Source organism: Schistocerca serialis, chromosome 2 (genome assembly GCF_023864345.2).
Source record: "Schistocerca serialis cubense isolate TAMUIC-IGC-003099 chromosome 2, iqSchSeri2.2, whole genome shotgun sequence".
Lineage (NCBI taxonomy): Eukaryota > Metazoa > Arthropoda > Insecta > Orthoptera > Acrididae > Schistocerca > Schistocerca serialis.
The window spans coordinates 879383641-879527819 of NC_064639.1; the positions used below are offsets into that span (position 1 = coordinate 879383641).

The 144179-nt window shown below is 41.5% G+C and overlaps 1 protein-coding gene across 1 annotated transcript; it reads right to left on the bottom strand.

The window, feature by feature from the left end:
• Nucleotides 1-36711: 36711 nt before the first annotated feature.
• On the bottom strand, nucleotides 36712-118957 carry LOC126456489 (sialin-like). The gene is made up of 9 exons (XM_050092240.1): nucleotides 118936-118957; nucleotides 98713-98942; nucleotides 91144-91374; nucleotides 86798-86882; nucleotides 71400-71620; nucleotides 63470-63602; nucleotides 62590-62745; nucleotides 46988-47073; nucleotides 36712-36976 (listed from the first exon to the last, which is right to left on the bottom strand). Exons 1-9 carry the CDS (start codon nucleotides 118955-118957, stop codon nucleotides 36734-36736), a joined length of 1407 nt encoding a protein of 468 aa, XP_049948197.1. The 3' UTR covers nucleotides 36712-36733.
• Nucleotides 118958-144179: the final 25222 nt, after the last annotated feature.

Below are 144179 nucleotides of genomic sequence, written 5' to 3' on the forward strand. Positions count from 1 at the left end.
TAACAACAGGAGTGCAATCCTCCTTATATTACCATTACAACTTTGCATTACAGAACATTACAGAATCAGTACTTGTGAGCATAGACTGCCAGCAGTCGTTCGTACTCCTATCACAGCTAGAGGAAAAAGGCACTGTTTTAAAAACCATATCGGACTTGATCGCAGCTCATTAAATTACAAAGAAACATTTATGAACTGTAATCAGAAACCGTCCTCCTGAATCATTGTACCCACCACTGAAAACCTGCTTCTTGCAAAATTTAATGTTCTAGGGAAACTGTAAGTACCCTATAGATTTCGATGAGTGAGTTTTTGAGTTTCAAAATATATAACATAAATGCCCGTATCTTTGGACTGACTTGACTTACAAGCTTATATTGTTTACATCTTCAGAGGACCCCAGGCTCCAGCATGTGACATAAATTATAACTTGATGCGTCTACCCGTTCCTGAGAAAAAGGAATTAACTGTCGGACCGAGATTCAGGCGGGCAAAAATGCGAACAACAAACCGGTCGTGTAAGATTTCCGTTTTACCGACTGGGGTAGGAACCCCTAGAACTATGTAATATCTGTTAGAAGCAACATAAAAGACACAGTCACAAGCTTGCTGTCAAAACTAGGGACCGATAAGTAGACCAAAAGAAGGAGCTCTATTACATTGGAACAAAAACACGTACGACGGATGCAGCGAAGAGAATATATAAATATGTAGCTATAATTTTTGAGTTAAGAACTCAGAAACAAACAAATAACGTAACTAATATTTTTGTATGTTTGCAGGTATATGACCGTAGTCTTGGTGCACACTGAAATCCCCACGCTAAAGCACCGTAGCCCATTGATCGAATGGTGACGGGAGCCCGAAATTTTGCTTAGACTCTTCTAACATCGTCCTACAAACAAAAATATTAGTTCCGTTACTTCTGTATTTCGATTTTGTAATTAAAACGTTACGGGTGTAACTTTCAACAAGCAGACTGAGGTAATTGTGCGTTGCTCTCTATAAGAAGTCTGCTGACATTAGACATTCGGTAAGAAATTTTTGAGCATATACGTACGGAGTGCAACAGGTATGTAACTGTATCAAGAACTGTACGAAAACCGGTAAACAAGCGAGCTGCAGGTTTCGACTGCTGTTTTGCGGTATAAGACTGAGTTTAACGTGAATTGAGAAAAAAAATGAGATTCACTGTAGGATCGGCGATAAAAAAATAGATGCATAGAATTAATTCGAATAAAATATAGGGTGGTAGGAAGTGTGTTTAGAAAAGACAGAATAGTTTTCATGCTACTGTTGTTGGTGGTGGTGGTGGTGTTCCTATGGGACCAAACAGCTGAGGTCATCGGTCCCTAGGCTTACACATTACTCAATCTAACTTAGAGTAACTTACACTAAGGACAAAACACATACCCATGCCCGAGGGAGGACTCGAACCTCCGACGGGAGGAGCCGCGCGAACTGTGGCAGGGCACCCAAGACCACGCGGCTACCCCGCGCGACTCCACGCTACTAGACGAAACCGCAGAGAGCCAACAAAAGTTAACATACTAATACGTCGTAGTTGCTAACAGAGCGAAGACTGGTTTGATGCATCCCTCAAGCTGCTCTATCCTGTGCAAATCTCCTCTAATGCATCATAGATCCACTTGAAACTCAATACTACAGCTTTTACCCTTCTCCCCCCCCCCCTTTCCCCTCACTAATTATACTATTCCTTCTATTCCTTTAAGCGTCAGGGTGAGTCCAATCAACCGATCTCTTCTTTAAGTCAAGTTGTGTAAGATATTTATTTTTTCCCCCAATTCGATCCAGTATCTCCCTGTTAGTTATTCGGTCTACCCTTCAAATCCTCAAAATCCTTTTGTGGCACCGCATTTCGAAAGTTTCTAGTCTTTTTTTTTCCTCTGAGATGCTCATCGCAGACGTTCACCTTCAGCAAAAGGCTACCCTCAAGCCAAATACCTCCAGAAAATACTTCCCAATTACATCAGCGGAAAAATTCCCCTTTCGGAATGATGTGAATATGTTTATTCAAAATAATCTGACTGCAAAGTGTGTTACAGCTGCCTCATTCTACTTTCCTCAGTGTTTTAAAAATGTTCCTAATTATTTTGGCACGTGAATGTATTCGCTCTTTTTCTTAATGTACAACTCACCCCACACTTTTAAGAGCTCCCCTAACCGTAGCTCACACGCAGTAGGCCATTGTTGTAAGTCGCTCAGAGCTATCCACTCCCAGTTGCCCTTTTTCACTAACTAATTCAGCCGACTTACTGTCATATCTTCGTGTCTCTCTGTCATTGTCTCCTGCATCACAGATACAGTCCTCTTCGCTCTGTCCTACTACAATGTCTCCTCTCACTGCATTGTTTTCCATTTGCTCTCACTTACTGTTCTTCTCTCATTCATTCCTTCCTACTGCTGCTGTCTCTTGTCACTGTCATTTTGTCTCTCTTCTTTGTTGCCATTGTCATATTCCTTGTCTCGTATTATTACAATATTTACCTCTACCTTGTCATTAAAGAGTGTGGGATAGTGGCGATGAATAGAAAAATAGTATTCCAACAACTGTTATTTTTTTATTTAGATTGCTAGTTTCGACTCCTCAATAGAGTCATCTTCAGAACTTGTATGAGCGAAAAAAGCATCCAGTCGTACTAGAATATAAAAGAAAACTAACATCTGCACCTGGATTCCACAGAAGACTTCGCCTGCAATGTGTGCTCTTCATACGAGGGTTGTCCAGAAAGTAATGCACCGCATTTTTTTCTTCAATAATTCCATACTGACCATAATTAGAATCACACACACGAAAGAATGGTGTTCTGTCTACACACCCTATTTTTGCACGTAGCCTCCATCCCGTTCTATGGCCTTTCTCCAGCGTGAAACAAGGGCGTGTGTGCCCTGTAGGTACCAATCCTTGTCCTGCTGGCGGGGTCAGTGCTTCATTGTGTGATCTTCCTTTGCTGATTGACAGATGCAGCGCCAACTGCCGAATCGTAATGCGTCTGTCTTCTTGAATGACAACATCAGCTCGCTGCAACACGTCAGGTGTGACAGCCGTGGATGGTCTCCCCGACCGCTGCATATCGTGGAGCTCCGCCGAACCGCATTCTGATGACCTCAGCCTCTGCGACCAGCGACTAACTGTACTTCTGTCGACAGCAGATGCTCCATAGACTTTGTACAAGCGTTTGTGAATATTACCCACAGTTTCTTTCTCTACAGTGAGAAATTTACTGACGGTACATTGCTTGTAACGTACATCACGTACAGACGCTATTTTTAAACTGTTCTGCAGCTACGCTATCTGTCGGAAGTGACGGAAACTTGGCGCGCTCACTCAGGAGACTTCAAATACGAGGGTAATCCCAAAAGTAAGGTCTTCTATTTTTTATAAGTACATAGACCTGTTTATTTCTACAATGGTTTACATCAGTTTACAGCTTGAACATTTAGCTATTTTTCGACATAATCACTATTTCTGTCGATGCATTTTTGTAGACGCTATGGCAGTTTTTGTATGCCCTGCTGTTCAGAAAGCTATGAACGTCTTCTTTCACCTCGTCGTCGGAGGTGAATCGCTTTCCTGCCAAAAGTTCTTTTAACATAGGGAACAGGTGATAGTCACTGGGCGCCAAGTCAGGACTCTAGGGTGGGTGGGTGATTATGTTCCACTGAAACTGTTGCAGGAGAGCAACGGTTTGCCGAGCGATGTGTGAGCGAGCGTTGTCATGGAGAATGTGTACGCCCTGCTCAATATTCCTCTTCTCCGGTTCTGAATTGCCCGTTTGAGTTTTTTTCAGAGTCTCACAGTACCTGTCAGCGTTAATTGTGGATCCCCATTGGGCATAAAGTCGACCAACAATACCCCTTTCCGATCCCAAAAAACCGTTGTCATGACTTTACCGGCACTCTGTGTTTGTTTGAATTTCCGCGGCTTATGGCGAAGAACGACGCCGCCACTGGCGTGATTGTTGCTTTGTCTCAAGTGTAAAGTGGTATGCCCAGGTTTCGTCACCCGTCACAATTGAGCCTAGAAAGTTGTCCTGTTCGGCCGCAAGGAGGTGAATAAATGCGCGGGAAGCATCAACTCGTTGCCTCATGTGGTCCTCAGTTAGCATGCGTGGCACCCATCTTGCGCACACCTTCCGGTAGTTCAAGGTTTCCATTAAAATTCTGTGAGCGGTGCTTCGGGAAGCTTCAGGAATCAAGGTGCAGACATTATCCAGAGTGACCCGCCGATCTTCACGCATTCTTTGCTTAACCTTCAGCACTGTCTCCTCAGAAATTGACGGTCTGCTGCTCCTTTGTTCGTCGTGAATTTCGGTCCGACCAGCTGCAACACTCTATACCACTTTAGAACATTCTTGACATCCATGCACGACTCAGCATACACTTCCGTCAATTGGCGATGGACTTCTATCGGCGCAGTGCCCTTTGCGTTCAGAAACCGAATAACTGCGCGGAATTCGCACTTGGCGGTAACATCCAACAGGAGCTCCATTCACAACGGATGCCAACCGAGTGCCTCAGCGCGGCGTGTGGATATTTATACACAGCACATGAAGCACTATTCATAACAGTATGACTAACTGCCACACAAACAGAGTTCCGTACTTTTAAAAAAAATAGCAGACCTTTCTTTTGGGATTACCCTCGTAATACATAAGTAACGTTTCGCATTCGTAGCATTGTTTCCGGCTGAGACAAAAAAAAATTATGAATTACTTTCTGGGTAACCATCGTCCAAGTGACCACATCACCTTGTAGTGGGTGCATGCGTGAAGAGCACACATTGCTCCTGAAGTTTTCTGTGGAAACCAGGCGCAGGTCTTGGTTCCCTGTTGTATGCATGTATGACTGGAAGCTTTTTGTCGTTCTTGTTACAGGGCCTGACGATGACTCTATTCATGAGTTGGAACTAGTAACCTAATTAGCAAGCTATAAAAATAACAGATGTTGGAGTACTAATTTTGCAGCTCATTATTAGTAGCTCTCAACCACTTCCACATTCTCTTTGTTCCTCCCCTTTCATACCTGGAAATGTCTTCTTCAGTCTTTTCCTAATACTGTTCTGTCACTGTCAACTATATTCCACTGACCTGTGTCCCTCTCTTTCTTCTCACTGCCAACACTGTCTCCTGTCTTCCAGTATTTATTACTTCTCAGTCTCTTTGCCAATTACACTGCCTTCCTCTCTCTCAGTACAGATAAAGCACGAATATTTTAACATGCCAAAATTTTTGGAAACATTTTTAAAGGTGCTGAGAAAGGTAGAATGAGGCATTTGGTTACCCACTTCACGGGATCTTTTAAATAAGCAGAATTATATCAGCATTCTATGTGCTCCGACAGGAGCGGTCTCCACTGATTCCCTTCTTTTTGCTGCTGCAGTAGGACATGTAATTCATGTGAAAAAAAATGTAGTGGTCGGTAAAAATTAGGTAGTTTATTTATATGAAATTGGAATATCGCAGAACTGGTTTTACACATCACACCGGATTTCACAGGCAAACAAATTTTGTATGTCCTACAGTACTACAACAAAGAATTAACAGATGGTAACGGAAACATTTTACAGAATATTTCTCAGTGCTACGTAATTTTAAAAACTACGTTTTCACCTCACACCGGATTTTAAGCGTATATTTTACGCGTAAGAGGAGGGTAATTTTGAACCTCTGTTTATCGAAGACTGATACAGATATGAAAAAAATTTTCAAGATTGTTCGATACCGAAATCTTAGGAATATACCGTGAAAATTAGTGTCCTTTGCTCTGCATAACCGCCTCGCAATCTGCTGCTGAACTTTCGTGGTTAAAAGATTTTTGAAAACAGGTAAATGCCTTGAAAACATAGCGTTAAAATTTGAGCAATTTGCTGCAGTTACTTATTATTTAGATTTAATTCAAAAATGGTTCAAATGGCTCTGAGCACTGTGGGACTTAACATCTGAGGTTATCAGTCCCCTAGAACTTAGAACTACTTAAACCTAACTATCCTCAGGACATCACACACATCCATGCCCGAGGCAGGATTCGAACCTGCTACCGTAGCGGCAGCGCGGTTCCGGACAGAAGCGCGTAGAGCCGCTCGACCACAACGGCCGGCTTAGCTTTCGTCTCATACCGGATTTTACACGAAGAAGCAGGGTAACTTCGAACCTCCGTATCTTAGAAATGGATTAAGAAATAATGAAAATTTTCTAGGTTGCTCGAGGCAGGGATTTTAGTAACTCAGTATATTGTAAAAATTTCAGCCCTTTGCTGCATCTAGTCGTCTCTATCCTCGGCTGGTGACGGCGAATGAAGTAAAAATATCCTTTTCGTGGTATTTTCCGAAGAATCGCTCCATACGTGCTGTTAGTCTCCCTTAGATTACGTCAAATGCAAAAAGAACCAGCTGATTTGCCTCGTTAGCCTAAACAAGAGGAAGTGTTTACTATTCGTACTTTTATTTAGTAATGCAGGAATTGAAATTAAGGAAAACCTTCTATTCCGTATATAAATGATTCCTAACGCAAGAACTATCCATAGTCCTTGACCCTGCTTTTTCATCACCAACAGAAACTGAGGTATGAGCACTGGAAAATCCCGTTTTTATGTGCGGAGGCGGGGAACATCTTATGTACGCATGCTGTCGCATGCATACGGATCCGATATTAACAAATTTCTCTTTTTCAGAAATGTTAATCTAGATGTTGACAATCTGCGCTTTATACCCTCTCTCCATCATTTGTTTGTTGCCAAAAGCAAACTCATTAACTAATTTTAGTCTGTAATTTCCTAATCCATGTCTCTCAGAATCGCGATTTAATGCGATTAAATATCAATACTATTTTTTACTTTCTTGCTTTTCATCTTACTTCTTCCCAAGACAAAATACCTTTCGTTTAACTACTCTTTCTAGTCCTTTGCCATCTGTCGTATAATTAACCATTCTTTCTAGTCCTTTGCCATCTCTGGTATAATTACAGTGTCAGTGGCACACTTGAAGTTTTTATTTCTTGTCCCTGAACTTTAATTCTCATTTCGAATTATTCCTTGGTTTCATTGACTACTTGATCATTGTACAAGTGAGTAACATTAGATAGACTACAACCCTGCCTCACTCCCTTCTGAACCACAGCCTCCCCTTGTTGTCGTTTGATTAGTACAACTGCTGCTGTAAAAATCGTTTGGCTCTCTGAATTTTATGCCTACTATCTTCAAAATTTGAAAGGTGGTAGTTCAGTCAACCTATAATACTTTATTTAAGAAGATGGATGTATATTCTACTCTTAGTTGATGTGAGGAAATCGTACCAAGCGCATGAAACCAATCGGTACACTGACGAAGAATCAAAAAACATCCTTGTCCACTCTGAGTCTGCGTTTCGTATCTGATTACTCTGAACCTTAGTCTTGCTTCTCTCGTTCCAGCTTCAAACCTGGCATTCAGTTCAGGCACATTATTGGGTTATCTACTGTTCATATAATAAGTTCAGAATTTCTTCTTTCGTAGTGAAAGGCATGTTCGCGAAATTACTTCAAGAAAATAGGCCGTTTCCTTTCCAGAGGCACCATTCCGTGCCTTTGTCCTAAGCGATAGGAATCACGGAAAAAACAAACCACTGCCTTACCACTGTGCCTATTCTCACGCTAAAGGATTGAGTTCCCGTAGTAACGGACATAAAGATTTATTAATACGTATTGCATAACCTACGTTCATTAAATTCCGAAGGTAGAGGGGACGAAGTACAGGGAACTAAGGGTTATCTACAACTTTTACAGAAAGCATCCTGGAATTATAAGATTTGATGGATACGAGATGGAAGCCATAGTTAAAGAGTGAGAGACGGTTGTATCATACAAAGATGTATTTCTTTATGTATAGTGAGGAAACAGAGGAGAAGAAGAAGGGGACATTTGGAAAGGGAACTGAAGATCAGAGGGAAGAACGAGAAGAAATTAAAAATATGAGGATTGTCAACGACTTTTGTAATTCTGTCAGAGAAGGAAACTGACATGGTAGAGTAATTGAACGGAGCTAATGTTGTGTTCAAAGGAAGTTGTAAATTTTCTGGAAACGGTGAGCAGTGTTTCTGTTTTTGGTCCAAATGCATCGACTGCACACTGACCAGCGCAGCTCAGCGAAACGGTGAGAGTCACAATTCCAGGAAGACAGAGTTCAGGGGCCCCTGTCAACGCTGACTTAACCAGCCGACCATCGCTGGTCAGGACTAGTTCGGTCGCAGTTTTCGAGAGCAGTGGTATTGAGTAGCAGGAAGAAGATACTCAGCCTGCGTTCTGCAAGTAATAATAGTTGCAAACATAACTGCATGTAGTAGGCACTAGAAGCACCTGAAGCCGTCTCATAACAAGAAGTTATGTTTCTTTTCTTTTTAGAAATAGTGTGTCCTATTAATTTAAATTTAGGGTTCCGGCTCCCGACTGTTACAACTTCTCTTGTTCCTTGTTTGTGTCGGTGCACAGTAGCCGACATAAAATATTTTATTTGCAACATTTATCTACACTTCTCTTCATAATCGCCGCTCAGACGTAGACATTTGTCGTAACGTAGTACCAACTTTCCAATACCCTTGCCATAGCAGGCAACCGCTCGAGCTTTCCGCCAACTGCCTAGGCTGATCGGCACCTCGTTGCCTGTGCCTAAACACTCTCATCCTAGCCAGCGTTTCAAATGAGCAAAGAGGTGAAAATCAGAGAGACCCAAGTTGGGGCTGTATGTAGCAAACATATCCCACATTAAACGCAGCAAGAACGTCTATGTTGAGCTGCAGTTCGCGCTCGAGCATTGTCATGTAGAAGGACAATGCCTGATGACAGCACTCCTCTTGGCCTTATCTGATTAGCTCTTCGTAGACGCTAAAGAATGACTCTGTACGAGGCCGCAGAGATGGTCGAGTGACGTTCCACGAATTCCACCAACATTCATTTTCTGTCCAAGAACACGGTAGCCATTCACATTCTAATGGTGGAGGCTCCTTCCACTTCTTTGATTTTCTCGAGAAATGAAAATGCATCCACTATTTGGATTGCTTTTTTGTTTCTTCATTTTCGAAATGGGCCCTTGTCTCCTTTCCTGCGAGACTTTCGCGCGCACGAGCGCGCGTTTGTGTGTGTGTGTGTGTGTGTGTGTGTGTGTGTGTGTGTGTGTGTGTGTGTGTATGTATGTATGTGTGTGTGTGTTTGTGTGAAATAGTATTTGATTCCACGCAACCTGTAAGTAAAATTTAAAATATTACTACGTCATCAAAGAAAACCAACCACCAGAACTTTTTGTAATCTATAGTTACTTTGCCCCAAAATGTAAACTCAATAGTAAAAATATGTACATATTCTTGGCCACTGAAGATTTCTTGCGGAGAATAAAGGCGAAACGCGTATGGCACGAAAATTGTGTTTCATTCGTTTGCACTTAAACGGTCCAAAAGTAAAAATTATCATTATACCGTAATAGTACACGCAACTGAAGAAGACAGGATTACAAAAATTGAAGCTATTATCATGGGATTCCATCTCGCACAGTGTTCGCGGTACTGAAGTTTTCACTCACCGTGGTGTGAAAAGCTAACCTTAATATTACGAGTAACTAATCACCCCGAAGTAGAAACTGAACCTACGTTTTTCTTGAGTCGCCTGATTCACTTATTGACTTGCTTGGCAAAATCGTTGGTTGACACTCTCTTCCTCCCCTGACCGCCTGCACCTTGGATATCTGCACGTCCTGCTGCAACAGAGTTGCTGCACCATCACCGCGCTATCCTGCCACTCGTGAAAATTTCCCCCTACACATTACTCATTCGCCGGTAAATTTCGGTTTCAGTGCACGCCTCAGCATGAAGAAATATAATGACAGCACGCCCTTAACACTTGGCGGAAGACTCTATTGTTCAGGACATCTTAAAGTGGTCGCTTTGCGACGGGAACTGACAACTGCGACGTGACGCGTTCGATGGGCATACTATACTGTTAGTCCGCCAAATGAATAAACCTTATGTAAGCAAACGCAAATGGTATGAACGGTCAGCAGCCGTAGCATACGTACATAGGCGTCGCTACGCCCTTGGAAGTAGGTCCTAGCGATGTAGTAGATATGTTATCATTTTGTTATGGTAAGTTAAACTTTAAAACATACTAACGTATTAACAGCCCTCAACCCTTTTCATAATCACGCTGTGTAGCTTTCATTTCAAAAATTAAAAAATGGTTCAAATGGCTCTGAGCACTATGGGACTTAACATCTGAGGTCATCAGTCCCCAAGAACTTAGAACTACTTCTAACCTAACTAACCTAAGGACATCACACACATCTATGCCCGAGGCAGGATTCGAACCTGCGACCACAGCGGTCGCGCGGTTCCAGACTGTAGCGCCTAGAACCGCTCGATCACACCCGCCGGCTTCCAGAAATCCTGTGCAGTTCCAGTCTCTTACTGTTTTGCTCTGATTTTCGCGTTTTTAGTACGTAGTGTGAAAATGGCTGACGTTGCTTCCTGCCCCGTAGTTAAAAACGAGGGTGGAACATCGACAAACTGGCGATATACGGATTGATCTTAACGATTTTGACAAGCTACAGAAACAATCGGCTTTGGAGTTTTCCATTGAACTGTATGCACTACAGTTAGACTGAGGTGACAAAAATTATGAGATACTTCCTAATATCATATCGGGCCTCCATTTGCCCGGCCTAGCGCAGCATCTCAACGTCGTTACTCGCGAATTTCTATCCTGTGCCAAGATATTCATCTCAGGGTAGCACTTGTAGGCTACGTCCTCAATTATATGCCGGCTGTATCCCAATCTCTGTGTTCCTCTACAATTTTTACCCTCTGATACTCGCTTTAGTACCGTGGAAGTTATTCCTTGATGTCTCAACAGATGTCCTACCATCCTGTCTCTTCTTCTAGTCAGTGTTTTCCATTTACTCCTTTCCTCTTCTATTCTGCGCAGAATCTCTTCATTTGTTACCTTATCAGTGCACCTAATTTTCAACATTCTTCTGCAGCACCACGTTTCAAATGCCTCGATTCTCTTCTTTTTTGGTTTCCCAGTAGTCCACCGTTACTACCAAACAACTCTCTGCTGCAAACATATATTTCCAGAAATTCTTCCTCAAATGAAGGCCTATGTTTGATGCTAGTAGACTTCTATTGGTCAGGAATTCCCTTTCTGCCAATGCTAGTTTGCTTATTATACACTCCTGGAAATTGAAATAAGAACACCGTGAATTCATTGTCCCAGGAAGGGGAAACTTTATTGACACATTCCTGGGGTCAGATACATCACATGATCACACTGACAGAACCACAGGCACATAGACACAGGCAACAGAGCATGCACAATGTCGGCACTAGTACAGTGTATATCCACCTTTCGCAGCAATGCAGGCTGCTATTCTCCCATGGAGACGATCGTAGAGATGCTGGATGTAGTCCTGTGGAACGGCTTGCCATGCCATTTCCACCTGGCGCCTCAGTTGGACCAGCGTTCGTGCTGGACGTGCAGACCGCGTGAGACGACGCTTCATCCAGTCCCAAACATGCTCAATGGGGGACAGATCCGGAGATCTTGCTGGCCAGGGTAGTTGACGTACACCTTCTAGAGCACGTTGGGTGGCACGGGATACATGCGGACGTGCATTGTCCTGTTGGAACAGAAAGTTCCCTTGCCGGTCTAGGAATGGTAGAACGATGGGTTCGATGACGGTTTGGATGTACCGTGCACTATTCAGTGTCACCTCGACGATCACCAGTGGTGTACGGCCAGCGTAGGAGATCGCTCCCCACACCATGATGCCGGGTGTTGGCCCTGTGTGCCTCGGTCGTATGCAGTCCTGATTGTGGCGCTCACCTGCACGGCGCCAAACACGCATACGACCATCATTGGCATCAAGGCAGAAGCGACTCTCATCACTGAAGACGACACGTCTCCATTCGTCCCTCCATTCACGCCTGTCGCGACACCACTGGAGGCGGGCTGCACGATGTTGGGGCGTGAGCGGAAGACGGCCTAACGGTGTGCGGGACCGTAGCCCAGCTTCATGGAGACGGTTGCGAATGGTCCTCGCCGATACCCCAGGAGCAACAGTGTCCCTAATTTGCTGGGAAGTGGCGGTGCGGTCCCCTACGGCACTGTGTAGGATCCTACGGTCTTGGCATGCATCCGTGCGTCGCTGCGGTCCGGTCCCAGGTCGACGGGCACGTGCACCTTCCGCCGACCACTGGCGACAACATCGATGTACTGTGGAGACCTCACGCCCCACGTGTTGAGCAATTCGGCGGTACGTCCACCCGGCCTCCCGCATGCCCACTATACGCCCTCGCTCAAAGTCCGTCAACTGCACATACGGTTCACGTCCACGCTGTCGCGGCATGCTACCAGTGTTAAAGACTGCGATGGAGCTCCGTATGCCACGGCAAACTGGCTGACACTGACGGCGGCGGTGCACAAATGCTGCGCAGCTAGCGCCATTCGACGGCCAACACCGCGGTTCCTGGTGTGTCCGCTGTGCCGTGCGTGTGATCATTGCTTGTACAGCCCTCTCGCAGTGTCCGGAGCAAGTATGGTGGGTCTGACACACCGGTGTCAATGTGTTCTTTTTTCCATTTCCAGGAGTGTATCATCCTTGTTCCACCCGTCATGATTTATTTTGCTGCCTTTTTTCCTACTTCGTGATCACCAGTCCTGACGTTAAGATTCTCACCGTCCTTATTTCTCCAAGTTCTGATCACTTTCGTCTTTCTTCGATATATTCTCAGTCCATATTCTCTCCTCATTAGACTGCTAATTCCATTCACCAGTTCGTGTGGTTCTTATTTACTTCCACTATGGATAGCAATGTCATCAGCGAATCGTGTCACTGATATACTTTCATCTTGGATTTTAATTTCACTCATGAACCTTTCTTTTATTTCTCTATTTGCGTCTTCGAGGTATAGGTCGAACAGTAAGGATGAAGGACAATAGCCCTGGATTCTGCTCTTATTATTCTCTTTTGGCTTTTATACATTTTGCATTTTACTCGTCTTTCCCTGTAGCTTATCCCAATTTTCTCATAATTTTGAACATCTTTCACCATTTGACATTGGTGAGCACTTTTTCGATGTCGACAAATCTTATGAAAGTGTATACATTGTACTTTAGTCTTGCTTACATTATCAACCGCAACGTTGGATCTTGTTCTCTGGTTGCCTTCACCTTTCCTAAACGCAAACTGAATATCTATCGCTTCTACGTTATCAACTTCAGATTCTATAGCCATCCAGAATTGCTAAACTGTTGCCGGTGCTGGAGTTTGTGCACGAAATGGCCTGTCGATTATGTCCCATGAATTTACTTTTATTTTTGTTTACACGTCTAGTTCCGTACGACCAAATTGAGGAGCATATGTCCAAGGTCATGGAAGGTTGGTTGGTTGGTTTGGGGAAGGAGACCAGACAGCTTGGTCATCGGTCTCATCGGATTAGGGAAGGATGGGGAAGGAAGTCAGCCGTGCCCTTTCAGAGGAACCATCCCGGCATTTGCCTGGAGTGATTTAGGGAAATCACGGAAAACCTAAATCAGGATGGCCGGTCATGGAAGGTGTCAGTACATGAAACTACAATACAAAAGTAATACCAGATAAAATAAAATGTTTATGAACCCAAAAATGTCAAACCATAAGTTTAAGTAAACGCAGTCAACAAAGTAAAGTAAGAAACAGCTTACATTTTCAAGCAACTCCTCAGCAGAATAGAAGGAATGATCCTTGAGGAAACTCTTCAGTTTCGATTTGCAAGTGCCTGGACTACTGCTAAGATTTTTGAATTCTTGTGGTAGCTTATCGAAACTGGATGCAGCAGTATAGTGCACACCTTTCTGTGGAAGAGTTAAGGAAGCGCGATCCAAATACAGATTGGATTTCTGCCGAGTATTAACTGAGTGAAAGCTGCTAATTCTTGGGAAGAGGCTGATATTGTTAACAAGAAATGACAGTAAAAAATATATATTTTGAGAGGCCAATGTCAAAAAACCCAGACAATTGAACAGGGGTCGACAGGAGTTTCGCGAACTTACACCACTTATTGCCCAAACTGCCGGTTTCTCAGCCAAAAGTTCCTGTTAGACTAGAAAGAGTTACCCCAAAATATAAAACCATACGAATGAAAATAAGCAAAGTACACTAAGATTCATGTCGAACGATCACTTACTTCAGATACTGTTCGAATAGTAAAAATGGCAGCATTAAGTTTCTGAACAAGATCCTGAATATGGGCTTTCCATGACAGTTTACTATCTATCTGAACACCTAGAAATTTGAAATGTTCAGTTTCACTAATTACATGCCCATTCTGTGAAATTAAAACTTTGGGTTTGTTGAATTGTGTATTAGAAACTGTGAAAACTGAGCCTTACCGTGATTTAGCACTTGTTTATTTTCTACCACCCATGAACTTATGTCATGAACTGCATTATCTGAAACAGAGCCTTTACTACCAAACTAGTGTCATCAGCAAACAGAAATATTTTAGAACTACCCGTAATACTAGAGTGCATTTGATTTACATAAATAAGGAAAAGGAGTGGTCCTAACACTCATCCGTAGGCACCCCCCACTTGAACGTAGCCCACTCAGACCCCACATCACAACCATTTTCAGGATTGTGACTAATAATCTTTTGTTATCTGCTGAAGTACGAGGTTAACCAGTTGTGAGCCACTCCCTCTATTCTGTAATGGTCCACCTCCTGGAGCAATATTTTGTGATAATCACAATCAAACCCTTAGTTAAATCAAAAAAATATGCTTAGCGTTAGAAACCTTCTGTTTAATCCACCAAGTACATCCCAGAGAAAAGAGAATATAGCATTTTCAGTTGTTAAACCACTTCTAAAGTCAAACTGTACATTTGATATCAAATTATCTGATATAAAATCAATTATCCTTACATACACAGCCTTTTCAATAACTTTAGGAGTGACTGATGGAATAGAAATAGGTCTAAAATTGTCTACATTATACCTTTCTCCCTTTTTCTAAAGTGGCTTTGCTACTGAGTGGTTAAATCGTTCAGGAAACCGACAATTCTTAAAGAAAAAAATTATAAATATGGCTAAGTACAGATCTAACATATGAAGTATAGTATTTTAATATTATGCTAGGAACTCCATCATAACCATGAGAGTTCTTAGTCTCTATGATTTAATTATTGACGCAATCTCCCCCTTGACAGTATCACAGAGGAGTGTTTCAGACATCGGTCTCGGAAAGGCATTTTTCAAGAGAGTTATATGATTTCCTGTAGAAACTAATTTTTTATTTAATTCACCAGAAATTCCCAGAAAGTGATTCTTAAATGATGTACGTCTATCTGACTTATCAGTCACAGAAATATTTTTACTATGAACTGACTTTATATCATCGACCTTGCACTGCTGACCAGAAAATTCCTTCACGACTGACCATATGGTTTTAATTTAATCCTGTGAATTAGCTATTCCATTTGTGTTTCATATAGTCTTTTCCTTCCTAATAACATTTTAGGCACCTTACAATACTGTTAGCAATGGGATACTGTAGCTTGATTGTGACTACTTCTAACATTTTGATATAATTCCCACTTTGTTCTATATGATATCCTTATGATGTTAGTCAGTCATTCAGGCTGCCTTTTCCTGGTAGCACCATGTTTAAAACTTTTTCATGGAAAGCAACTGTCAAAGAGCATGAGAAATATGTTAGGGAAAGCATTATATTTGTCATCTATGCATCTGTACTCTAAAGATCCTGCCACTCTTGCTCCTTAACGAGGTTTAAAAAACACTCTATTATCGTTGGATAGCTTTTGTACATAGGTTGTAATTATATGTGTCATTTGTTTGAGTACAAAAGCCTTTTAGGGTTAAATTCGTGGATCATGGTCTGGAAGGCCATTCACCCTTTTACTAACCGAACGCCCATATAGTAATGAAGAACGAATAAAAATATTGTCTATGGCTGTGCTACTGCTCCCCAGCACCTTAGTTGGAGGAAAGACACTGTGAATCTGATCATATGAGTTTAGGAGATCTACCAACAACTGAGACTTGTGCGGTTCCCGTTCTTGCCGTTCACTACTTGGTACCTTGTAATCGCGGTAGTGACTTCTCGTTTCCTTCTTGTGTTAATGACGCCACGGAGTTTGCTAGTATTGTTTGTCTGCGAGTGGCAGCAGCAGCCGTTATCAATAGCCAGTACTGTGGTACTATCTTTGATGCGACCGCTGGTATTTCCGGGTCATCATGTGTGAGGCTGTTGGGCTTCGGACGGAGCAGTGAGGAGATCTGCAGCGCGAGGGCAGGCTTGGACTGCTGGCGGCGTGCAGGCACTGTCGGATCTAGGGGCTGTAGTTGACGACCTTATCCAGTAATGAAACCTTCGCTGTTCGAGATCTCGCTGTTGTTTGCATGTTGCTGCTCCCAGGGTCGGTGAGACCAACAGCAACAAGTGGAGTATTTCAGGTTGGTGGAAGCTATTAGCTGCCTTCTACTGCTTGATATTAGAGTGAATTTTATGTTGTTATTGGTGAAGTGCAACTATTGGTATCTTACTGCCTAGTGGCCGCTAACGCCCCAGTTACCTGCCCTGGAGGTTAGCGTAATTTGCGACAGTGTACTTTTTCCTCGTCTTGCCGATGCTGCCCGACATGGTGTGTAATTTGACAGTTTCCTTGATTGGGGTATGGATAATTGTTTTCCTTGTCTATCTTGGTTATAGTGGTTCCTTCTGCCTTTTGGTGTTTAGAACACCAGATTCTGGAGATGCGGTCTGTCCGTCGCTTTGTGCTCGCCTGAATTATTCCATCATTGTACTGGTTATCTGGCGTTAAGTAGATTTAGTAAGAGGGTTGATCACCATTTAAACCGTCTCTAGTTTCAGTTGTCCTTCTTAGGTGAACATTACTCTTGGGTGGCAGAATCACCGCTTGCACAGCTGTAGTAGCTTTCCTCAGGTCGATCAATGGAGCACTGTCTGTGGATCATACCGTCTGACTTAGATAAGTTGTGATAATGGTTCAAAATTTACCTTAATGTTTTTACGTGTAATTGCTTTCCTCACTTGTAATTCAGGCCATCAGCCATTGAGTATTTCCGAAATTTTTTGTGGCCTTCAGCCGACAAGTAATCTTGAATTATTTCTTAATCTGGCCTTTAGCCATTAATTGTTTGTAACACTACTTGTGGCTTTCAGCCGACAAATCATTTTCAATTCTGTGTAGATAAGGCCTTGAGCCGTCACTATAGCTTGTTACAGTTTGTTAGGATTCTTTAAATAAAAGTTTTAGTATTTTTAATGTGTAATTGCCATTCTCAGTTGTAATTCAGGCCTTCAGCCGTTGAGTATTCTGAAATTGCTTGTGGCCTTCAGCCGACAAACAATTTTGAATTCTTTGTTAATCAGTCCTCCAGCCGTCGATTGTGTGTAACATTGCTTGTGGCCTTCAGTCGACAAATAATTTGCAATTCTTTCTTAATAAGGCCTTCAGCCGTTCCTACAGCCTGTCACAGTTTTTTGATTGTTTAAGAAGAAAATATCCTAGTATTTGTTAACGTGTAACTGTTTTCCTCACTCGTAATTCAGGCTTTGAGTATTCTGAAATTGCTTGTGGCCCTCAGCCAACAGATAATTTTGAATTCTTTCTTAGTAAGGCCTTCAGCTGTCAGTGTAGTAAATTCCTTTAAAATGATTGTTGAAAATTATTTCCTCAAATAAAATGTATTTGTTTACTGTAGCCAACGGTAGCTGATTATCGCCCCATCCACATTCATTGCCTTATTCTGCCTCTCCCTGACTACCAGGTCTCAACAACCGTTTCCTTGCTCACTCATATACAAAATTAATACTGAAGTCACCACTACTTTTTTGTTATATCTACAAAGTGAAGTAAGAAACCTCTCTAGCTTGAGCAGAAATGCTCTGATTTCTGAATCAGGGGACATATAAACAAAAACAAATACAAGTTTAGTTTCACTAAATTCAACTGCCCTTCCACAACATTCAAATATCGCTTCAGTGCAGTGCTGTGATACGTCTATGGACTCAAACGAAATACTGTTCAATGGAATTCAAACCGGACGATCTGTGTGGCCAAATCATTCGCTCGAATTATCCAGAATTTTGTTCAGACCAATCGCGAATACTGGCGTATCGTCATCCATAAAAGTTCCATCTTTGTTTCAGAACATTACGTTAATGAATAGCTGAAAATGGTCGCCAAGTAGCTGAACATAATTATTACCAGGCAATTGGAGCCAAGGACCCAGTCCATTCCATGTAAATACAGCCCACAACATTATGGAGCCATCATCAGCTTGCACAGAGCCTTGTTGACAACTTTAGGTCCATGGCTTCGTGTGGTCTGTGCCACACTCAGACCCTGCCATCAGTTCTTACGAACTGAAATCGAGACTCATTTAACCAGGCTACTGCTTTCCAGTCGTCTAGGGTCCAACCGATTTGGTCACGAGCACAGGAGCGGTGCTGGAGGCGATGTCGCGCTGCTAGCAAGGACACTCGCGTCGGTCGTCTGCCGCCATAGACCGTTAACGCCAAATTTGACGGGTCCTAAATGAGACGTTCGTCGTACACAGCACATTGCTGTCTCCGGTTTCTTCACGCTGTGTTGATTGTCTGTTAACACTGACAACTCTATGCAAACTCCGCTACTCGCCATCGTTATGTGAAGGCCGTCAGCCATTGCGTTGTCCCTGGTGAGAGGTAATGCCTGAAATTTGGCACTCTCGGCACACTCTTGACTGTGTGGATCTCAGAATATTGAATTCCCTGACGATTTCCGAAATGGAACGTCCTATGCTTCTAGCTCTGGCTACCATTCCGCGTTCAAAGTCTGTTAACTCCTGTCGTGAGGCCATAATCACGTCGGAAACCTCTTCACAGGTATCACCTGAGTGCAAATAACAGCTCGGCCAGTGCACTGCCCTTTTGTACCGTGTGCACACGATACCGCCTCCATCTGTATATGTGTATACCGGTGTCCAATGACTTTCGTCACAGTGTGAAACGTCTTCAAAACATTAGCTGAATCGGTAGCGTTGTAGCATAGGCCACTGATCCGTGGTTCAAATCTCGCTTTGGTCTTTAAATTCTTCCGTTCAGTTTGGAATAGCTTATCTTCTACATGTCAAATTCACCAAATTTTTATAAATTAACACATATCAAATCATCATTTTTATGAAAATGCATATCTTTTTGTTTCTAATTAGATATTGTACGCAAAATTCCAGTTTACAATGCAAATATACATTCTTAACTATCGACATATTATAAAGTATAAAGAATTAAATATTCATGACAAAAATTAGAAACCAAATATTCTTTATTCGGACTATGTCAATTGTTTTATACCGCAGATGTGTCAGAACTGTTGGCTACGTCAAAAGAAGATGAGAAATAATGGCACTTGGTGGATTATGCTGTTGATCGACTCGTTATCAATGTAGCAGATGACAGATGCAGTACTGAAATGTATTGCTCATAATGGGATATAGATAGAGTTCAGAGATTACTAGACGTCTGACTGTAAGTAATACCTTCAGTGCCTTTAATATTTAGCTTTTGTTGTTATTATGACGTTCAGTGAGAATACTGGTTTGATGCAGCTCTGGATGCTACTCCATCCTGTGTGAGCCTCCTCATCTCCGAATAACTACTGCAACCTACATCTTTCTGAATCTACTTAGTGTATTCATCTCTTGCTCTGCCTCTACGATTTTTATCATCCGTCCCCTCCGTGTCCTATCAACCAACCCCTTCTTTTGGTCAAGTTGTGCCACAATTTTCTTGTCTCTCCAATTCTACTCAGTACTTCCTCATTAGGTACGTAGTCGGCCCATCTAATCTGTAGCATTCTTCTGTTGCTAAACATTCTCTTTTTATCTACACTGCTTATTGTACGTATTCCATTTTCATACGTGGCTATACTCCAGACAAATACCATCAGAAAAGAATTCCTAAAACTTAAATCTATATTCGATTATTACAGGTTTCTCTTCTTCAGAAATCTTTTCTTGCCATTGCGATTCTACCTTTTACATCCTCTCTACTTCGGCCATCCGCATTTGTTTTACTGCCCAAATAGCAAAAGTCATATACTACTTTAAATGTCCCGTTCATTAATCTCATTGTTGATGTTCATCTTATATCCCTTTTTTAAAAACAGGGACCATTCCTTTTTAATTGAATCAACTGTGGGTTCTTGGTGAAACATTGTTAATTAACTGAACCAACACTGTTTTTGGCCTTGTTTCACAATTTTATTATAAATGTTATTGCACAACCTATGTTTCGGGTTATAAGCCTATTTTCAAGTACATTACTGACTCCCAAAGGTGACAATGCCCACATAAACTTGATAACAAGGCAAAGATAATCATCTCTACTTCTTAAGGTATCGATCCATAGCTTAATGTGCAATTACGTCAATGACCACTGTTTAACAAATTACGTAAGTTATTATACAATTCACCAATTACAGTACAATGACAGGACTAAAGTTATGTATCAGCCAATAACTTTTTAACTCTGATAGACTGGGGCCCAAACTTTTGCTTCTATATGGGGATTGTAATCTCATCTAAAAGAGGTGAATAACTGAATTGAATTAGCTCTCTTAATAATAGTGTGGGGATATACACATCTGTCCTCTAATTTCTAAACTTTCCAATTGGATGAGTTTGGCCACCTTTTCCTCTGTGTGCATGACTTCTACATCTATTGTGTTTGTGGTTACTGTTCAGGCAATGTTCTGCAAAGGCTGAGTCACTCTTCTTCAGTGTTCAGCTTCTGTGGTGTCCTTTAAGCCTGGTACAGATTGACCTCCCTGTCTGTTCAATGCAGCAAGACTGACACTCATGGCATGTGATTTTATAAACCCCACTTTTTGTGATAGCTGGTTGTTTGTCTTTTGCATTGAACAAGAAACTAACTATTGTCTGAGGGACAAATAATGAATTTGACCCCAACACCATAAAATTATAGGTAAAAAAACACGGACAAACTGGAAAAGAAATGGTGCAGATTACCTTTTATAGGGAAACATCAAATAGCGTAAGTAACATCTTGAAGGCAAAGGGTTTCTCAGTGTTTTTTATGTCCCTCAGACAATAGGTAGTTTCTTGTTCATACAAAAGACAAACAACCAGCTATCGCAAAAGTGTGTAAATCTACACACCTATTATTAAACGAGCAAACCCAGTTCAATTATTCTCCTCTTTTATATAAGATCACAATCCCCAGATAGAAGCAAAACTTAAGACCCAGTCCATCGGAGTTACAAAGTTCTTGGCTGATGCATAACTTTCGTCCTGTCATTGTACTGTAATTGTTGAATTGTATAATAATGTATGTAATTTGTTAAAAATGGTCATTGATGTAATTACTCATTAAGCTATGGATCGATACCTGAAGAAATTGAGCTAATTATCTTTGCTTTGTCATCAAAGCGCATTTTCATCCTTGGAAATCAGTAATGTACTTGAAAATGGGCTTATAACGCGAAATCTAGGTTTTGCAATAACATTGACAGTAAAATTGTGAAACAAGGTCAAAAACAGTGTTTGTTTAGTGTCCATTCCGTTTAACTGCTCTTCCAAATCCTTTGCTGTCTCTAACAGAATTACAATGTATCGACAAACCTGAACTTCATTACATTTATATTTAACTATACGGTAAAATCCCTGCATTGCGCTCTTACGCCATACATAGCTCACGGAAGCATGTCTTGCTTTCTGTGAACTCCCCTAAGGAGAACGCGTTATTGCTGGAGTTTTACCGAATAATATTTCATTCTCATTAAAAGTTAAACGATATTCGAAGCTATCTTCTATCTCTGTTGCGTCTGTTTACATGTCTACTGCGAGATCACGGTAGGTTAGCTGGACCAGCTGGCTGACCACTGCTGTTGAGCCTAAATTCGTCGGTAAGGCTATTGTCCCTCGTTATTGATGAGTCGATGTTCGCTTAACTCACGGCATAAAGCATATCTTTACTACCGTATTTCACTGCACTCGACATAACTTAGCTTCCGCTCCACGTGAGCCGAATTCCATTGAGAATCCAGCAAACGCAGATGAATACATGGTATAATGTTTACATCTTGTTTATTCTCATGATGAACACAGTAGACAGACACTGCACAACACACTTGCGCAAAGCGTCGATCCTCTGCACCTCTTCCTGCATTTAGATAGGTTGGGAATGAGATTTCTTGTTACTCGAGCAGGTACGTGTTTTCCAAAAAATTTCGTGTGTGAAAATGAGGAAGCAAGCATTTCCCAGAGACTGCATAATATTCCTGCTGCTTCAGTCGAGCATAATGGCTAGAACAACGTTGGTATCACTGTGTAACTAAATTTAAATTAGTCGGCATTTGACATCTAGTAGGTTGGACTACTCTCGCCAACAGCACACCAATGGGACCTCATAGTGTGTCTGCACTTCCGCTAAGCAAAACACTCCGCCTCCCAGTTTCCACATGAAAATACTTGCTGGACGCGATAAATCAGGGTATTTAACTAATAAATAAACCTGCCGACCTAATTAAGACTAAGAACAAAATTTTTAATAGCGTAGAGACACTACCTAGGTCTGAAACGCAAGTAAATTTAGGGTTTATTTAACTTTTTCTCTAATTTTGTTTAACAGGTAGAGAGGTTGCAGTAATTTTCTACTGCCGCAGAGAGAGGAGCACTGTGGTAAATGTCTCCAGAAAGTACTTGTGACAACGCCGCTACTTTGTACCTTAAACGTCCTTACATAATTGTTGAGGCTTTCCTTGCCACTTATTGACAGTTTTAACTTCTGTTTTGAGATTTTAGGCCGATGTTTCTGACTGTCACCAGCACGAGTGGCTGGCATTGTCAAAGATTAACCCTCTGTTGCTGGTGGCGGACTGAACTTGCACATGCTGCCAGTGGTTGTGTGTACCCGATGCAACAACGTTTGAGCGCTTATCCATGCTCATTACCGCTGTGGTTTTCCACTTGCTACTGCAACAGTCGTGCACTGCAGCTCGGAAATCCAGGCTCAGTTCACCATGAGGATTTCTTCATCCTTGTTAAAACTAGTGCCACGTTTCTAAATTTCAATGGCTTCCCTAAACATACGGATGTGGAAGATCTTCTGCACATCAAGAACCAATGTGGCAGCGAATTTTACTGTGTGGTTGTTCTCACATACTCCATGCTCCGCCACTATGCCTATTGATTTCTCCACATGCCCCAAACTGCAATACCGTTTACGTTCGCGATACAGTTATTAACGGATCATTCCGTCATCCCAGCACAGACTTTTACGCCTATACATGTCCACAGTGTGCGGTACATCACCGACATTGTAAGTGGTTCCCGTGCGCACTCTTTCGAGACACTTTTACACCCTCTCGATCACTTCGTAAATACACTCCTGGAAATGGAAAAAAGAACACATTGACACCGGTGTGTCAGACCCACCATACTTGCTCCGGACACTGCGAGAGGGCTGTACAAGCAATGATCACACGCACGGCACAGCGGACACACCAGGAACCGCGGTGTTGACCGTCGAATGGCGCTAGCTGCGCAGCATTTGTGCACCGCCGCCGTCAGTGTCAGCCAGTTTGCCGTGGCATACGGAGCTCCATCGCAGTCTTTAACACTGGTAGCATGCCGCGACAGCGTGGACGTGAACCGTATGTGCAGTGGACGGACTTTGAGCGAGGGCGTATAGTGGGCATGCGGGAGGCCGAGTGGACGTACCGCCGAATTGCTCAACACGTGGGGCGTGAGGTCTCCACAGTACATCGATGTTGTCGCCAGTGGTCGGCGGAAGGTGCACGTGCCCGTCGACCTGGGACCGGACCGCAGCGACGCACGGATGCACGCGAAGACCGTAGGATCCGACGCAGTGCCGTAGGGGACCGCACCGCCACTTCCCAGCAAATTAGGGACACTGTTGCTCCTGGGGTATCGGCGTGGACCATTCGCAACCGTCTCCATGGAGCTGGGCTACGGTCCCGCACACCGTTAGGCCGTCTTCCGCTCACGCCCCAACATCGTGCAGCCCGCCTCCAGTGGTGTCGCGACAGGCGTGAATGGAGGGACGAATGGAGACGTGTCGTCTTCAGCGATGAGAGTCGCTTCTGCCTTGGTACCAATGTTGGTCGTATGCGTGTTTGGCGCCGTGCAGGTGAGCGCCACAATCAGGACTGCATACGACCGAGGCACACAGGGCCAACACCCGGCATCATGGTGTGGGGAGCGATCTCCTACACTGGCCGTACACCACTGGTGATCGTCGAGGGGACACTGAATTGTGCACGGTACATCCAAACCGTCATCGAACCCATCGTTCTACCATTCCTAGACCGGCAAGGGAACTTGCTGTTCCAAAAGGACAATGCACGTCCGCATGTATCCCGTGCCACCCAACGTGCTCTAGAAGGTGTAAGTCAACTACCCTGGCCAGCAAGATCTCCGGATCTGTCCCCCATTGAGCATGTTTGGGACTGGATGAAGCGTCGTCTCACGCGGTCTGCACGTCCAGCACGAACGCTGGTCCAACTGAGGCGCCAGGTGGAAATGGCATGGCAAGCCGTTCCACAGGACTACATCCAGCATCTCTACGATCGTCTCCATGGGAGAATAGCAGCCTGCATTGCTGCGAAAGGTAGATATACACTGTACTAGTGCCGACATTGTGCATGCTCTGTTGCCTGTGTCTATGTGCCTGTGGTTCTGTCAGTGTGAACATGTGATGTATCTGACCCCAGGAATGTGTCAATAAAGTTTCCCCTTCCTGGGACAATGAATTCATGGTGTTCTTATTTCAATTTCCAGGAGTGTAGTTTTTACATTGTGTTTGCGCAATCTGTACGTCTCCATGAGTATGTACGGTGGGAAGATCGTATCCGACATTTCTTCTTCCGACGTGTCACGTAGCCTTGTTTCAGGTTTCGTGATATATCTTATGCAACTTTTGAAGTGGCCATTGCACCTCAGGACGCTGTCTAGCTGCTCCATCTCCCTTGCGAGGTGCTGCGGGTGGACGTCTTCTAGTGGCCGTTCCTAGCGTATTGATCATGATGCTGCGTGATTTTGTGCAGGTATCATTCTGTGTGTCAGTTTTCGATACATGCTGTGTTCCGAATTCTCACTATTCCTTCTAACCAACACATCTAGAAAACGTAACTGTCGCTCCTGTCTTATGACCATATTATATTTAACACTCGCACGGTAATCACACGTCTTCGCTAGATACAAAGCGTAGGATCCACGCGTAGATTTCGGTGCATAATCGGATCTTGTAGCTTACGTGACTGTCAAACTAGAAACACGAAAGAAGCAGAGACAAAAGTTGAATAGCAATAGCAGAAAATAATTTTCGTTATTCATTGTACGTTCACTAGCCGAATGGAAACAGTGATCTAACTGGGTTCGTCATTTCCGCTGAGACAGTCGGAGGGGATGGGATTTATATCTCCAGATGATGGCTATCGCCATTGCAATAGAGTTTGTGGATCAGTGCAGCGACCTTCTCCAGAACTGTAAGGACATTTGATTTTCTCTGCTATCTGCTTTACGAGAAGAGAATACTTGCAACTATAGCAGGATACTAAAGTCCAGACGTGGTTCTGCCCTTTATATCCCTCGCTTTTCAGTACTGAAGCTTAGCGTTTCAGTCGCAATGTCTGATAACTAAGAGCTTTATTTCACCGGAAAGGAAATATTTGCAGAAAGCACTCCACTTAGCACAACAAGGAATTTTATAACAACAGTTGTTAGGGGAAGTGCATTGCAGTACGCGGATCGTACTACGAATGTAACTTTAGGTGAATTTTTTGGTATCCACGGGAATATTCTCTTGAAAAATTCCCTCTCACATTTGATTATAGAAGATTTTTACTTTTAAACTTCTTGAGGAACAGTTCTATGAGTTTTATGAATTGTCTGGGAGATGTTATTTCCGCTTACGGTTGTACTTGAGTAATTGTGAGCCGTTGCATTATCACCATTATTCCATTCACAAGCAGAATCGGGTACGATAGCTGTGAATGTTTTCATTACACTGAACAATCATTGTTTCAATGTAACAAACTGGGTGATTGCTACATTAGCGGTATGTTACTCATATTATACACCAGTTTGTCCAGAAAGAGCAGTTCAATGCCACTTTTATTGAGGCTGTAATGTAATTTAATTACTAAAATAAAAGAAAATTAGTAATAATTATTATTTGAATATTAATACTAGTAGTTCTTTCTTTGCGAGAGAGGATAGATGTGCGAATTAACAATAAATTATATATTGTCTTCGAAATTAGTTTATTAATGTGAATGAGAGTTAACTCATTAAGCACTTTGACTTGAAACTGTGAATATGCTTAATAAAGTGACGTCAGAACAAAAGAGAAATAACTCTAATAATACTGTACTTACAGGTCTGTTAGGGAATAATATACCCTTTCTCTCCGTTATTAATAACGCAACATTACTATGAGCCCGACGCTGATCAGCAGTCAGCAAACAAGCTCTATACTCATGATGGTTACGGGACTATAAATAATTAATCGCCTCTCTCTTGAATTATCACAGATAGTCCTAAGCATATCCCAAAATATAGTTAAAACTCATGTGCTTATAGCACCAGGTAATATTTCGTAGGTCAGCTGAATGTGAAGTAACAAAACCCGTAACTCCAGACCGTGGCTTCGTCTCGAATACCAATATAAGATGCAGATGAAATCATATACTAGAACTAGTAACCTGTGACCAGTCCTATCTGCCTGGAATGTTATCTCGCAACCTTGAAAAAATCTGAAAATGAAATATATTGAATTATTCGTAGCAGCCGCATATCTCGTGGAATCTGAAAGAAATTTTTGTGTTCTAACCGGCGGCAAGTCTCGAAGATAAGCTGAAAAAAAATTACTAATTATTTTCTAGTATGGCGCCTAACAACGGTCAGCATTCCGTTAATGCCACTCGGCACAAGCAAGGTTTAGGATGACAAATAATTATGCATCCTACACAAGTCTGAAGTCATGAACAACTACAGTTTTCTGTTATTATAGGTTATCTGTCTTGAGCTGACTGCATTGTAATTAAAAAGAATTGCACCAAACGCGTTTCGCTTTTATTTACAAACTATCTTCTGTGGTGTTCTGTAAATTGGATACACACATTTGTATATTTATTTTTTGATTCTTTTAGGTTAAAAACAGCGTTTTCTTTATGAAGTTGGTCTGTAAGCTACTTACGGTGTTTCTTCACATAGTCTGCACTTTCCCCTCTTGCTAGCAGTGGTTGATGTCGACAGCCTTCATTTCACATGTGCAGTTCTCGGCATTATGCGTTATTTCCTGCCCTGCACTATTTATAATTGACTTCCTTAGCTGTTTCTCATACACCACTGCTACAGTGTTTATGCCTTTTCGTTTCTTTTCGTTCACGTTCTGAGTGTTGCCAACCTATGAATCGATTTTGTGTGTGTGTGTGTGTGTGTGTGCGTGTGTGTGTGTGTGTGTGTTTGATAGAGAGAAAGAGAGAGAGAGAGAGAGAGAGAGAGACAGAGAGTTAGTGAAATTGTCTCGTATGCAGGTACAGACGTGAGAGGGGTGGTGGATTTCTTTTTCTCCAAGGGGGGGGGGGGGGAGGGAGGGAGAGGGATGGCCTGGACAGTGATTATAGGACAGATCTGGAGGAAATGGTAGTGTTAACTGGAGCCTGTGGTTATATTTGTACTTTTAATGTTATGTTATGTGGTCAATCAGTTTAAAGAGTGTGTGGTTTGCCAAGTTGATCTGATCATTTATGAATTGTTTCTTTTTTGTTATGGTTTTTTTGATGTGGTAATTTTCTTGTAAGGTGGGGAGGTGTTTTTTGTTGTTGTTAATCCTTATGATTTCCATATCTGCGTCTCTGGTTGTTATTTTATGTAATAAAATTTTTGGTTTTGTTTACAACTTACATAGAGTGTTACAGCAAGATGAACCTCAGATAATAGTTCTTTCCTCTTCGAGACCAAGAACAGAAGAAGACAACCAGAATAGAAAGTTCAGACACTGAGTCTCGAATGTCCATGGAATTTTCATCGAGGCATAAATTGCAACATAATGCATTTTTTAATCTTTGGCATACATCGCCAGCTATTCATACAATAACTATCAATACATGGCATTTACAAACTTCAAATTCAGGACCACCTCAGGAGATACAGTACAAGTCAGATACAGCAGTCAATGAGAATATTGCAAACATTATCGTAAATTGTGACAACTGACTGTACGCAATCGATGACATGCTCAGAAGTGTTGAAGATGGTCACTAAATACCTTTGCCCTCCAACATGTGATTTACTCACTTTTAATTCCCTCTGGAATATAGTCTGATGTCGTTACCTCATTAAAGTAACAATTACAGGGAAAAAATTTAACAATTATAGTGATGATGATGGTAATGATGACGGGCATGATCTAGGGTTGGAAACATTTTACATAAATTTTGATGTTGTTTCTATACTTGTGAGGTTAAATTGAATGACAAGCTAGAGAGAGAGAGTGAGAGAGAGAGATAAAGGGAGGGAGATTGGAAATTTAGTGCGGCATCTAAAACAGAGAGATAATAATGAAATACATGTGGAAATTTGGTACGTTATTTCATTGAACTTGGGTTCACACATGCAAGATGAATTTTAATGACGAGGTAGTACTGCATTTACAGAGGTGTGTAAATCAAAGCGATGATGGGATCTTCTCATGAAATTTCAATCACCAGTTTTCTCCTCAGACTGCGAAAACATTCTGTTGGCACCCACCTACATCGGGAGAGGTGATCATCACTATAAAATAAGGGAAATCAGGGCTCGCACAGAAAAATTTAAGTGCTCGTTTTTCCCGCGCGGCGTTCGAGAGTGAAACGGTAGAGAGACAGCTTGAAGGTGGTTCACTGAATCTGCGAGGCACTTTAATGTGAATAGCAGACTGATCACGTAGATGTAGATGGTGATGATGCATCACATCCTTATTTTTCATGCTGTATAGCTGCACTGTTTTTAAGCAACTTGTGTCCGTCTACAGGTAAGATCTATGAAAACAGCAGTGTGGCCATCGTTCTGAAGGACAAGTCTTACACTACCATGCGATATAATGAACTGCTTATTTAGTTCCTCAGTATCGTATTCTACATTTCATCTATGAGGAATTTCTAGCACTAAGTTCTCCAGAAGATGAGGCTCAGTATCCAGGTTCTTCAATCCTAGTTAAACACAGTGTACGGACAACGTTATAAATTTTCCCCTTCGGTTGTTTGATTGTAGTTATATGCCTCAGTGTTCTTAGCAGGTCTGAATGTTCTTCCAGTCTGTCAAGGTCTGGTGCATCTTCATGTTTTTCATAGGTTTGTTGTAAGTTTAAGCCCGTTTTTCGCTCAGTTAAAGTTACATATTGCTGCTTATCCTGTCTCAAACTTTATTGAATTTCATTTTTCCCTTTGTTGTACGGAATATGTTTTATGTAATTCCTCTTAGGTTGTTCGCACACGCGGGAGATGAAATGAGTGAGTGACTAAGTGTGTGTGTGTGTGTGTGTGTGTGTGTGTGTGTGTGTGTGTGAGAGAGAGAGAGACAACACGTATGAGATGTAAAGGCGGCAGCAGAGAGGGCGAATGATCGGCTTCGATTTATTGGGAGAATTTTAAGAAAGTGGGGAACGTCTGTACAAGTGACCGTGTATACAACACTGAACACGGTTGCGAGCCACTCTTGAGTACTGCTCGAGTGTTTCGGATCCTCACCAGGTCTGATTGGAGGAAGATATTGAAGCAATTCAGAGACGGCCCGCTAGGTTTGTGAACGATAGGTTTGCTCAACATGTGAGTAATACGGAGATGCTCCATGAATGGGAATCCCCGGGTAGAAGACAACTTCTGTTTTTCTCGAGATACTATTGAAAGAAGTAGGAGAACATGCCTTTGAAGCAGATTCCCACCAACCCAAATTTCACACAAGGACCATGAAGGTAAGAGAAATTAGAGTTCGTGCGGCGGCACTTAGGCAGTCGGTTTTCCCCCGCTCCATTTGCAAGTGGAACACGAAAGGAAGTGACTAGTAGTGGAACAAGGTACCCTCCGCCATGCTCCACACGGTTGCTTATGGAGTATGTATGTAGACAGATGCAGTGTAGAATGATAAGCATTGTACCCCCTTCCCGCCTCCCCACCCACCCATTAGTATGCACGGTACTATGTAGATACCCTCCTCCCCTCCCCGTTGGTATGCAGATGCAGAGTAGTGGCAGTCACTCCCGTAAATTAATCATCACGCCCCACCCGATAAAATTTCGCGATAATGACCCGTAAACTGGCCGTCATTCCATTACCCTATAGTACGTGTGTTAATACAGACACCCCCGTAAGTTCATCGTCACTGGCTCATCCAATAGTACCCACAGGGTAATGGCAGAGAGAGAGAGAGAGAGAGAAAGAGAGAGAGAGAGAGAGAGAGAAACAGAAACGGCGCCAGTTTATGCAGTTCAGAGGCAAATGTTTTCGAATATTAAAGATGACATGTGGTAAAATATGAGCTAATGAACAGTTTATTTTTAATTCTATGACCGGTTTCGGTCACATACCGTTTACTAGTACCTGCTACACAACATTAAGGATAAAGGAGAGATTCAGAGATGTGAAAATGCGTACTAAAACACAAGCAATAATTAGATACACAACACACAAAATATGATATTTATAAACAATATTTTGTTATGCAAAGGTAGACGGGCGCAGTATCAATTGCACAGCAATCCAAAGAATATATAAAATAAAACGACAAGGACGTGGAGGTATAATAATGGCAACAGGCTCACACTGAACGTTGCTCTGAAGTTGGCGCCGCCATATTATCTGCTCCAAAACATTAGCAGATTACTGTTTACGAATGCTTCTTCTTCTTAATTCCTGGTGTGTACAAAAAACAGTTGTTTTAAACAGTAAATGTTATAGTGCTTTTGCGAATAAAACAGTGTCAGAAAGAAATCGTCAAACGTTTTTCTGGTCTTAAATGCATATTTCATTCAGCAATATGGCGCTTTTGGCTTCGTTAACGTAGCTTTATTTTTGGTATACGTTTAGAGAAACCAAGAAGAGAATTACATCCCTTTAAAGAGGCTAGTTCTGTAATACAACATTTTCGTAAATACGGACTGACGACGCTTATGTTCGATCTATGTTCTCTTCCTGAAAATTTTGAAAACATATTTCACTGTGTTTTTCGGTTTCCAATCTCGCAGCATTCACCTAGAAAGCTTTTCGAATTGGACTGATACGAAATCTACAAATTACTAGAATAAAACAGCTATCATAACAGGAAACAACGCATCGAAAATTTATGTACGTAAAAGGGAATATGGCTTGAGCGAGATTACTACGAGTGAAACGCGATTCCTTTGCACCTCACACTATAATCGGAACGATTCTGACACCCGTAAAGGATCAAGGTGATATTTTTAATCCAAACACTTCCGCCAGAAGCTTATGTTTGTGGCAACTAACATGCTCCAGAATCGGCTTCAACTGTGTGAAGTTGTGACAGCTCCTCTTACTACACCTCTACTGAAAAACATATGCCATCACAGCTAGCTCAGTCTTTGTAATAGAATATCAAGATAGTTCTCAATAATTTTTTTTCTTTTCAGATTCAAGTTTCTCATTGAAAACGAAATTTGGATCTTCAGCACAATGTGAAAATATTTCTATTTATTCCATGAGATCAATATACGGTATCTTCCTTTCTCTGCTTCGTATAGAACAGTAACACTGTTTCCATTTTTGTATATATCATGCTTTTTATACCGTTAATGTGTAACAAGTGTCGATGGGTTGCTTTTGTGGGTGTTACAATGTTCCTCATACCGGGTATATGGTTTTCTACCCGTTTCTCCAGAGTAAAATTATTGCAAATAGCTACACTGTAATTTATTTATTCCTAACTGATGGTGATTTGGTTCTGGGTCTAATATTTCCCTTGGCGTTTTATTTTATATATTCGTTGGATAATTGTGTAACTTACACTCCGTGCATCTACTTTTGCATGACAAAATGTAATTTATAAACATATTTTGATATTTGTTTCATGACCCATAGACTATAGGTAACACCTATTATTAACAAAAGTTTTAAGTATCCCTGGTGTTGTTCTACAATTTCCAGACATCTTTTTGCATGAAAATTGTCCTCTCTTACTACACGTATCTGGCCGAAGATGCTCGTATGATTAAAAATAAATTGCACTGCAGCTTCACGTGCTACAAACCGTCAAATCTAAGATTTTCTAAACTGAGGAACAAAATTATGAAAAACTACAGCGTCTTTGTATATATCACCTACTGAAGTAAAGGAATTCAAGCGAAATGTGGCAGTCCCAAATGTTGGCAAAGTTGTTTCGAGTATGCTGCTCTAGTTTCTATGGGAAGACCTTACACATCCTCCATTGAATCCCAGCCTCTCCCTTACGATTCCCATATTTTTGGAACTCTGAAGAAAGACATTCGTGGCCCCCGATTTGTTGTGGACGAAGAGAGGAACTCCGTGGTTCAGGAATGGTTTTGTAGGCATTCAGGATTTTTCCTTTAAAGTTACTCTCTCTACACAAGAATTCATCAATGGTATAGGAGGAACTGTTAAGGAGAAACATTTTAACTTCAGAACACCTCCGATAACATTCAGACATTTTACTTTATAACTGTACTTTACCCCTTTCTATGCCAAAGTTATATTCATTAATTGGTAATGTAGATCATTTTTCCTTGTGGTGCTGTAATGTGTATATCTCTGTTACTCTCAAACTTATAATGACAGAAAATCACAAATGAAGTTGTGGTTAAAGAACATAGCTGTATAAAGAGATACCTGTAAGATTCAGATGTAGAAACTCTATGCAAATCCTAATTGGTTCGTGCTTCCAATAAATTTTTAGATTTGCAGAACTGTGATAGGATCATATTAATTATTCTATGGAGGGAGGTCTTATCAAGAGTTGTATTGTTGTTGTGGTCTTCAGTGCTGAGACTGGTTTGATGCAGCTGTCCATGCTACTCTATCCTGTGCAAGCTTCTTGGTCTCCCAGTACCTACTGCAGCCTACATCCTTCTGAATCTCCTTAGTGTACTCATCTCTTTATCAAGAGTACTATACCAAATGGTGGATTATTTGGTGACATCATGCCACTATAAATATTCGGTGATTGCCAGCACTTCCATCCAGATGCAATGTATGATATGTTATTCTGATGCTCACACTTCGTGCAGTATCATCTATTCTTTCAGAATGAATTTGTAGAACCAATCTTCCTCACTGGAAAGAGTTGAACTGTTATCACTGTTAGAGATTCCTCGGCTTCTGCATGCAAACCTGCATGCATCATCAAGCAGATTGATGTTGCTAACAATGAGTCTGGCTGTTGCTATTACTCCTACATAATTTTAGACCCTGTATGTTTTTGAATTGTACTGGCATTCATTGCGAATGATACATTCTTATTGTGATATTATAGTTTTTCATTTAAAACTGTAAATCGTTCCTTCATGTTAAGTAAGTTACTAAGATATTGCCCAATCCCATGACAGTGCTTATGTGGGTAAACAAATGACTATACAGAGAGAGAAATGTACTCGATTACCTCTTGACATTTGCGTGTGGCCTATCACAACGAGTCTCATTTCAACCTCTCCAATCATTTCAATTATATTTTCATAAGAGTGTGGCATATGGACGTCATAAATAGGCATTCTAATGGTGATATTTTGTTACGTCTTATCCACATAGAGATTCTCCTATGTACACCTGGCTGGACACTGGGACTCAAAGCGACTATCTGTGATACATGATCATGAAATTTATAAGACAAATTTATGTTTTTTAATCTTTATTTAACATTTAGATACATTACTTACAGAGTATTACAGAAGTGTGACACAAGAAAAGTAATTTCCGAAATTTGGTAGAATACTGCAATCACTTTTCAGTTGTGTAAATTAAAGAAACATTTTTTCTCATTAGTGATACACAAATATACTTGGAATTCTAATTATATGAACTAGGCTTTAGCTTTACAGCCACTGTTTCGGCATCTCATCCATTTCTTTTTGAATGTGATTGAGCAGAGGGGAATATGTCTACTCTCACTTTTCCTAACATCTCTGTCTTGAATTATTTTTATGTGTCTGTTAAGAGATGCTTTATGAGATTAAATGAAATTTAGATTAAGAGGCTGAAGAGTAAACGTCCTTTCATGCTCCAGTTGCAAGCTGAACTCAAGAATTCACAAAAATAAATCTAATCCATCAGGTCCAAGACTGATTTCCTGCTAGTACCTAATGCCTGCAGGTCCTTTCTGTACGCCGTCCACGACATCACAAGCTCCATGTCAATGAAATGGAAAAAACTTGCCACTTCTTTGTGCCACTATGGTGCAGTGAGTGGAACGTCTCAGTGCAGCCAACATCAGAAACCAAGTATCACTGAGAAAAAAAAAACCACAACAAAAATGTCCAGCATACTGGACAGATGGTTGCGGTGTATAAGAAACTGTAACTATACATAAAGGAAAATAGAAAAATAACATCCAGCTGGCTGGACGCGGGGACTGAAGAGACGGATTTTTGGTAATGGGTGGAAAGAGGCTACGTGGAAAAATCTGATCTGCTCTAGAAAATATTGGCCATGAAAGATATTAACCACTGGTAATATTGCTTGATAGTGTATTTTACGAGGTAACAAACAATGACGGCTTTATGTCCATTGTTTTCGTACCTCTTTCAGCAGTGCTGCGATCAATTTATTTAACTTGGTGTCATATTGTGCTTTTACCTGTTTGCGATTCTGTGGAGTAATACGGATGCAAAGAGGAAGTGACCGTGTAACATCAGTTCTATTTTTAATTTTTAAGTGGTCTTGTGATTTGCAAATCCAAACTCTGCATGACTATGTAAGTTTAGCTTAAGATTTTGGACGGATTTTACTACTGAGCCTTGATAATGGAACGCAGGGAGATTCCGTTCTGTGTGGCCTATGTGACTCAGTCAGCGTGCGCCGATGTCGAAAAGGAAAATACTACCGAATTAACAGGCAAGGCGTTTCATTGGCTCGTCTAATTCCTCGGATGAGGTTTCTAGAAGCTTTTGGTAGTATTCTCTGGGCGCAAAGGCGGCAGAATCAAGTTTATTCTTACGCGCTCTTCTCGGAATCTGATTGGTCTGTACGTTCGCGCAGAAAAGCGTGACAAAGGAATGGTTGAAGCAGATTGCGAAAAATTTGCTGGCAGTGCCGTCTTGATAGCTGTAGTGAAAGCCGATAGCTTTGAGGTATGTTGAAAGTGCAGTCAGATATTTGAGTAATTATAAAGTTTAGTCAGATCGCGTTGAGAAATTGTAAGGTTATGAAGAAAAATTTTATTGTTGTGCATGGTCTGATAGAAGCTGGGAGGATCTGGGATTTAATTCAATGCTGAGGTTCTCATATGATCTTTGAGTTGCTGTACAAAATGGATTTATGTCAGATGCAGTAGACGAGTGATGGAAGACCTCAGACGTTGATGCCGTCAGAAGCAGTCGCAGCCAGCAATCCGAAACGGTTAGAATGAAGTAATGTAAGTGTGGATAGCGACGAGTGACTTCATCAGCATATTCATCTTTCCTCCTTTGGATAATAGCTAAGTTGTGAGGCGATTTAGCATCATTGTCTCAGCCCGCCTGAGTATCTCGTTCGTTCTTTCAGAACCACTTAGACTTGAAATAGTCCATCCTGTTACTAACTAATGAAACGTTAACTAGCGGAGCTTTAACTTGCCTCCCTCAATTTGCCTCGTACGTGCTTTGTAGCGTTCATTACTAAAGCATCGGTGTTCGCTTTCGTGTTATCGTAGTTTCCTTTAACGGAGAAATTCTCGTATTTGCATTATTAACTTCCCATCCCATGTAGTTTCCACTTCCTCAGTGCACAGAGTACACACTTCGATGTCTTTCTACCATTATTTTTCTCTCGGCTGCAAACGTGTATGGGACAATTAGATGAAGTAAATTTCCTTTCGTTCATTGTGAAATTCCATATCAAATGGACAAGAGAATGTTAATAAATATCGTATTTTGAAATGCTTCTTTAAAATTACCAGTTTCCCAGTCCCACACAGTTGTGGTCGATAGTACAAATCTGAGAGCATTACGTTGCGTTAAGACCTCACCACAATAATTCCTGGCTTAAATGCTTCATTTTCTGTGGTTAGAACTCAGTACGTTCATTGCAGCGAGGGTTGGCCGATGATTTGAAGTTGTAACAAACGGCTGAGATGTCTGATGAGAGAAGACACTGATATAGTGATACAGCTCAGGAGCTGTCAACTGTTAACTATTTTTAAGTTTTGTCGTTGATAGCCTCAGACATCTATGACGACATATGCTACTGTAAATCGTAAAAAAATGTACTTTTAAACTTTATCCCACATTTCTAAAGGCTCTGCATGATGAAGGGAACTATACATCATACTGTGTAAGTGAATGAATAAATTGTAATATACAAAATTAGTTTTAGTGGAATTTTTATTTTCTAAAGGTGCTTCAATACAAGCGGTATCTGTTAATCTTCTCTGGTCAACATGTATAAAAACTGTCAAAATATTTAAACATCCTTATAATTCTGAACTTCCTCATCTAAATCTTTCTCACAGTATATGGTTTTGTTTCTCTTCTGTATCCTGATGATCTTCGGTTTCATGTTCTGATGTCAGACGTTGCTGAGCTTCGACGTCCTTCGCAGAGATATCATGTTTCAATTCTTTTGCCAATGACTTCGGGAAATTCCACTCTTGTACTTCAGATGACGATCTGAGAAGATGTAGGAAGCCAGGAGGTAAAAGGATGCCTGCTGATATAAGGAAAATTTTCTTCCACTGTTCAGACGATTGCTGCAACAAATTATTGTTCACGTTAGCTAAAATTTAATTTCTTAAGTTACCAGATGAAGTTCGTTGCACAAATTTTAACGTCAGGAACAGTCTAAAAGTATGTAAGAAAATAATCCTAAGATGTTTTGAAATGTTACCACAAAATCACATTTAGATATACGTGCTCTGCTCTCAGAAAATATATAGGGTGTCTCCCCTAAGGGTCGTCATGGACGTTTTCTATAGTGTTTATGCATATATGGGCAATTTCGTTTTTTCAATATGTAGTTGGATTCAGCCCAAGCAAATGAAGCTTATCAGATCTTATATACGACTCCCAGTGTCCACGGAAAGCGTCGGTTTGTTTCCCGTTACAAACAAATGTCATCATTCAGTTCATAGGTGCCATATTGTTCTAGTTCCTATCGACGAGTCAACAAATCTACTGTTCGGTGAATGGTCTTCCTTATTCCTCAATTTTCGTTATAAATTTTTATTGTAACAAGAAATGCACCAAAATAGACAGCTGAATGTAGCAAAAAAATTCGTTGTACAATGTAAAACAAGGAAAACCTTTAATTTAAAAATAATTAAATAATTTACTACAACACTCCCAATCCCATATGTCCATATTGTGAAATAGTTAAAATAGTGAAATGCGACTGTTTATAGTTTAAATGGAGGCAAGCATATATAGAGTTTCTTCACATACCTTCTACGAAATGAAAGAGGCACAAGTGATTCTTTGACATTTGATTACAGTAGATGGAGAAAATATTAAAGCTAGATAAAACCGGTATTTGCCAGAAAATGTGTGGATCATAAATGTGATTAATGCCAGAACTCAATAAGAGCAGAAAAATCTTACTAAGAGAACATACCCTATTTGATGACTTTCTGGAGACTGGTTGATTAATTTTAATAAATATTAGTAAATGGAAAATACAAAATTATTACTTGTCATGTTTTCTCTTCACTTTTGATTCATTACCTGTCCCGACACCTAACAGGATAGAGTGAGATGGTGGAATTAAAAATTAAAGTAGGGGTCAAGCTAAAGAATGACGTTAATTAGTGGAGAGAGAGAATATATTGAAACCAGGGCGTGGGAAGAGGACTGGGGATACAGAGAGGTACGTGATGGACAAGTACTACTGGAGGTTAAAGTTAGTAGATCTAACACTACGGTTGCGTTGGGTGGAGAGTTTCCAAATACGCAATAAATAGAAACTGTCCTTTGGAGGTGAAGAACCTGACGGCGTGATATCTGAAACAACTAGTTACATCAGGAGAGTAGTATGCATTGTACATAAATGGTTCAACCCCTTTCTGGCCATAGTCTGGTAGTGGCTATTCACACCAGTGTTCGGCTAGTTAGTCGTGATGTCCGTATAAGATATGCTCAGTGATTGCAGTATATATGGTATCTGACATAACTACCTGCATAATTGCTCTATGGGGTAGAACGTGTAGGTGAAAACGGTGGAATTAAAAGCAGTGGAAAGATACATGGAACAAGTCTTTCGCAAAGTCTTCTACAAGTACACGAGCCTTGTGTCGCGGTTATTGTGGTGTGATGCAGAACAAACACAGTTTAAGTGGACAGAAGAATCCCACTCTGGGAGGAATGGGAATGGATATCAGAATTGTTTTCGATGTCAGCGTATAATTAGAGGTGGTTTAGGTCGTGGTTGTAGCTTTGGTTTAGTTGTTCAATTTGCAATGCAATGATCGTGAGCCATTCAGGGAAGTTTGGTCGCCGGGCTGTAACTCTTAATTCAGGTGACGCCACATTAAGCGACTTGCACGTTGGTGACAATGAAACGATGATGAGGACAACACGACACCCTGTCCACGTGCGGAGAAAATCTCCAACCCAGCAGGGAATCGAATGCAGGCCCGCGGCATAGTAGGCAAACACGTTACCAGTGGCGGACTGGGATTAGGTGATACTGGTTAATAACGGATTGACATCCAGAGTTCATTAGATGCAGGGACGGTCTATGTATATGCGTGAACTTTCACACTGGGACTGTAAAGAGGAAGGATCAGGGGGGGGGGGGTGGGGTGGAAGGGGGGACAAGCAGGGTTTCACTGTCATGTGCAATACAATTTTGATGGCTTCATTAGAGCTCTCACCCTTTAATTTTCTTTTTGTTGCGTAGCACTTGATGTGTGCGAACAAAAGTCGTCTGTGATGATAACATTTTTGGTATTCATGCAAGATGTTTCAGTATCATAAATATTTTAAAAGTTAGAGCTGGCTGTAAAGTGTCACCAACCTCAAGTCAAATAATTTTGGTATATGGCTTATTGACAAGAGAAACAAGAAACTAATGTGGGTTGTCTAACTTCCGAAATTTGTTCTTAGGGCACTGTTCATTTCAAAACAGTATGATGATATGGAGAAGTGACAGTGAAACGTTTAGAATGAAGTAGTCATCCAAAATGTACCCTGTACCATTGGTTTCACTCATATTCTTAATCTGCTCGTGACAACCCTTTCTCCATGATCAGTGCTAGCTGTACATAATGTTTTCTTTTCTGGTGTTTTTTCTATAATTCTCAATTAGAAACAATATGACAAAACATAAACATACACATGCAAGTGCATTTCAACCCTAGACTCTCCACTATAGTCTCCTTAAAATATGTCCTCCTTACCCTAATGATTAAACAAATATAATGTTACTAGCGATCCGTCATGGCTTCTCATGGCTAGCAGTATCTCTAGAATGGATGACTTTTCTGTCATAGCGGTAATAAATTATACGAATATACACAAACATTCCCCGTGAATCATTCTGTCTATTAGCGAAAACCGCTGCAGTAGTTCTCGCAATACGCCTGTGCGGGCAGGCAGACAAACACAGTGGAGTACTTTAATTTATAACTTATATAGATTCATGATACCTTAAGCATCTTGAAATATAAATGTGCAAAAATTACAATACGAAGTAGAAAAACACACTCATATCAGCGGCTAAATAACACCGTACATGCATCAGTGGCTAAATAATCTATCCAAGTTTTAACTAATTGTACAGACGTTCAACGTTTCTGTCCGATTGGGTGAAACAAACGAACAAAATGTTCTTACTTCCGACATAAAACTTCAAAGACGGTAAATATCAATTACTTGTTTGATTGCCCCTCCTCATAACTGCTCAGAATCGTACAGTATCAGAGAAATGAATACGCATTCATTCACGTAACTCCATTTCACAGTGAGTTAGCTCAGTTTATTATGCAGAGAGAAGTTAAGTGTCTGAAAAGGTAGCACATCTAGCCCATTACTGCAGAAATTTGCTAGCAAGTTGATGGTGCATAGCGTGTCAAGTTCATAACTAACGCTCCTTTCATTTCACTGATTCGTTAACCTCCTTATGAATGTCTTACTCATGCTGACCTGTTATGACAGTCAAGCCGAAACCCAATTTTACACAATAAATATGTAAACAACTTCACCGGGTTGTTTTGTTCATTACAACTGTCATGAATTCTTCACTGAACTACACTCCTGGAAATTGAAATAAGAACACCGTGAATTCATTGTCCCAGGAAGGGGAAACTTTATTGACACATTCCTGGGGTCAGATACATCACATGATCACACTGACAGAACCACAGGCACATAGACACAGGCAACAGAGCATGCACAATGTCGGCACTAGTACAGTGTATATCCACTTTTCACAGCAATGCAGGCTGCTATTCTCCCATGGAGACGATCGTAGAGATGCTGGATGTAGTCCTGTGGAACGGCTTGCCATGCCATTTCCACCTGGCGCCTCAGTTGGACCAGCGTTCGTGCTGGACGTGCAGACCGCGTGAGACGACGCTTCATCCAGTCCCAAACAAGCTCAATGGGGGACAGATCCGGAGATCTTGCTGGCCAGGGTAGTTGACTTACACCTTCTAGAGCACATTGGGCGGCACGGGATACATGCAGACGTGCATTGTCCTGTTGGAACAGCAAATTCCCTTGCCGGTCTAGGAATGGTAGAACGATGGGTTCGATGACGGTTTGGATGCACCGTGCACTATTCAGTGTCCCCTCGACGATCACCAGTGGTGTACGGCCAGTGTAGGAGATCGCTCCCCACACCATGATGCCGGGTGTTGGCCCTGTGTGCCTCGGTCGTATGCAGTCCTGATTGTGGCGCTCACCTGCACGGCGCCAAACACGCATACAACCATCATTGGCACCAAGGCAGAAGCGACTCTCATCGCTGAAGACGACACGTCTCCATTCGTCCCTCCATTCACGCCTGTCGCGACACCACTGGAGGCGGGCTGCACGATGTTGGGGCGTGAGCGGAAGACGGCCTAACGGTGTGCGGGACCGTAGCCCAGCTTCATGGAGACGGTTGCGAATGGTCCTCGCCGATACCCCAGGAGCAACAGTGTCCCTAATTTGCTGGGAAGTGGCGGTGCGGTCCCCTACGGCACTGCGTAGGATCCTACGGTCTTGGCGTGCATCCGTGCGTCGCTGCGGTCCGGTCCCATGTCGACGGGCACGTGCACCTTCCGCCGACCACTGGCGACAACATCGATGTACTGTGGAGACCTCACGCCCCACGTGTTGAGCAATTCGGCGGTACGTCCACCCGGCCTCCCGCATGCCCACTATACGCCCTCGCTCAAAGTCCGCCAACTGCACATACGGTTCACGTCCACGCTGTCGCGGCATGCTACCAGTGTTAAAGACTGCGATGGAGCTCCGTATGCCACGGCAAACTGGCTGACACTGACGGCGGCGGTGCACAAATGCTGCGCAGCTAGCGCCATTCGACGGCCAACACCACGGTTCCTGGTGTGTCCGCTGTGCCGTGCGTGTGATCATTGCTTGTACAGCCCTCTCGCAGTGTCCGGAGCAAGTATGGTGGGTCTGACACACCGGTGTCAATGTGTTCTTTTTTCCATTTCCAGGAGTGTATTTATTACAACTGACTCACTATTTATTGCAGCTGATTCACATTCAGTGAAGTCCAGGATGCAAAATGCACATATGGTTCCCCTTGTAAACCTGTAGGACGTATCAGCGGATCAGTCGATAAATTATGTCCACAGCTAGCAATGTCACTAGGCGCGGCTTGGAAGTAAGTACTCTGGGGCATCAAGTTATGTGCAAAAACATCCGCGGTAGATTTAAGAGTTGCCGTGGATCAGTTCGTCACAGCCTAACCTGTTGGAACCATCCAATCTTTACAGCAACCTCGCCGGTGTATCCATTGACGAATACCCTGGACTACAGGGTTTTTTCCTGGACTGCAAAAAATATGTGTGTGTGAAATCTTGTGGGACTTAACTGCTAAGTCCCTAAGCTTACACACTACTTAACCTAAATTATCCTCAGCTTACACACTACTTAACCTAAATTATCCGAAGGACATGCCCGAGGGAGGACTCGAACCTCCGCCGGGACCAGCCGCCCAATTCGTGACTGCAGCGTCTTAGACCGCTCAGTCCTGGACTGCAATTTGTACTACACACATCAGAAAAAGTTCTGCATTACCCCAGTTCCCAGAACTACTGAAGACGGCTGTTGACTGTAACAGACACAGTCCCTTTGACGGTTCAGAGATGTCACTAAACCCGCCCAAAGATGTAAAAAACCATGCATGAGCAGCCCCAAATAGACGGAGCGGGACCGACAGCCGATCAGCTCCAGTCATTCCGCCAGGAAGGAGGTACACGGCTCGTGTTGTCTGTAGTCCAACCATGGCTAGACCGTCAATACCACGGTTCTGTCACGTCCGCATTGTTACTTTGTGTCAGGAAGGGCTCTTAACAAGGGAAGTGTCCAGGCGTCTCGGAGTGAACGAAAGCGATGTTGTTCGGACATGGAGGAGATGCAGAGAGAGAGGAACTGTCGATGACATGCCTCGCTCAGGCCGCCCAAGGGCTACTACAGCAGTGGATGACAGGTACCTACGGATTATGGGTAGGAGGAATCCTGTCAGCAACCCCACCACGTTGAAAAAGGTTTTTGTGCAGTCACAGGACATCGTGTTACGACTCAAACGGTGCGCAATAGGCTGCATGCTGCGCAGCCTGACTCCCGACGTCCAATGCGGGGTCCATCTCTGCAACCACTCTACCATACATCTTGGTGCAGATGAGCCCAACGACATACCGAATGGACTGCTCAAGATTGGCATCACGTTTCCACCGATAAGTGTCGAATATGCCTTCAACCAGACGATCGTTGGAGACGTGTTTGGAGGCAGCCCGGTCAGGCTGAACGCCTTAGACACACTGTCCAGCGATTGCTGCAAGGTGGACGTTCCCTGCTGTTTCGGGATGATATATGGGGCCGACGTACGCCGCTGGTGGTCATGGAAGGCGCCGTAACGGCTGTACGATACGTGAATGCCATCCTCCGACCGACAGTGCAACCATATCGGCAGCGTACTGACAAGGCATTCGTCTTCATGGTCAATAATTGGCGTCTCCATCGTGCACATCTTGTGAATGACTTCCTTGATAACGGTATCGCTCGACTAGAGGGGCCACTATGTTCTCCCGACATAAACCCTACGGAACGTTCCTGGGCTAAACTGAAAAGGGCTGTTTATGGACGACATGACGCAACAACCACTCCAAAGGATCTACGCCGAATCTCCGTTGAGGAGTGGGACAATCTGGACCAACAGTGCCTTGATGAACTTGCAAGATAACGTGTTACTGAGTATTAGAGGTACTGACGTGTACAGCAATCTGGACCACTACCTCTGAAGCCCGCATCTCGTGGTCGTGCGGTAGCGTTCTCGCTTCCCACGCCCGGGTTCCCGGGTTCGATTCCCGGCGGGGTCAGGGATTTTCTCTGCCTCGTGATGGCTGGGTGTTGTGTGCTGTCCTTAGGTTAGTTAGGTTTAAGTAGTTCTAAGTTCTAGGGGACTTATGACCACAGCAGTTGAGTCCCATAATGCTCAGAGCCAGTACCTCTGAAGTACTCGCTGTATGGTGGTACAACATGCAATGTGTGATTTTCATTAGCAATAAAAGGGGCGGAAACGATGTTTATGTTGATCGCTATTCCAGTTTTCTGTACAGCTTCCAGTACTCTCGGAACCGAGGTCATGCAAAACTTTTTTTGGTGTATGTATATTGTTAGCTACGTCGAAATTTGGTTATCACGGAACGTTCCTACCTGCCAAGTGTTGGTACTATCTTCGGTCACTGTTCAGCCGACAGCTGTGGTTTCAGTGAATGAACCGACGGAAAATGGGTTGAGCGAGAGCGTGTTTCGTATTCAAACTTTTTCTGTCGAACTTACATGTGTTGATTTCTTCAACATAATTCTACAGTATTGTGTCACCCCACAAGTATCCATCTCCAGACGGTTTTCGTAATGTGTATTTCCCGGAGAGTCAGTAACTATTATTTAATGCGTTCAACTCTATATAAAATTGTGCTTAATATTGAACAAACAGAGTTACTACGGTTCCCATGCAAGACACGCTCTGATACTACTACCCTTAGTGGTGCACACTGTAGCGACATGAGGCTAGCCTTATGAATTCAGATTAACTACGGATCCAAATTTGGATAAATCTCGCTCACTGAATTACACTTTTTTTGATTGTGTGTTTCAGTAGTTGTGCAGTAACTTCCCACAGCCTCTGAGGAGCCCTAAAGCCTTTGAATTAGTATCTGGACAACTGTAACTCTATTCACTACCGGGAATCATTACAAATTATACTAGTTGTTCATTGACTTCACATAACATGATATTAAATTCCTGCAACAGGAAGGGGAAAAAACAGAAGGTAAAAGACTTCGCGAAGATGTATGCGTTTTCTTTCAAATAAGTGAGGTATACTTTTTCGTAAATAATACATCTCACTTCCGTGACCTATTTCGGGATATCTCACTTTTGACTCATAGATTTTTACGTATGGAATCAGCGATGGTAAGAGTGGAGGAACAAATTTGCTGTCATTTAGTAAGACTATTCAACTCCAAATTAACGGGGTTGCAAGGTGCTTGTTCATTTGATATGACTGAAAATGAAATGGAAATGAAGTGCCATGCTTCTTTACAGAGCGTAGGGGAACGATGCGGGAGATCCGCACCGCCTTACTAGGCAAGGTCCTAATGGGAAGCGAGAACGCTACCGCGAGACCACGAGTGGCGGACTTTGATATGACTACTGGTATACAAACCTTCGAAGGTATCTGGGGATTATAGTCGATAACGGCCTATAAACTAGTAACAGCTGATAGCTCTTGTCCCACAGGACCACAACAGAAACTCATGATACTAGATATTCTGTCTGTTACTGGTTCTAACCGGTAGTCAGCGTAAGAGCAGTGGCCACAATGGGCTCTAACTGAAGTATGAATCATCTAAGCCCTGAAAGTAACAGAGAGTATTCTCAAACTAATGCGGCGCGCAGTAAAGTATGAGTCGGTACAGCCTTATGGAGGCGACTACTTGGTCTTTAAACCATGTTTCTACCTTTCATATTGATACTACTAACCACGATTACAGTAGGACTGCGGAAAAGTTACATAACAAGCTAAGACTTTCATTGCTGTTATCTTTCTGACATTAAATTTTAAAGTTATGCTTAGCTGCTAAGCACTAATGTCCCGTATGAATTTTTCATTGGGAAAACAGGTGGGTGAAAATGATCACCATGGTGCGGACTCTGTACGTTAAGAAATGAATTCTCATATTGGATGGGATGTCAGGAATGCCTTGTCGCTAACAGATTCCATTGTTGCCTAAACTCTTCTCTAACCTCACTTATATTTAATATTTTCGTACCATTTCGGCTTGCAGACTGAAGCAGCTCCCCACAGCAGTCTCTGAAGTCTTCCATAATCCTTCTGTTTTGTCATACACAGATTCGATTTATACAAACCCCAATATTTGTCTGATACCGTCGACCTTTCTGCTAATTCCCACTTCTAGATGACTGAACTCTACATCTCCAAACAACGACGCAACAATATTTTACAACATTTCGATTGCTCTCCACCATCCAAACACATCCGGTACTTTTATTCCCCATGGATAGCTGACTGTCCTCTAAGAATCCCCACTGCTATCTGCCTTTCGGCCAGCAAAAGACAGCGCTTCTCGCTTGCACTGCTTGCAATCTTATCTGACCAGTCCAATGTCACGATCTATGAGTACCCCCATCAGAGCAGGGAAAAGGGCGTAGGAATACTTCTGGCGTCCTTGTTAAAATACGGATACCAGATCCTTCTGCAATTTTCTTTCAAGAGATAAGGAGACGAAACTTCTCGCCTAAAAATTCAGGGAGAAAGCTCGGTTCTCCACCTTCGTACGCCTTACACCTAACGTAGGCCACGCAGGAATGTGCCGGAGTTTCTTCTGACCAGTTTTTTAGTGCGTCCATCCCGATAGTATCTCACGAACTGTAACGGATGTTCATTGCCCTTCTCCAGGAAGGCAGAGCAGAAATTCCTCAAAACACAAGGCTAAACGTGTATTTTCATGCAAGGCAGTGAACGAGTAGAGAGCAGAAATGGTTGATCCAAAAGGGCACTTAAAAATAAAATAAAATACACGTTCAGTAGAGACTTCCTCTGGGAATCTGTAATAATCAACTAAATTACAAAAAGGCGAAAAACTGATACGTTATATAAAGATGTTAATGACTTCTACAATTAATGAAAAAGGTGTGTGTGTGTGTGTGTGTGTGTGTGTGTGTTTGTGTGTGTGTGTGTGTGTGTGTGTGTGTGTGTACAAGTGTGGGTTGGTTTTCTTAAATTTTAACACTAATGTATATTAGACTGAATTCTCGAAACACAGTGACTAGTTTCATCACAAATGAACATCGAACACTGATACTGTCTTAACTCATTTGCATTGCATAGTTAAAGAAACAAATTACAATTTGCATTATGCATATTTTCCCCTTAGCTGTGAAATTGCCATAGACATTGCGATGTTGACGCACGTTTACTAAACAGCGAAATCTAAGTTTGAAAAACATCATGACATGTCAGCTACCTGAAGTTATAAAATGTTAGCCAGAATTGTATAACTCACATTCTTGTATGTCAGTGCACCAACAACTGCAGCGGACAGAAATCCTGGAGTCACACAAATCATGTTACCAATGCCCATGAGTACACCTATTGGAAGAAAAACGAAGCAAAACTTCAGAAGGAGACACCGACGTGAAATTACATGAATGAAACTTTGCAGAACAAGCTCTCAGATACACTGCCAAAATTCAGAAAATTTTTTTAGGTAATGCATTTTATTCGCTGGTAACACTCAGAAAATATAAATGTAAAAACTGCATTTGTGATGCTTTCTGACACACTACAACAGTTCCAGCTCATCAACTAATATATATATTTACATCTTCTGAGGATCTAAGTAGTTTAATCAGTCTAAACATATTAAATACTTTAAAAGCATCTGAAAATGTGGAATGAGATACACTTTACAACTTAAGAAAGTAATTGTTTCTATTATTGTGATTTAAAATATTGCAAAAATAGGGATGTGTCTGGTGGTATTTTCCCAAAATTTTCTTGGAGTGGGGTACCACAGCAATATATTTCTGGAAAAACCTGATAAATTTTCTACATAACTCGTGACTTTCACGTGTTTACTTTACTGAAATCCGTACAATGAATTAATTTCGATCTTACTGGCAAATTTCAAGTGCTGTTTACGAAAAAACTGAACAATGATGCAGTAAGTTTATGTTTCGCTTACAGAAATGGAAAAAAATTAAACAGAATAATGATGCAATAAGTTTATGTTTCGCTTACAGAAATGGAAAAAAATTAAACAGAATATAGTCTCAAAATTTGTACTTGTGCCAATATGTCATCGTATTATCAGATATTGAAAAGCGGTCATGGTGCTGGATTATAAACTGACAATCATTTTATTGTACATCGTGTTGCTTTTAAGTCGTATCATTTTGTTGCTACAACAAACAACTTCTGTCAACCCTTTTACAAGTCTCTCTTCATTTTTATCGTTTGTTACGTTATATTATCTGTTTACGTGCCATATATGACAGAGTACATGTTAAGCCATTAAACTCAAACTATCTCCAGTAGTAAAATGATGCTTTCTAGCTGCGGTAAACGTTATTTGTCATATGTGAGTATACAATCACTTGCTCTTTTTCAGTAATATCCTTATGTATCCTCTGGCAGAGTTACATTTTTTAATTATTTTACGTCGAAAAACAATAAAGGATCCTTTCTCCTTTCCTTGGTCTCATCTCACAGCAGATACATTTATCGTTTTGGCCCACAGTTCCCGTTGGAAGTTTTGTACAGCTTTTGAGCCTACAGGATGCCTACAGGTATGTGGATATATCATCTAGATACTGACACATTTACCGATCGATCAACGTAATAATGAAAAATAATGTTCCTTTGCTGTGTCTGTTCCCCTCGTGGAAAGATCTGGAAGTTGCTTTTTAACAATGAAAGCAAGTACACGAAATGATTCATACAAGCTAACAATAGGGTCAAGGATGACTAATACTGTTTTTATTAAAATTCCTGTTTTTAAATTTTACGCTTCCACATTTTGTGCTTTTTTAAAAAATTGCTGTGTCTCCCCTCCAATAATTAAATTATATTGCGACATGTTGGTGGCCATAACTTCAAATGTTGACTGAGTTCTTCGTTAAATTACGAGGGCAGTTCAATAAGTAATACAACACATTTTTTTTCTGAAACAGGGGTTGTTTTATTCAGCATTGAAATACACCAGGTTATTCCCCAATCTTTTAGCTACACAACACTATTTTTCAACGTAATCTCCATTCAATGCTACGGCCTTACGCCACCTTGAAATGAGGGCCTGTATGCCTGCATGGTACCATTCCACTGGACGATGTCGGAGCCAACGTCGTACTGCATCAATAACTTCTTCATCATCCGCGTAGTGCGTCCCACGGATTGCGTCCTTCATTGGGCCAAACATATGGAAATCCGACGGTGCGAGATCGGTGCTGCAGGGTGCATGAGGAAGAACAGTCCACTGAAGTTTTGTGAGCTCCTCTCGGGTGCGAAGACTTGTGTGAGGTCTTGCGTTGTCGTGAAGAAGGAGAAGTTCGTTCTGATTTTTGTGCCTACGAACACGCTGAAGTCGTTTCTTCAATTTCTGAAGAGTACCACAATACACTTCAGAGTTGATCGTTTAACCATGGGGAAGGACATCGAACAGAATAACCCCTTCAGCGTCCCAGATGACTGTAACCATGACTTTACCGGCTGAGCGTACGGCTTTAAACTTTTTCTTGGTAGGGGAGTGGGTGTGGCGCCACTCCATTGATTGCCGTTTTGTTTCAGGTTCGAAGTGATGAACCCATGTTTCATCGCCTGTAACAATTTTTGACAAGAAATTGTCACCCTCAGCCACATGACGAGCAAGCAATTCCGCACAGATGGTTCTCCTTTGCTCTTTATGGTGTTCGGTTAGACAACGAGGGACTCAGCGGGAACAAACCTTTGAATATCCCAACTGGTGAACAATTGTGACAGCACTACCAACAGAAATGTCAAGTTGAGCACTGAGTTATTTTATGGTGATCCGTCGATCATCTCGAACGAGTGTGTTCGCACGCTCCGCCATTGCAGGAGTCACAGCTGTGCACGGCCGGCCCGCACACGGGAGATCAGTCAGTCTTGCATGACCTTGCGGCGATGATGACACACGCTTTGCCCAACGACTCACCGTGCTTTTGTCCACTGACAGATCACCGTAGACATTCTGCAAGCGCCTATGAATATCTGAGATGCCCTGGTTTTCCGCCAAAAGAAACTCGATCACTGCCCGTTGTTTGCAACGCACATCCGTTACAGACGCCATTTTAACAGCTCCGTACAGCGCTGCCACCTGTCGGAAGTCAATGAAACTATACGAGACGAAGCGGGAATGTTTGAAAATATTCCACAAGAAATTTCCGGTTTTTTCAACCAAAATTGGCCGAGAAAAAAAATGTGTTGCATTACTTATTGAACTGCCCTCGTATTTTTTGTGTATCAATACACCAAGCATAAACTTGCTGTACCTAAAATTGTCCTATACTGAGAGTTGAAAAAAAAGTGAATACGAATATGCAATAGCTTAGGAGGAAACTTAACAATGACTTTCAATAAACTGTCTAGAGGATTTCTGATTTATATGAAAGCAGATAAACACTCTCCATTGAGATTGAGATCATTTTCCTCAGTTCCAGCTTCTTTTGAAATGTTGTAAGGCACCATTTACGTTCAGTCTTATTTATTTCGAAAGTCAGGTAGTAATTAATGAAACACATAATGGTTTTATGAAAAATGGATGTTGTGGATGCTATAGACTATGTAAAAACATACATATTTAAAGTGTGCAGCGTTTGCTCAGGTCATATTATGATAAAAGCAAAGTTTTTAATTGTGTAAAAGAAATGATACACCTACACAAGGTGGACTTTTATTGTATTAGAGACTACAACCTACATGTTTTAAAAATGTATCTAGAGAACTATCTATAAGATCCAGTACAGTATTATATGCAGTTGAAAATCTTCCTTCACAGTAGTAACAAACTTAATAGTCTGGAAAACAGTCTCGATGATAGAACTGTCCATGCATCTTGTCAGCATAAAGCGAATTGATTTTTGCTTTTTAAAATAAAACTACAAATGGTTCTTAGTTTACAAACTGCTGATCATTTGGTGGAGAAGTTAATGTGGGAACGACATTTATTACTGGCATGTTACTGTATTTTTTTAGTACATCTAATGACATATACCTGAAGACCGTTCAAGATATAATATGAGTATTTTTAATTTTCTTCATAGCTTTTTACAGAATGGTACTCTATTATCGTGTGAGGCAACACTAGTTATGATGATGATATCCTGTCGCTACAGAAGAGGAGATCAGGTTAATTCTTCGGTCTTCCAGTAAAACATACTGCAAACTTCTTTTCACAACATATAAGGGCACAAATACAATAAACTCAAATGTACAAAGTTTTAATTTATGCAAAGAAGAGGTTTCCAGAATTAAAACACTGAGAATACATCTTTAGCTACCGCTCAAGAAATGAATGCATTTATTCTATCATAGATTCGGGAGATCCTTTTAGAACTATGAGTTTACTGGGCATAAACTACTTTATAAACTGCAAATAGTTGTTTGGGAGCTTCCAGAACATCAGATGAAACTAATAATCTATGGATACTTGTCTACCCATTCCATGAGATGAATGAATACATTAACTGTAATATATTATTGCACTTTCAGCACTAATAAACTGTATTCCTGTGTACAATCATTTTATTAACTTATGATCAGTTTTAAATTGTCTGTTGTTGTAATGCTCTAACACAAATAATAATAATGTTGAGCTATTCAGGCACAATTCACAGTTTGCTTCACAGATACAGTCTACTGTTATCCCTGTCCTATTCCTCAGACTCTACAAAAGCTCTTCTGCAAACTACGCAGGACTAGCACATACAAGGGAAAAGATACGGCTGAAAAGAACTTACTCATAATTTCGATAGTGTAAATTCCATTATACAGCCGAAGATTCCATCTGGATATTCTCTCTACACTCTTTTTAATAGATTGTGTTATCATTTCCTTTGAAACTCAAAAAATGGAGAATAAGTATCACATTCAATGTATTTTTATATCCTTGCATCTCTAGTACCCACATTTTAACAAGGTAACTATACTAATAACGGCCCCACAGAATGTATGTTTATTTGCAATTGTCAGAAATCTGTAATTTGGAAACAAAAATCGAGTATTGCCCTTGAATATCGATGTTCTCAACTTCAGTCCCACACTAAACCAATTTTAATCTTTAGTGTGATTTTTTCTATGCCTATTCATAAAAACCACTTATTTGACAAAGATATGCGATGTAGCGCATATTACAGTCAAGTAAGAAACGTTAATTCTACTTACAGATGCATTGAGACATTAATCTTAGAAATAGAAATAATCAGAAGTCATCTAAGGTATATTCTGAATTATAACCTGTCAGGTATCTGTACAAAACACTGGAACTGCCATATATCTGTTGAAATCCAGCTTTTCTTGCACTTACATAACATAATCACAGAGCAATTCCACAAATCTAAACTTTTTTGCCCTGTGTCATTCTTCCCCATAATCAGCGATGCTTTAACATCAGATTATTATCTCCTCAAAGTTATTTAGATAATGTACTGAATACTTCAGGTTAAGAAAACATGAGGAAGTATATATTTTCTGATACTTTGGCTACAGTGTAAATTTGGGTGTTCTCTGTTAAACAGGTAGTGTAAGAGCACCTGCAGATCTTACACTGAATAACACAGAAAACACATTTAGCTGGAGAAAAAATGCTAGCTTATTTTTCATAAATATCCTCCATATTATCTAATGAAATTTTTCGCTGTATAATAAATGGGAAGCCAATAAGTTGTTGGTGAATAGTAACAAAATTGTGTGCAGCAGCTAAGTGAACAGCTGTTTAGCTTAAAATTAATATATATGCTATCTGACTAAAAGTATCTGGTCATCTGTTAGTGGACATTACTACCAGATGTCTACACCCCTCGTCTTTATGGCAGCCTGAAATCTGTGGGGCCACTTCCAAAGAGGTGTGTGTGTATCTCTGGAGGAATGACAGCCATTCTTTCTCAAGAGCCAAAACCAGAGAAGGCAGTGACGTTGCACCCTGGGATCTGGAACGAATTCGACGTTCTAACTCATTCTGAATATGTTCCATTGGATTTAGGTCGAGACTGTGGGCAGGCCAGTCCATTTCAGGAATGTTATTGTCCACAAACCATCGCCTCGCGGATGCTGCTTTGAGAGGGTGCACTGTCATGCTAATTCAGTCATCGTCTACAGACTGCTCCTCTACAGTACACAGTGCCTAACGCTGTAAAATGGGTTGAGTTCCTTTCTATTTAACGTCTTATTAAGCGCAATAGGGAGACCACACATTAAAAAAAAATCCAGCCCCATACCATAATATCACGTCCTCCGTGGTTTTCCAGGCCTTAGCCTTTTCCATCGGATTACCACAGTGTTGTTGTTGTTGTGGTCTTCAGTCCTGAGACTGGTTTGATGCAGCTCTCCACGCTACTCTATCCTGTGCAAGCTTTTTCATCTCCCAGTACCTACTGCAACCTACATCCTTCTGAATCTGCTTAGTGTATTCATCTCTTGGTCTCCCTCTACGATTTTTACCCTCCACGCTGCCCTCCAATACTAAATATGTGATCCCTTGATGCCTCAGAACATGTCCTACCAACCGATCCCTTCTTCTGGTCAAGTTGTGCCACAAACTTCTCTCCTCCCCAATCCTATTCAATACCTCCTCATTAGTTATGTGATCTACCCATCCAATCTTCAGCATTCTTCTGTAGCACCACATTTCGAAAGCTTCTATTCTCTTCTTGTCTAAGCTATTTATGTCCATGTTTCACTTCCATACATGGCTATACTCCATACAAATACTTTCAGAAATGACTTCCTGACACTTAAATCTATACTCGATGTTAACAAATTTCTCTTCTTCAGACTCGCTTTCCTTGACATTGCCAGTCTACATTTTATATCCTCTCTACTTCGACCATCATCAGTTATTTTGCTCCCCAAATAGCAAAATTCCCTTACTACATTAAGTGTCTCATTTCCTAATCTAATTCCCTCAGCATCACCCGACCTAATTCGACTACATTCCATTATCCTTGTTTTGCTTTTGTTGATGTTCATCTTATATCCACCTTTCAAGACACTGTCCATTCCATTCAACGGCTCTTCCAAGTCCTTTGCTGTTTCTGACAAAATTACAATGTCATCGGCGAACCTCAAAGTTTTTATTTCTTCTGCATGAATTTTAATACCTACTCCGAATATTTCCTTTGTTTCCTTTACTGCTTGCTCAATATACAGATTGAACAACATCGGGGAGAGGCTACAACCCTGTCTTACTCCCTTCCCAACCACTGCTTCCCTTTCATGTCCCTCGACTCTTATAACTGCCGTCTGGTTTCTGTACAAATTGTAAATAGCCTTTCGCTCCCTGTATTTTACCCCTGCCACCTTCAGAATTTGAAAGAGAGTATTCCAGTCAACATTGTCAAAAGCTTTCTCTAAGTCTACAAATGCTAGAAACGTAGGTTTGCCTTTCCTCAATCTTTCTTCTAAGATAAGTCGTAAGGTCAGTATTGCCTCACGTGATCCATTGTTTCTACGGAATCCAAACTGATCTTCCCCGAGGTTGGCTTCTACTAGTTTTTCCATTCGTCTGTAAAGAATTCGTGTTAGTATTTTGCAGCTGTGATTTATTAAACTGATAGTTCGGTAATTTTCACATCTGTCAACACCTGCTTTGGGATTGGAATTATTATTTTCTTCTTGAAGTCTGAGGGTATTTCGCCTGTTTTATACATCTTGCTCACCAGATGGTAGAGTTGTGTCAGGACTGGCTCTCCCAAGGCCGTCAGTAGTTCCAATGGAATGTTGTCTACTCCAGGGGCTTTGTTTCGACTCATGTCTTTCAGTGCTCTGTCAAACTCTTCACGCAGTATCATATCTCCCATTTCATCTTCATCTACATCCTCTTCCATTTCCATAATATTGTCCTCAAGTACATCGCCCTTGTATAGACCCTCTATATACTCCTTCCACCTTTCTGCTTTCCCTTCTTTGCTTAGAACTGGGTTTCCATCTGATCTCTTGATATTCATACAAGTCGTTCTCTTATCTCCAAATGTCTCTTTAATTTTCCTGTAGGCAGTATCTATCTTACCCCTAATGAGATAGGCCTCTACATCCTTACATTTGTCCTCTAGCCATCCCTGCTTAGCCATTTTGCACTTCCTGTCGATCTCATTTTTGAGACGTTTGTATTCCATTTTGCCTGCTTCATTTACTGCATTTTTATATTTTCTCCTTTCATCAACTAAATTCAATATTTCTTCTGTTACCCAAGGATTTCTACAAGCCCTCGTCTTTTTGCCTACTTGATCCTCTGCTGCCCTCGCTACTTCATCCCTCAAAGCTACCCATTCTTCTTCTACTGTATTTCTTTCCCCCATTCCTGTCAATTGTTCCCTTATGCTCTCCCTGAAACTCTGTACAACCTCTGGTTCTTTCAGTTTATCCAGGTCCCATCTCCTTAAATTCCCACCTTTTGCAGTTTCTTCAGTTTTAATCTACAGGTCATAACCAATATATTGTGGTCAGAGTCCACATCTGCCCCTGGAAATGTTTACAATTTAAAACCTGGTTCCTAAATCTCTGTCTTACCATTATATAATCTATCTGATACCTTTTAGTATCTCCAGGGTTCTTCCATGTATACAACCTTCTTTCATGATTCTTAAACCAAGTGTTAGCTATGATTATGTTGTGCTCTGTGCAAAATTCAACCAGGCGGCTTCCTCTTTCATTTCTTAGCCCCAATCCGTATTCACCTACTATGTTTCCTTCTCTCCCTTTTCCTACACTCGAATTCCAGTCACCCATCACTATTAAATTTTCGTCTCCCTTTACAATCTGAATAATTTCTTTTATTTCATCATACATTTCTTCAATTTCTTCGTCATCTGCAGAGCTAGTTGGCATATAAACGTGTACTACTGTAGTAGGTGTGGGCTTCGCATCTATCTTGGCCACAATAATGCGTTCACTATGCTGTTTGTACTAGCATACCGCATTCCTATTTTCCTATTCATTATTAAACCTACTCCTGCATTACCCCTATTTGATTTTGTGTTTATAACCCTGTAGTCACCTGACCAGAAGTCTTGTTCCTCCTGCCACCGAACTTCACTAATTCCCACTATATCTGACTTCAACCTATCCATTTCCCTTTTTAAATTATCTAACCTACCTGCCCGATTAAGGGATCTGACATTCCAAGCTCCGATCCGTAGAACGTCAGTTTTCTTTCTCCTGATAACGACATCCTCTTGAGTAGTCCCCGCCCGGAGATCCGAATGGGGGACTATTTTACCTCCGGAATATTTTACCCAAGAGGACGCCATCATCATTTAATCATACAGTAAAGCTGCATGCCCTCAGGAAAAATTATGGCTGTAGTTTCCCCTTGCTTTCAGCCGTTCGCAGTACCAGCATAGCAAGGCCGTTTTGGTTATTGTTACAAGGCCAGATCAGTCAATCATCCAGACTGTTGCCCTTGCAACTACTGAAAAGGCTGCTGCCCCTCTTCAGGAACCACACGTTTGTCTGGCCTCTCAACAGATACCGCTCTGTTGTGGTTGCACCTATGGTACGGCTATCTGTATCGCTGAGGCACACAAGCCTCCCCACCAACGGCAAGGTCCATGGTTCATGGGGGGTGTATGGTATGACTAATCACCCCAAATCACTCGTTTCCAGACACTCACTGCCCAGTGGTGCTGCTCTTTGCATCACCTCAAGTGTCGCTTAGCACTGATTACAGAAATCTGTGGCTTCCGGGCCACTGCTTAGCGTTGAAGCCCCGTTTTCTTAACTCCCTACGAAAGTGATCACGTTCATAGTGCTAACTGGACGGCTGGTAGCACTTTGGAACTAGCGTGAATCCAAGTCATATCCCCAGTAGTCCACTTCGAGAGCTTCAGAAAGTTTAAATATCTCTAAAGTGTCTGTTACTCAGGTAATATCCAATAACTAATTTATGTTCGAAGTCACTGAGTTCTCCCAATCGAAAAATTCTCTACCTATAACATTATACTCCCAGCCTCCTTTTATGCTGGTGGGTCCTGCTCTCGCGACACCTTGTGGTCAATTATGCATTACACAGGTGTGTCCGGACACTTTCTATCAGATAGTGAATATAATATTAAAGTGTATCTAAGAAACCTTCTCTTGTGTTTCTGGTTTTGGTCGTTTTGCCACTACCCATCCTGTATAGTAATGCACCAAGATGAATAACTTGTTCATTCCATATACAGCTGATAGAAGGTAAAGCTTCATTTTAGCTCATTCAGTTCTCACACTTATGACAGGACAAATAACTACAGGCATTTCATATGGTTCTATTCTGGGATAACGCCTGTTGTTCCTGCACACTAATGATCTTCCATCTTACACAGACAAAGCAGAAATAGTGCTTTTTCCTGAATATGCAATGATGATAATAAAATGCAATGATGATATCAAACCCAATAAAGCTGCAATAACAAAAGGTGAAATGAACGAAATATTTAATGGTATTATTCATGAGTCCTTGAGATTTATAAGAAAATAATTGTTTAAAACTACTGGTGGTGCATACTGATGAGAACATGAATTGGAAATCACATATTCTTACCAAAAGTTTGAATTTTAATTCACTTGTGCTATACATAATTGCGTACTTCCATTCACTGATGTCATATGGGTAAAATTTAGTGGCTGTCCCACACAGGCACTAAGCATGCATTAATCATAATTATCCAGTAAGGATAACATCTGACGCCTGTCCTTGAACCCCAAGTGGATGACTGTAAACAATCAGGCAATATTTTGCTGGGCACTTTGTAGCATGTGAAATGCCGTCATCTGCCCATGGGTGTAGGTGACCAAACAGTCATGGCAAGCAGCCAGCACAATCTGCTGTGCTATAAGGATGAGCCAGCCCAGTAGTTTAAAGTAAGTAGAGAGAAATAATATTTATCTACTTACATTGAAATTTGGTTTCTGTTAGGACCAAAGGCCTCAAAATACTTTGTACGAAAAAACATGGTCCGTTGTATGCTGTGATGTAAACGTCCTTTATTTAAATCGTTTTATTAACTAACCCCCCCCCCCCCCCCCATGAACCATGGACATTTTCGTTGGTGGGGAGACTTGCGTGCTTCAGCGATACAGATAGCCGTACCGTAGGTGCAACCACAATGGAGGGGTATCTGTTGAGAGGCCAGACAAACGTGTGGTTCCTGAAGAGGGGCAGCAGCCTTTTCAGTAGTTGAGGGGCAACTGTCTGGATGATTGACTGATCTGGCCTTGTAACACTAACCAAAACAGCCTTGCTGTGCTGTCACTGCGAACGGTTGAAAGCAAGGGGAAACTACAGCCGTAATTTTTCCCGAGGGCATGCAGCTTTACTTTATGGTTAATTATGATGGCGTCCTCTTGGTTAAAATATTCCGGAGGTAAAATAGTCCTCCATTCGGATCGCCGGGCGGGGACTACTCAAGAGGACGTCGTTATCAGGAGAAAGAAAACTGACGTTCTACGGATTGGAGCGTGGAATGTCAGATCCCTTAATCGAGCAGGTAGGTTAGAAAATTTAAAAATGGAAATGGATAGGTTCAAGTTAGATATAGTGGGAATTAGTGAAGTTAGGTGGCAGGAGGAACAAGACTTTTGGTCAGGCGAATACAGGGCTATAAATACAAAGTCAAGTAGGGGTAATGCAGGAGTAGGTTTAATAATGAATAAAAAAGTAGGAACTCGGGTAAGCTACTACAAACAGCACCGTGAACGCATTATTGTGGCCAAGATAGACGCGAAGCCCACGCCTACTACAGTAGTACAAGTTTATATGCCAACTAGCTCTGCAGACGACGAGGAAATTGAAGAAATGTATGATGAAATAAAAGAAATTATTCAGATAGTGAAGGGAGAGGAAAATCTAATAGTCATGGGTGATTGGAATTCGGTAGTAGGAAAAGGGAGAGAAGGAAACACAGTAGGTGAATATGGATTAGGAATAAGAAATGAAAGAGGAAGCCGCCTGGTAGAATTTTGCACAGAGCACAACTTAATCATAGCTAACACTTTGTTCAAGAATCATAAACGAAGGTTGTATACATGGAAGAGGCTTGGAGATACTGGCAGGTTTCAGATAGATTATATAGTGGTAAGACAGAGATTTAGGAACCAGGTTTTAAATTGTAAGACATTTCCAGGGGCAGATGTAGACTCTGACCACAATATATTGGTTACGAACTGTAGATTTAAACTGAAGAAACTGCAAAAAGGTGGGAACATAAGGAGATGGAACCTGGATAAACTGACTAAACCAGAGGTTGTACAGAGTTTCAGGGAGAGCATAAGGGAACAATTGTCACAAATGGGGGAAAGAAATACAGTAGAAGAAGAATGGGTAGCTCCGAGGGATGAAGTAGTGAGGGCAGCAAAAGATCAAGTAGGTAAAAAGACGAGGGCTAATAGAAATCCTTGGGTAACAGAAGAAATATTGAATTTAATTGATGACAGGAGAAAATATAAAAATCCAGTAAATGAAGCAGGCAAAAAGGAATACAAACGTCTCAAAAATGAGATCGACAGGAAGTGCAAAATGGCTAAGCAGGGATGGTTAGAGGACAAATGTAAGGATGTAGAGGCCTATCTCACTAGGGGTAAAATGGATACTGCCTACAGGAAAATTAAAGAGACGTTTGGAGAAAAGTGAACCACTTGTATGAATATCAAGAGATCAGATGGAAACCCAGTTCTAAGCAAAGAAGGGAAAGCAGAAAAGTGGAAGGAGTATATAGAGGGTCTATACAAGGGCGACGTACTTGAGGACAATATTATGGAAATGGAAGAGGATGTAGATGAAGATGAAATGGGAGATATGATACTGCGTGAAGAGTTTGACAGAGCACTGAAAGATCTGAGTCGAAACAAGGCCCCAGGAGTAGATAACATTCCATTTGAACTACTGACAGCTATTAGGAGAGCCAGTCCTGACAAAACCCAACCATCTGGTGAGCAAGAGGTACGAGACAGGCGAAATAAACTCATATTTCAAGAAGAATAAAATAATTCCAATCCCAAAGAAAGCAGGTGTTGACAGATGTGATAATTACAGAACTATCAGTTTAATAAGTCATGGCTGCAAAATACTAACACGAATACTTTACAGAAGAATGGAAAAACTAGTAGAAGCCAACCTCGGGGAAGATCAATTTGGATTCCATAGAAATACTGCAACACGTTAGGGAATACTGACCCTACGACTTACCTTGGAAGCTAGATTAAGGAAAGGCAAACCTACGTTTCTAGCATTTGTAGACTTAGAGAAAGCTTTTGACAATGTTGATTGGAATACTCTCTTTCTGATTCTGAAGGCGGCAGGAGTAAAATACAGGGAGCGAAAGGCTATTTACAATTTGTACAGAAAGTAAATGCCAGTTATAAGAGTTGAGGGGCATGGAAGGGAAGCAGTGGTTGGGAAGGGAGTGAGACTGGGGTTGTAGCCTTTCCCCGACGTTATTGAATCTGCATATTGAGCAAGCAGTGAAGGAAACAAAAGAAAAATTCGGAGTAGGTATCAAAATCCATGGAGAAGAAATAAAAACTTTGAGGTTCGCCGATGACATTGTAATTCTGTCAGAGACAGCAAAGGACTTGGCAGAGGAGTTGAACGGAGTGGATAGTGTCTTGAAAGGAGGATATAAGATTAACATCAATAAAAGCAAAACGAGGGTAATGGAATGTAGTCGAATTAAGTCGGGATATGCTGAGGGTATTAGATTAGGAAATGAGACACTTAAAGTAGTAAAGGAGTTTCGCTATTTGGGGAGCAAAATAACTGATGATGGTCGAAGTAGAGAGGATATAAAATGTAGACTGGCAATGGCAAGGAAAACGAGTCTGAAGAAGAGAAATTTGTTAACATCGAGTATAGATTTAAGTGTCAGGAAGTCGTTTCTGAAAGTATTTGTATGGAGTGTAGCCATGTATGGAAGTGAAACATGGACATAAATAGCTTAGACAAGAAGAGAATAGAAGCTTTCGAAATGTGGTGCTACAGAAGAATGCTGAAGATTAGATGGGTAGATCACATAACTAATGAGGAGGTATTGAACAGGATTGGGGAGAAGAGAAGTTTGTGGCACAACTTGACTAGAAGAAGGGATCGATTGGTAGGACATGTTCTGAGGCATCAAGGGGTCACATATTTAGCATTGGAGGGCAGTGTGGAGGGTAAAAATCGTAGAGGGAGACCAAGAGATGAATACACTAAGCAGATTCAGAAGGATGTAGGTTGCAGTAGGTACCGGGACATGAAGAAGCTTGTACAGGATAGAGTAGCATGGAGAGCTTCATCAAACCAGTCTCAGGACCGAAGACCGCAACAAAATCAACATTAACTAACTTCGACGATAAGTCATTTTCAGACAAAAACGTGATGTCATATTTCACATAAAGTAATTACTGGTTTCTTTTACTGTGCACAAGCAAAGCCAGACATCATATTCCATAATGACTTTAGGACTGAATCAATACGATAAATTGCACATTACATGGAAATATTGGTAAGTGGATCGTAAGTACTGCATTTCAAGTCGCTTTCAGCGACTGATTCTGTAGATTCAAGTGAACTTTACATAAAAGTTTTGATTTAAGGATGACTTATTACTTACTGATTCCTTGTGAATTAATGCACACCTTAATGCATTTAGTCTGAAATTGCCACAGTCTGTAAATGCTTTGCTTTTTCTACATAACCATATTTTGCTTGGATACTTTAAATTAGTATTCATTTAATTTACCAATTTATTACATGTGAGGCTACCATTCATATTTACTTGTTCGTTTATTATAAATAAGATCTCTGAGGAATAGTGTAAACAACTCATTGTGGGGAACATTATTATCACACAGAATCAATTTTGTACTATTACCCTTTATTTTATTTATTTATTATTTCTTGTTTTGTATCACAGGTGCCAATATTGGTAAAGAGCTTCAGGGGTAATTTAGAGTTTCAGTTTTCGCTGTAAAACAATTGTATATGACAAGTCTCTATTAATTCTGGAATATTAGGTCGCTTATTTCCCACAGAAAATCTGTTTGTGCAGTCGCAGGTGAGTTGTGTTTTATAATGCCATATTGCCCATCAAGTTACAGTGTGAACACAAAACATACATCTACTGAATCACTTACATAGTGTTGTGAACTTCTTGTAGTGACTAGTTCTATAATGAAGAAATGTTTTGATAAAAAAGGGAAGACAATTATTTTCACTGGCACAATGTCATAAAGTCATGGTCCCTGTCCACATACAACATGCATGCATCTGCAAGAAAGGTGTAATTTAACAATACTATCATTAATTGAAAAGCTTAGATATTTGTACAGAAATTTCAACACCTGGTCAACTACTGAGGATTCCTGAAGATAGAATTTCATTATGAGAAGTAACTGCTACTGTTCAAATAGGAAGTATGTGGAAAAGAAGCACTAGCTCAACAGTTATTATAACTGTTCAATTGTTCAAACGTGTGTGAAATCTTATGGGACTTAACTGCTAAGGTCATCAGACCCTAAGCTTACACACTACTTAACCTAAATTATCCTAAGGACAAACACACATACACCCATGCCTGAGGGTGGACTCGAACCTCTGCCAGGACCAGCTGCATGGTCCATGACTGCAGCACCTTTAGACCGCTCGGATAATCCAGCACAGCTATTATAACTATGGAAGAACATATATTTACACAGTATCTGCTTTCCTACTGGTTTTTCGTCCTTCACAGTTAGAGCAGGCAGAAACGAGAACATACCAGCACAAATATACGTAATACATTCTGCAATTAGTGTCGATAGCTTCTTTCCTCTGTTGTAAAGATTCTAATTTATGATAGGACCTATGGAAACTGATGTATAAATAAATAATAATTGTTGTAGTAGCAAACTTCTGCCATTTACAAATGCTAAACTTACCAGCAAAATTGGGACTGAGATCGATGTATGTAGCTAAAGAACCTGATGTTTCAGCTCCACTCACAGTAAGAGCTGCTGTCAGGCAAATAGTGGCCATAACTGAGTTACAACCGGAGAAGGCCAACCCTAGCATGAATATGCCTTGCAGAATATTTGCTGCCAACAAAAACATGAGCAATCTAAGTACAATGCAATAACTCACTTCTTAACATAAAATGTAATAATCAATGGTATAAAATTCACATTGTTTAACAATAAATGTGGCCAGCTCTTGTATTAATCCATTGTAGCTGTTACAAAATTTGAGAGAGTTAAAATAAACAAATTGCAGTTGATGTATTTTGTAGCTTAAAGTACTCATTCATTCTGAGGCATATAGTGAAAAATGTTACATTATTCTTTTCATTCTAGGATAATAAACTGCCATTCTAAGGAATGAGGGGAACATGTTCATAAGATTATGTTTGCACAAACAAATTTGATTTTGTCATTGTTTTCAAAATAATCCTAGAATTCTGTAATGTCTCTTCCTAGTAAGCCTTTTCTTCACTAATATTTGTTAATTATTAATTTACATTTTTATAGCATTAATACTAATAACAATAGTAATAATTATAAACATATAATTATAGAGTTCCATTATTCACTTTCTTATTACTCTGATAACTTCAAAAGTTTGTATTATGATATTGTGTTCTAGAGATTCTCCTTGATTATGGTACAAACAGGGCAATTAAATAGCATAAAACAAAATTATTGAAGATTTTCTGAATGCCATGTGTGCCATCAGTTTTCTATATGATCAACAACAGTAGCCTAAAAGCCAACATTTAATAAAAGCAATACATTATATGTCCTGTGATACTGTGGATTTACTTACTTATAAAACCCGCCAACTTTCGAACTGCTGTAACTGATAGCTTTCCACTTGACAACAGGTGGTCACAAACATAACCAACTATGATGGCGAAACTCGTTCGACAAACATGGGGAAGACCAGAGAAAAAGCCAACCTAAAGAAATATAAAATATGCAGGTACATAATATAAGCAAATCTGTCAAACTTCTTTCCTAAATCTTAAGGAGACTTTTACTGGTCCAAGCAAAGACTCAGACACATCTGGGGAAAATGAAAGAGCTATAACATCTTCTGTGATGGCTGAAAATAAAACATCGAGTTTTCAGGAGGTAAGATGACAAATGTTGAAGAAATTCAGTTTTGGGGATACCTTCAGCGATTAAAGGAATGAAATGGCAGGTAACTAAACACATAACATTGAGGAAACCGTTAAAATATATGAATCAGTAGAATTAACTAATTTCCAAAATTAGAAATTACGACTATTCAGTGTAATTTTCAGCTTCTTGAGTGTGTTTTTTGAAGGTATCTTAGAAAATTTTTTAGGGCACTCAGTAATGTCCATAATGCTGCAGAGTAACCCCTGGTCTCTTGGCTAGCAATTTGCTAGTTACTTCTTAATCACGAACACTCAAACTGTATATTATTAGTTTACATGATAATAAGGTGTTGGAGTATTTTGCATTCGTATTCTCATTAGCCTGTATCATCCATGGTCCAAAAGATGTTGAACATTTCTACTAAGCTTCATCAATATGAATGTACAAGAACTTACTTTTAAAACTGTATTTGGTCTGCAGAACTCTTAGTTACATTAGTATAATATACTAGAAAAAGAACTGAACTAAGACAATAAAGTTTCGTGGTATCTCACACCTGGTGCATATGATTCAACGTAGAAGCATGTGGTGTACAACAATTTTTCAATATTCATGGCCAGTTCACAGATTCAAATTAACGGAAATGTATTTCGAAAAGCGCCGCAGATGTACAGAATAACACACTTCAGTTCAATAACAGCCGGTCAGCCAGGCAAACTCACAATCCCTGCTCTGCCCTTTACCCAGTGATATTATAATAACAGCTGTTTGAGGGAGCCTTGGTGGGGTATGGGAGAATATTGAGATACAGTCAGAATTTTAAGTTTTAAATCAGTCTGTGCAGAGAACTCAGATTGATCTGTTGAAAGAGAAGTAGCTGTTAAAGTGAGGGGACCAGTCTTGCACCGGGTCTTTAACCGTTAAACTTGACAGATATGTGTACTGCTCATTCACTTTATGAAATTTGCAGTAATTTACATACTACAGCAATACTTGGTTTCTATGTAAAGAGACAAAATTAATTCCCCTTTCTTGTCACAAGTTGTAAGTCGTTATTACTTTGCTAGTCTACACAGAACGGATGCAAGTAATTATAAAATTCTGGTTAAGTTACTTTCTCAGTATTCACCTCTAAATACACTTTAGAACAAATCAGACCAATTATTGCCATTGTTGTTACTGAACCGAGGAAACAGAGAAATAACAGCAATTGGTCATAAAGATTTTTAGAATCCTATGGGAATTAAAGTATTTGGAGTACCTCGAATCACTGTTAATTTTAGTGAGCAGAAGAACCGTAGTCCTCAAATTATTTGTGAATTGTTGATTAACGTCCATTACGGCATGTCAGGAAATTAATGTTCCACAGACGTTTGCTTTAAGTTTCATTACGTCTTCATCCACACACACAGTTATCAGATCAGATCAAAATTCAGTGACTTTTTTTCAATTAATCTTAAAAATCCCAAATATTAAATGCACTGCGAGGAATTTGCTAAGACCTGACAGAACTTCTTTCCAAATGCTGAACCAAGATTCAAAATTTGAATTTTTGGAATGTTGTCTCTCAAATTTTTGCCGTACACAGGAGTACGGTTCATTTTTTTAGATCTGTAATTCAACATTATATACAATGTTTTATGCAACACAGAGACTGGTCTACATTTATTTACAGAAGCTCTGAACTGTGTATGTACTTCTTCATAATGTGGGACCATTAAATAATAAGGAACATTCACATAACATAAAATAGAGAAGAAATAATGATTATATTATTACCTTCTGCACACTCCATCCATGAACGTTGCGGAAATATGTAGGTGCTTGGGTTAAAATAGTGAACATTCCCCAAATACAACCCCATGCAAGCAATAGGTTCACAATCAGTGGCCAGCTTGTAAGGATCTTAAACCATGGGATAGGAAGCTGAAAAAGAAATGTCTATCAACAATACATTCAACTGTGAGGGATAATTATTGAACCATACATTAGTCTGTACTTGCAATACAATGGAGTCATTCTGTGCTGAAAACTATTACTGCATATTACAGATCATCCCATGATAGCACAGTAGTGATCTGTGAAGTCTGAGAGAAGTTATTATAATTTAGAAATCTATGTTATTTTAAATGTCGATTCTGAATTTAAACTTTTCCACCTCAGAAATACATAAAAAAGTTAACGTATCCAACCAAAAATTCATGTGTCTGAATTTTGCTCATGGCCTCAAAACCACGCATTTTTCGAGTAACATCTTCTTTTACTAAGTTAGACAAGAGAAACTTATCTGCAATTTTAATTCTAATTATTTTTTTGCCGACTACGCTTTTTGATACGAAAACTCATGGGAAGCCATAGCTGGTGTTTCTTCATTTGACGATGAAGAATAACTGAAAATCTTTATCTTATCCTCTTTTATTTTCAGAATGAAAGATATTTCTTGCCTCCTTACTGAACTAACAGTTTCACTCATATATTAGCTTTCTGTACAGTGTTAACAAGTTAATGAATGGAAATGAAGAGCAAAAGAAGCTGTTGAGATAATGTATGCAATGGGATATGTTTACAGGTGAACAACATTGTTTGTAATCTAAAGTAGATGAGCAGTATTACAGGATCTAAATATGTGTATCAAATTAGTTATCGCCTGTTTTTTTCTGGAACGCTAACGAAGCAGAAGATCTTCTTTATGAAAAATGCGAGCTTTCGTTGAGGAAGTATAAATGGTGCTGAACAATTACTGCAGGTCATATCTACGAGGAGGAGGAGATTAGTGTTTAACGTCCCGTGGACAATGAAGTCTTTAGAGACGGAGCACAAGCTCGGATTATGAAAGGATGGGGAAGGAAAGCGGCCGTGCCCTACCAAAGGAACTATCCCGACATTTGCCTGAGCGGTTTAGGGAAATCACGGACAATCTAAATCAGGACGGGTTTACCCGGATTTAATCCGTCGTGCTCCCGAATGCAAATCCAGTGGCCTGACCACTGTGGTACCCCGCTTGGTCTGGTCACTTCTAGGAGCATATGCCATCGATTGTATGGAATCAACATGGTAAAATGACTAGATGTGCATATATGACAGAACGACACGTAGGAGTATTATGTTCCGCATTGCCTATGACCATATGGTGAATGCAGTTGCATTATGTGTTAGTACATCAATGCAGACAAACGTTCCTAAGAGTAATGTTGTACAATTTGAAGCCATGTAACCTGGCATGAGAACACCTGTCATACGACGATTCCAACCTATAGAGACGAAAGAGAGGTGTCATGCCTTGTCACTGAAAATTAGTTCACATCCTGTAAGAATTACTGCCGGTAGTTACTTCATATTTCACCTGAACCAGTATGCGGTCTGATAGTGCGAAGGGAAGTGCATGCAGTAGACGTTTCTCACAACGGCTGTGAAAGCTGCACGTCTTTAGGGAGCCAAACAGCACAGAAAGTGGACATCAGCCGATTATACACACATGTACTATAGTCCCACTAGCGATAACTTTTCCTATTTTTCGAATGTTACAAGGCGGTGAGAGTACGACTGAGCCAATTGTAAACTTAAACTTCAGGTTGTAGAGCATGTAGTTTAGGCCACAGGTGATATTTTGGTTTCTTTTCTTTATTTTACCGTGAATTGCACCCACACATTCAGGTTACTGTTAACACAAACTGGGATGTTTGTTTCTAGGATCTCAGTGGCCTAATACTGTCCTTTCTACCATATCTTCACGATGCGTTTGCTGTGAACTCTCCTGTCTTCCACGGTGATGACAGCTATCTTTACAGTGCTGTATGCGCATGTTCATGATTTGATGAACACTCAAGCACATTTTCGCGCCAAGACTGGCCTCTTAAATCACCTGATATTCTGTACATAGGAAGTGTCTGGGACGTTTTGAATAGTATGTGAAATATAGCAATTTGATAGATATGTAGGATCTAATCTTCAATATGGGGCTTCAGAGGAAGACGCTACACCTGAAAAAACTCGGACGCACTTTCTCGTAAAACAGGGGCTGTTATCAAACGGAGAGTTTGTGTAATATCTTAGTGTAATGTCTCTTGAGTTTCTGTATGGCATACTTACAGTGATTCACCCACTAAGGGGGTGAAATAGGTATGAAAAGTTATATGAATATTGTTCGTTATGAAAGCATTTTTAAAGCTAAATATGTGAAAACTTATATATGGTTTCTACCTTAGAAATTAAAAAAAAGGACATGCTTCAGTGATTTTGAAAGTTCAAGCCCTAAGGGGGTGAAATAAAGGATGGAACTTTTTATGGAAATATTCCATGATGAAAGCATTTTTGAAGTTAAATATTTGAATATATGTATTTGGCTTCTCAGTTGGAAATATAAAAAATTAGTTTCAGTGTTTCTGGAGATTCAGTTCGAAAGTGGGCAAAAGAGGGGATGAAGTTTCTATGAAAATATTTCATTCAAGCTAAAGTCGTAAGAATTGAATTTGACTTATTGGTTAGAAGTAAATAATTATTTTAGAAAATGAAGGTCTTATGGAAATATCACGCAAGAACTCAACAAAAACCTTCGATTCCAGTTACGAGAATCACTTTTCGGACAGGAGTACATTCGGAAAAAAGCAAGTTTCTGTGGCCTTAATTAGAAACGGCTCTTTTAATGTACTAATTCTTCAGTAGGCCGAAAACATATTTATAAAATTATTTTTGTTGTAATACGAACACAAACGTGAGTCACCCTAGATGGCATCATTGAAATTTGTAAGAAAAAAAAGAAACAAAAAATATAATGGGGCAAATTTTCAGAACTTTTCGCAGTCGCTGTGTGGATGGACATTATGATTACTTACGTAAAATGCACTATAATTTGAAGAAAAGGATACGAGGTGCAACTAACGTTATTTGAATTAATCATACGGTGACAACCTCTAACAATCCCCTGTGCCATTCCAATTTCTTTACAATCAGAAAAACATTAATTTGCAGAAAATATTTGTAGCTGTATGTAACCATGTTCATGTGGAACAACCACCGCCACTGAAGCAGTAAGTTGAATAAATGAATTTATAATAATAATGTACATGAGTTATTTATTTGATGTACATATAAATACAGTACCAGTGCTTCTTAATTAAGAGTTCCCCATTTTCTTGTACTCAGTTTAAAATAAATTAGTATCCGTAATTATCTATGTGAACAGACTATCTTTGGTGTTAATGGGTGGTCAGAATATTTCACAGGTCTAGGGGTAGCGTCTTTGATCAGAAATCAAAAAGTTCTCGGTGCCACGTTCGAAACGCTCCACCTCTTGAATTATGATTACTGATCAACGTTGGCGGCCGAAGACTTCCGGCATGAAAATCCACCTTCATTCTGCCTTGTCTAATAGGGCGGAGGAGTGGACATAGGTTTCGGGCACTCTCTTGTTCTCGCGTTGGGAAACTGCCCCTAAAGGCAGACGGATCAGCAATGAGCAGTGGTATGAGGATGTAGAATGCAACGGAAACCGCTGCATTAAAGACACATAACATGTATTCACAGGACATGTGGCCTGTAATTGAAAAGATTCAGGAGTAGTCCCCATTCGCATCTCCGGGAGGGAACTGCCAAGGGGGAGGTGACCTTGAGAAAAAGATTAAATTACCAACGAAAGGATAACGTTTTACGAGTCGTTGCGTGGAATGTCAAAGCTTGAATGTAGTAGGGAAGCTAGAAAATATGAAAAGGGAAATGCAAGGGCTCAATCTAGATGAAGTAGGGGTCAGTGAAGGTGAAATGGAAAGAAGATAAGGATTTCTGGTGAGATGAGTATAGACTAATATCAACAGCAACGGAAAATGGTAAAAATGGCATAACGCGAGTAGAATTCGTTACGAATAGGAAGCTAGGGCGGAGAGTGTGTTACAGTGAACAGTTCAGCAATAGGGTTGCTCTTATCAGAATCGATATCAAACTGAGAACGATGATTCAGGTGTACTTGCCGATTTCGCAAGCTGACGATGAAGAGATAGAGAAAGTATATGAGGATATTGATCAGGTAATACGGCACGTAAAGAGAGATGAAAATCTAATAGTCATGGGCGACTGGAATGCAGTTGTAGAGGAAGGAGTGGAGGAAAAAGTTATAGGAGAATATCGGCTTGAAGAGGGAATGAGAGAGGAGAAAGACTAATTGCGTGCTGTAATAAATTCCAGCTAGTAAGAGCCCATACTCTGTCCAGCAATCACAAGAGGAGAAGGTATAGTTGGAAAACGCTGGGTGATGCGGTGAGATTTCAGTTTTATTACTTTATGGTCAGACACAGATACCGAAACCAGATTCTGGATTTTAAGGTGTATCCAGGAGTAGATGCAGAATCAGATGACAATGTAGTACTGATGAAGAGCCGGTTGAAGCTTAAGAGACTAGCCAGGAAAAATCAACATGCAAAGAAGTGAGATACGGAAGTACTAAGTAATGACGATATACGCTTTATGTTCTCAAAGGCTATACATACATCAATAAAGAATAGCTCAGTAGGCAGTACAGTTGAAGAGGAATGGGCATCTCTAAAAAGAGCAGTCACAGAAATTGGAAAGGAAAACATAGGTACAAAGAAAGAAGTAGCAGAAGAAATATTTCAGTTGTTGAATGACAGAAGAAAAAAAAATGTTTACGGAAATTCAGGAATGCAGACACACAAGTCGCTGAGGAATGAAATAAACAGGAAGTGCAGAGAAGCTAAGACGAAATGGTTACATGAAACATGTGAAGAAATCGAAATAGAACTGACTGTCGGAGGACTGACTCAGTACATAGGAAAGTAAAAAGAACCCTCGGTGAATTTCCGTGAAATTAAAATAATGGTTGGTAGGACATGTGTTAAGACGACAGGGAATGATTTTCCTGGTACTAGAGAGAGAGCTGTGAAGAGCAAAAACTGTAGAGGAAGACAGAGATTGGAATATATTCAACAAATAATTGAGGACATAGATTGCAAATTCTACACTGAGATGAAGATGTTAGCAGATGTAGGTCACCGTCATTGCTTGAATCTACACGTATGATAAATTAAAGTACCCCCCCGCCCCCCACGTTTTTCTGCCTATATAAAAACGATAATCTCTGTAACTACTATGGGGATTCTGATACGGTTTTCACCGATAAACAGACTGATACACACGGAATGTTTGTGTATGTAATTAGTTACCCCTTTGTCAAAACAATCGTGTGGCAATAGGCAGTGCTACCCGTGCGAACTGGGCTTTCTCGCTAATTAACATAAAATTTTTCTGGCACAGCAGTTCTTAGTTACGCATACACACCTTCCCCATGCATCAGTATGAATGTATTAATGGAAACCGTATTGCAGTGCGTGCGGCAGTTCCGGAAGGTAGCCTGAACGATCAGATAGTAGTATGGGAGATTTTAATTCAGAACTTTTATAAATTTGATTAATTACACGTCACTGAAAGCACTCATGGGATTTATGGAACGAAGTAAGTAGTAACAGATATTATATGCTAATTTCCACAGGTTAGTTCATAACGTCACATATACACATTTTTCATAAAGACATATCAAACCCATATGTGCGTTAGACTCAAGTCTAAGAAATGTGAACAGTAGTCATTCTTGATATTAATTTTCATCCATCATTAATACTCACCTTCTTTTCCGAAATAGTGTCCCCAATGGCATTTTGTATGCGCTGGAGCTCTGACTCACTTATCCTAGGATGATCGACTGGGTTATCGTACACAAGATACCACCAACCGATAAACCACAGTATCCCAATTGCACCAGTGATATAAAAAACTGCCTGCCAGTTGAGAAAGTGGATGATCATTCCACAGAGAGGAAAGGTCAGTGCGGCACCCACGGAACTACCTGTAATATTTTTGGAATGAGCAAGTAAGCAAAGTCGTCGAGAAATCATGCGAACACAGCCGCACAATATCACAATACGTAGAGAAAAACCCTCATTATACTCACTTTTTTTTTTCACTGAGATTACAACCGAAAATATCATCTCATAACGATTTTTATAATGCTCAATCTGAAAAATGGATAATGCAACAGGAAAACCTCAAGAAAACATACGTGTCTTCATCAGTATTAAGCGTCATTAAGCCTCTTGTTTTGACTTAGTCTAAACCTACATCTACACCTCCACGTAAGCTCGAATCTTCGAATATTTCTACGTTTACCTTCGTGGCTTAATCGTGAGGGATACATTGCAGGAAGCAATACATTTTACGCTATGGCAGTTTCAACAGTAGAATGCCTCTCTTGTACTCTTTCCCACCGGAGATGATTGAGCGTCTGGGTTACGATTTTGTGCTTACGAAATGAACCTTTAAAGAAACGTGTTTCTCTGTTCGTGACTTTCTCTGTCAACCCGCAGACATTCGAGTGTTGGTCGAATGTGTAAGCTATTGCCTTAGGAGGGGGGGGGGGGGGAGGGGGGGGACGATATTTTCCAAGGATTCTTTCACTGAATATCATTCTGGCATCTGCCGCACCTTCAGTTAGTTTCATGTGGTCGTTGAAAATAAAATCATTCTGTACGTATACTGCTATGTGTTTTATAGGTATGACTGCTTCCAGTGCTAGTTCTACAACCGTTTATGACCAACATGTTACGTTTGCTATGTTGTTGTTGTTGTGGTCTTCAGTCCTGAGACTGGTTTGATGCAGCTCTCCATGCTACTCTATCCTGTGCAAGCTTTTTCATCTCCCAGTACCTACTGCAACCTACATCCTTCTGAATCTGCTTAGTGTATTCATCTCTTGGTCTCCCTCTACGATTTTTACCCTCCACGCTGCCCTCCAATACTAAATTGGTGATCCCTTGATGCCTCAGAACATGTCCTACCAACCGATCCCTTCTTCTGGTCAAGTTGTGCCACAAACTTCTCTTCTCCCCAATCCTATTCAATACTTCCTCATTAGTTATGTGATCTACCCATCTAATCTTTAGCATTCTTCTGTAGCACCACATTTCGAAAGCTTCTATTCTCTTCTTATCCAAACTATTTATCGTCCATGTTTCACTTCCATACATGGCTACACTCCATACGAATACTTTCAGAAATGACTTCCTGACACTTAAATCAATACTGGATGTTAACAAATTTCTCTTCTTCAGAAACGCTTTCCTTGCCATTGCCAGCCTACATTTTATATCCTCTCTACTTCGACCATCATCAGTTATTTTGCTCCCCAAATAGCAAAACTCCTTTACTACTTTAAGTGCCTCATTTCCTAATCTAATTCCCTCAGCATCACCCGTCTTAATCAGACTACATTCCATTATCCTTGTTTTGCTTTTGTTGATGTTCATCTTATATCCTCCTTTCAAGACACTGTCCATTCCATTCAACTGCTCTTCCAAGTCCTTTGCTGTCTCTGACAGAATTACAATATCATCAGCGAACCTCAAAGTTTTTATTTCTTCTCCATGAATTTTAATACCTACTCCGAATTTTTCTTTTATTTCCTTTACTGCTTGCTCAATATACAGATTGAACAACATCGGGGAGAGGCTACAACCCTGTCTTACTCCCTTCCCAACCACTGCTTCCCTTTCATGCCCCTCGACTCTTATAACTGCCATCTGGTTTCTGTACAAATTGTAAATAGCCTTTCGCTCCCTGTATTTTACCCCTGCCACCTTTAGAATTTGAAAGAGAGTATTCCAGTCAACATTGTCAAAAGCTTTCTCTAAGTCTACAAATGCTAGAAACGTAGGTTTGCCTTTCCTTAATCTTTCTTCTAAGATAAGTCGTAAGGTCAGTATTGCCTCACGTGTTCCAGTGTTTCTACGGAATCCAAACTGATCTTCCCCGAGGTTGGCTTCTACTAGTTTTTCCATTCGTCTGTAAAGAATTCGTGTTAGTATTTTGCAGCTGTGACTTATTAAGCTGATAGTTCGGTAATTTTCACATCTGTCAACACCTGCTTTCTTTGGGATTGGAATTATTATATTCTTCTTGAAGTCTGAGGGTATTTCGCCTGTTTCATACATCTTGCTCACCAGATGGTAGAGTTTTGTCAGGACTGGCTCTCCCACGGCCGTCAGTAGTTCCAATGGAATATTGTCTACTCCGGGGGCCTTGTTTCGACTCAGGTCTTTCATTGCTCTGTCAAACTCTTCACGCAGTATCATATCTCCCATTTCATCTTCATCTACATCCTCTTCCAATTCCATAATATTGTCCTCAAGTACATCGCCCTTGTATAGACCCTCTATATACTCCTTCCACCTTTCTGCTTTCCCTTCTTTGCTCAGAACTGGGTTGCCATCTGAGCTCTTGATATTCATACAAGTCGTTCTCTTATCTCCAAAGGTCTCTTTAATTTTCCTGTAGGCGGTATCTATCTTACCCCTAGTGATATAGGCCTCTACATCCTTACATTTGTCCTCTAGCCATCCCTGCTTAGCCATTTTGCACTTCCTGTCGATCTCATTTTTGAGACGTTTGTATTCCTTTTTGCCTGTTTCACTTACTGCATTTTTATATTTTCTCCTTTCATCAATTAAATTCAATATTTCTTCTGTTACCCAAGGATTTCTACTAGCCCTCGTCTTTTTACCTACTTGACCCTCTGCTGCTGTCACTACTTCATCCCTCAAAGCTACCCATTCTTCTTCTACTGTATTTAATTCCCCCATTCCTGTCAATTGCTCCCTTATGCTCTCCCTGAATCTCTGTACAACCTCTGGTTCTTTTAGTTTATCCAGGTCCCATCTCCTTAAATTCCCACCTTTTTGCAGTTTCTTCAGTTTTAATCTACAGGTCATAACCAATAGATTGTGGTCAGAGTCCACATCTGCCCCTGGAAATGTCTTACAATTTAAAACCTGGTTCCTAAATCTCTGTCTTACCATTATATAATCTATCTGATACCTTTTAGTATCTCCAGGGTTCTTCCATGTATACAACCTTCTTTCACCACATTTCGAAAGCTTCTATTCTCTTCTTGTCCAAACTATTTATCGTCCATGTTTCACTTCCATACATGGCTACACTCCATACGAATACTTTCAGAAATGACTTCCTGACACTTAAATCAATACTGGATGTTAACAAATTTCTCTTCTTCAGAAACGCTTTCCTGGCCATTGCTATACCGAGGATAAATAGCCACTGCCTGCAACAGGTAACGACCCTCTGGTGATTATCCTGCAGGCCGCTACAATTTTGTAGTGTTGTGAATTGTATATATCGACAACAAAACGTGAAAAATGCCTCAAGGAACTTCCGACGTTTTCCACTAGGTTATATATATTTTTTGTCATCAGTCTACTAACTGGTTATATACATACACACCAAAAAAAGTTCGTCAACACCCCGATTCCCAGATCACCTGAAGATAGACGTTGACTGTGGATGTTGTATCACAACCACAGTCCTCTTGACAGTTCTGAGACGTCACTAAACCCGCAAAGATATAAACAACCATGCATGAGCAGACCCAAATAGGCGGAGGGGGGCCCCACAGCCATCAGTTCCAGTCATTCCGCCAGGAAGGAGATGCACGGTTGGTGTTGTCTGTAGTTCAGACACGCCTAGACCGTCAATACCGCGGTTCGATCGCGTCCGCATTGTTAATTTGTGCCAGGAAGGGCTCTCAACAAGGGAAGTGTCCAGGCGTCTCGGAATGAAACAAAGAATTACAGTACGGACATGGAGGAGATAGAGAGAGACAGGAACTGACGATGACATGCCTCGCTCAGGCCGCCCAATGGCTACTACTGCAGTGGATGGCCGCCACCTGTGGATTATGGCTCGGAGGAACGCTGACAGAAACGCCACAACGTTGAACAATGCTTTTTCGCCGCCACAGGACGTCGTGTTACGACTCAAACGGCGCGCAATAGGCTGCATGATGCGCAACTACACTCCCGACGTCCATGGCGAGGTCCATCTTTGCAACCACAACACCATGGAACGTGGTAGAGATGGGCCCAACAACATGCCGAATGAACCGCTCAGCGTTATCATCACGTTTTCTTCGCCGATTAGTGTCACATATGCCTTCAACCACACAATTGTCAGAGACCTGCTTGGAGGCAACCCTGTCAGGCTGAACTCCTTAGACACACTGTCCAGCGAGTGCTGCATGGTGGATCCCTGTTGTTCTGGGAAGGCATTATGTGGGGCCGACGTACGCCGCTGGTGGTCATGAAACGTAACGGCTGTACGACAGGTGAATCCCATCGACCGACCGATAGTGCAACCGTATCGGCAGCATATTGGCGAGGCATTCGTCTTAATGGACATCAATTCGTGTCCCCATCGTGCACAGTTTGTGAGTGACTTACTTCAGGGTAACGACATCGCTCGACTAGAGTGGCCAGAATGTTCTCCAGGCATGAATCCTATCGAATTTTCCTGAGATGGATTGAAAAGTGCTGTTTATGGACGACGTGACCCGCCAACCACTCAAAGGGATCTACGCTGAATCACCGTTGAGGAGTGGGACGATCTGGACCAACAGTGCCTTGATGAACTAGTGGATGGTATGCCACGACGAATACGGGCATGCATCAACGGAAGAGGACGTGCTACTGGGTATTAGAGGTGCCAGTGTGTACAGCAATTTGGACCACAACCTCTGAAGGTCTCGCTGTGTGGTGGTACAACCTGCAATGCGCGATTTTCATGTGCAATAAAAAGAGCGGAAAAGAATTTTATGTTGATCTGTATTCCAATTTTCTGTACAGGTTCCGGAACTCTCGGAAACGAGGTGATGCAAGATTTTTTTGATGTGTTTATATATCTTCTCTGCATACTCTGTGTTTACTCTACTTTCCAAAGCTTTGTTACTTTTCCCCGATCTTTGTTTTCTCCGGCGTAGCCACCTGGTCTACTACCATAGCAGCCATTTCCTAATCACATTAACATTGTCTGCTCCATACTCACATAGCTGGTCTCCTGAAGTCTGTAGCATATCCCCAGGATAGCCTCCTATGGCTTCGGTAACGGCATGATTAACTCTGTATCAAACACACGAAATACGAACGACAAACACACTTAAACGTAATACTATCCTAACATTTCTTAGTGGAACTTAACTTCTCCATCCCAGTGGAATTTAATCACTACTTTACACATTTTGTGTAAGTGCGCTTAGTCGGAACCAGGTATAGTGCCTGTACTAAATGGCTCAGATTCACAAAGATGTAACATCTCAACACTCTGGGTGAGATAGTTTTAAAATGGGGTGGACCCCATCCACTATTCATTTGGGTTACTGTTTCACTGTTTTTTAATTAAAGATCAGTCCTGGTTCCTAATTCCATTCTTTCATTTCAGACATGGCTTTTATCATTGACGATGGTCTTTTCATTATTTGATGGTTTTTCTTTATCAACTGAGGAGTGTTCAAATCAGTACCAAGCCACTCCAGTTGGCACACAGAGACATTCTGTAACGTATGACACAGGTGTGCGTTGAACACTATACTCTGAAACACTTTCTCCTGTAATGGCATTGAACCATGTCGTCAGCTATACCACAGATCAATGTCTATACTGAATCACAGAAGGGGAAAGCCTCATACCACCATGTGGTGTGGTAAGTTAGTCCTCTGCCGCCGAGCAATGTGTCAGCAGTGCGAAAGTAGCAGCAAGTGGTTTATTTAGCGTTCAAATAAGTGTAGTAGTCAAGTTGAAAATTAGCTTGAGTGTTCTTAGCGCACTTATTTAGTTAAATCCGTGAAATCATTGTGTAGTTTCGTAATTAGCACGGGCAGATTTGCATTTTAATATCTGTGACGTGTAAAGTCGCGTAGTCGTCTGCCATTTGTTTATTTCTTTCAAATAGTCTTTGTACGTTACTGACAGTACAGTTAGCCTTCTGCCGCCGAGCAGTGTGTCAGCAGTGCGCAAGTAGCAGCATTACTGCATTTACTGGGCAGTCTTGGATTTTAATAACCTCTTAACTTTTATGTCGAGTTGTTTGTGGACTCTGTAGACAAGTTCAGACGTTCTTTGCACAACAGTATTTAGCAGGGATAGGGACTGCCACTGCTGTGTTTGGATGTGGGCTGAGTTGGCATCCCTTCACTCCCAGCTTCAGTAAGTATTGGCTTCGGTCACACAGCTTGAGGCTGTTGCCAATGGGCATCACTGTGGGGGTCTGGACGGGGGTTTTTCGGGGACGGCCAGCTTGTCCCACGCATCCCCCCATCGGACTACGGCTGTGGCTGCCCGGGGTGCTGCTCACATTAAGGCTGACCTCTCACCTGTGGTAGAGTGGGAGGTAGTCTCGAGGTCTGGCAGGGGACGAAAGACATTCCGGAGGGCTAAACGGAAGGCCTCTCCAGTTTGTCTGACGAACCGGTTTCAGGCTCTGTCCCCGGCTGATACTGATCTTCGGCCAGACATAGCAACTTGTCCTGTTCCAGAAGTTGCCCCTCAAAGATCTGGGCGGTCGCAGAGGGTGGGCTTACTGGTAGTTGGGAGCTCCAACGTCAGGCGCGTAATGGGGCCCCTTAGGGATATGGCTGCAAGGGAGGGGAGAAAAACCAATATGCACTCCGTGTGCATACTGGGGGGAGTCATTCCAGATGTGGAAATGGTCCTTCCGGATGCCATGAAAGGTAGAGGGTGCACCCATCTGTAGGTTGTCACTCATGTCGGCACCAATGATGTGTGTCGCTATGGATTGGAGGAAATCCTCTCTGGCTTCCGGCGGCTATCTCATTTGATCAAGACTGCCAGTCTCGCTAATGGGATGAAAGCAGAGCTCACCATCTGCAGCATCGTCGACAGGACTGACTGCGGATCTTTGCTACAGAGCCGAGTGGAGGGTCTGAATCAGAGGCTGAGACGGTTCTGCGACCGTGTGGGCTGCAGATTCCTCGACTTGCGCCATAGGGTGGTGTGGTTTTGGGTTCCGTTGGATAGGTCAGGAGTCCACTACACACAACAGGCGGCTACACGGGTAGCAGGGGTCGTGTGGCGTGGACTGGGCTGTTTTTTAGGTTAGATGGTCTCAGGCAAGTACAGAAAGGGCAACAGCCTCAAAGGGTGCAGGGCAAAGTCAGGACATACGGGGACCCAGCAGCAATCGGTATTGTAATTGTAAACGGTCGAAGGTGCGTTGGTAAAGTACCGGAACTTCAAGCGCTGATAGAAAGCACCGAAGCTGACATCGTTATACGTACGGAAAGCTGGCTGAAGCCAGAGATAAATACTGCCGAAATTTTTACAAAGACACACACGGTGTTTAGAAAAGATGCATTGCATGCAACCGGCTGTTAGTAGCAGTTTATCCTGTAGTGAAATAGAAGTGGATTATTTTGGGTGGAGGTTATACTCAGCAACCGAGCTAGGTTAATAAATGGCTCCTTTTACCGACCTCCCGACATTACTGGACGAACAAGTGAGAGAAAATCTGGAATACAATTCAGATAAATTTCCTCAGCATGTTATAGTCTTAGGTGGAGATTTCAATTTACCAGATACAGACTGGGCCACTCAGATGTTTAGGACGGGTGGTAGGGACACAGCATCGAATGACATTCTACTGAGTGCACTATCCGAAAATTACCTCGAGCAATTAAACAGAGAACCGACTCGTGGAGATAGCATCTTGGACCTACTGATAAAAAACAGACCCGCACTTTTCGACTCTGTAAGCGCAGAACAGGGAACCAGAGATCATAAGGCCGGTGCAGCATCCCTGAATATGGAAGTAAATTGGAATATAAAAAATAGGGAGGAAGGTTTATCTGTTTAACAAGAGTAATAGGAGGCAGATTTCAGACTACCTAACAGATCCAGTATTAGAATCGGAATTTAAAAGAGCTTTGGAGGACTTACGGTCAAATAAGGGAGAAGGGATAGATAACATTCCATCAGAATTTCTAAAATCATTGGGGGAAGTGGCAACAAAACGACTATTCACGTTGGTGTGTAGAATATATGAGTCTGGCGACATACCATCTGACTTTCGGAAAAGCGTCATCCACACATTTCCGAAGACGGCAAGAGCTGACAAGTGCGAGATTATCGCACAATCAGCTTAACAGCTCATGCATCGAAGCTGCTTACAAGAATAATATACAGAAGAATGGAAAAAGAAAATTGAGAATGCGCTAGGTGACGATCAGTTTGGCTTTAGGAAAAGTAAAGGGACGAGAGAGGCAATTCTGACGTTACGGCTTATAATGGAAGCAAGGCTAAAGAAAAATCAGGACACTTTCATAGGATTTGTCGACCTGGAAATAGCGTTCAACAATATAAAATGGTGCAAGCTGTTCGAGATTCTGAAAAAAGTAGGGGTAAGCTATAGGGAGAGACGGGTCATATACACTATGTACAACAACCAAGAGGGAATAATGAGAGTGGACGATCAAGAACGAAGTGCTCGTATTAAGAAGGGTGTAAGACAAGGCTGTAGCCTTTCGCCCCTACTCTTCAATCTGTGCATCGAGGAAACAAGGATGGAAATAAAAGAAAGGTTCAGGAGTGGAATTAAAATACAAGGTGAAAGGATATCAATGAGACGATTCGCTGATGACATTGCTATCCTGAGTGAAAGTGAAGAAGAATTAAATGATCTGCTGAACGGAATGAACAGTCTAATGAGTACACAGTATGGTTTGAGAGTAAATCGGAGAAAGACGAAGGTAATGAGCGATAACCTTAACATCAGGATTGATGGTCACGAAGTCAATGAAGTTAAGGAATTCTGCTACCTAGGTAGTAAAATAACCAATGACGGACGGAGCAAGGAGGACATCAAAAGCAGACTCGCTATGGCAAAAAGGCATTTCTGGCCAAGAGAAGTCTACTAATATCAAATACCGGCCTTAATTTGAGGAAGAAATTTCTGAGGATGTACGTCTGGAGTACAGCATTGTATGGTGATGAAACATGGACTGTGGGAAAACCTGAACAGAAGAGAATGGAAGCATTTGAGATGTGGTGCTATAGACGAATGTTGAAAATTAGGTGGACTGATAAGGTAAGGAATGAGGAGGTTCTACGCAGAATCGGAGAGGAAAGGAATATGTGGAAAACACTGATAAGGAGAAGGGGCAGGATGATAGGACATCTGCTAAGACATGAGGGAATGACTTCCATGGTACTATAGGGAGCTGTAGAGGGCAAAAACTGTAGAGGAAGACAGAGACTGGAATACGTCAAGCAAATAATTGAGGACGTAGGTTGCTAGTGCTACTCTCAGATGAAGAGGTTAACACAGGAAAGGAATTCGTGGCGGGCCGCATCAAACCAGTCAGTAGACTGATGACCCAAAAAAAAAAAAAAAAAAAAAAAAAAAAAAAAAAAAAAAAAAAAAAGAACCAGATCAAAACGAAAAATTCTGTTCCGACACTGACAATGTTGACTGCTTATGGGAAAAGTTCAAGGCAATCGCAATATGCGTTTTAGACACGTACATGCCGAGTAAAACTGTGATGGAAGGATAAAACCCACTGTGGTTCAACAACAAAGTTAGGAAACTACTACGAAAGCAAAGAGAGCTTCACTACAAATTTCAACACATCCAAAACCTCTCAGACAAACAGAAGATAAACCATGTCAAAGTTAGCGTAAGGAGGGCTATGCGTGAAGCGTTCAGTGAATTCGAAAAGTAAAATTCTTAGTACCGACTTGACAGAAAATCCTAGGAAGTTCTGGTCTTACGTTAAATCAGTAAGTGGATCGAAACAGCAAATCCAGACACTCTGGGACGATAATGTTATTGAAACAGAGAATGACACGCGTAAAGTTGAAATACTGAACACCTTCTTCCAAAGCTGTTTCACAGAGGAAGACCGCACTGTAGTTCCTTGTCTAAATCATCGTACGAACGAAAAAATGGCTGACTTCGAAATAAGTGGCCAAGGAATAGAAAATTAATTGAAATCACTCAACAGAGGAAAGTCCACTGGACCTGACGGGGCACCAATTCGATTCTACACAGAGTACGAGAAATAACTTGCCCCACTTCTAACAGCCGTGTACCAGAAGTCTCTAGAGGAACGGAAAGTTCCAAATCATTGTGAAAGAGCATAGGTAGTTCCAGTTTTCAAGAAGTTTCGTCGAGCAGACGCGCAAAACTGTAGGCCTATATATCTGACATCCATCTGTTGTTTTAGAACACGTTTTCTGCTCGCGTATCATGTTATTTCTGGGAACCCAGAATCTATTCTGTAGGAATCAACATGGATTCCGAAAACAGCGATCGTGTAAGACCCAACTCGCTTTATTTGTTTGAGACCCAGAAAATATCAGATACAGGCTCCCAGGTAGATGCCATTTTCCTTGACTTCCAGTTGGCGTTCGATACAGTTATGCACTGTCGCCTAATAAACAAAGTAAGAGCCTACGAAATATCAGACCAGCTGTGTGGCCTGATTGAAGAGTTTTTAGCAAACAAAGTACAGCATAGAATGAAATTTTCACTCTACAGCGGAGTGTGCGCTGATGTGAAACTTCCTGGCAGATTAAAACGGTGTGCTGGACTGAGACTCGAACTCGAGACCCTTGCCTTTCTCGGGCAAGTGCTCTACCAACTGAGCTACCCAAGCACGACTTACGCTCCGTCTTCACAGCTTTAATTCCGCCAGTACCTCGTCCCCTACCTTCCAAACTTCACAGAAGCTGGAGAGTCGTGAGTCGTGCTTGGGTAGCTCAGTTGGGAGAGCACTTGCCAGCGAAAGGCAAATGTCCCGAGTTCGAGTCTCGGTCCGGCACACCGTTTCAATGTGCCAGGAAGTTTCAGAGCACAGCATGTTGTTCTCAATGTAGAGACGTCTACAGACGTTAAAGTAACCTCTGGCGTGTCACAGGGGAGTGTTATGGGACCATTGCTTTTCACAATGTATATATAAATGACCTAGTAAAAAATGGTTCAAATGGCTCTGAGCACTATGGGACTCAACTGCTGAGGTCATTAGTCCCCTAGAACTTAGAACTAGTTAAACCTAACTAACCTAAGGACATCACAAACATCCATGCCCGAGGCAGGATTCGAACCTGCGACCGTAGCGGTCTTGCGGTTCCAGACTGCAGCGCCTTTAACCGCACGGCCACTTCGGCCGGCCTAAATGACCTAGTAGATAGTGTCGGAAGTTCCATGCGTCTTTTCGCGGTTGATGCTGTAGTATACAGAGAAGTTGCAGCATTAGAAAATTGCAGCGAAATGCAGGAAGTTCTGCAGCGGATAGGCACTTGGTGCAGGGAGTGGCAACTGACCCTTAACATAGACAAACGTAATGTATTGGGAATACATAGAAAGAAGGATCCTTTATTGTATGATTATATGATAGCGGAAAAAACATTGGTAGCAGTTACTTCTGTAAAATATCTGGGAGTATGCGTACGGAACGATTTGGAGGGGAATGATCATACAAAATTAATTGTTGGTAAGGCGGGTGCCAGGTTTAGATTCATTGAGAGAGTCCTTAGAAAATGTAGTCCATCAACAAAGGAGGTGGCTTACAAAACCCTCGTTCGACCTATACTTGAGTATTGCTTATCAGCGTGGGATCCGTACCAAGTCGGGTTGACAGAGGAGATAGAGAAGATCCAAAGAGGAGCGGCGCGTTTTGTCACATGGTTATTTGTCGATATGTTTAGCAAACTCTTGTGGGAGACTCAGCAGGAGAGGCGCTCTGCATCGCTTTGTAGCTTGCTGTCCAGGTTTCGAGAGGGTGCGTTTCTGGTTGAGGTATCGAATATATTGCTTCACCCTACTTATTCCTCCCAAGAGGATCACGAATGTAAAATTGGAGAGTTATTCGAGCGCGCACGGAGGCTTTCCGGCAGTCGTTCTTCCCGCGAACCATACGCGACTGGAACAGGAAAGGAAGGTAATGACAGTGGCACGTAAAGTGCACTTCGCCACACACCGTTGGTTGGCTTGCAGAGTATAAATGTAGATGTAGATGTAGATAAGGCGTAAATGTCGGAAACGTGGCCACCTACACGTGGTTTCACAGTCCTTCAACCACTTTCACAAACACTTACGACAGTTTCACGAGAAGAGACGACCTACTTCGCTTTTTCCGAGGTACCTCCCAGGCCAAGAGCATAAACATCTGTCCTCGGTGCAAGTCACCTGGATCGGTGGATTTTTTCGTTTTCGGGCAGTATCGTCGCGAGAATCGTTTCTCCACATTCGCCTCCGCTTACCTTCTTACACACTTACTTTTCCGCGTCACGTGCGCGCAGCGCCAGCAGGTAGCATTATCGTCGCAGTAGGTCGTGGTCATAAGGTTTTGGTGTATTAGTTTATACTCCGAACCGCCAAAGAAGCCGGTGTAAGAATGTGTATTCAAATGCAATGTAAACAGGCAAAAGACGGCGCAGCGGTCAGCGACGCTAATGTAAGACAACAAGTGTCTGGCGCAGTTGTTAGTTCGGTTACTGCTGCTACAACGGCAGGTTACCAAGACATTGGTGAGTTTGGACGTGGTGTTATAGTTGGCGCACGAGCGATGGGACACAGAATCTACTAGGTAGCGATGAAGTGGGTATTTTCCCGTACGACCATTCGCGAGTATACCGTGCATATTAGGAATCCGGTAAAACATCAGATCTCCGACATCGCTGCGGCCGGAAAAAGATCCTGCAAGAACGGGACAAACGACGACTGAAGTGAATCGTTCAAGGTGTCAGAAGTGCAACCCTTCCGCAAATTGCTGGAGATTTCAATGCTGGGCCATCAAAAAGTGTCAGTGTGTCTACCATGCAACGAAACATAATCGATATGGGCTTCTGGAGCCAAAGACCCACTGTGTACCATTGATGACTGCAGGACACAAAGCTTTACGCCTCGTCTGGGCCCGTCAACACTGACAGTGGACTGTTGATGACTGGAAACATGTTGCCTGGTCCGTAGAGTCTCGTTTCAAATTGAATCGAGCGGATGGACGTGTGTGTGTACGGAGACTACCTCATGAATCCATGGACCCTGCATGTCAGCACGGGACTGTCCAAGCTGGTGGAGGCTCTGTAATGGTGTGGGACATGTGCAATGGGAGTGATATGGGATTCCTTACACGTCTAGATACGACTCTGACAGGAGACACGTCCGTAAGTATCCTATCTGATCAGCTGCATCCATTCATGTCCGTTGTGCATTGTGGCGGACTTGGCCAATTCCAGCAGAACAATGCGACACCCCAAACGACCATAATTGCTACAGAGAGGCTCCAGAACACTCTTCCGCGTTTAAACACTTCCGCTGGCCACCAAACTCCACAAATATGAACATTATTGGGGATATCTGGGATGCCTTTCAACGTGCTGTTCAGATGAGATCTCCAACCCCTCATAATCTCACGGATTTATGGACAGTCTTGCAGGATTCATGGTTTCAGTTCCCTCCAACACTACTTCAGACATTAGTCGAGTCCATGCCACGTCGGGCTGCGGCACTTCTGTGTGTTAATGGAGGCCCTACACGATATTAGGCAGGTGTACTAGTTTCTATGTTTCTTCAGTGTACTATGCAGAGTGTTCAGGCTGTAGATGTATACAAATAAATGCTCATAACGAAAAAATTCGTTATTTTATGTAGTTGGATGAATACGCAATCAGTGGAGGAACACTAAAAGTGTGATCTTCACCATTTTATGAACAGCGCTAAGTGTGTGCGTACAAGAAGGGAATAGAACCAGGATACTGCAACATGCAAATTCACTATCAGTGGGGAAAACTCTTAGAGAAACTGCAAGTTTGATTGCAAATTTTGTAAAACATCCTAAGACGCTTGTGAATGAAAAGACTGTTTGTTGAACGTGTGTCCGAATCATTCACTAGAAGCCCCCGTAAATCCATTAGACACGCCAATAGGGGAACAAATCGTCCCCCTTTCGACGGTGCACGACATTGTGCACAAATATCTCTGGGTGGGTGCTTACAAACTTCAGCTTTTCATCACATTAAGCCTGAGGATCACTACAGACAATCTGATTTTGTTACGGAAATGATGCATCATATAGACGAAAACAACGATTACCTCAACGAAGTGGTATTCAGGTCTTTCATGTCTGTTGCAAAGTTAACGGTTATAACTGATGAATATGTGGAAGGGAAACACCCGGAGAAGTAATTGAGTACGAAAGGGTCGTACTAGAAAATTAATGTGTGGTTAGACTTCCATAAACATGATGTGTTTAGGGCGTCTACAGTGACATGGCACGTCAATCTCGACATGTTGGCGAGCAACGCAGATACACAAGTGCCCCCCCTCCCGCCCCCCTCCCCCTCCAGTATCATGTGTATGTAGCAACACGTACCCATGACACGTTACCTAAGCTTTGGATCGGTAGACCGGGTTTCGTCGCCTGGATCTCTCGGTATTCTGTTCAGTTCCGCTGGGTTTCGACGCTTAAGGGCTTATCGGTAACATCGTTTACTGAACAAGGGTTCGAGATCTGGCAGACCTCACACAACTGATCGACAGTACAGTGGAGGGCCGACCAGAGTAGCCGAGCGGTTCTAGGCGCTACAGTCTGGAACCGCGCGCCCGCAACGGTCGCAGGTTCGAATTCTGCATCGGGCATGGTTGTGTGTGATGTTCTTAGGTTATTTAGGTTTAAGTAGTTCTAAGTTCTAGGGGACTGATGACCTCAGAAGTTAAGTCCCATAGTGCTCAGAGCCATTTGAACCATTTTTTTACAGTGGAGGCCATAATGCCTCTCGTGCTTGTGAACATGTGGCGAGACGTGGAGTACCTTTTCTATACATGTCGAGCTACAAAATATGCCCACACTCAGTTGCAATAAGATGCGTGAAACTGTTTGTGCTGCTGTGTTCCATGTTGGAAAAATAGAGTTATAAGCTTTAATAGCTATTTAAATACAAACAAAAGTTTTTGCATACACCCTGCATATACATGCTTCCCTGTAATTTGTTCAAAGTAATTTCCTCACAGCATGTTAGCATATACTAATGATATACCGAACGTAAAGAAGCATAAAAGCAATAACTTTACAGTTTATAATGTAACGTACTCAACAGTGTAAATGATGAGAAACACAGTTTTGCACACACTTCACACCAAATGCTAAAATAGTCAAATTTGCTCTTACCCATGAATGCGCTCATAAATTTCCCCCTTTCATTGGTTGGTATCCATCTCGAGATAATGTAGCTGAGAGATGGAAAGCAGAAGCCCTAACGACACAAAATTACATGTGCTATTTCTCGTCAAGAACTTTCTTAAGGAACAAAATGGTTTATAGAGCCATTAACCACCTACGAGGGCCATTTTAAAAGTAAGGCAGTTTTTCTGGCGAGCATCACAGTTCTCAGTAGCTACGTCACAGATCTTCCCAAGCTTTGGCTCCAGTATAGCTAACAGCGACCAGGAACGATAACGCACTAATAATTCGCACGATCTTACGTTATGTGCCAAAGTTAATAATCCATCAAGATGTGAAATTCGTAGTGTAACACAGTTTCTAAATTGAAAAGAAAATCAGCCGTATCGACATTTACAGCCAGGTAATCAAAGTTTAGAGGTAAATGTGGTGAATTAGATTTCGGTTGGATTGTGGTGTGTAGTGTTGAATGGTAGTGGAACGAATATTCTTCATGAAGAACCATCAGGCCGACCTTCAGCTGTGACTGACAAACTGAAGGACTGAGGAAAAATTTCGGCAGAATAGACGTTTCATTATTGACATACTGGGATCGTGGTTTCCTGAATCTTCTCGATCGGTTCTGTATCAGATTGTTGGTGGAGGAGCATAGAAAAGTGTGAGTCGCTTGGGTTCCTCGACTTTCGACAGCCGAACGAAAGAAACAACGAATGTTCGATGTTTCTCACTGGATATGGCAAGAAAGGCTGGGAATCTTTGAACCACAGCGTTACTGATGACGTGTTTTACGTTTCGCATCGAAGGCCAGAAAAAAAGTGCCAGGCCATCGAATGCCAGCATTCACGATACCAAAAGAAACATTAAAGTGCCAGATAAATTGCGGAAACCAAAAAAATTATGGCCGCAGTGCTTCCTAGTCCACCGACTGCATGCCTAGAGGAGAGACCACAAATGCAACAGTCTATATACTGACAGAGTCTTCACCAAAACACGAGTCGCCTGATAACAAAGGTAGTGAACTGCTGTAGAGCGGAGTTGTACTCGTATTTCTTCACGATAATACTCGCCCACGTACCGGTGCGTTGATGAGTGATTTGATTCAACGGTTTAATTTGAAAATTTTTGAAACATTCGCCCTATAGTCTGACGTATCACCGAGTAATCATCACGAATTTTTCAAATTGATGGATTTTTGTATGGAAAGCATTAAGGAAGTGGCAACGAACTCAAAGAGGATATTACTAACTGGTTTGAGAATTTAGCGTAATTGCTATGCAGAAAGCTTAGGAAAGCTTGTGGAGTGCTACGACAAATGTCTTAATGTAAACAGCACTACGTAGAAAAATAGTTAAGATATCAAAATAGTTGCAAAACGATTTGTTGAATTATCTAGAATAAAAATTTCTGGAGAAACAAACGCTCTTTATTTTTAGAATGGCCCTCGTAAATACTGTTTTTGTGAAAAATATAAAATTATATTAAACTTAAATTTATTCACTTTATATGGATGTTATTTGAGGGCTGCGACCGTATAATAAGATTTTTATGAAATAATATATACTGCACGGCCATTTGTTGCTAATATTTTATTAGCACGGCGCTCTTCGGTAGCATGCTGCCATCATCAGATGCATTTACAGTTACTTTTACATTGTAATTAGTATGAAGTTAGTTTCTTGCCTTTGTGTGATAGTGAGGTTACACGTAGCAAAAGACGCCTCTTCAGGGAGATATACATCCTGTAATATCTACATTATGTGATAAGCATGACTGATCATCTTGTTAGTGCACTTAATTACATTTTTGTTGGTAATTTCACTGTGTCGCACAAAGAGCACAGAATTAAGCACATCAAAACTTAACAATTTCACAATGATTTGTTTACATTAAAATAAAGAGTCTTAAAAGTTAAACTATAAGGTTTCTACAGTTAAAACAGTAGTATGCAAGGGAGATTCTTTTAATGAAATACGCATTGAACACTAGAGAACTTTTTAAAGAAGTTACTATTATTATTTTCAAGTATATCATTTAGTAACGTATCTCCATGTAATGTGCTGTGAATAAATATTTCCAATTCTCCATATAAATCCATTTGTTGTTCCTTATCCATTTGTGTCATATGTAAAGATCACGTACACTGTCGTGGAATGTGTGGCTTGTAATTTTTGTGTGGGTGGCTCTTGCTGATTTATTATGGTTGTCAGTGTACCACTGTATCTTTCTTGGAATTCTCGCCCGGTTTCACCTGCATAGAGGGCTTTGCAGGTACTACACATTATTTTGTAAATTACTTGTTGTGAATGTTCATTTGAATGTGTGTTAATATTGTGTGTGTGTGTTTGTGTTTGTGTGTGTATGTGTGTGTGTGTGCGTGTGTGTGTGTGTGTGTGTGTGTTTGTGGTTTGTTATGTCTTGTGAAGGCACAGTTAAAGTTATGCAGACTGAAAATGTTTGCAGGTACTACATATTATTTTGTAAATTCCTTGTTGTGAATGTTCATTTGTATGTGTGTTAATATTGTGTGTGTGTGTGTGTTTGTGTTTGTGTGTGTGTGTGTGTGTGTGTGTGTGTGTGTGTGTGTGTGTGTGTGTGTGTATTTGTAGTTTGTTATGTCTTGTGAACGCACAGTTAAAGTTATGCAGACTGAAAATGTTTGCTATGTGGTAGGAGAGTTTGCCTGTGAAAGGAATGCAAGTAGTGAAGTTCCTTTTCATTTTCTGTCTGAATGTTGGTTTAATAGAGCTTTTCTTTTTTGAGTAAAGCTGTCAATTAGTGTGTCATCGTAACCATTTGATGTAGCTGTTTGCTTGACTGCACTGAGCTCACCAAGCTTTGGATATTAATCCATTTTTATACTGCAGATTCTGTTAACTAATGCTCTGCATACATGTCCAACATGGGGTGGCAAGATGAGCTGTGTATAGTGGTAGTTGTTGCAGTTGTATTTCTGTGAACTTTGAAGGTTTGTGAATTGTTTTATTTCTTGATGTTAAGGTTTAGAAAATTGATGCTTCGATTGTTTTCATATTCCACCACGAAGTTTATATTTCTATCCTGTTTACTGAATGTTTCTAGTGTAAAAATAAAATAATATTTCTTTTCAAAGTCTATATTTATTGTTAGAACAAAGGATGCTCATTTAGTTTACATATATGGGTTAATTTTGCTAAATGGGAACAAACTGCAAGAATCGATCTCTGAGCAAACAGGTCATATGAATATATGACCGGAAATGCATTTCATGGGAGGAGGAGAAGATTTTATTTTAGTGTCCCATCGAAAATGAAGTGATCAGAGATGGAGCATAACCTCAGAATACGGAAGGATGGGGAAGGAAATCGGCTGTGCCTTTTAAAGGGAAGCGTTCTGGTATTTGTCTGGAGCGATTTAGGGAAATCACAGAAAACCTAAATCTGGATGGCCAGGGGATTTGAACTGCCATCCTCCAGAATGCGTACTCACCACTGCACCATCTCTCTTAGTATGTGTTCCACGCAAACTTGGAGATAATATGATGTCTGACACTGACCCTGGTATCAGCTCCAGACAGGAGGCTGGCCACCAGGGTTAATCCAGACGACTGTACAAAACTTTCTACACAACAGTTTCCACTATCCGTATCATTTACGATGTATGCAGGACTCATTACCTACAGACATAGCTTTGAGGCGATGGTTTTGTCGCTGGTTCAACGTGTAGGCCACCATGATGCTGGGATTTGTCACCTATCCCATTCACTGGTGAGACTATCTTAACATGCAGCAGTATCGTCAACCTTCACAACATCCACCTGTGGGCTAAGAAGAATCCCTATGGTATATTGGTAGTGTACCATCGGCACCGGTTCAGCTTCAGTGTTTGGGCAGGGATTATTGGTGGCTTCAATATGGGACCAGCCATCCTTCCGTAACACCTCACATGCGAGGTATATCTGCATTTTCTTGTGGGAGATAGTGCCTCCATTGCTGGAAGACATGCTTTTTGTGGTAGGAAGGGTCATGTCGCTACAACATGATGCTGCTGCAGGTCACTATCCTGTTGACTGCGAAGCTAAAACACTAGTACAGACACAACATTCCTACTAACCTGATGTTGCTTCAGTGTACTTTCAGTCACTGAAATCTACACAGTCAAAGATGTCTTACATCCACTTCCAAGCTGCTGGAAATCCCTTGTAATGTATTACTGGTCATATGTCCATATGACCATCCTTGCTCATCATCGTTTTCTGCAGTCTGTCTACATTCACCAAAATCATGCTGTATTATCAGCATATTAGTGTGTAATTAGCCATCTGCTTTAACACTACTTCTTATAAATGGTGTACCCACGCCACAAACTCCTTGGAAAGCCCTCAGGGTTACCAGAGCCCTGTAGTCAAGTGATGCAGAAAGTGGTATCAGCAGTGTTGTTATGGAAACCATAAGGTTACCGATACCAAACACTTTCTTCGAACCGAAGTATTGAGCCATCATTCCTGCAGGCACCTGCGTTGCCCAGTAGAGCCAGAAAAATGCTCCCATGACAACGCTTTGCTGATGTTCGTCCCAGTCAAATCTTATCTGAAAAAGATGACAGAAATTGGTTCAAGCAAAGTTTTCAAAATAACAGCATAATACAGTGATCAAATGACGTTTGGTCGCAGTCTTGTGACTTGCAAAGTTTGTATATATGTGTGTGTGTGTCACTGCATGTGGATGTTTCATCGTTAATCGCTTTTGAAATACTGTTGAGCACAGGAATTCACTATGTACAGCCACCTGTCTAATGGCTGTGAAAGTAAACCTGCTTTCTCACTGCAACTGAGCAGAGTGCTCCATGTCGCCAATCGTCAATACAGAAATGCTACTTATGAACATCGTATGGTCTGTCAACATGGCTCGAAGACTCGTTTGCAGCTGATGGTTGTTAGCATAATCCACATGATGTGGTTTGCATATTGAATCACTATCGTGAAAGATATAGCTTCAGGTATCAGCCTCATAGTGGTCACACCACACCACCAGCTGATTATTGTAGACTAAAAGCTATGGGCCGTAGGTATCCTGAATACAAAATGGCGGAACTGGGTGCTGCATTCATAGAGGCAATTACGTGGGCTATGGCAACAGAGAACATATGAAACAACCTTGATACGATCAACTTAGTCTCTATATATTCATTATGACTAAGAATTCAACACCTCTCCGCCTCCTGCCACCCTCCACTCAGTAGCGTGGTGTATGAAGAAGGTGAGGAAGGCTGTTGTCAAACGAACCTTGGCTCCGACGTGTATTGCACTGAGTTGATCTCCACTGTGCTGCTCAAAGCTCAGAAACGTGCATACATGCATGTGCCTCAGTATTCTACACGTGACTGCGGTATGCTCCATTTGCATTTCGTGGCTACAAGTGACACGTGGAATCTATGAATGCACAGCTTACGTGAGTTCCCAGAATGGGCGAGTGTAAACTAGCAGTAATAACTTTAAGCCATTCTCACTTGGGATGAGGCAGCTGATGTGTATGTAGATGCTAAAACCAACAGCATGAGATAGAACATCCGCATCACGTTAGGTGTGGTGGTTACGTGGTTTTCCTGTGTGTGTTGGCAATTTGAGACTGCAGATTCTCCAGAAGCAGTAGTCGACCGTGCGTAGCTCGTAAATCACACCCTTTATTTAAGAAATTGCCTGGAGGAAAATTCTTACTTAACTCTTGTGGTGTAGGGTTGAGCAGGAGTGGGGTTGAAGCTATGATCTGGGCACGTGTATGTGTCAGTTTATCAGTTAATTTATTTAAAATGGGCAGAACAGAAATACCCTTTCAACAAGGCAAAATATTTCTGCAGCCCAAAAGGTGCTATCGAGGAATTGATCCAAACCGGATATTTCCCACATAGAAGTGTTTTCATCTAGGAAAAATACAACGAAAAAAATGCAGTGTCAGAATTTTAGCTGGTAATATGCACTGTAAGCAGTTTTCAAAAATTGTTGAAGTTACTTTTTTTTGTAGCACTAAGAATTGTTTATGACAGCAGTTTTTACAGGCCTTCCTGCGTAGCATTCGATCGGCTGCCGCGGGGTAGCCGTGCGGATCAAATGGATCAAATGGCTCTGAGCACTATGGGACTTAAGTGCTGTGGTCATCAGTCCCCTAGAACTTAGAACTACTTAAACCTAGCTAACCTAAGGACATCACACAACACCCAGTCATCACGAAGCAGAGAAAATCCCTGACCCCACCGGGAATCGAACCCGGGTGTGGGAAGCGAGAACGCTACCGCACGACCACGAGCTGCGGACAGCCGTGCGGTGTGAGGCGCCTTCCCACGGTTCACGCGGCTCCCCCCGTCGGAGGTTCGAGGCCTCCCTCGGACATTGATGTGTGTAATGTCCTTAGCGTAAGTTAGTTTAAGTTAGATTAAGTAGTGTGTAGGCTGAGGGTCCGATGACCTCAGCAGTTTGGTCCCATAAGACTTTACCACACGTTTCCGGTCGGCCGTGACAAGAGAGCGCAGCGCCACGCAGTGATAATGTCCGCAATGACACAGGGGAATTTTAAGCTCTTAAAACGAACAAAAAAGTCACGTACCATTAATGTTTTGCATACGTAGTTCTTAAAAAGTTGTCGAGGAGAGGAAAATACACCAAGACAGTGTTTGATGTTACATTACTGATTACTTCCATCAGTCATGAGATAAAATTTATCGAAATGAAATATATCTCATACAATCATCAATTCGAAACAATTCCAGTAGCACAGTTCTACTGATATTTTTTAGAATAATTTATATTTTGTTAACACTGAGTTCCATGTTTGTTCGCCACAGTCGTCTCAATGAAGTTCACTTCCACGATGAAGACAAACGTTTTTCTTACACCAGGCACGGAAGACAAATTAACGTTTTTAGGCACTTCACAGCAATTAAAAGTTTTATGTGGACAGAACTGCGATGGAGTAGCAATTGGTCCTGGCTGCTGCTCTGCTTACTGTGCTGTATTGAGGACATACGTAAAGCAATTCGTAAAGCATCCTGATTTAGACTGATGATGCAGAAATGACTGAAATTTGAGACTTCTCTTGTGATAAATGACAATGAGCTATCGGAAATTATATTGTCCGACAATTTCCTTAACATTTTTCACAGTGGTACGAATTCTTTATAAAGCGTGACACTGGCGGTTCCAGGTGGACTCTGAACTATGTCAACACTCTTTTCGTCGGCCTATTGAAAGTGAGAGGGATGGATATATCTACTTTCGACGGACTCCAGCGAAAGTAACGAATTAATTTCAGTAACTGGTTACAAATTGTTTCGAATCAAATGTTGAAAAAGGTACTTTTATTTTTTTCCAGGTTTTGGTTGCGTCGATTGTAAGATTTTTGCCAGTAAACAGTTCTTATTTTGGGGAACTTCCAGCATGCTGGAGTAGCTGTAGGCCAGTAACTTACTTTAATCAGTAGAACAAAAAACCAACCCAAAGTCTCCAATTTTACTTTTTTATTCACTCGATTACTAGTATTGGGCCGAGGCCCATTTTCAAATCATCGTAACGTAGTCAAAAATAACATTTCCAAAGATGTGAAAACCATGTCAGAAATGCGCATCGAACAGTTAGAGCGCATGCAGGTATCTGAAAACACTTATAAAGCAGCATAAACTGTTCAAATGGTTAAAATAGCTCAGAGCACTATGGGACTTAACATCTTAGGTCATCAGTCCCCTAGAACCTAGAGCTACTTAAACCTAACTAACCTAAGGACATCACACACATCCATGCCCGAGGCAGGATTCGAACCTGCGACCGGAGCAGTCCCGCGGTTCCGAATTGAAGCGCCTAGAACCGCACGGCCACCGCGGCCGGCAGCAGAAACTGTTATACTTGTCATTGTTGTATATGAATGTGTCAGAGCAGTAAAAGACTGTACACAGAATCTGTCTGTTTTCGCTTCGAAATGGTAAAGCGCGGCGGCTTGCTCGCAGTTATTTCACGAAATCTGACCATAGGCGTTAGACACAGTCGAAGTGGGAACAACAGCAAGTTTCATTTTCACGTCAGCTGTGAATTAATGCCATCTCCACCACACTTTTACTCGAAGTAAACTTGGATCGTTGGCGACTTCATATACTGTATGATTTCTTGAATCTACTTAAACAGGTCGCAGAAGAGTTCGTCTCAGTTGCGATTCCGAGGACCCATTCTCGTAGATGTCCATCAGTAACGATTCTGTGCCCCTCAGGAGCAACTCTACGTATTTCATATCTCAAGGAAACTCCTCTAAAAATTGTTGTTCATGGTATTCATTTACGTTTAGGCGTTTATGATGATTATTAATGGGGGTAGAGAGATAATGGTGGTAATGGGACTTGGTGGCCACGCTGTACAGCAAATGTTTAAGTTTTTCTTTCACAGTTCGCGTGTTTGATTTCGGCGCGAACTTACTACTTCGTGTAGGCCGTTTTTTTTTTTTTTTTTTTTTTTTTTTTTTTTTTTTTTTTTTTTTTCAGCTCACTGACAGATTTTACGAAGCACAAACGTATTTCTACACTGCTTAACATTGAGCGTTAAGTACAGTGAATATTAATTTACTTTTATTTCCATTGTTACGCCATACTCTAATGTAAAAGAAACTGGTAATTACTATGAATATTAAGGTCACTTTACAAATTACTGTCGCCCTGAGTCGTATTATCTGTTTACTGACGCGCCGTGAACAAAGGATATGTGCCTCCCATGTTGTTCATTCACAGTGTGCTAGGGGTGTACATTTTCCCAATCACCTGGCGAACTACGAATTTGTTAACTCTCAACATTTTTTGTATAGTACTTACCATACGACATGGCAGCTAAAACTTTAGCAGAGTCTTTCTTTCGGTGCATTATTTCTGTATAAAACGTTTCTGAGCATGTTTCCACTTGTTGGATTGGACCATTCCCTTATAAATTGGGCTCTTCACAATATGTACGAAAACGTATCAGATGAAATACGACGATAAAAAAGATTGTTCAAATGGCTCTGAGCACTATGGGACTTAACATCTGAGGTCATCAGTCCCCTAGAACCTAGAACTACTTAAAACTAACTAACCTAAGAACATCACACACATCCATGTCTGAGGTAGGATTCGAACCTGCGACCGTAGCAGTCGCGCGGTTCCGGACTGACGCGTCTAGAGCCGCTCGGACACCGCGATCGGCGAATACGACTATAACCTTTGCCCTAATATAAATAACTGGCCTCCGTCATAGTCATTTACTATATCTGAGGCAACTTCAATAGTAAAAGATAAGATGGCAAAATATCTTTTAGATTAACTAAGATCACAGCACAGCACTACACGAAGGCCTGCTACTACTACTACTAATGCTTCTACCATTCCAAGATAGCCACCACAACAAGCTACACACAACAATAATAGATCCTTACACAATAACACAAACAATTGACTGTTCATATTAGACGAGTAACAAAGTGAATTGTCAGTAGAATTATGTCACGCACACATTGAATCATCGATAGAAACCACAACTGGTCACACGACAACCACAGACTTCTGTGCACAATGTAGTCAATGGCAAATAAATTCAATGCACCATCTGTATAGCGCACTGTATCAGCCACAAAAGTGACAAGCATGCAACCGTTAGCTCAAGAGCTTTCAGACAGTGCTCGCCTTGACAAGCAGAAGAGCCTTTCGCTGCCTCGATTAGGACTGTTGTCTGTCCAGCCGAGAAAAGACAGCAACCACACCACCAGTTGTCTTCACTCAGCGACCAAGCCCCAGACAGCCGCCGGCCGCGGTGGTCTCGCGGTTAAGGCGCTCAGTCCGGAACCGCGCGACTGCTACGGTCGCAGGTTCGAATCCTGCCTCGGGCATGGATGTGTGTGATGTCCTTAGGTTAGTTAGGTTTAAGTAGTTCTAAGTTCTAGGGGACTGATGGCCACAGAAGTTAAGTCCCATAGTGCTCAGAGCCACCCAGACAGCCCGTAGTGGCGTCTGGTTGACAGAACGGCAGCACATCGCATTCTCAAAGTCTTCTCTCGCAACTCTTATCCGAACTCACCTGTTAAACTTTGTGGAGAGACTGACAACTCCAACATCTTCAGGCCCAACCCATCATTATGGATGCCTCAGCTACTGCACCAATCCGACCCCTGGCAAAGTGCGCAGTCTTGTCCATCACTTCCACCACAGCGATGGTCCTGGCCTCCAGGAGACGATGCTGGTTACACCTGTTACAACTGACTGGAAACTTCGTCCCCCATGCTTGCTATTAGGTCTGCCATGGCGGCACCCGTGACAGTCAAGTGACTGCACCGACCACCCTCTGGCATCTCCAGCACTCTGCTATACTCAAAATGACTCTTTATAGACTGGAGAAGTAACCGTGTCATTTGACACGGCAGAAATACGCTAATCATGCAGATGGCGCAAATGAAATTAGCCCAGAGAACAGAGTTCGAGGGTGAAAAGAAACACAGCTGAGGAAAAGAAATATATTACTAGCCAGACTGCAGCACATGTTGAAAGTGACCACCATTCATCTCTTGGCACATTTGGGCCATGGTCCGCAAGTTGCTGAAGGCAGATCGAAACTGGACTGCTGGAATTGCTGCAATCTAATCCGAAATGTTCTACCGCATTTCTGGAAGGCTGAAGGTTGTTGCGATTCGCCTTAGAGCTGGGGGCTCCTCACTCAAAGTAAATGCACACTGACAGGTCAGGTGACCTGGGTAGCCAGCTAGGGCTCTGCAAGCTACTCTGTCACACGTGAAGATTGTGTAAATGTGCTCCAAGGCTAGGTCGACTGTGTGGGAAGTTGCTCCATTCTGTTGGAAGTAACTATAGATTTTTTCCTCCTCCGTTAATGCTGCCACAAATGGTTTCAAAATGTTGGCAACATAACACGCCAAAGTCAGAGTCTGATGAATGAAGATAGGACCAATAACGCAGTGAGCAGACATTGCACACCAAACTCCAACGCTCTGATCATGCACAGTGTTTCGTGGAAGTTACACAGATACTCCACTACCCAGACGCTTTTATTCTGTGAGTCGACACAATCACTCAGGCGAAACCAGGCTTCCTCAGACATAAAGAACAGTTCATGTCCAAGTCATTCATTGTTATCACAGTGAACACCGACTCACAAAATTGGAGGTGGTGAGAAGCATCTGCTGGTTTTAATGGATGTACAGTAACGTTCGATACCGATACATGTGCAGGTCCAGATAGAGAATTCGTCTACATGATCGATGTGGTATGCCGATCGCTTGCCACAGGCGTTGGGTTGATTTTCTAAAACTCTGAGCGGTGAACTGCAGCCACATTTTCTGGTGCGCGGGCATGTTACGAAATTTTTTTTTACTTATTCAAAACAGATCCTATCCGACGCCATTTGCGGATTAAGCATCACATGGCACTCTTTGCTGACACTTTGGCACCATTAAACTTCTCAGCAAACACCTGACCACGTAGTGTGTCCCAGAAAGACTTCTCACAAAACTCTAAGAAACCGTTTGAGGAATCTGGGCGATAATACAACCATATACAACACACACGAGCGCATTTAAGCAGTCATCTTTTTCTTTCTGCGTAGACGAACGGGCAGGTAGAAGTCCTCAGCATTTGATGCAATGGGAAGTACCGTCTGACATGAATATCAGACCGCTTTACGGAATGCAGAATTGCAAATCGTCTGGTCTGCCCCTGTTGTTCGCACTCAGAACCGAGCATAGTCTAGGAAATAATGCATACAGTCAGGCTGTACATATTTTTAGGACTGGACTGATGAATTACTGCAGTCTGGATGTACATATTTTGAAGATGTGGACATCAGACGGAAACTGAATTTATAGCATTTGGTATTTAAATTTTTTATCATCATTTCTGGTTACTTCTCATAAAACAGTTACCTCATCATCAACGCCGATCAGTTCGACCTGAGAAAGGCTCTCGTTGAGGGAGTAGTTTCCGGTCAAGTTGAAACCCGAATGGTAGCACTCGCTAGCCACTGCACTCCCGTCTGACGGGCGTTTCTTCACCATCGCGACAATCGCGATGTTTATGTTGCTCCTGATCATGTAGTTGACTCCACAGCCCACGAAAGTGATGTACCACAGCACGGTGGTGCACGACAGGCATCCTGCAACAAAGCAATAGGAATGTGTTAATGCAGCTGAGAATGAAATTAGTTGTAACTACAGTAGATTTATCTCGAGATTGCCGGCGTTAATATGTTTCTTTCGGTTTCCTTTTTTCCATCCACTCACTCAGGATTTCAGTTCAGTAATGGATAAAGTATGTTGTTGGGCAAGATAGTGGCACTTCAGTTCAGTAAGTAGAGTAAACACATCCGCGTATCATTCTAGTATAAAAAATGATGTATTTTATCGTACATATTATCATCCTGTATATAGTGGATTTCTAAAATCTCACTATGCAGGATCGCAACTTTTAAGAAGTAGTCTTTCTGAAAATGAAATACTTTTCAATATTTCACTTTAGTTCGGAAATAAAGGCAGCTAGTGAACAAGTTTATTTCCTTCTTAAGCAGAAAAGGAGGAATGAAAATGTATTTCTCGTTTATCTCCTGTAACATAGCATTAAAACTACACTACAAATAATTTTTACTGAGTTATTTCCGTATGTGCAATGAATGACAATATATTAATCCGCATGTAACTTCGCATTCGTCCTTCATCTTATCTAATCCACATGTACATGGATACTTTGCAAATCACATTAAAGTGCCTGGCAGGGAGTTCAACGAGCCATCTACACAATTCTCTATTATTCCAATCTCGTACAGCGCAAGGAAAGAACGAACACCTATATCTTTCCGTACGAGCACTTATTTCCCTTATTTTATCGTAGTGATCGTTCCTCCCTATGTAGGTCGGTGTCAATAAAATATTTTCACATTGGGAGGAGAAAGTTGGTGATCGGAATTTCGTGAGAAGATTCTTTTAATGACGTCCAGCCCAAATCCTGTATCATTTCTGGGACACTCTCTTCCATATTTCGCGTAATACAAAACGTGCTGGCCTTCTTTGAACTTTTTCGATGTACTCGGTCAGTCCTATCTGGTAAGGATAGCACACCGCGCAGCAGTATTCTAAAAGAGGACGGACAAGCTTAGTGTAGGCAGTCTCCTTAGTAGATTGTTACATTTTCTAAGTGTCCTGCCAGAAATGGAGTCTTTGGTTAGCCTTTCTCCACAACATTTTCAGCGTGTTCCTTCCAGTTTAAGTTGTTCGTAATTGTAATACCTACACTCGTGCTCATAAATTAAGGATGATGCTGATACATGGTCAAACAACGCTCTGGTGGGCGGTTTGCGGGCTTAAATCACCTCGGGGTATGACCATGCGGTGCATTTGACCTGCGGTCATCGCTCAGTGGCGCTGGCAGCATTCCAAATAAGCAGAGATGTGTTGGTGCATGTCAGAGTACGGTGCAGCTAGTAAGTGTTCTGACGTTTTCAGGCGTTCTAATGGTGACTGTGTGTTGAAAATGGTTCAAAGAACACATATTGATGACGTTATGAGGGGTAGAATACTAGGGCGACTGGAGGCTGGTCAAACACAGCAGGTCGTAGCACAGACTCTCCGTGTGATTGGGCGCTAATGACCATAGACGTTTTGCGCCCTAAAACCACAAACAAACAAAAAAAAACAAAAAAAATCTCCGTGTGCCACAAAGTGTGATCTCAAGATTATAGCAAAGATTCCAGCAGACAGGAAACGTGTCCAGGCGCTACAGTACGGGACGTCCACAGTGTTCAACACCACAAGAAGACCGATATCTCACCATCAGTGCCCGCAGACGGCCACGGAGTACTGAAAGCAGCCTTTCTCGGGACCATACAGCAGCCACTGGAACAGTTGTCTCCAGACACAGAGTCTAAAGACGACTAAACAGATATGATTTATTCGCCCGGAGACCTGCAAGGTGCATTCCACTGACCAATGGTCACAGGAGAAACTGTGAAGCCTGGTGTCAAGAACGCAGTACATGGTCATTAGAACAGTGGTCGCAGGTTATGTACACGGACGAGTCCAGGTATAGTCTGAACAGTGATTATCGCCGGGTTTTCATCTGGCGTGAATCAGGAACCAGATACCAACCCCTTAATGTCCTTAAAAGGGACCTGTATGGAGGTCGTGGTATGATGGTGTGGGGTGGGATTATGATTGGTGCACGTACACCCCTGCATGTCTTTGACAGAGGAAGTGCAACAGGTCAGGTGTATTGGGACGTCATTTCGCACCAGTATGTCCGCCGTTTCAGGGGTGCAGTGGGTCCCACCTTCCACCTAATGGATGATAACGCACGGCCCCACTGAGCTGCCGTCGTGGAGGAGTATTTTGAAACAGAAGATATCAGCTAATGTAGTGGCCTGCCTGTTCTCCAGAGCTAAACCCCATCGAGCACGTCTGGGATGCTCTCAATCGACGTATCGCTGCACGTCTTCAAACCCCTACGACACTTCTGGAGCTCCGATAGGCACTGCTGCAAGAATGGGAGGCTACACTCAGCAGCTGCTCGGCCACCTGATCCAGAGTATGCCAACCCGTTGCGCGGCCTGTGTACGAGTACATGGTGATCATATCCCATATTGATGTCGGGGTACATGCGTAGGAAACAGTGGCGTTTTGTTGCGTATGTGTTTGGGAACGGTTTTCTCAACTTATCACCAATACCGTGGACTTACAGATCTCTGCCGTGTGTGTTCCCTATGTGCCTATGCTATTATTGCCAGTTTTGTGTAGTTCCTCGTTGAGTGACACCACATTCTGCATTTATCCTTAATTTATGAGCATGAGTGTAGGTATTTAGTTGAATTTACGGCTTTTAGATTAGACTGATTTATCGTGTAACCGAAGTTTAACGAATTCCTTTTAACACTTTCGGTCGTCAATTGTTTATTTGTGCTTATTACTGCATAAGCCTGTTGTTTAGGAAACACTAGTATTCCGAAGTATAACTGAATTTCCAGGTGAGCGCAGATAAAGTTAAAACTAAATCGCTATCGGGCGACTGCATTCACACAATAATGATCGAAAGAAATTAAAATAAGATGTAGCCAAATTTGGAATAAATAAATGATTCCGTTATAATTTTTTGTTTCAGATTAGTTAAGAACGGTCGACACCTCACTGTGTGAGCAAAAATTACCGTATGACTACTAATTGTAAGAGCAAACTATCACTTAATAGGAAATGCCGTGTGGCTAGTGCCTCCCGTCGCGTACACCGTTCGTCTGGTGCAAGTCTTTCGAGTTGACGCCACTTCGGCGACTTGGGTGTCGATGGGGATGAAATGATGATGATAAGGACAACACAACACCCTGCCCCTGAGCGGGGAAAATCTCCGACCCAGCCGGGAATCGAACCCGGGCCTTTAGATATTACATTCCGTCGCACTGACCACTCAGCTACCAAGGGCGGACATTGAACTGTAATCAGGCGAGAACAGAACCAGAAGTACTAACTCAAGCTCGGATGTAAAATTTTTAATACCGTGAATTAAAGTTAATCACAAAACCACAAGAACAGTTAGCATTAAGCACATGCACGTAAAAGATGTTTGCAAATCAATTCGCTTAATGAATAACTTTGCATTACTCGCTGCAGTGCTAACGGCTACTGATGTAAGGAATGCAGATGTTCATGAGTACTATTTTTCTATCACAGCAAGTTATTTCTGGAAAGTTTATGATGTCTTATTAAGCACAGAATAAATAATCTTACGCTTCACTGTTACGTACTCTGCAAATATGAGCACAGTTTGCAGTGCACAGGAAAAAAAAACTGCATTACTCTAAATTAATATATTTTTTGCAACAACATTTAAATTAGGCTTTTACTATTTTGCTGATCGTCGTTATTCTTTAACTAGTTGTTCTATTAAACAGAAAAGTTCTGTACTCCGATCTGAGGGGTTGTAATATGTCACACCGACTGACAGGTATGATTTGGGAGAGAGGGGTGACTCATGCCGCAACGTGCAGAGAAACACCGGCAAATGGGTTACTGACTATTGCTTTGAAGGTATGTAGTGGACCATCCGCTAATCCCCAGGAGGGGACGCGCGGTGTGTGTCCATGGGTCGGCGCCAGAGCGCCAGAGCCGATGTGCTTAAGAGGCACAACTAGTTGAAGAATAACGACGAACAGCAAAATAGTAAAAGCCTAATTTAAATGATTGTTGCAAAAAACATATTAATTCAGAGTAACGCAGTTTTTTTCTTCTGTGCACTGCAAACTGTGCTCATATTTGCAGAGTACGTAACAGTGAAGGGTAAGCGGAACGATTTGAAGTGGAATGATCATATAAAATTAATTGCTTGTAAGGCGGGTACCAGGTTAAGATTCATTGGGAGAGTCCTTAGAAAATGTAGTCCATCAACAAAGGAGGTGGCTTACAAAACACTCGTTCGACCTATACTTGAGTATTGCTCATCAGTGTGGGATCCGTACCAGGTCGGGTTGACAGAAGAGATAGAGGAGATCCAAAGAAGAGCGGTGCGTTTCGACCCAGGGTTATTTGGTAAGCGTGATAGCGTTACGGAGATGTTTAGCAAACTCAAGTGGCAGCCTCTGCAAGTGAGGCGCTCTGCATCGCTTTGTAGCTGGCTGTCCACGTTTCGAGAGGGTGCGTTTCTGGATGAGGTATCGAATATATTGCTTCCCCCTACTTATACCTCCCGAGGAGATCACGAATGTGAAATTAGAGGGATTCGAGCGAGCACGGAGGCTTTCCGGCAGTCGTTCTTCCCGCGAACCTTACGCGTCTGGAACAGGAAAGGGAGGTAATGACAGTGGCACGTAAAGTGCCCTACGCCACACACCGCTGGGTGGCTTGCGGAGTATAAATGTAGATGTAGATGTGCTGCGTCGGCGTCCGGCCGCCCAGCCTTTTAGACGTAGCGCCGTGGCTGAGTGTCTGCGGCGCTTTGTCTGAGCCGGTAGCCCAGTAACAGCTGGTTGCCCCTCAAGAGCAGCTCGTGGACCCCATGTAGAGCACAGAAGGGAAACATCCGATAGCCTTAAGCAGCTCCGACCGACTACCCAGGGCAGCTCGGTCAGTAGCCGCAGACAGCTCTGCACCCTGGGGGCCACGAGATCGCACCCCGGTCCCGCTCCTGCGGATGGTAGCTTGCAGTCCGCCGGACGATGTCACCCTGTGAGCGGAGGCTAGCAGCTCTCTCGCTCCTGGCACCAGTGCAGCTCCAAGTTGCGACGCGACCCGCCACAGCTGTGGCGCGCTCGCGGTGCGGAGGTTGGAGGTTGCTTCAGCGGACCGGTTGGCCGTCGATATCCATCACTAGAAGATCGTCGTGGCTGGCCTGCAGCTTAACCAATCGTCGTTCTCTCTGGTTACACACGCAGACAGAATGGCGAGACGACTGCCCCCTTTGAGCCCCTAGGCTCTCGTAGTTATACGTCTTTTCCCTATGCCTCTGACGTAGTTACCCGGAGGGGACAATTGGAGTGCTCTTTAATAATTACGTCAGCTTTCCTCAGCCCTCTTCGGCCTCTACACACGGGTTACGAGGCGCTGTTGTAACAGCAACGTATTGGGCCCCCACAGCATGTCAGTGCCTTGTAATTCCCTGATCACTTCACACCTGTACGCCGTGTCCACCAGGCCGTACCTTCTCGCCTGGGCGTGGTATCGTAAATCTGTCTTTCAGAATCGTTTACTAAAGGTCAAAATTGCCCACGTCTTCCATCCGATGTGATAACATCCCTTAACTGCTATCTTTCAGTCATAGCTGCGCGAAATTTACAAGAAGTCCCAGTATCCAAGCCAGTACTCATTCGTTGCGCAGTACTACCGTTTGGATAGTTATCAGTTTTGCAAATTGCACCTCCTTATCGTAATTACCGGAATTAAATAAGCCCACCACCTTCAGTATTTTACTGTTCTTTCGTTGGCGGTATTTTTGGAGTCAGTAATGGTGACTGGGTAGGACCCTGTTACGATAAAGTTAATTTACACTGCAGTAAACAGTCTGTTCTTTATCTAATAATAACTACTACGCCTGCTAGAATTGCACAATCAAAAGATGAAACTGGTCCGATGTTCATTTGATGAGTTGCTGCTGGTGCGATGTGAGCCATTATTCGTTGACAATGAACGACAGCCGGTTTTTCTATATCGTCGCTGCATGTAACAAGTTTGCGCCCACAGTACTCTTCATTAATATTAAATCTTATTGATGATATTGTGCTGTGCCCCTTTACAACCACATAATACGCCTGGCCATACACGAAAAATTCTTGTTGTTTGTTCCTTAGAATCACGTGCACCGCGTCTCCACTTGGCCACTTGTCCGCCAGCAACTCTCTCCGCCTCCTACTTGTGCCCGACTCCTCGCTTACGGGCCGAGTGACAGTACTCCTTACTTCAAACGTGTTCTTTGACGCCGGCCGTTGTAGCCGTGCGGTTCTAAGCGCTACAGTCCGGAACCGCGTGACTGCTACGGTCACAGGTTCGAATCCTACCTCGGGCATGGATGTGTGTGATGTCCTTAGGTTGGTTAGGTTTAAGTAGTTCTAAGTCCTGGTACTGATGACCTCAGATGTTAAGTCCCATAGTGCTTAGAGCCATTTGAACCATTTTTTTGTTCTTTGACTCTTTATAATTGTAAACGTCCCTGACTAGGCCAGCGATTTTACTACATCATAATTAAAATTTTATTAATTGATTAGTTCGTTTGAATTAATTCTTTCACATCTAATACTATGACAACATAAAATGTAAAAGGTACATATAACAAAAATTACGTCACAATTACTACACGGTTATAGAACTAATTAGGCGAAAAATGTATTATTCGCTGCACTATTGTGCTATATGATATCTGTGAAATGTTTCCCTTAGCCAGCTATAAGAAAACCGCTTGATTTCAACGATGGACCAGCGAGGGGCGTCGAGAGCAGTGGTGAGGTGTGGATACAGGGGCGCCGCGATAATCTTCCCATCGTGTGACACGTCTACAGTGGTGTTCGGCAGTGTTATGGCGAAAGTTGAAGGCAATGTGACACCATTAAACTATCTTACATGTCACATGAAATTCTGAGCATTAACCTTTTCCCGAAAGTCTCGGGACCTTGCTCTTTGAAGCTTCTCCTAGTCCGATGTTGACGTTGGAGGGCACCACTATTTTAAGGGAACCCATTCATTTATTCAGTGTCGGAATTCTAGTCACTGCACTGCACAAAATTCACACCCCATGTATTTCCCAACGTTCCACATTACTGTCTACTTAGTAAAACAATACTTGACACTTATTAATTGTAATGAGAATCATACCTCATGGTCGCGTTTATGTACAGGTTACATTGGCTGCCGACAGGGGCCCAGCACCACAAAAATGTAAAATGAAATAGCCTTTGTTTTAATCCTGCGATGCGCACTCCCCTACAATTTTGAAAGATGTAGATACGTAATTACCTTGTAGGGGGTTATTCGGATGAAGTTCCTCACGGTCCCAGTGCAGGCCCAATAACTTAAAAAAATTGCTCAGACGAGACGTCAAAGATAATGGTTAACATGATGGCGGTAGTTTAAAGGCAATAGATTTCTCTAGAAACCGATTTTTTTCACTCCTCATTCCCTCCAGGACAAAATCAACTTTATTTCTCTTCAGCAGAAGCTTATTCTGGAGCTCTTGTAACTCGTGTAAACAATTTTCTAATTCGTTTACTCGTCAACGAGATATTGCGGGAAATGTACAAGATCCACAGCATCCGAGAAGATAAAAATAGTGACTCGTGACGTCACAGACATATCAATCAACCAGTTTCAGCGTTTTAGCTGGAAATACAAAAGTCAAAAGGCCAAACGCGATTTCTAAGTACTCGATATGATCAAAAGTATCCGGACCCCTCAAAAACATACGTTTTTCATATTAGGTGCATTGTTCTGCCACCTACAGCCAGCTACTCCATATCAGCGACCTCGTTAGTCTTTAGACGTCGTGAGGGAGCAGAATGGGGTGCTCCGCTGAACTCACGGACTTCGAACGTGGTCAGGTGATTGGGTGTCTGCAGGCGAGATTTCCACGCTGCTGAACATGCCTAGGTGCACTGTTTCCGAGGCGAAAATTAAGTGCAAACGCGAAGGGACACGTACAGCACAAAAGCATATAGGCTGACTTCGTCTGTGGACTTACAGAGACAGCCGTCAGTTGAAGAGGGTCGTACTGTGTAATAGGCAGACATCTATCCAGACCATCACAGAGGAATTCCAAACTGCATCAGGATCCACTGCAAGTACTGAGACAGTTATGCGAGAGGAGAGAAAACTTGGATTTCATAGTCGAGCGGCCACTCATGAGCCACACATCACGCCGGTAAATGCCAAACAACGCCTCGCTTGATGTAAGGAGCGTAAACATTGGACGATTGGAAAAACGTTGTGTGGAGTTACGAAGCACGGTACATAATGTGGCGATCCGATGGCAGGGTGTGGATATGGCGAATGCAAGATGAACGTCATCTGCCACCGTTTGTAGAGTCAACAGTAAAATTCGGAGGCGGTGGTGTTATTGTGCGGTCCTGTTTTTCATGGACGGGTTTGCACCCATTGTTGTATTGGGTGGCACTATCATAGCACAGGCTTACGTTGATGTTTTAAGCACATTCTTGCTTCCCACTGCTGAACAGCAATTAGGGGACGGCGATTGCATATTTCAGTACGATCGAGCACCTATTCATAATGCACGACCTGTGGTGGAGTGACTGCACGACAAAAACATCCATGTAATGGACTGGTCTGCACAGAGCCCTGACCTGAATCCTATAGAACACCTTTGGGGTGTTGTAGAACGCCGACTTCGTGCCAGGCCTCACTGATCGCCATCGATACCTCTCCTCAGTGCAGCACTCCGTGAAGAATGGGTTGCCATTCCCCAAGCAACCTTCCAGCATCTGATTGAACGTATGCCTGCGAGAATGGAAGAAGTCATCAAGGCTAAGGGTGTGCCAATGCTATATTGAATTCCAACATTACCAATGGAGGGCCCCTCGAACGTGTAAGTAATTTTCAGCCAGGTGTCCGGATACTTTTGATCACATAATATAGATGTAACTACATTTCATAATAAATATTATTTGTTGTTGTATGAATTACAGTAATACTAACAGAAAAAACTGAAACAAAGTCAACAGTATTAGTAGAGCATTATGGGAACTATACACGATGTCCTAGGCGAACAACAACAACTTAACAGCAAATTAAACTTTCTACTGTAATTAGACCATTGTTACACTTTTGAATGTAATGTATTATTATAGACAACCCATAACATGAAGTAAACACCATTATGAGGAGCAACGATTTAAAATGAAATTTCTTTTCATTACTTTATCTTATCAGTTCATTGAATCACAAATCATTAAGTAATATTTATAAAATTAAATACAGATACGCCGCAATGAACCAGTATGGATCTTTTACCTATAGTGCTATTATAAGAAATGGATTGTAGTATCTTTGAAGTTGTGAGAGTGTTTTTTTCTTTTTCCCTCCCTCACCACGCACATATCTTTGGCAGTTATTTAGTGCAAACAGTATAAAGTTTGGTTTATGAGTGGGACGTAGTCTGTTGAGCAAGTTCATTGTCATAAATTATGTTACATGGTTTTTCTGATTACTATTCACGCAGTTAATTTTGAAAGTGTAAGTAAATAACTTGACGGTTGTCGTGAAATTTAAGATAGTGTTTGTTTATTCAGTGTCACAGCGCACGCCGAGCGATGAGTGAATTGGGACAGTGATATGATGGCGGGTTAGATTGCTTCGGTTATAGCTGGCCACATTACAGTTGATGCTGATTGGCCAGGATCAAACTTTTTGGTTTTGTAAACCATTTAACCGTGGGAAATACGGGCCATTAACTCGAATTGGGTCTTAAGAACAGTGATGTCACTGGATGACGTGACGAGTGTGGCTAATAACGTTTTCAGCCATTGGCCCGCAGTGTGCCGAGTGCGCATGCCCAGAGAAGGAGCACTGTGATGGCGGTCGCAGCCTAGCCGTCTACGGTTCCCCAATTCAGGCAGGAGACAGTTCGTGGTTTCTCCTTTCTGGAAATCGTTCAAACCTCGTCGTATCGCAAAAGTGTCACCTTAACGTACGGAGAGGAGTAGCTGCTTGTGGCTTACAGCTCTATCTCTGTGCTCCTATCTAAAGCCTCTGACCCAGTTATTATCACGCACTTTAAGACTGACGCAGTCCTTGGGCTGGTACAAAAAGTATGATGCAGCCTGCAGTGCGGGAAAGTTAGGCAAACACAGTAAATGTCACATTCGGGTACGTAGTAAGCTTTCAAGGTGACAGCGATATGTCAAATTAATCAGCTCAAAAGCACCCATCTACCCCCATAATTACGTTTCAGATATGGTAACGATACTAGGAATAGTAAATAAGTACTCTCACCAGGGTTGTATCTACTAACATGTGGAAGACTTCATTATCTTGTCTATCCCAGAAAATCATGCAACAGTGTAAGAGGTTCGAGCAGATGTAATTTCGATGTATTGCTCATGCGCTGCCTGCGATATGCAAGGTCTCTGACCAGAGAGCAGTGTTGACTACAGTAGGAACTGTGTAGCTGTAGCAGTAAGTTGTTGCTAGTCTGGAGTCTGCTCTGGTCTGGTATGGTATGGTGTATCGTGTTGGCTGGCCCGGTCGCGGTGCAGCGATGCCGGACCCTGAGTATTATTGTATAAGGTAAAAAGCAGTCTCGCGCATATGTAGTAATGTTATCTCAAGTCCCATGTAAATGTTTTAAAAATCTCGTAATAATAATCTTGCTCATAAAAAGTCACTTTTAACAACCATTCATTTCAATTTAAAGAATTTACTAATTTCTCCCATCCATGATCATCTCGATTGTTGCACAAGAAAAAAAAAGGCAGTTGCTTCCTTTCATAAATGAGAGATATATCGGCCAGCATTGCACAGAACTGTGCCGGAAAAATTTATTGTAAGAGCAGATACATCTGGCGACTTCATTGAGGTAAGAATTTTTTCCTTTTCTATTCAGAATGATCTTTCAGGGTCATGACGCAGCACTGCTGTCGACCAAAATTTACCAGGTTAAATTCACAGTGAATTATTGAAAAGTCATAAATGAACGACAATTTAATTGAGAGGTTAGTTACATTGTTTTATTACCAGGTCACTGAATTTATTTTTTTATTGGGATGTTACACTCAATGTGAACGACATAACTATAATTTTTACTGTTGAGAGGTTTAGGAATTTTTCTGTTTTGAGGTTACGCTAAATGTGAATGAATTTTGAGCTTAGATTAAATCAGAAAGAATTTTTGTGGGGAGAATAAATGTGAATGAATTTTGTGTGGAGGTTAATGTGAGAAGAATTTTGTAGGGAGGTTATAAATGTAAATAAATTTTGTTTTGAGGTTACACTAAATTAGAATCATATTCATATTATTTACTTTATTTTGTGGGGAGGTTACACTTGGCGACAACCGGCCAGGATCGTATTTCTTTGTGAATCTCTGAGAAGTAGTCATATATCTGCTCTTATTTACTTAAATTGCATCTGGCGCCACGCATTTACTAATTTGTCACTCTTTCTTTCACAGATCATCGGCAATTTATTGCTCTTTGTTGTAATTGTGTTTGTTCCATTTTTGCTTTGTCTTTGTTTCATTTTGTGCTTAATTTTGATTTGTGAAAAATGTCGCGAAAAACTGTTAACAGTACATCATGATGTGCAACGAGTGAAATAGCCGACCCGAATAATTTGATCGATAATACTTGCGACACTCAGTGTAATAGCGATAAGCCTCTAATTACTGATAATCAGTGCATACCGACCACTAGTAATGATTTTGATCCTAATGATGAACAAACAAATTCAATTATGTCCACAGTAAATGTAACAATTGATGACGCGGCTCGTTCCGATACAATGAACGCTGCCCGGTTTGACTCGCCTGATTTGCAAAATTTGCATAGTGAACAGATAAATTTTTCTCACAAAGATGAGCAATGCAGTCAAAATACATCAGATTTATTTGATTCCGAGGTAGTGACCCACAGTGCACATCCAATTGGCAAACCTTTTCGAGAATCACAGAATGACCAAATGGTTACACAAAACGTGACAATTGCAGGTACGCCATCAAACAGCACAGAGAATAGAGTAGATAATATTGGCATGGATCACGTTATGGCATTATTGCTACAACTTAATGAAAATTTCAAACAACAAATTAATGAATCGAACAAACAAATTAATGAAAAACGAGACAACAATTCCAAACAGTGGAAGAAAGAACAAGACGACAATATCAAACAACTTAATGAAAAACAAGACAACCTTAATGAACAGAACAAACAACTTAGTGAACAGATTACAGCCGTTGCCGTGCAATGTCATGATGCTCAAGAACAATTACGTGAGGAAATTAAGGCTTGTACTAGGAGCAGTAGTGAAGAAATTAGATCTGTGGCTCAAGAATGAAGTAATACACATGCAGCCACAGCTAAATTACTTAGAGATGAAATTAGTGCAGTCGCTAAACAATGCTCTGAAAACGCAACACAGTTACGCGACGAGTTTAAATTAATGTCAGCAGAACTTTCATGCACGCTGGATGCAAAAGTAAACGCGAAATTTGACCAACAGAACAGCCAAATTGACGAACGTTTTAATCACCACCTACACAACAGTGAAACGCGTTACGGTAAATTTATACAGGAACAGAATAAAGTAAAGCAACAAGTCATGGAAACAATTGCTGCACAGAGACAGGAAGATAAGCGTAAATTATTTACGAAAGCAAAAACATACGTAGACAACAATATTGCTACAGTATCGGACGAAATCTAACAGTTGAACACCGAATTGCATGATGAAATCTGCGATCTTAAAACAAAAACAGACACACACACACTAGAGTTTCAGACAATGACCAACAGACTTGAAAATTTGGAACTAATACAGGATCCGGATGCCATCAAAGCAGACGTTAAAAAATTGAACAAAAACACACGTAAATTACAAAAACAAATTAATGCTTGTGATACTAAAAACGATGATCACGTAAAAGTACTGACTGAAAAATATGATGAATTGGCCAGTCGTATTGATGTTATCGAAAGTAATAATGACACCAAATCAGACGATACTTCACCAGTTTCGTTTAATCAAACTCCCGAATTCCAAAATTTACAGCAGACGACCAGTGAGATAGGTTCGTCTAATAATACATTACGTAGAAAATTGTCAACTTTGCAGCAAGAAATGACAGAGATGAAAAATGTTTCAGCCTCTAACACGGCACAGCATACGCCACATCCCAAACATTTCTCACACTCACACAGCCTGTATAATTTAGGTAATTTACAGAGAGTAAGTGACTTAGATTCCGAACAGTCACAGACAAACAGATTAGCATACAATCCTGAACCTGTTCAGACATTCAGAGACGAAAATTTTGATTACAAGCACTTTCTATCCGTGAGAAAATTTAAAGTATTTAAAAATGACAGAACACAGATTCACCCCTTGGATTGGATACAACAATTTAGCTTTGCTTTTCCACCAACTTGGCCTGTAACACACAAACTTGAATTTATTTGCAGTTTTTTGGAAGGCGAACCGTCAACTCGTATGAGACCGATCGCGAGACAATGCTATTCGGTAGAAGAATTTCAGAATGCTTTTCTGTCAGCGTATTGGTCGAAGACGACGCAGCGCGGAATCAAGGATCAATTAATTAGTTTACCGAATTATGAGAACTCAAATTTTTCAACTGTCACGCAATTTTTTGAACACATGGTCCTACAAAACAAATACTTAAATGAGCCATGCAGTGAATCTGCACTTATCCAGTTATGTATTTCTAAATTGCCACGATCGTTAAGAGTATCACTTTTAACAGGACAGCAGAAAGAAAATATTTCGGCATTCAGAGATCTGTTACAGCTTTTCGAAGTTCAGCAATCAGACTATTCTTTCATAAACAAAAATTGTTCACATCATAACCAAGGCCAACAAACACATAGTAATTACGATCAGCCACGTTATTTCAATAGCAAAGGTAATAGACGCTCCAGGAACGACAACTACCTGAACTTTAATAACTGACAAAATTTTAATTATCAGTATCGTCAAAATTATCAGCAACAGGAACCACATTTTGGTAACAATAGAGGTTTTTCCCAACAATACCAACCGGTTAGCATACCTAACCAACAATGTAATGTGCAAGGTCAACCAAGCTTTAATGTTTCGCCGCCTACACGTATAGCGTCGGCTCCGCCAAATAGTAACGCACTGCAACAAGGAAATCAGTACGTACAGAAAACACACCATTTTAACTCATATCGCAATGCACCGTATAGAAATGACTATCATGACAGACGTAAAAGTAATGAGCACAATTTTCAGCGTACGTTTAATAACAGTCGGTCTTATGAGCAACAGAATCATCCACAACAACAGATTATCATGAATGAACCAGACAGTCGGCATCATCCCGAACATAATACGTCAGGAAGAAATAACAGAACAGTACAAATAGTCGAAATGCCACAGCATCCTCCCGCAAATAATAGCACGTCAGATAGAATTTGACTAGATACAGTACAGGTTGCATCTTCCAGCAACGCAAGCAATACTTTTGACACACAGAATCTTGTTCACGAAAATGTTATTACTTTTGACGACATCCGAGACACTCTTTTGAAGGAAAAACCAGTTATTCAAAAAACCATTTCACACTCTGTCATTGAAGTAAAGATTGGATCATCCAAATTTTCAGCAGTAATCGATTCTGGATCACCTATGTCAGTTATAAATGAGGTAACTTTCAACGAATGTAACAAAGAGAATACCTATCCTACGTTACCATTCGGCAAAACTAAAGTAAAAGGAGCAATATTTGGTAAAGGAATAGATGTAAAATTACAGGCACACTTACCATTTTGTACTGCAGGTCATACGTTTCACTCAAATTTTTGGATTGTTCCTTTATTGAGAACAGACGTTATTTTAGGTACGAATTTTCTGATACAACACGACGCAATTATTGACTTTCAAAATTCCTATTTAATGTTAAAGGATGAAAATGTACAACTGGCATTAGAATTTCAGCACTTTTTATCTGCAGAAAAACAAACAATTAATCGTACAGAGGTCATCTCTGCATCACGTAACATAGACTGTCATTCCACATTGTTCACAGATACGTACGTACACAACTATAATACTCCAGACGAAGCCGACTATGACGTTATACAGATGATTTCTGATAAAGTTAAACAGAGCAATGCAAATATAGACGACGAACGTTCTCAACTACACAAAATTCTTTTACAGCAAGCTCCAGTTTTTGACAACTTCCCTGGTACTAAGCCCGGATTTATGTATGAATTTCAAGTTAAACGGCACGACACGTTTAAAGCCAAACATTATCCCATTCCGTATATTCACAGAGAACAAGTTAAGAAAGAATTGCAAGCTATGCTTGACCAAGGAATTATTGAACCGGCAGTTAGTCCGTACATAAACCCACTCCATATTGTTAAGAAAAAGGATGGTTCACTTCGCCTCGTACTTGATTCGCGTCACATCAATGACATTATTATTAATGAAACAGACACTAGAAGAACTTCTACAGAAATTTCATGGTACTGCTATTTATTCCACGTTAGATTTGAAATCGGGATTTTGGCAAATTCAACTCCTTCCGAACTGCAGAAAGTACACAGCTTTTCTCTGTTTTGGTGACTGTTACCAGTTTTGCAAATTACCGTTCGGTTTAACTATTTCTTCAGCAGCATTTATTCGCGGTTTGAATACTATACTTTCGACAGAATTAAAAGACGGAATCACAACGTATGCAGACGACATTCTTATTGCAGAAGCTAACTGGTCTGAACACAATTTGATTCTTGAATAACTGTTACGCACTTTTCGTGCACAAGGACTCACAGTTAATCTCAGTAAATCGCACTTTGGTAAAACTTCTATAAAATTTCTTGGACATATGATTTCAGCAGAAGGCATTGCGCCTCACCCGGAAAAACTTCAAGCTCTACGTGACATTACTGTTCCTACGACGAAGAAACAACTACGCAGCTTTTTGGGTTTAATTAACTTTTTTCGTAAATTTATTCATTACTCTGCTTTAGACACCCCTACATTATGTCAATTGACGGGTAAAAACACTATTTGGTCCTGGGATAGCCAAGCACATTCTGAATTTGTCAATCTGAAACAAGCTTTGTTGAATGCAACACATTTATCACATCCAGATCTTACTAGAAATTTTTCCATTGCCACCGACAGTTCTAACACTGCTTTAGGCGTACACATTTTTCAGGAAATTGAAGAAGACGGTACTACAGTAATTAAAAACATCGCCTTTGCGAGTCGCATTCTGTCACTTGCTAATTATTCTGTTACAGAACTTGAAATATTATGTGTTGTATGGGCATTTACGAGATTTCGGCATTTTTTTTATGGAAGACATACGACCGTTTACACATATCATAGAGCTATCCAGTTTTTACTTTCAGCAAAATTTACACATGACAGGTTAAGCAGATGGAAACTTTACTTACAGGAATTTAATTTTACAATTGTTCACATTCCCGGTACACAAAATATTGTAGCAGACGCGTTATCCCGTTCTCTCAGCAACAATCAGCAAGACATCGCAACCAACTTCTGCCAAGCAAATTTTAGCGTCATGTATATTCAACAAGTTGATTCGAAAATTTTATTTCGTCGTCATTACGAGATATAGCACAAGAGCAGAATAAAGACAACGTATGGAAAGAAATTAAACACCTTTGGCAAGATAGGAATAATGTTATCATCAGAAACCATTACACTGTACGCAATAACATTCTGTTTCGCCGCTCTCACCCTGACAGCAACAATTGGTTATTATGCCTTCCTGACGAGCTTGTTAACAAATTAATTTGGTATACTCATTTAAGTTACGCACATTATGGAGCCAGAAAATGTTTTCTAATACTGAGACAGAACTGTTATTTTGCCAACATGGAGAAACGTATTCGACGAGTTTTAGCGTCACGTAAAATCTGCCAGAAAGCTAAGTCAGACACGACTTTACATATTCCTCCGTTACATCCCATTGTACCTGTTAAATTGAGACACATGGGCGCTGTAGACATTTCTGGTTCGAATCCCAGATCTAATAGAGGTTTTTGTTACATTTTTGTCGCTGTTGAACTCACTTCGAAATTTGTTATCTTCACTCCGTTACGCAAAGCTACTGCTAAATCTGTTTCGAATGCATTTGTAAAACATTTTCTATTTCATGTAGGGCATGTATTGAAAGTAATTTCCGACAATGGACCACAATTTCGATCTGCTATATGGACATGTATGTTACGAACAAGAAACATTTCTCCGATCTATATATCCAAGTATCACGCTTCTTCGAACCCTTGTGAACGACTAATGAAAGAAATTGGTAAACTGTGTAGAATATACTGCCATAAAAGACATATTGATTGGGACACACACATACTGTCATTCCAGGATGTAATTAACTCCGTACCAAATGAATCTACTATGTTATCTCCGACTGTTATACTGAAAAATGTTGAACCACCTAACAAAATTAAAGAATTAGTATCCTTTCCTACATCTAGTCGACTACGACACCATGAAATAATTGACATTGCGCTGAACAACATCAAACGTGCCGCAGAGCGTCGGAGAAGACAGCAAAAACAGGTTTGTACACACCGTCACTTTCACATTGGACAGAAGATTTTAGTACGCACACATTGTTTATCCAACAGAGGAATGAGTAGATGCAGTAAATTTGAGGTTCTATATGCAGGTCCATACAGAATTCGCAGCATTCCTCACCCCAATGCAGTACACGTCGAAACTCTGAGAACCAGAAAAAGTAAAGGCATTCACCATGTCTCCAGTATTAAACCCTTTATTGAATGAACATACTTTATGATTTATCACACTGTGATGCCATTTTCTGATTTTTATATGACCACTTATGCAATTCTATCTATGTGACTACTTACTGATGATTATCGTTTTTCTTCTTGGCAAGTGCCCGGCAAAGTAAGATTAGCAGGTCGCTTTCCTTGTCGTTATATATCAGACCGTGCACATTTTCCATTTTTCGTGTATGTAGGATTGTTTTCCTGTATTTTTTTTTTGTATGCACTACGAAATCTTTAATATATAACAAACACCAGTAGACTTTGACATTTTGCCTTATGACATCTCAACATCTTGACTATTTTAAATTTTTTTTTTGCTACTACATTATGATACTCTGCGTACATTTTTTGCACTTGAAAACTGTCTATGTTTTTGACGTAATACATTTTCTGTCATGCTGCACTGTATGCTTAATTATATCACTAGAAACAAGTTTTTATTTAATGTGTATATGATTTAAATGCAAGATATTAATCCTTATTCATCATTTTCAGAAAGCAATAACGTGTAAAAGAAATAACTTAAACAAATCACAGTGGATTACTATGAAATGGGAATTTCACCTTCGGAATGAACGAAATAAAATGCAATACCTCGTCATGAAGAGTAAATGGATCAGAATTAACAAGCATTAACAAGAATATGCTATACACATCGTATGATAGCAGTCTTAACTAATTTTTCTTTCAGAACACGAGGCGATTGAAGCAGGCTGTCAGACAGAATTACACATCTTAGTTTTAGTGATGAAATATGCTAGAAATAAGAAACTCTATACTATGAATAGTTGTATGAGGTAAATGGTAATATGAATAATGAATAATGAAGTGTCCTTTTGCAGATGATAATGAATGATGATGAATAGTTATAGGAAGAATATGCTAATATGAATAATGAAGTTTTTCTTTGCAGGTGGTGATAGTAATGAAGTTATGGTAATATGAATAATGAAGTTTTTCTTTGCAGATGAGAATAATGATGAAGTTTATATATTTACTGTTAGTTAAGAAATGCTATGTAGTTATTTAAGTATCTGTTGCAGTTAGTTTTGACAGTATGTCTTATATCACATGGTATAATGACTGAATGTTTTGGAAAGGACAGCTAGAGTACATATGTAGAGTATATATGCAAACTGGATGAGAGATATATCGGCCAGCATTGCACAGAGCTGTGTCGGAAAAATTTATTGTAAGAGCAGATATATCCGGCGACTTCATTGAGGTAAGAATCTTTTCCTTTTTTACTCAGAATGATCTTTCAGGGCCATGACGCAGCACTGCAGTCGTCCAAATTTTACCAGGTTAAATTCACAGTGAATTATTGAAAAGTCACAAATGAGCGACAATTTAATTGAGAGGTTAGTTACATTGTTTTATTACCAGGTTACTGAATTTATTTTTTTATTGGGACGTTACACTCAATGTGAACGACATAATTATAATTTTTACTGTTGAGAGGCTTAGGAATTTTTCTGTTTTGAGGTTACGCTAAATGTGAATGAATTTTGAGCTTAGAATAAATCAGAAAGAATTTTTGTGGGGAGATTAAATGTGAATGAATTTTGTGTGAAGGTTAATGTGAGAAGAATTTTGTAGGGAGCTTATAAATGCAAATAAATTTTGTTTTGAGGTTACACTAAATCAGAATCATTATCCATAATATTTATTTATATCTTGTGGGGAGGTTACAACAGGAACAAATCGAACATTATAGAGCAGATATTTCGGAGTAGGTTTCCTCCACCATTACCTTACTGACAAAAACTGCATATATATGTTCCAAGAACACATCTTCTGAAGGTAAAATTTTCTGCGTTATTAGGCCATCTCATATTTCATTTATAACTTCAGGCTTACATAACACATTTTTGTGTACAAGGTATAGATCGTGCACATCAGTTACACACTAAATCGCTAGTGTATGGCAGTCTGGTGTATAACACGCCGGCCTATCGATAATATTCTCTTACGTAACTGCAGTTGCTATGAGAAGCATTTGCTGTTCACTGGATGAAGCATCACTCACTGTCTCATATGGGCACCGTCAGTTACTCACAAAAATTCGCATAAGCCAACTGTTAATTAAGTGGCGCAAAAGCAGTTGGACATGTCGGAGCTGCCGCCGTCTTACCTTTCCCTCTTGGTAGCGCCATGCTGGCGGGCTATGGAGTGAGCAACGGACGCAGGGCGGCCGCTTTAAGAGGTAGAGGGCCCAATATATCATTTCGTGTTTGCTCTGTCGCTTCTTATCGAGCATCTTGCTTTGTGTGGGGCTGCTCTGCGAAGTGACAGAGACAATCCACAGGCCGTATGCACGCTACTCTCTTTCCGGCTTCGTGTGGAATTCAAAGGCGGCCCAAGCAGGCTTTTGTTGCGTGAGTGCTACGCAAATCCTAGTCTTGTGACGTAGCACAAGAGCCACGTGTGTCAACACGACTCTAATTTGTAAGCAACCCAGACAAACCAGGTAGGGCACAACAGACCAACTATTGTGCTCTCTCCTTCAGAAAACTGCCGAATCCTTTTCATTCATTGATTCACTGATCGACCTATTCAGTCACATTTCATGTTCATCAAGTATCTTAAGGGGAGTAGAACGTCAAACGGGCCGACTTGGAGCAGGAGAGTCACCACAGGACATTTTAATTTCTATTGTCTATACTTTTACAAATAAATTCATAAAACTTTGTCAGCATAACTAGGAAGGATTGAGGACACACACTCATAGCAGTGGAAGTTCGAAAACGTAGCAAAATACCTTTTTTTTACATGTGAAATTTCATCATTTTTGCACTTGCTACTGGCTGCATTTGTTTCTGTAGGTATACTTTTCTTCCTAAGTAAGTGAGATTCTTCGATGAGTTTTGCACAGCATACAAGCAGTACTTACAGGTGTATGAAACTCTAGAATTTTCCGAATACATTAAAAACTGTGGTAAAAATTGAGATAATTAATTATAAAATTTGAGTTTTTTCTACACATGAAGTTTAAATTGTAACAGTTCATTCATTTTTTCATAAATTAAATGAACTCTAGAGTTTCATACACATGCAACTATAGTTTGTATGCTGTGCAAAATTCATCGAAGAATCTCTCTTACTTAGGAAGAAAAGTATACCTATAGCAACAAATGCAGCCAGTAGTAAGTGAAAAAATGATAAAATTTCACATCTAAAAAAATGTGTTTTGTTGCATTTTTGAGCTTCCACTGCTATGAGTATGAATCCTGAATCCTTCCTGATCAGTTTGCAAGACAGAAGCTGCCGCAGCATTGTATCTATTGAAACTACTGTAGAGTGGGCAGGTAAGAAAGTCCGTACAATATGATGATATGAAATCAGCAAAATTTCGTTAAATTTACAAAAATAAAACGTTATCAGAATCCCGCAATACATGCTGCTTCAAAGGAAATGTTGGTTGGTTGGTTTAAAAGAGGGGGAGTGGGGTGGGGAGAGACCAAACTGCATGGTCATTGGTCTCAAAGAAAAAGAACAACCGATTACTGAAAGCTATAGTATGCTCCAGCATAATCTGGTGAGCTTTTGGGCAGGCAGAAATAATCATCTAATGAATCAGTAAAAGACTTAGGGCAAAATTAAGTTTAATGTACAGGTAGTCGTTCCATGTACGAGAAAGAGAAAAATCTAATGCTAAAAGCTACAGCGCTTGAAGTAACTAGATGTGAACTTCTGTCCTCAGAAAGTAATCACGCAAGAATAACATGAAATACGTTAAAAGTAAAAGGGAAAGAGATAAAATTCAACTATACGAGTAGGTATTCACTTAATGAAGAAATTCAGCACATTTCAGTAGTGAATACAAATAGCCAATTCACCGTTATCTAATGGATACGGGTTAGACCACTGACAAACACACGAAGTTTGAAACTCGACAATTTAGCATCAAAATTCAAATCTTAATGAAAATAAAACGCATTCAAGACAGTGAATTCGTGAACACTTACGATAGACTACTAAAGCAGAAGACGTCGACACTATCGCAGCATCACATGGCAATGTGGCTGACCGGATAACACAGTCCACAAATAATGGGGAAATTTATAACTCCAAAACCGCATTAGGCGCTCATTTAATTTATCTAAAGCAATGAGATTGAAACAACTCGATAAAATGTGCAACTACGCGGTAGCGAATCCATCAAGAGACAATGTGTTATTCACGAAAAAATAAAATCAGGAACCATGGTGCCCTTGCGAAACATTATACTCTAAACTAACTACGTTAATTTCGTCCTAAAATTCTGAAACTGAAGCGTCACTATAAAACGAAATTAAGGTATACCAAGATAATTCCAGTACATACAATTACATCTCTCAGTGTCTACGGGGAACAACTGACTTATCGATAGCTTCTTGTAAAGTGTCCAGTAACCCGATAGAGTTATTATATGGGGGGGGGGGGGGGGGGGCAGTCTGTCAAACATTGGAGATAAGCCACAATTTGTTTCACTGTCTTCTCAACTATTGTTTCCTTTCGTGCCTTTAGGCACCTATTACTGCACTCTTGTACCTGTAAAAAAATTTTCATTAGTATTGACAATTTTGTAAAATACAGTAATGACAAAAGACATGATATAGCAATAAGCACAATACTTATGGCGACAGTAACGCGTACATGAGGAAGAAACCGGCAGTGCCCTAGCGGAGCTGTCATTTGTATTCGGTCATTAATGGAAAAATGTTTTGCAACTTTGAACGTGAAATGGTAACGGATGTAGACGCATGGAACATTCCATTTCGGAGATCCTTAGGAAATTCCATATTCCAAGATCCATAGAGTGAAGAGTATTCCGAGAATACCACAGACAACGCAGTGACCGACGGCCTTCACTTAGCGACTGAGTCCAGCGGCGTTGCGTAGAGTTGTCGGTGCTATCAGACAAGCAACACTGCTTGAAATATCGCAGAAATCAATGTGGGGCGTACGACTAACGTATCCATTAGGACGGTGCGGCGAAATTTGGCGTTAATGGGCTACGGCGACGGACGACCGACGCCGGTGCCTTTGCTAGAAGCGCGACATCGCCTGCAGCGCATCTCCTGGGCTCGCGACCATATTGGTTCGACCATAGACGACTGGAAAATCGTGGCCTGGCCGCATGAGTCTCGATTTCAGTTCGTAAGAGTTAATTTCAGGGTCTGAGAATGGCGCAGACCGCACGAAGCCATGGACCCAAGTTGTCAACAAAGTACTGTGCTAGCTGGTGGTTGCTCCATGCTGGTGTGGGCTGTGTTTACTTGGAATGGACTGGGTCCTCTGGTCCACCTGAACCTATCATTGACAGGAAAAGTTTGTCCTCCTGAACCTATCACTGAATGGAAATGGTTATATTTGGCTACTTGGAGACCATTTGCATTCGTGTACTTCATGTTCCTAAACAACGATATCACAGGGTCACAATTGTTAGAATTTGGTTTGACGAACGCTCGGGAGAGTTCGAGTGAATGATCTGGCCGCCCATGTCCCCCAAAATGTGCTCTATCAAACATCTATGGGACATAATCGAGAGGGCAGTACGTGCCACACAATCTTGCACTGGCAACACTTTCGGAATTATGGACAGCTATAGAGGCAGCAGAGCTCAGTAGTTTATTCAGCGGGCTTCCAGTGGGTTGCTGAGTCCGTGTTCTGTAGGGTTGCTGCGTTATATTTGCGTTATACTGGGAAAAAGGAGATCTGACACGATATTATGAGCTATTCTATGACCTTGGCCACCTCAGTGTACAAGCATGGTACAAAACACTACGACCGCCAACAACCACGAAATTGTGTGCCACCTGGTGGCGCTGTGTGAACGTGATGTGGTAAGGAAATTACACAAACCGAGCAGAGGAATAAGGATCTCTTTAGCGACGAGAAGAGTGGCAAATCTGGAAATGCAATGAGATAAGTGACTTTAGCAGAGGACAGATTTTTATGGCAAATCCCCTGGCAGCGAGTATGTCGGAAAATGCTAAGGCGGTGGATTGTTCGTTTGCTTTTGTCGTAATCTCTCATGGACTGTGGTTGAAGAACTGTGAAACCACGAACTGGCGATAAGGTGTCCGTCGTGGAGGCCCATCACGGGACGAGCATGTCCATAATTCGCCCACCCTGCAAAGCAGAAGAGGCGGTGATCTGTGAACGAGCAGAGGACTGAGTATGAGCCAATATTGCCACAAGTGTTTCAGAGTGCACCGCTGAGAGCACATCGTTGAACATCGGGCTCTGAAGCGGGTGACCGTTCCATGTTTCCATGTAGCCAAACTCCATCGCCAGTTACGACAGCAGTGGCCATCGAAATCGAGTTTGGATTATGGGTCAATGGAAACTGTTGCCTAATTGGATGATTTACGTTTCTTGGTACACCATGTCCGTTGTTGTGTGCAGCCCGCCACGAATTTCTCTCACGGTAGCACTTGCAACATACATCATAAGCTACCATGATGGTGTCTACCTTGTGCCATGCAAAGGGTGCGAGGGGAGAACGACTGTCTGTATGCTTCTGTACGATCCCTGATTTCTCTTAGACTGTCTTCACAAGATGTACGCTAGTGGCAGTCGGTGCGGTCTTCAGTATGTCACAAATGCCGGTTCTCTAAAATTTCTTAATAATGCTTAGCGGAAAGAACGTCTTCATTCTTGCAGGGATTCTCATCCGAAATCATGGAGCATTTTCGTAATACCCACTAAAACATTCGTAATATCACATTGCAATATTACCGTCCGGTTGTAAAAGCCTGAATGGCGACGCTGGTAGTACCCAGCGGTTGGTAATTGTTTCCATCACTACGAAAATCTCTGAGGCGGCAAGTGGAAGCTACCACGCCATCGGGCCCAGATCCGAAGCAGTAGTCATTGCTTCGCGTACTGTCTTATATGGTAAACATTTCAAACAGACATCTTCTGGACAGGACAGAGTCCGAATCATTTTAATTTACATTATAATAGGATACCTACGTCACTTGTGGGTGCGGTAGTGCTACATAGTGAGAAACTAGGCTTTTTTCTTCGAATTTATGTTTTGTTTACATGTTGCCTTGTCTCCCTGCAGTTGCTTCTGTAATGAAATCTTTTTATGAAACATTTCTTGAATTTTCCGACGTACCATTTATGGAGCTGTTGGAGGTTCTCGTAAAAGGCCGTGTCACAGTTCTATGTTATGCGTATTCCCGTAGTTTTGTCTGAATGTGCGTGTCATAGACTAAAGACCAGACAAAAAGCAGTATGCATCTTGGATTTTCTGCTGAAAGTCACAGCGAGTCCGTAAATTTGAACATTAGCTCCATCAACAGGAAAAGAGGGACTTACCTACCGGAGCCGTCACAAGGCCGCTGCTGTGTAGTCCCTCCGTACCGCTGCTTCTGGACAACTCTGGCCCGGTCTGGGGCCCGCCACTTTAGTCTGTGACATTTCCTATCTTGGGGTCGTTACTAGAATCATTCGTCGCTTCTTCGTGAATCACATCCATACTTGCGGGTAGAGAGCAAACAAACTGTGTCTTGAAGCCCGGACCACCGGTATTTAACTTCCCTTCTAAGACTAGATCGATACCGACAGAGGTAAAGAGATGCGCCAGTGACCTTGCTGTAGGGGTAATTCTTGGCTTTGCAGCATTATTAACTCTTTGTGGATATATGGCTTTCTTAGTTCAACAGATGACAGTTTAAAACCTTTATCTACACTATTTGGCATCAGATATTCTGTACCTCTATAGTGACTGCCAGTTCTGCTAGAGAGACAAGATCCATATCCATTAACGTAGTTCTGCAGTAACAGCTTGTACATTCGCGTGACCGTAATGTGGCGAAACAAGCGCTGTATCATTTGAGAGATACAGAGGAGAGCGAGTGTGCCGGGATTTCCCCCCAGTTCACTGCTACTAGCGCCACGTCACCACAACGCGTTGCACCATAATTTAAGAATGGAATTAAAAATTAAAGTTGCATTTCCAAACATTGTTAGCATGTGCTTTAGTATATTAATTTGCAAACTCTCAAGTCTCCGAATGATCAGGTCAATATTTTTCCCTAAATACATCGTTTTAAGAAAAAAATAAGTGACGGTAAATAATAAATCAAGAAACTCAAAAGTTGGTCACAATGTGCAGATGTATGCCAAAATTAGCTGGTACAAGTCTCAACGTGATTGAAGAAATATCTTAGTCAAAATCCGTGTTTTAAGAAAAATTGAATGTGTTAAATATCAGACTTAGAAATATGAAAATTTGTTTGAAGCTTCAGTTCAATATAAAAACATTAATTACGTAACCCCATTGAGCTACCTCTAACTGTTTTCGAATAATTTGCAGAAAACTAAATTTTGAACTAAAAAGTCCTTATTTGAAGTAGATTAAGTATCTGTTACATTAATGCTAGAAAGTTTTGATAACAGCACATAATGAAACCTATTAAATAATAGAGCGTTAACTAGTTTCCAGGCCTGAATGTAAATAATAACAAATGCAAGAAGGTCTCTTAAAGTTGTAGTTCAGAGGTCAGGTTCTACTGAAAATTCTAGACGGCAAAATTTAAATGCAGGCGAGCTAAAAAAATTTCTGTGATTTTAACCAACTTACCTACATGCATAAAAAATTAAATACACAAAAGTGTTATAAAATATTATGTGTCGGAGAAAGCGGCCGTTTAGAGGCTGCTACTGTGGGCATAGGGCGGATGACGGCAGGTGTTCCCTTGGCCAACCGCTGCGCCACATATACGAGGGTTGGAACTTCAATAGTGGCAACTATTTCTTCAAAACCGACACAAAAGAGTTACATATTTGCACCTGTTGCTGTCTTTCAAAGTAGTCACCAGCGTTGTGTAGAATCCGTTGCCAGCGATGTGGAAGGCGTAGTATACCATTAGCAGAGCCTGTTCTGTTGATGGAGCGAATGGAGCGGTCTACTGCCTGTCGAATCTCTGGAATAGTACTGAAGCGAATGCCACGAAGTGGTTCCTTTATCTTCGGAATCAAAGTCACAAGGAGTTATGTCCGGGGAGTATGGTGGATGGTACAGTATTTCCCACTCCCATTGACCGAACAGAGCAGCCACAGATTGCGCTGTATACGCCCTCGCATTGTCGTGCAAAATGATGGGTGGGTTGCGTAGGAAGTGTCGCCGCCTTTTTCGCATAGCTGGTCGCAGGTGATGCTCCAAAAACGAACAGTAATACTGTGCGCTGACGGTCTGCCGTGCAGGAACGCAGTGTGTTAGGATAACACCATCACAGTCGTTCACGAAAATCACCATAACTTCCTCCATACTGGGACTCTGACTCACTTTCGACTTTTGCGGCGACCCATAATGCTTTGCGAAAGAAGCGGCGTCACTTTCTGCGCAACCCATCTATCATTTTGCACGGCAATGCGCGGGCGAATATAGCGCAAGCTGTGGCTGCTCTGTTCGGTCGATGGGACTGGGAAGTACTGTACCATCCACCATACTCCCCGGACTTAAGTCCTTGTGACTTTGATTTGATTCCGAAGATGAAGGAACCACTTTGTGGCATTCGCTTCAGAACTGTTCCAGAGATTCGACAGGCAATAGACCGCTCCATTCGCACCATCAACAGAACAGGTTCTGCTAACGGTATGCTACGCCTTCTACGTCACTGGCAACGGGTCCTACATAACGCTGGTGACTACTTTCAAGGACAGTAACAGGTCCAAGCATGTAACTCTTTTGTATTGGTTGTGAATAAATAGTTGCCACTATATAAGTTCCAACCCTCGTATAAATACGGCCCCAGATGCAAGACTAGGCTTCAGTTCGCACCCAGCCACTGTACGATCAGCCTCAGTCAAATCCCAGAGTGCGCGCTGCGCGCCTTGGACGACGTCAGAGACAGGCAGTTACTAACGCTAATTTTCAGTAATAATGGAAAGTGAGGACTGTACACCATCCTGCATCGTTAGATTTCGCCGAAGTAACTGTTAGTGTACAGCTCGTAATGTTAACAAAAACTGCGTCGCAACTGGTGACAATTATTTTCCTCTTTTATGGCGAGCAGTTATTTTGATTATCAAAAGTCAGGCAAAAGACAATTTAATAGGAACTTTCTGTAGAGGTCGTCTCTGAACTGCTCATAGTGCTGTTTAAGATAGAGAGATTTATTATCAATAGTAACATACTGAATATTACAATGTTAGACGTGTGAAACTTTATCGAATATATCTATCAATTAGAACTCAAAATCTTCATTTATAATCATAGTCCTGATCCCGCTGAGCAAATAGAGAATACAAACATATCTTTCAGTGGGCTGGACAAGAATGTGACTTGCAGACTGTGTTCCAGTGTCTCTTCATTAGTTCTGTGTAGCGCATAGCAGTGTGCCGTTAAGAGTCTGCATTTCAGTTTCAAGTTGAAGTACTTTATTCTTAATAGACTGTGTGATGACGAATGAATAATTCTGAGAAAATTTTTGTATTATTTTTCCATATGATTTGTTTTAATTTCTCTTAACTGTTGAGGGTACACTTCCGTGTAAGCATTCAAGAATTTTCAGAACATGTTGAGACACTTTAAAGGGAAGGAAACCTGTTGTCATGATTTATTCTAAAAATGGCACAGCCGTCCTGCCAACGGCAACAGTTATTTGACCATTTGCGGCCCCTTACCCATTTCTTTCCCTCTAATTCCGCCAACCTCAGTTTCCGAGTCCTGTTGAGATGCAAGGCGTACCTAGTGCAGACCCGTCTCACGATATTCCCCACTTGTACTAATGCAATGTGCTCCCAGTCTGCAGTCTTCAACATCATTTCCATCTAAGGATTGACTCCGTTCAACAGTGTCATGTCACTGGAACAGTTCTGCCATTCTCACATTGATGTCACCGGTTAACGAAGCTGCTTAGCTCACGTCACCACTTACGTTCGTACCTATCCAAGCTGTTCCCTGCCACATTCATTATCACTATTTGATCATCTTCTGTGAAATCCTTGCACCAAGACTCTTAAGTCCTGGTTCACCTGATTCAGCTCAGCACTCAGTTTGTAAATGCTGGAGCCCTGACACCCGTTCCCTAACTTCTCCTGTAATAAGGAGCCTACGCCTCTGTCATGACTACTCTCTAACAGCTGTACTCTCTTCTTCCCAACGTTAGTGTTACACCTATCCTTTCTACTCACGGGCAGAGTTTGCTGCACATCTCCTACTCCATTTTGAAGTTCCTCTCCTCTCAACTCTGGCAGCTGCAACCTGTTACTGGTGGACACAACAAAACTGTCAGATCGCGGCCGTTCTTGCTGGTCTTTCTGCCAACTGCCAGTTCCCAACCAGCCCCGTCACAGCTGTCTACATCGATCCCCACTACTCTTACCGTACTGCAAATGTACCTGAAGAACGCAGATCCTCAGCTGGCCAGTGTGGCCGAGCGGTTCGAGGCGCTTCAGTCTGGAACCGCGCGACCACTACGGTCGCAGGTTCAAGTCCTGCCTCGGGCATGGATGTGTGTGATGTCCTTAGGTTACTTAGGTTTAAGTAGTTCTAAGTTCTAGGGGACTGACGATCACAGATGTCAAGTCCCGTAGTGCTCAGAGCCATTTGAACACAGATCCTCCTTTCTTCCTCTTCCGTCATTCTATCGGTCTACTCCTCCCGTATATTCGTAGGTCCTAGAGAGGGCCTCAGCTCCCCCACACCTGCAGTGAAAGCATTTCCTACAGCTCCCTCAATGAAACGCACTAATCACTTCCCTGTGGAAACTCCCACGGTTTATGGTGTACAAGACACTCATTGCTGCAGGGGTTGGGTTCTTTGGTGTTCTCCAGGACGAGACCGAATAGATATTACAACACATAAAATATAGTTTGCTTTCTTACTAAACAGATAAGATGAATTGCTTATCTGCATAAAATTCATTTCAACAGGAATGTCTTGAGTGTTTACAACTTTTCTCCGAACATTAACGTATCACTTGATACAGACGGAATACAATTCTCTCACTTAGAACAGATTTGACAATAACTTTCACGTTGAGTGCTGCTCAAAAAATTAATCCCATTAACTGGTCTACTAGAATACTGTGACGTCTTCTCATACGATGGTCCCGGACTTGGACAGAGCGGTAGTGTGTCGCGCTCGGCCGTAAGTAGACGAGCCGATACGGCAGCGTAGCGAAACGTTTCTGGGCGTGGCTACACGCGTCGTCTCGTCTATTCTTCGACGTACCTTCTAGTGGCTACCTTCTCTTGCGATTGCGTTGAGATGTACCGCACCTCGCTCTTCGGACGACATCACAGCTTACATACGCGTGACAAGTAAGATAACTTTAGTAAAAAAAAATCCCCAAGTACGTAAAACTAATGGAATACCAAGTAATGTATGAAGTTTATTCCACTGTAAAAGCATTTACCTTCACGACAATAATATGTTATGTTCGCTACTACCTCGCGTTCAGTAACGTCAGAGGTACGTACATAAACAAAAGTGTTAGACCGAAGAAGCACCTGACAGAAATTAAAATCGTCAAGAAATATTTCCTAGGGGCCACGCAGTGCGTACCAAACCATTGAAGACTAGTGTCGATGTTGTCTGCAAAAATGTATGTAAAATATATGCTATGAACGTGAGCTCAGAGTGTAGACGAACGTCGCACCCAGATAGTGACCATGTAACGGAAACACAGAGCAGAGGAAAACCTTCCGTACAATAAACACTAAATGTACTAAAAATAAGCATTCGAAACATGAGACAGGTAAGGAAAGAGAAGTAATAGGACCAAAACTAACGTTCTGGCGGGCACTAAAATCACAGTTGTCATTCGGCGGCAATCTCGCCAACGAAGGCTGTGTTACAGAGACTCACTATGACCTTACAAGAAAAGTGTAGACATATGATCAGAAATTTCTCACCAAAGGTACTGGAGATTCATGAGGAATGCCTTACGATTTCATCCTCACTGATGGGAAAAGCCCAACCTACGAGTCCTCGTGTAATACTTCAGTCAGCAAATGTAGATTGGAACAACCGAGTGTCTCTTGAATGGGTCTACAGCTGTCAAGTCCCAACTGTCTCCTCGGAGGGCGCAAGAGTGTTGTAGAGGCATGATATCCACATGCCATTGGGATCACAAACTACGGTATCTCTGAAGGAGAATGGGGCACCAAGGACAACCGCATGGGTATCTGGGAAACAACGAGAAGCTTTCGCATTAATCGTGTATTTGGATATCCCATGCGTATCACCTACAGGAAAATTTAATAAGAGAGGGAGCTGGAGCCAGAGACATAAGGCTTAGCTTTTTGAAAGAAGAAGATGACAAATTACAGCAGGTCAACATAAAACACGCGATAATAAAATTATAGTAAATATAATCCGGAAATTAAAATAGAGGGAATAATACAACAGACGAAAAATTAAAAGATAATGTACTTTATGGCCGGCCGCGGTGGCGGAGCGGTTCTAGGTGCTTCAGTCCGGAACCGCGCGACTGCTACGGTCGCAGGTTCGAATCCTGCCTCGGGCATGGATGAGTGTGATGTCCTTCGTTTAGTTAGGTTTAAGTAGTTTTACGTTCTAGGGGACTGATGACCTCAGAAATTAAGTCCCATAGTGCTCAGACCCATTTGAACAATTTTTGTACTTTATGGAAATAATTACAGTGATAAATACGACCTAATTTACAATACCAGTTCGTGGTACATAAGGATAATAATTTGTAACTCGATGTGATATCAAGGTGTGTATGGCTGTTTCAAAAGTTATAGTTAACTGGCTGTTTCGAGTATATAGTCAGCACAACAGATTTCATCTCTTATAAAGATAGAAAATGGTAGAAATATATCTGAGGCGGTTGGCATCGTTGACAAACCTTGTCACAGAATAGCTGGTAGGAGATTTATAGAACGAAACTGACACCGATTATTTAGTGCACGAGATGGAACACATTTTCATGGCACATTTCTAAATCACGAACGTTGCGATATTTTAGCAGCTGTCGTCGGAAGAACGAATATTCTGACCAGGAATAGTAGAGGGCACGAATGGGATGTGTAAATGCGTCCTGATATCCCTGCTCCTGCGCAGAAACATAATTCATTTCTGCGCTGGCTGTTTGCCGTGAAATATCGCCTTAATACCAGAGTGCATAGCCTTCTCCTCTGACCATATTCTCTTTCTGCCGCTTGCCAGTTTCCCTACAGCAGCTGTCAAAACACAGTAATTAGTTTGCGATTTATTTGGAAGTGTGAAACTGTTCCACATCGAGCAATTAGGTATAATACCCACCCAAATAGTGGGAGCACTGTATTTCTCTGCTTCTCTTTCACACCCTTACCTGTTTTCCTAATTTCATATTTATGACGCTTTGAACTGAAAAATTTCCAATGAACAAAATATTAGTCCAGGACCGAGGAATAATATTTTGCAAGTCTTTCGGGACACATTACCCACACACACAGGATAGAATTATGATAAAGGAAGAAAGGTCCTGTAACGCCCTTATTTTAATAACATTGCTTTAACTGTCTTGGTACTGAGCAACGAGCTTCCAAATGATAATACATAATGTATTGTGGGTATAGTAGATTGTTATTTATGATTGAAACAGTCATCTGAATATTTTTGTAATACAGATGTTTACTACCACTCGATTGTTTTGTAATGTTTCAAGTAAAAAAAAAAGAAAGCGAAAAGGTACTACACTATCTGGAAGGGAGAGCACAGACGAACTGGAGCAGGTGGATCAGGGAAGCTGTAACGTGGAAACGCCACCTGGTTCGGAATCAGCAGACTGCAGCAGCGGCACCCAGGTGCCTTCGCATCCCCAGAACTTGAAAAAGCACTACCCGCCAAAAAGTCGCAAAACATCAGTCATCATGGTTACAGCACCAGCGAAATGAGTGAAATAGTGATCGGAATGAAAAATACTCCTATCTAGCATAAAAAGGCGATTATGTCCCGGGCAGTGTTAGGAATATGTAAGAAGAATATTAGCTTTCCGATTTATCTGGCAATTCGGAGAAATTTAAGTCAAAAGTATCTTGAAGTATATGCGCTTTTTTTTTCTTGTTGTAATTAGTACCCTTGTCTTGTGGCACAATGTGTGGTGGCAAGTAAAGTAAAATGATACATGTTGCCATATCGTATAATATGACACACACAAACCATCATGTCATCAAACGTGGTACCTGTCATGTCGTGCAGCGTGAGTAAACGTGTCTTTAAAGTTTAGAATACACGCATCCCCCGTTTGGGATATTTCTTATAACAGATGCACCCCCAGTCTCGAATAATTCCTATTGTAGATGCATCCCACTCTCTTGAAAGAGATACGCTTATGTCCATTTATTGTTACACCCCTCACCATACATGTAATAGGAGTGATATTGAGACTGGGGGGGAGGGAGAAATGGCCCCCTCTGCGAGAAATATCAATCCCCCCTCACCCAGAAACCCAAAAATTGTTTCATCATGCCCCCCCCCCCCCCAAGAACAAATCCACCGCCAGGAATTTCCTCCCCACAAAAAAACTCTTTTTAGCTCTTGCATGTAAGCTCTTCAGCCATAAAACATTATACACTGTTTGCCATGGCTGCCGAATCCTCTGGATTTTGGGCACAGGATCAGAAACTTTAGCTGTAAGTTACGAGATGCATGGGTGCCACCATCTCGCAGTTAAGAGAGCTCACTGGGTTGGAGAAGTAGATTAAACTAGTGAAAATGGGGGAATATGTCAAGATGATTTGATTTAAATGTCTTTGAAGCTGCCAGACACGTCGTAAAACTAATTCCCTTATGTTATATCCCTAACACTGCCCAGGACATGTTCACCTTTTCTGTGCTATGATAGGAGCATTTTTTATTCTGGTTGCCAACTTTTACTCTACCATATTTTTGACATTAAGCTTCCGTAGCTTGATAACCGATGTAGATATTTGTTGATTTGGAGACGACTGATCCGGTATAGGTTTTTTTATTGTCTATCGAACTATGTTGCTTGAGTTGGGCAATGTTAGTGTTGCTCCTCTGTGGTTAACTGTTTGGTGTTTTTCAATCTGTCCAATATAGCCTGTTGCGTCTTCAGACCACACAAGCCTCCCAACCACGTCAGGGACGCATATACGTTTGAAGCGTTTTGTTTAGTTTCTTATTTTTTAAATTTCTTTTCATTTTTTTGTTTTTTGGTGTATTTATAATTTTGTTACATACTTTTAATTTTTTATTTTGTTTCATACTTCATGGTTACTCATTTTTGTTTTACATTTACACACATTTTATTCTTATGCGATGAGGCTGCATACACAAACATGTGAAAAACAAACATAAATTTTCAGAACAGTGTACAAAACACCACCAAACATAAGTACGAGTCCGAACGAAATATTTTTACTGCGTGAAATTTATGATAATAATGTACGTAAATAGTTTATATTACGTAGATAAACTTACGACATGACTGTATTACATAGGTAAACAGACGATGGAAAAAAATTGAATGGTTATTCAAGAAAAAGATGTTGCCACTTGGTTCATATTAAGCAGCATCTTCGAAACTTAGGAAATTGTGCGAAACTCTCCGTATCGATACACTACTGTTAGAAACAAAAAGCTATTCGTCAAATGGTGTTTGGACGGCATAAGACTTTCGCCAATTTAGCAGCAACATGACACTGTATAATTATTTTAAACACTTGTGGAAGGTGAATATCAACAGCCATCGTGTAGTGTATAAACTGCATGCATGACCATCAGCTGTTTTTATCTTAAACCCAAGTTTCAACCGGTTTCAGTCTTGAACAATACTATCGAAAGATAGAAAAATTATATGTAATGTATAGGAAATGTTAACAGTTCTTTTTCAAAGAAGTGCAAAATAACTTAAATATTTACTGAATTAAAATTGTTTAAGCCACCACGTTAGATTAGTCATTACTTAAATAATGTGTAGAGCATGTCACGAATACCAATATAGGACACTGTCCTGTGTCGTATGTTCATGACATGCTCTACACATTATTTAAGTAATAACAAATGTAATTTGGTGGCTTAAACCATTTTAATTCTCTAGGTGTTGATGTTATTTTGCACTTCTTTGACAAAGAACTTTTAACATTTTCTATATACTACATAAAATTATTTGTATCTTGGGATAGTATCCGTGAATATGGTCCAAAACTGAAACCGGTTGTTGATTGGGTTTAAAATAAAAACAGGTAATGGTCAAACATGCATTTTATAGATGTATAATTATTGTGCTTCTTAAAAGAAGTTGCAAAGTAACCCATAAGAGCCAGGTGACCAACCACGTAATGAAATAGTATGAAATAATACAAAGTCAAATTCTCATTCCGCTATTATAAAATGCGAAAGCATCTTTATAATGAATCACGAAGTTCAGGCAACAATGCGCTAGGGTAGGCTGGCTCTTCAACATACGAAGATCTGACGTTCAGCAGGAAGTGTCTAAGACAAAAATGGAACCAATTGACATTTTAATTAATTTGATAACTGACATATTCATTTGATCATTTAACTAGTTGAGGTTTCAATCTGTTGACCAACAAACTGATGGCTCAAAACACGACCTTCTTACAGAGAACTCAACCGATCAGTGGTTAAATCTAACTTACCTGTCGATTCGAAAATTGAAAATTTTCTGAGTGATGTGGTAAATGGAATGTTGCATCTGAGATGAAACAGGAGAAAAGGTGGCCGTGTATTGAACCATGGACTACGTGAACGGTGAACGATTCGCGCAACAAATAATAAACTATCAAAAAGCGTCCATCTTCTTATTATCTACCATCTTAAAATTCTTGTCTTTACCTATTTAAAGAATGCAATAATAAAAATTTACAATTAAGTAACCGGTGTTAGAAAAACTATTTTGGCACGAAATTTTGCAATAACTAATCGAAATTTAGTGTGACGGGCTGAAGCAAGCAGAAGAACTGCGAAACAATGTATGCACGACATAACGCTATCGACTTTCCAATCTTGTACGAAAATTTTGGAACTTCAGGCTATTTTGCACGAAAATACACTCCTGGAAATTGAAATAAGAACACCGTGAATTCATTGACCCAGGAAAGGGAAACTTTATTGACACATTCCTGGGGTCAGATACATTACATGATCACACTGACAGAACCACAGGCACATAGACACAGGCAACAGAGCATGCACAATGTCGGCACTAGTACAGTGTATATCCACCTTTCGCAGCAATGCAGGCTGCTATTCTCCCATGGAGACGATCGTAGAGATGCTGGATGTAGTCCTGTGGAACGGCTTGCCATGCCATTTCCACCTGGCGCCTCAGTTGGACCAGCGTTCGTGCTGGACGTGCAGACCGCGTGAGACGACGCTTCATCCAGTCCCAAATATGCTCAATGGGGGACAGATCCGGAGATCTTGCTGGCCAGGGTAGTTGACATACACCTTCTAGAGCACGTTGGGTGGCACGGGATACATGCGGACGTGCATTGTCCTGTTGGAACAGCAAGTTCCCTTGCCGGTCTAGAAATGGTAGAACGATGGGTTCGATGACGGTTTGGATGTACCGTGCACTATTCAGTGTCCCCTCGACGATCACCAGTGGTGTACGGCCAGTGTAGGAGATCGCTCCCCACACCATGATGCCGGGTGTTGGCAATGTGTGCCTCGGTCGTATGCAGTCCTGATTGTGGCGCTCACCTGCACGGCGCCAAACACGCATACGACCATCATTGGCACCAAGGCAGGAGCGACTCTCATCGCTGAAGACGACACGTCTCCATTCGTCCCTCCATTCACGCCTGTCGCGACACCACTGGAGGCGGGCTGCACGATGTTGGGGCGTGAGCGGAAGACGGCCTAACGGTGTGCGGGACCGTAGCCCAGCTTCATGGAGACGGTTGCGAATGGTCCTCGCCGATACCCCAGGAGCAACAGTGTCCCTAATTTGCTGGGGAAGTGGCGGTGCAGTCCCCTACGGCACTGCGTAGGATCCTACGGTCTCGGCGTGCATCCGTGCGTCGCTGCGGTCCGGTCCCAGGTCAACGGGCACGTGCACCATCCGCCGACCACTGGCGACAACATCGATGTACTGTGGAGACCTCACGCCCCACGTGTTGAGCAATTCGGCGGTACGTCCACCCGGCCTCCCGCATGCCCACTATACGCCCTCGCTCAAAGTCCGTCAACTGCACATACGGTTCACGTCCACGCTGTCGCGGCATGCTACCAGTGTTAAAGACTGCGGTGGAGCTCCGTATGCCATGGCAAACTGGCTGACACAGACGGCGGCGGTGCACAAATGCTGCGCAGCTTGCGCCATTCGACGGCCAACACCGCGGTTCCTGGTGTGTCCGCTGTGCCGTGCGTGTGATCATTGCTTGTACAGCCCTCTCGCAGTGTCCGGAGCAAGTATGGTGGGTCTGACACACCGGTGTCAATGTGTTCTTTTTTCCATTTCCAGGAGTGTAGATGTTCTACAAGATAGCATAGCAGTTTTTTTTTTTAAGAAAAAGTAGTATAACAATTTTTGTTAATTGCAAATAAGTTAGAATTTGCTCATTTTCAGAGTACAGAAGGCTGATCTGTTTTAATTCTTGAAAACCGTTCAGAAGCCAAGATAGCATAAAATATTTCTTTATTTAAGACACCCGGTTTTAACAGACTTTGCTGTCATGTTCAGCTCTTAAAAACCTTTTTGTTGTAAAACGTGTTCATTTCACGCCGAAACTCATGCACAAGATTTTTCTCCATTTGACAGCTTGTGCGGGAGGTTTAGCGCAAAGCGAAACAGTTTTAAAACAAAAAGATTTTTAAGACCTGCAGATGCCATCAAAGTCTGTTGAAACCGGTTGTCTTAAATAAATAAATACTTTATGCGAACTTGGCTGTTGAATGGTTTGTAACAATTAAAATAAGTTGACCTGGAATGAGATTTTCACTCTGCAGCGGAGTGTGAGCTGATATGAAACTTCCTGGCAGATTAAAACTGTGTGCCGGTCCGAGAACTCGAACTCGGGACCAATGCCTTTCGCGGGCAAGTGCTCTACCTCTTTCTTTTTTTATCTCATTTTGTTCTATATTGTTTGTAGAATTTGTTCGTGGCGGACGTCCGATGACACCCGTCCAGGTTTTCGTTGATCCGTTCACTCAGTTTTTTTATTACAGAGGGTCGCTAAACACTGTGACCGAACACGCTGAGCTACCGTGCCGGCTGCCTGTGGTCTACCCAAGCACGACTCACGCCCCGTCCTCACAGCTCATCTCCAACCTTCCAAACTTTACAGAAGCTTTCCTGCGAACCTTGCGCGAGAAAGGCGAAGGTCCCGAGATCGAGTCTCGGTCCGGCACATAGTTTTAATCTGACAGGAAGTCTTAAGTTGACCTTTCTTGTGAAAATTATTTTTTACAGCGATTTTGGTGTGAGGTTAATTTTCTTCATGGTCATCGATGAAGCCTTAAATGCTCGACCGAACAGTACCTATATCCACATACATACTCTGCAAGCCAACGCATGGTGCGCGGCAGGGAATAGCCCATATCACTACTGGTCAGTTCGTTTCCTATCCCACTCGGAAACAGACCGAGGGCGAATCCACTGTCTATATGCCTCTGTTTGCACCCCAGTTTCTCGTATCTTCTCTTCGCGGTCCTTACGCGAAATCTATGTTGGCTGCAGTAGAATCGATCTGCAGTCAACTTCAAATAAAAATTCTTTAAATACTATACATAACGTTCCTCGAAAACAACAACGTTTTCCTTTCAGAGAGTCCCATTTGAGTTTAAGCAACATCCACGTAATACTCAAGTGCTGTTCGAACACACCGGTAACAAATCAAGCTCAACGCCACTGAAGTACTTCTACTAAGCGGGGCTGGCCATAGTTGTGGTTTGATACATACCCGTGGTCTAGGGGTAGCGTCTTTGATTCATAATCAAAACGTCTTCGGTCACGGGTTCGATCCCCGCCACTGTCTTAACTTTGATAAATAATCAACATTGGCGGCCGAAGACTTCCGGCATAAGAAGTCAGCCTCATTCTGCCAACGGCCTTGTCAAAGAGGGCAGAGGAGCGGATAGAGGTTCAGGGCACTCTCTTGTCCAAGGGGTGGGAAATTGCCCCTAAGGGCGGAAGAATCAGCAATGATCAACGACATGAGGATGCAGAAGGCAATGGAAACCACTGGATTAAAGACACGTAACGTGTATCCACAGGACATGTGGCCTGTAATTGAAGAAGTGACATGATGATCCCTCCATTGGCAAAAGATTCCGGAATAGTCCCCCATTCGGATCTCCGGGAGGGGACTGCCAAGGGGGAGGTTACCAAGAGAAAAAGATTGAATAATCAACGAAAGGATTACGTTCTACGAGTCGGGGCGTGGAATGTCAGGAGCTTGAACGTGGTAGGGGAACTAGAAAATCTGGAAAGGGAAATGCAAAGGCTCAATCTACATACAGTAGGGGTCAGTGAAGTGAAGTCGAAGGAAGACAAGGATTTCTGGTCAGATGAGTATCGGGTAATATCGACAGCAGCAGAAAATGGTATAACAGGTGTAGGATTCGTTATGAATAGGAAGGTAGGGCAGAGGGTGTGTTACTGTGAACAGTTCAGTGACCGGGTTGTTCTAATCAGAATCGACAGCAGACCAACACCGACAACGATAGTTCAGGTATACATGCCGACGTCGCAAGCTGAAGATGAACAGATAGAGAAACTATGTGAGGATATTGAAAGGGTAATGCAGTATGTAAAGGGGGACGAAAATCTAATAGTCATGGGCGACTGGAATGCAGTTGTAGGGGAAGGAGTAGAAGAAAAGGTTACAGGAGAATATGGGCTTGGGACGAGGAATGAAAGAGGAGAAAGACTAATTGAGTTCTGTAACAAGTTTCAGCTAGTAATAGCGAATACCCTGTTCAAGAATCACAAGAGGAGGAGGTATACTTGGAAAAGGCCGGGAGACACGGGAAGATTTCAATTAGATTACATCATGGTCAGACAGAGATTCCGAAATCAGATACTGGATTGTAAGGCGTACCCAGGAGCAGATATAGACTCAGACCACAATATAGTAGTGATGAAGAGTAGGCTGAAGTTCAAGACATTAGTCAGGAAGAATCAATACGAAAAGAAGTGGGATACGGAAGTACTAAGGAATGACGAGATACGTTTGAAGTTCTCTAACGCTATAGATACAGCAATAAGGAATAGCGCAGTAGGCAGTACTGTTGAAGAGGAATGGACATCTCTAAAAAGGGCCATCACAGAAGTTGGGAAGGAAGACATAGGTACAAATGTAGCTGCGAAAAAACCATGGGTAACAGAAGAAATACTTCAGTTGATTGATGAAAGGAGGAAGTACAAACATGTTCCGGGAAAATCAGGAATACAGAAATACAAGTCGCTGAGGAATGAAATAAATAGGAAGTGCAGGGAAGCTAAGACGAAATGGCTGCAGGAAAAATGTGAAGACATCGAAAAAAATATGATTGTCGGAAGGACAGACTCAGCATACAGGAAAGTCAAAACAACCTTTGGTGACATTAAAAGCAACGGTGGTAACATTAAGAGTGCAACGGGAATTCCACTGTTAAATGCAGAAGAGAGAGCAGATAGGTGGAAACAATACTTTGAAAGCCTCTATGAGGGTAAAGACTTGTCTGATGTGATAGAAGAAGAAACAGGAGTCGATTTAGAAGAGATACGGGATCCAGTATTAGAATCGGAATTCAACAGAGATTTGGAGGACTTTTGTCAAATAAGGCAGAAGGGATAGATAACATTCCATCTGGATTTCTAAAATCATTGGGGGAAGTGGCAACAAAACGACTATTCACGTTGGTGTGTAGAATATATGAGTCTGGAGATATACCATCTGACTTTCGGAAAAGCATCATCCACACAATTCCGAAGACGGCAAGAGCTGACAAGTGCGAGAATTATCGCACAATCAGCTTAACAGCTCATGCATCGAAGCTGCTTACAAGAATAATATACAGAAGAATGGAAAAGAATTGAAAATGCGCTAGGTGACGATCAGTTCAGCGTTAGGAAAAGTAAAGGGACGAGAGAGGCAATTCTGACGTTACGGCTAATAATGGAAGCAAGGCTAAAGAAAAATCAAGACACTTTCATAGGATTTGTCGACTTGGAAAAAGCGTTCGACAATATAAAATGGTGCAAGCTGTTCGAGATTCTGAAAAAAGTAGGGGTAAGCTATAGGGAGAGACGGGTCATATACAATATGTACAACAACCAAGAGGGAATAATAAGAGTGGACGATCAAGAACGAAGTGCTCGTATTAAGAAGGGTGTAAGACAAGGCTGTAGCCTTTCGCCCCTACTCTTCAATCTGTACATCGAGAAAGCAAGGATGGAAATAAAAGAAAGATTCAGGAGTGGAATTAAAATACAAGGTGAAAGGATATCAATGATACGATTCGCTGATGACATTGCTATCCTGAGTGAAAGTGAAGAAGAATTAAATGATCTGCTGAACGGAATGAACAGTCTAATGAGTACACAGTACGGTTTGAGAGTAAATCGGAGAAAGACGAAGGTAATGAGAAGTAGTAGAAATGAGAACAGCGAGAAACTTAACATCAGGATTGATGGTCACGAAGTCAATGAAGTTAAGGAATTCTGCTACCTAGGCAGTAAAATAACCAATGACGGACGGAGAAAGGAGGACATCAAAAGCAGACTCGCTATGGCAAAAAAGGCATTTCTGGCCAAGAGAAGTCTACTAATATCAAATACCGGCCTTAATTTGAGGAAGAAATTTCTGAGGACGTACGTCTGGAGTACAGCATTGTATGGTAGTGAAACATGGACTGTGGGAAAACCGGAGCAGAAGAGAATCGAAGCATTTGAGATATGGTGCTATAGACGAATGTTGAAAATTAGGTGGACTGATAAGGGAAGGAATGAGGAGATTCTTCGCAGAATCAGAGAGGAAAGGAATATGTGGAAAACACTGATAAGTAGAAGGGACAGGATGATAGGACATCTGCTAAGACATGAGGGAATGACTTCCATGGTACTAGAGGGAGCTATAGAGGGCAAAAACTGTAGAGGAAGACAGAGATTGGAATACGTCAAGCAAATAATTGTGGACGTCGGTTGCAAGTGCTACTCTGAGATGAAGAGGTTAGCACAGGAAAGGAATTCGTGGCGGGCCGCATCAAATCAGTCAGTAGACTGATGACCAAAAAAAAAAAAAAATGCATTGTTTTCTGTCCTAATATTTTTCGATGACTGTAAGTCACTGGTGCATAAAAACTATAATGTGTAAACAACGAAATTATAACGAACTATAATAACCAGTTTTTTAAATTAACACCCAAACGCAGAGTTTAAAAGAAATGTATTTCTACGACATACAGTTTCACGTTCAAACGCGCGTTTTTTCCCAAGTGAAACACGAACGATCAAAGATATTTGCAAAAGGCTCTTATACTTACGGTGAGAACATATTTTTTTTATTTTCATTTAAATAATTTTAAATCGTCTCAGCTCCCGGAATTCGCGTGGAACAGGATTTTACATGCCTGGCAACTTCAGGCAACTATGTAGTGGCCGTCATTAGATACATGTGTATATGTACCTTCTTATAAAATTTGTACCGATTCCCCCAAGCTTGAGACACAGAACTGGCCTGCGTAAAAACTCATAAAAAGTGCTTTGTGCAGATAAAATCCGAACAAATCTAGATTTTTGAAACACAGTTCTTAATTTTATCGTAAGACTGCATTTTTGTTTTTGTTTGACACACTTTCAACGGTTTCCGCGCACTCAACTCACACAATAATAAATTTGACGTGCTACGTATAGCTCGACTTTAAAGTATCCTACCCTGGCAACGGATAAAGATAAGTGGATAAAAAATAATTGTTTTGACGTTACCTATTTATCTACTTTCGTGGAAAGCATGAACTGACTCCTACATATTTGAAATACAGAAATGGCACTCGGAAAAACCTCTCAGGAAAAATGTATTTTTTGCAGGTAAAATGGATATGAAGCAATATTTTTCTAAACGATAAAAAATTATCGTAAGGCAAGGTCTTGTTCACCGGTGGACCAATATTCATCAGTCTTGCATCAGTACTAAATTATTTTTACGGTGACTGTTTTTACACTTAAAATCTGAACTATCTTTGTTGTGGTCTTCATTCCAGAGACTGATTTCATGCAGCTCTTTACGCTACTCTGTCCTGTACAAGCCTCCTCATCTCCGAATAACTACTGCAACCTAGAGCTTTGTGAATCTGCATAGCGTATTCATCTCTTCATCTACCTCCACAATTTTTACGCTCTACGCTTCCCTCCAGTACTAAATTGGTGATCGCCTGATGCCTCAGAACGAGTCCTACCAACCGATCCCTTCTTCCAGTGAAGTGCCACAAATTCCTCTTCTACCCAATTACTCAATGCCTCCTCATTAGTTACGTGATCTACTCATCTAATCTTCAGCATTTTTCTGTAGCACCAAATTTCGAAAGCTTCTATTCTCTTCTTGTCTAAGCTATTTATCGTCCATGTTTCACTTCCTTATATGGCTACACTCCATACAAATACCTTCAGAAAAGACTTCCTGTCACTTAAATCTATACTCTATGTTAACAAATTTCTCTTTTGCAGAAACGCTTCTCTTGCCATTGCCAGTCTACATTTTATAATCTCTTTACTTCGGCCATCATCAGTTATTTTGCTCTCCAAATAGCAAAAGATATCTATTAATTTAAGTGTCTCATTTCCTAATCTGATTTCATCAGCATCACTTGATTTAATTCGACTACATTCCATTATCCTCATTTGGTTTTGTTGATGTTCATCTTATATCTTCCTTTTAAGACACTGTCCATTCCGTTCGTTCAATTGCTCTTCCAGGTCCTTTGCTGTCTCTGACAGAATTACAATGTCGTCGGAAAACCTCAAAGTTTTTGTTTCTTCTCCATGGATTTTAATTCCTACTCCATTTTTTTCCCTGTACCGCTTGCTCAAGGTACAGATTGAATAATATCGCAGATCAGTTATAACCCTGTCTCACTCCCTTCTCAACCAATGTTTCGCTTTCATGCCCCTCGACTATTATCCGAACAGAGCTCATACAAATGGGGCCCACTCGTTGAGCTGTAATTTCAGAAGAATTAAAATCTTTTGCAAAAGGAACTAACCGATTCACACAATTTGCGCTAGCGTCAGTTCGAGGTCGTCGTTCAAACCTAGCTTAAATACTCTAATATAGCTACAGTAAGGCAGAAGTTCGAATGACCATAGAAGTGGCTGCTGGTTCTCGCGAAACCTAAAATTTTTTACCTTATGTTACGAGGTGAAATAGGAACCGACACAAAGACAAAACTCCCTCCCCGCACCACCTTCTCATACACACCTGAATATTCCGCACTGTAACGACTGCTTCTGTCAGATAGTTGTAACTGGTTCCCGATAGACATTTTCATGGGTGTGACGAAGCTCATATTTAGGGGAAGATACCAACGCTACTGTTTTGCTACATAATCAACAAATTTCTGTAAATGTAATGTATTTGAAGCAAAGCAGACGATTATTCAGAATTAAGAACAGGGTGTTTCGGTGAATTTTTAAATAAAGACCTGTTATTTCGTAAACGAACTTTACGTGTAGGAGAATATCCGTATTTCATCTGCTTGTATCTATGTTGGACCTATATTCAACGACCGACAGGCAACGAGACGAAGTTGGCTGAAAATATGAAAATTACACTGCAACACGCATTTATCTGGTCCCCAGGAGTGTAAACGCTTCAGTAAAATGCGTGATTAAGTACATTATTACATACGCGTCATTAAAGTCCTTACAGAGGCAAATGCCAAGACATCTAATAAACTCTGCTTTTAACATACACGGCTCGTAGTAATTCTCTCCTCAAGTACTTCACAAGCATAAAAGAAACATAAAATGTGTTTAATGATTTATGGGTAGAAGTGAGTTTCAGCTGCCGACTCACAAGACGGCGTACCAGTCTCCTTTCAGCACAGTAAGTCTACATAAGAAGTCAATGCAACAAGAAGTGAGCTTCACCACCACTACCAGGGAACTGAGCGAGAATCCTGTGGACGTTACACGTTGCACGTTCTGTTAGGTCGGCACTTCTTAAGATGCGCCAGCCAATTAAAGGCTGCCCTTTTCCCTCCATATTCTCTCCCGCTCCGTTTACCTTTGCTATTACTTTTTAATCTTTGACTGTATGAAATTCTGATAACAGAGCCGGGCTTCTCCCTGTCTCCCCTGAGGCAGCATTTGCTGCGCAGCCTCTGCCGGCTTCCCCTAGGGAGGACTGTTAAGTGTCCTTGGTGGTTCCGGAAATTCGCCTCCACCGATATACTGCCCTTGGTTGGTCGTTTCCGAAAATCAGTGGTGGGTCTGCAAGTGACATAACTAGACG

Excerpts from the sequence above, each read along its gene's own strand:
- LOC126456489 (XM_050092240.1), bottom strand. The coding sequence starts at position 118,957 with ATGGCGCTACCAAGAGGGAAAG. Across the intron at positions 91,375-98,712 it reads TGATCGGCGTTGATGATGAG|ATAAGATTTGACTGGGACGA; the intron begins GTAACTGTTTTA and ends CATCTTTTTCAG. Across the intron at positions 86,883-91,143 it reads CTTTCCAAGGAGTTTGTGGC|GGCTTCTGCTTTCCATCTCT; the intron begins GTGGGTACACCA and ends TTGTGTCGTTAG.